This window comes from Aricia agestis, chromosome 5, assembly GCF_905147365.1.
Source record: "Aricia agestis chromosome 5, ilAriAges1.1, whole genome shotgun sequence".
In the NCBI taxonomy this organism is placed as follows: domain Eukaryota; kingdom Metazoa; phylum Arthropoda; class Insecta; order Lepidoptera; family Lycaenidae; genus Aricia; species Aricia agestis.
Window position 1 is genome coordinate 2928977 of NC_056410.1, and position 144179 is coordinate 3073155.

Below are 144179 nucleotides of genomic sequence, written 5' to 3' on the forward strand. Positions count from 1 at the left end.
CGGGGATTATGTCTATGGCATAAGCACTGATCTCCATTATACAAGTACGCTGGATCTATGATACCCACTTTTTTTTTTGTGCCATTTGAAGCGGAATCAGCGCCACCATTATTAGGATCGAGAACTAAATTTGACGTAACCATTGGTAACCATGTATTTATTTTAATTCTCTATGGCTTAATCGTTCGAATTGTTTTCGTGTTTTTAAAGTGTTTTAAAATGTTTTACGCGATTAAGTAATATATATAATATATATGTAAGTGGTGGTAGTTCATAGTTAAACTATGAAAGGGTGTATGTTATGTAAAACACGGTACAAAAAGGGATGTGGGGTTACATTTCACAAGTAAGTGATTTTAACAGCTCATTTCTACGATATTAAACTTTTATTGATAATGTGGCACTAATCTTATTATACCGTATTCACCACATAGGTATTTACCTTTGTTTTACCGATTTTTGATAAACAATAAAATTCAATAGTGCTGGAGTTTTCTGTCGATAAAACTTATCGATATCTATAATAATTGTATTGAAATCTCCGATAACCGATTTTTATTATCAAATACATATTATGCTCTTAAAATAATTGACAGGTTTTCGTCTGACGAAGGAAGACTGGAATTATGGTTGAAAAAAATTAAAAAGCCTGGTTGGCGTTCGAAAATTGCTACTACCGCTTGCCGTTACTATTTGAAGTGTACAAACGTTCTCTGTGAAAATACAAGGCGCAAAACTACCATTTGATTGTGATTATGTTTGGAAAATTTATTTCAGCGTCTACTCTTTCTTGACAGACTGTAACTGTGTAACGGTAACTAATAAAATATAATGTTAAAGTATCGCACATATATTTTTATTATTTATAAATACCCTACCTACTCCACCCCAATAAAAAAATGTATTCAAACGTTCCATATTTATTTATGGATAGCATTATCCAATTAGTTAATTTCCCTCGCACTTCTGCAATCAGCGCCAAAATGGCGAAAATCAAATGAGATAAAGTAAATCGATAAAAATTGGCTTGCTAGATCCATAAATAAATAAGGAACTTTTATATTATTACTAGACTTTCCGCGCGGCTTCTCCTACGTAAATATCTAATTACACAGACAAATTGGTCCACAAAAAATAGCCTATATAATTCTCACGTTATACATTCCCCCGCTTTTTCCACATTTTCCCCTATTTCTTAGCTCCTATTAGTCTCAGCGTGATAAAATATATAAAATGGGCTGTCTAACACTGAAATAATTGTTCAAATTGGACCAGCAGTTCCTGAGATTAGAGCGTTCAAACAAACAAACTCTTCCGCTTTATAATATAACTAGCTATTTGACCGAGCTTTGCTCGGTATTCGATGAAAATGACATTTTATAAAAATGATTCCTAGCTAGATCGATTTATCCCCCCCCTATATACTAAATTTCATGAAAAACGTTGGAGCCGATTCCGAGATTCCAATTATATATATATATATATATATATATATATATATATATATATATATATATATATATATATATATATACAAGAATTGCTCGTTTAAAGATATAAGATATGAATAATATGATGAGATGACTTAGGGTCTAATCACACAGAACACTTATTTAACCTTGTTCAGCTTTAATACGATACACTGTAGCACTACTTTGATAATATTAGAAATGAAATTAGAAAATACAATACAACAAAGTTTTCGTTAGAAGCTTATCTTCAGTTTTGTTTTTAGTTTTTCGTAGTGTTAACTGCTAAAAATAAATGGATTATAGATAGGTACTGCTACTTCACGTTATCTATGTATGAAATCGTTGTTAATTTATTACGCCTATCTAAATTACGGAGAGGAAGTCTGTAATCTTTAATATAAATATGTAGCGTTTGTATTATTCAATTTAATATTTTTGTCCTAATGGTCGACATTATCTGAATCTGGAAACATTTCATCGATAATAGAAAAGACAGTTGTACATCACTAGTATTAGTTCCAAATACACCCACTACTGCTATCAGCGCCAATATGGCGACATGATGGCGACTTTCAAACGTCATTTTTACGTCAAATTTAGTTCCTATCCCTAATAATGTGGGAGCTGATTCCGCTTCAAATAGGCACAAAAAATAGCTGTCATTTCAAAGGGTATCATCAGTCTAGCGTACTTGTATAATGGAGGTCAGTGGGCATAAGAAATAGCTGTCATTTTGTACGGCATAGCCTGTCCAGTGTATTATAGAGGTCAGTGATTTATGTGTTTGTCACCAACGGCTACATTCATTCCATACCCTTTGGTGCAGCTAGCGCCACTCTTGGACGATGTCTAGCCAAAATAGAAACAAGCACAATAATGAAAAAAATGTATGTAATTTAAAAAGTGTCCTCGTTTGGGCACGGCGGGTCTATTATGGGTGTGAAAATATTAATAATATATTGTGTACTAGCTGTTGCCCGTCCGCGTGGACTTCAGTTTATAGCGCGCGATATCAACAAAATTGGTGTCAAAAGCTTTTATAAAAAAACCCTGGTACCCCTTAAATCAAAACAGCTGTGCAGTGTGTACATGATATTTCATTTTTTTTAATTAAACTTTATATTTTATGCCAAATTTTAAAGCTTATTTAGCCCCCCAATTACACAACTTTACCCATAAACTATTTGTCATTGATAGGTTTAAGGTTACTTCACTGTATATTATAATATAAAGTACTGACTTATTAAATAATGTAAAAAAGAAATAACAATCGAAAAAAATCGAAACTCCGATTTATGACGATACCACCTCTAATAGAAAGATGTTGGGCAAGCGTTAGCGCGATGTAAGAGACGCACGGCGCCATCTATTATGCATTTTTGGAACTAACTTAATTTGAACAAATTTTCGTATTTTCACCCCCTTACAACCCTTTTTTCCAGTAAAAAAGTAGCCTATGTCCTTTCTCAGGCTTTAGAGTATCTGTATACAAAATTTCATTACAATCGGTTCGGTAGTTTTGGCGTGAAAGCGAGACAGACAGATAGACAGACAGAGAGACAGAGATACTTTCGCATTTATAATATTATTATATAATATATAATATTATATAATATAATAATATATATATATATATTGTTTGTATATATATATATATATATATATATATATATATATATATATATATATATATATATATATATAGTATAGATATATCTGTTGTCGCTATAACAACAAATATATATATTATATATATATTTATATTATATATATATATTATATATATTATATATATATTATAGTATAGATATAGATAGTATAGATATATCTGTTGTCGCTATAACAACAAATATATATATATATATATATATATATATATATATATATATATATATATATATATATATATATATATATATATATATATATATATATATATATATATATATATATATATATATATATATATATATATATATATTTGTTGTTATAGCGACAACAGATATATCTATACTATCTATATCTATACTATAATATACTATATTATATAGTATATTATAGTATAGATATAGATAGTATAGATATATCTGTTGTCGCTATAACAACAAATACTGCAGCCACTGAGGTAGTAAGTACTACGTAGTACCAGGCAGTACTTGGTACTTACTATGTCAGTGACTGCAGCCTTATTCCCGAAACTGATATTATCAAACATCTAAAATAACTAGAGATCGCCCAATGGTCGAAATTAGACCTTAGTTTCAACGACATTAGGACTACTACCTATATTTTGTAAAAAAATATTTACTTTATCATTTTTTTTTCAACTCTTGTCTCTGGGACTCAGCAGGAAAAAATTGGGTTTCGTAAAATATTTGGGTTTTTCGGACGCCAGGTATAAAATTAACCAGAGAAGTTACCTATTTTGCGTACGCTGCTGAAACTATAAAAGATAGAACCATAAAATGTTCTAAGTAATTGTAGATCTTATAAATATCTACAAAAAAGTCCGCGACACACTATATTACATAAACTTATAATATACTGTCGTAAGTTTATGCTAACTCGACATAGATAATATCTATGTCGAGTGAGGCACAATAACCATTTTTTTATTTAAAAATCTTGAATTTTTTGGACTACATTTAAACGCGTTTATTTTACTTTATTAATCTTTATGAAAATAAATTATTTCATCACTAAGTACAGTTTATGTAGATAACATTTAGTCTTTGAATGATTAAAATTGGACGTTCAGTTTTGAAATTATGGCGAAATTAAAATATAACGATAGTGGGCAATGAGTTTCTAAAATATTACGTTAGTAACATAGAATATCATTGATAGTGGGCGTCACCAAGCGAGGGTGCGCGCGCGGGAGGAAGACAATCTGTGCAGTGCGCACTATATGCATCCCTTCGGATAATAGGCATGATGACTATTTTTTTTTTCTTATCGGTAATTGAAAGACACTTAAAAAATAGAAACATCGTTGAAAGAATGACTCTGATAGCTTAAAAATTCACCAAGATATGACAGTTCAAATATCTCATAAAAAAGACATGCCCGAAACGCTCCATACAAAGTGCTACGAAAGTATGACGTCAGTCTTTCGTAGTTTGTACGCATCGGGAGACAACTTTGTTCGACAGGTATATTAAATATTTTGCGTTTATGAAAGTGGTTTCATAACAAAAGTTGCTTTTAATTGCATATTAAGTTATCGAATTGTATTTTTGAATAAAAAAAAAATTATTAAGAAATTTAATTGAAAAAAAAATCGACTTGAATATCCAACTTTGAAGGCGCATAACAAAAAAAATACAAATGCTATCAAGCTGAAATTTTGGGAACACTTATTTTTTACCGTGATTTCTTTATTTTATTAACAAAATTCGCTAATCTTTGACCTTGTCATCATCCCTATAATTACTGCGTCCGCGTCGTCGATTTCAGTGTTAGAGTGTGTGAATTGACCTGGGAACACAGAAAATGGATCTAGTCTGGGAATCATTTTGCTGACCGAGTCTTTCCTGGGTAGGGTTTTTGCAGCCGTAGCTGACATCTACGCGGGCGGAGCCGCGGGCGACCGCTAGTAATAATATGTACAACTCTAAACAACAAGCTATATAAGTAAGCTATATAGCCTTGCAATAACAGTGTAATGTTTTATTTGTTAAAAAAATGTATGATAAAAGCATAATTTCAAAATAATATTAGTTCGATGCACTCCTTCATAGGGATTGCAATCCGGTGTCATTTTCAATCCGGACCGGATTTGACCGGATTCCCATCAATCCGGCCGGATGCGGTCGGATCCGGCCGGATTGATGAAACTGGACTAAGAAGCGAAAATCATTCTATTTTTACTTTGCCGAACTTCTAGCGCTCCAAAGAGCAGTAAACTATAGTCTGCAAGAGTGGAATGGCGAAGGTCGGTTTCCTTAGCGATTCCAAATCGGCTCTCCAGGCTGTCACCCTTAGTTCCCCTCATCCCCTGGCAGAGCAAACAAGGGCGGCCCTCCGAAAAGCTGCATCACAGAGGCGGGAGGTTTCCCTGTTTTAGATTAAGGCGCACGCAGGGTTGAGAGGGATGACCAATTAGCCAAGGAGACCGCGCTGGGATTGAAAAGGAAGCCTGACTACGATCTGTGTCCTATTTCATTCGTCAAACGTATCTTATGAGTGGATATGATTGAGGAATGGGACAGAAAATATGACGTGGGCAGGACGGCTGGAGTCACGAAGCTCTTTTTCCCAAGTGCTGCTGCTGCATACAAAATAGTAAAGAAAACAGACTTCACACACTACACTACACAGATTCTGACCCGCCACGGTGGATTCGCCTTCTACTTGAACAGGTTCAAGTTGAATGTGGATCAATCGTGTCTGTGTCAGCCGGGAGTCGAGGAGACGGTTCCTCACCTGTTACTCGAGTGCTCAATTTTTGCTAGCAATATATAGAAATATCAATAATGGGTGAAAATCTGCCATCCATCCTGGGGGGCAAAGAAAGGGAAATTTTCCTGGCTTTTTGCAAGACAATCGTGGGGGCAGTTAATAAGCGAAACTGTAGTACTTTATGAATAACTTACTAAAATACTTTATGAATATTATCAAAGAACCTAACTATAAATAACATAGGTTCTTTGATTTGCTGTGATATTAGTTTAGTTCTTTTATACTTTTGCCGTTGTTTTACCACTCTCGACATTTATTGATTGACATTAATGGATTTTATTAATTTTATTGTAAGCATTATTGCACTCACCGAAATTGAAATGTAATAGTTATAAGAATAATATAAAGAACGAAAGAAAAGAGCTAAAAATTAAACCAATTGTAAAAAACAAGCCCTGATACTGTAAGGGGGATGAATTAAATTATAAAAAATATAGAGCTGCTTATGGCCGAAAGGACTTTTCAGCTTCTAACTAATGAAAGACTAGTGTACTAATCGGCCTAATTGTCATTTGTCAGCAAAATAGAATCATAAAAAAGCGAGAAAAAGCTTTTTCATTAGGGGTAACGCATTTAAAGTAAGTTATTCATGCAACAACCATATCAGTTTGCCACCAATTGCTAACACCGGATCCGGTCGCCGGATCCGGTATATTGGGACCGGATCCGGTACCCGTAAAATGATGCCGGATCCGGTGAATTACCGGACCCGGTTTTCCGGATTGCAATCCCTACTCCTTCACCATATAAACTATACTTAGCTGTGCAAAATTTCATGCACCTACGTTTCCCCATTTTTCGTAAAAAGGGTTACAAAGTTTTTCGTTCGCGTATTAATATTATGTCACTCAAAAATCTGTCATTTCTCATGTGTGTGTGTTGTAGTGTGTGTAATGTTTTATTTGTTAAAAAAATGTATGATAAAAGCATAATTTCAAAATAATATTAGTTCGATGCACTCCTTCACCATATAAACTATAACTGTGCAAAATTTCATGCACCTACATTTCCCCATTTTTCGTAAAAAGGGTTACAAAGTTTTTCGTTCGCGTATTAATATTATGATGATGATTAAAAAGTCATATCTTATAACTTTTGAATTTATGTCAGTTTTTTCCCACTGCCAGACAAATTTGGGTGCACGTAAACATTAGGTACAAAAAAAATAAGGTCAAATATTTAGAAAGCAGTGGCGTAGCTAGGACCTTTAACACTGGGAATTTTTTATTTTTTATTTTTAATAAGTAATTTTGTTTTTTTAAATACAAAATTACATTTTATTTTATGGAAAGACGGGCACGGCAATTAATATTATTAAGTACCTATAGTTGCAATTTTTCTATGGAAGTTGTCATTTTATAACTTATCGTATTTAAATTACTTTAGCTCATAATATTTTTAAGGATGAAAATGTTCTGCTTAAAATAATGTTTTTACTATTTTTGAGGCTTATTGTAAGATAAATACAGTGTAAATTTATTAATTCTATGGGCCACGGCTGTTTGTGTTAGCAGAATACCTACAGGATATGCTACGATTTCAAACGTCTTATTCCATTGTAATGGTAATCATCGCGAGTCCTTCAAATACTTTACAATAGCATTATTAAGTAGTTACTATTATAGAAATTACAGATTTAGCATCATTGGCGTCATGATGGTGGATGCTGTAGTTGTAGCGTGGGGTGTATACTAGCTTATACTAGTCACATATGATATCGAAAGCGCTATTTTAATGTATGCGTATCTGGCCTCTAAAAACAAGGGCATTATTGCTAGTTTACTACACATTTCGATAGAGCTATCTAGTAGCAAGCCGCGCGATGCGTGATTCGTGAAAGAAACATGCTGCTAGGCTGCTACGCGTGTTAAAACGATCAGTGTTATGTACGTTATATCGATAAACGCTTGCACATAATAATAATATATTTATATTGTTAGTTGATACAAGTAATTCATTTGAATTATGTAACCTCTGCGTTGATTAGTGTATCGAGCGGAAGTTTCTTTCGCATTGGTTTGACAACCAGTCGGGAGTGACACTTGCCGCCTATCGCTTGGCGGGAATATTTAGTTTTTATTTTTAATGGCTGTGAGTGTTGTGATGTGTCATGTGTTATATTCGGCTTAGTTTTTAATGATAGTTACAATAGCTCTTTTTATAGGAGTTACTTTAATTACTCTTATCTTCAAATATTTTCTTAAAGACGATTCCGAGGAAATTAACGGTAAGTTAAAATATATTATGTAGATACACATTACACTATCAATTTAATATATTTTTTTATTTTTATTTTCTTTATTAGGAACAATAAACAGTTACCTACATGTTAGGACTTAGTTAATACAATTATATTAACTAAGTTCTAACATGTAACTGTTTATTGTTCCTAATTTTGATAACAATATAATAATAATTTAGCTGCTTTTATTTTTATATGATCGCAGTATGTAGGAAAAAAAATGTGAAAAATTAGCTATTTTCAAAATTTGTTCATACCTATAATGTGTGCTTACTATCTAGTGTATATTGTTTAAGGTGACGCCGCATTAGAGTAAAAAACGGTGTTGGATATGTTTTAGATAAAGATAATCTATCTAAATTAGATTGCTTGTTTTCTATGAGAGGCCGGGCCGCAAACAAGCAATGGAACAGCAAAAAATGGAAAGGGCGTAAGCGACAAAATGGTTTTTGTCGCGTAATTTAAAAACCATTAATATATTTCATATAAGTTATGGGCAAATTAAAGTGTATGCTTGAACCAATCTATGTACAAATTTTGGATGCTTAAATCACTCTCCTCTGTTGGCACGATGGAATCCCTTTTTTTTACAGAGGTCTTTTTGATTGATTATTCTGTGTTATAAAAGTTGACCAATCGTGTTATGCTATGGGTAATTCAAAGACAAAGACATGATGAATACTGACTGATGAACTTTAATTTCTTAGCTTTAGTCATTGCTGAGAAAAATCGATATCGCTACAGCCAAATTATCAAGGCGTTGCCTAAATGTACTATGTTGACTTAAATTATGCTGCGGCCTGTGCTTAAGCCCTCTTAGCTTTTTAAAATTTTACTCGTTATTCTAAATGGTTACAATTAATGTTACCATTCACGGTGACTTTGTAAACTTTGACGACAATACGTTTACTAATTTGCATTGAATACGACACAATAAATTATACATTAAAGTACGTACTTAAATAAACTACTGAGATTTGAGGTAAAATATAGGGTGACAATTTTTTTGACAATTAATATTTCTTCACCGGCGGCCGTTCCCAATATTTGATCTATCTCTGGTTTTGCCCTACTAGAGATAGTAATAGCTCACAATTGACATAAAATATATGTCTCTAATGTCTAATGTGAGCTATTCCTATCTCTAGTAGGGCCAAACCAGAGATAGATCAAATATTGGGAACCGCCGTTAGTAGGCAGGTATCTAAGTGAAGCTAATATTAGCACAATAAATATTTTTCCACAAAATTAGGTCAAAAGGAATAAATGTAACAATTTTTGTTTGTGCACAAACAAAAAATGTAGACAAACTTGACTTGAAAACCTTCACATACTTACCTACCTTTTTATAAATAAGGAAATAATATAGCCATAATAATTATATTTACGTAGAACTTATTGAGGTAAAACTCCACTGACGGTGGAAACGTATCGCAGTATAGCGCAATTAAATAAGCAATTAATTTAACTCTTTATTTTATACATTTTTAAAACGCTAGCGAATAAAAAATTCTAAAGTACTTACCTACTTTACGAAATTGAAATATATTATATATATACGTGCCCTAAATTGGGGGTAACTCCGCCACTGTTTAACTTTTTCGTAGGACGTCGGGGACCGGGGTGTATTCACTATTCACTAACATTCCCATTTGACATTCTGCTGCTGAGAGAGAGAGAGAGAGAGGGATGGTTACACGATGGTTAGTACTTAAATGCAACTAAGCAATCTTATAAATTATGTAAGTAAGTAAGTACTTATTTTAAAATTAGAGGAATTTATTGGGATTTTATTTCGAATCAAAATTTTAAATTTATTTAAACTTTACTAATATGTTAATGACATACGAATGTATAATTAATTATACTGACGCGTACAATCGATTTTTTGTATACATATGTGTATTTATGAACGGCGAACTGCTACGCATTAGCTGTTATAGCAACAAAGCGTGATCCGTGGTATTCTATGAGATAATCCTTTGTATTAACTCCGTGGATATCCTATTATTTCTTCGCAGTCTAAGGACCCCTAAGTTTCACTTAAAAGTTTAGGTACTTTTCAAATCCACTTAGCTATGATATTGTATTATAGAAGAGTAGATTATCGTAAAAAAATCAGCTGGGCTAGACGTTTCTAATAACCGCTCTTTAGAAGTCGGTTAAAATAGTAATTTAAAATCATTTTAAATTTTCAAAACTTACAACATAAAGGAGAACAGCCTTTAAGACGAAAATTGGTAAAGGATAATAATAGCGACTATTTTACGAGAACGAGAGGCGTCTTAGCAAGAACGTACCCGCTAGCGGCTAGACAGAAAAGATAGCTGTATGGTGTACCATGGCCTCATAAATGCACAGTAAAACATAACATACAGCGTGTTTTTTTTAAACTTATTGCATACAGCTGACTTCTGTTTGGTACAGAGAGTGACGTTATGACATAGGAGGTTATAGTTCAATTTCAGAACTTGAAAGGCCTAATGGCTAATAGTATCTCACTCGAAAACAATTGTGTACTATGCCTAAAGATGATGGCAATCGCTTACCATCAGCTAAAAAGATGCCATATCAAACTTACACAAATTATTTATTTACAAGGTAATTCTAAAACATGTGAGCAAGCTTTTAAAAACAAGTTTTGTAGGTAGTTCGTAGTTTAGTAGCATTTTTATTAATGCTTCATCCATGCTGTGTGAAATCCGTCTAATTGCTTGATTTAACTATTCACATACAAACTAAAATGTTCAGTTTTTATAAAGTTTCACGTTGTAAGTTCCAATTGATCCATAGTTTTATAATAATGTAAGTGTTACAACTGTGTGTGTGTGACTCATTTTGAAATAGGTATGTTTTATAAATTCCTTTCAAGTATCTAAGTAAATAAGACTATATTATTTTGTAATTGTAAAAAGCAAGTAAGTAATAATAAAAAGGACGACAATAATATAACAGCATGGTATTGCCACACATATTTTCACATAAGTATTATTAATAAATATTAACTGGTACAGCATCATTAAGTACTTAATATGATCGAACCCAACGAAAATGCCACCACCTACATCATATTTTCGATAGTTTAATGCAAATTGGATACATTAACTTAAACAACATAGGGCGCTAGCTTGCGTCATTGAGGAAGCGATATTTAAAAACAAAAACTGTATTTGTGCGCGTTTTTAATAAAGGACTGAAAATACTTCAATGTCTAAGTACTACCTAGGAGACCTAGGGTGGGTTGCACAAACTTACTTTAACTTAGATAACTGTAAGTTGTAACTATAACAAACTAATATGTATTCTGTGCTATAATTATAACTTTAACCATAATAACTACAGTGCAAAATGCATTGAGATACCTACTTATATCTCAATGGCAAAATGTCAAGTCTGTGGTTAAGGACGCCATATTTAACGATAACCATAACCACTCATATTAATATTATATAGAATTTTTTTCGTGAAAATTTACTATGGCTCACAGTGTTCTTATACTTAACAAATATTTTTCCTGACGATTTTTACGGATAATTCAATATTTTATACTCTCAATCCCATTAACTGTAGTTTTAATAAAAGATAAACGCAACAGACATATTCTGTCAAATTCTGTGGTCAAAGTTAAGGTTAAGGTTAAGTTAGCCTTAATTATACATATTAATAGCCACTTTGATCATAACTGTAACCACAACCACGCCTCCTGTGAAAGTGCAACCCATAGAATTAGAACGTTAGAAAAGGCATTCCATACAATCGTCAGCGCGAAAATGTGTCACCCTCGAAATGAGTGAGCTCACTCATCTGAGAGCAGTGTGCCTTAGGACGCGGTAACAGCCGGACGTGTTTAATTCATTGATTACCGCGTTGTTTTTCGCTACATTTCGCCCCAGAAGCCGTCATGTGCCTTCCGACAGTGCAGTAACATAACGAGGAATACAAATAAAGCCAAAGGTGTAATATTTTACACGTAATTACTAAGATTTTATTAATGTTTAAATTATTGTCTTCCATTTTAAGAGAAAAATGAAAGCGAAGCGTAAAATGAGCGAAAGAGAAAGTAGTATATGATATTACTGTAAAACAAAAAAGGACGACAATATTTTCTCTATTCGATTAAAGCGTAAAATGAGTGAAAGAAAAAGTAGTATATGCTATTACTGTAAGACAAAAAAGGACGGCAATATTTTCTTAATGCACATTTTGCATGCAAAAACATTGCTACAGTTTTGACGGCATACGTCGTATCTAAGTATTTTGATATCGTTGGTGCAACCCACTCCGAGTTTTGCTCGGAGTTGAAAGGAATAAAAAACAGACGAAGTTTTCTTAAGAGTGACCTAGCTAGATAGTTTTTCTTAAAACTTATTTTTTCTTTGTTTACGTTATGAATTGTTTATTTTATAATTATAACAGATTGTAATCTATGTTTTTAGCTCGCTCGATGTGATTTGTAATGTTTACTATAACTTATATTGTTTGTATCTCTTTACTTCATTGTCTTTCTCATGTAAGTGAATTTATGTAAATTCTTATGAGAATAAATGTCTTAAAACCTAAACCTAAAACCTAAAACTGCAAAGTTTAAACATTTAAGATTGAATTCGGTCATCTAATGTATCTAAACTTGAATATCCGATAAGTGCTTAAATTTGTTATTTTTATTTATTTATTTATTTATGTACAACTTACAACTTCTATCATTACAGGTTTATACCTAATTCAATAGAGTGTTACTTGTAGGAATACAAATTTATCTACACAATAATGTTTTATTCTTACTTATAAGTATGCTCTTATGTACCTACTTACTAATAAAAGGTAGGTAGTATTTTTGTAGTAATTAAAAAAGGGCTACACAAAGGGCACACAATAAAAAAATATAAAAAGTACTTTATACTGACACCCATTTTTTACGAGTGGAATCCGCCCCCGACGCGCAATATTTTTTTTAAAATAAGTTCCTAGCAGTAACCTATAACTAAACATACTTACCAGCTGTATACATTTTAAAATCGAAATGAATATTTACTTTTTTATCTATTAGGGCATCCAACCTTTCTAGATAAACCATCACCCCCGTCTTATCAATATCACGCCGAAGGCGCAGGGTCAGGAGACGTGAAGGTGACTGCGGACGTTCTCAAAAGAGAAATAGAGGGCAATAATAATTAATAGGTTGGGGAAAAAGTCTTTTCGCATTATAGTATACTATGAATTTGTCATAAAATCTCTTGGGCTATAGCCTATACCACACCAATCATAATTATTGTATCTGGCTCTCCGCGAGTAATTTGTATGATCTGGCTGATTTTGGTATCATTAAAAAGTTTTAATTTTACAGAAGACAATTCCAAATTCAAATTGGCTAAATGTGAGATTGTTAAAATGATTGATTCTAATTAGATTCTAATGGAGTTTTGCCGGGAATGTGAAAGAGTGCTGTTGTGTTTTTGTATTATTTAATATTATCCTAAAATTGTATTAACTGGGTTTTTAATGTGTAATATTGGTGGAATACTAACCATTAGATATTCGTTATCGTGCACAAGTGTAGGCAAATGATGCAATTTCCAGAAACGTACTTTTTTGTGTTCCCGCCAAAACTCTGTCGAAAGTTTCAGAAGCTTCTACCACTTTTACCAGAGTAAACAGAATTATATTACTGAATCGACCATTGAGGTACTATAAGCTGGAGAGAGCCTTATATCGGTGTATAAGCGTCAAAAGCGTGTAATGCTATGTCCTACTTACTAGGACATAACAAAGGAGTCGGCCTTTTTTTTTTTAATGAAATAAGGGGGCAAACGAGCAAACGGGTCACCTGATGGAAAGCAACTTCCATCGCCCATGGACACTCGCAGCATCAGAAGAGCTGCATGTGCGTTGCCGGCCTTTTAGGGAATAGGTTAATAGGGGAGGGTAGGGAAGGGAAGGGAGTAGGGGAGGGTAGGAAAGGGAATAGGGTAGGGGATTGGGCCTCCGGTAAACTCACTCACTCGGCGAAACACAGCGCAAGCGCTGTTTCACGCCGGTTTTCTGTGAGAACGTGGTATTTATCCGGTCGAGCCGGCCCATTCGTGCCGAAGCATGGCTCTCCCACGTAAAAAAGTGCTATTTTTATAGCCAAATTATTAATTGATGTGACATTTTTAGCACTAATGCCTTATATAGCACGAATAAGGGATGAATAAACTTATAAATTATCTTTTTAGCTTACAAAAAAATACCGATTGAAAAGCCCAAAAAACGTCGTTCAAAACTTACTTATTTAATGTTAAATTCACGTGTTTGAGGCATTCTTTGACCATTATTATGGTTTATTATTTAGCGGAACCACAAAACTCAACAATATCTAGCATTAAATGTTCACTAACCACCAGACCGATCTATTTGTTATGTCCTAGTAAGTAGGACATAACATTACACGCTTTTGACGCTTATACACCGATATAAGGCTCTCTCCAGTCTATAGTACTCCAATGGTCGTATAGACCACCTGACAACCCGAAAATGCGTGACCATTTTTGATCTGTCAATGTGTGCGTGTGCTAGTGATGTATATATTTTTACTATCGATAGTATAGTATTTTGCTATCGATAGTTTAGTCCGTTAGGGTTATTTTACCTAAGTTTCTTTAAGAAATAAATAATATGCAACTTTGACAGATTTTGTATTTCAAATTAGGTATCATAAATTTTAATTGGCAAAAATGGTGACAATTGAAAAGTAGATACACATTTTCGTTTGGAATGATTTTTCAATCGTCATTCGTCGGATATGTTATGACTTATGACATGAGGTTCTTAGGCCTAGCGCGCATTACGATTTTCATTTTTGCGTCACGATTTCAAAATCGCGCTGAAAAAAATCGCAGAGAGTACGGTGCGCGCACTGTGATAAATAAATAGTGATCTTTGCTCACTTTCACCATGGATTTCGTACAAGTTGCTTGTCTTTATGTACTACTTCGGAGGATCAGAAGAAAAAAAAAGAAAATTCGTCAATACTGGACATACATCCTTTTGCAGCGGATAGAATTATCAAAGGTTTCTTTTATACGTGGGAGAGCCATGCTTCGGCACGAATGGGCCGGCTCGACCGGAGAAATACCACGTTCTCACAGAAAAAACAGCGCTTGCGCTGTGTTTCGCCGAGTGAATGAGTTTACCGGAGGTCTATTCCCTTCTCATCCCTACCCTCCCCTATTACCCTATTCCCTCTTAAAAGGCCGGCAACGCACCTGCAGCTCTTCTTATGACCTGCAGCTCTTCTTATGCTGCGAGTGTCCATAGGCGACGGAAGTTGCTTTCCATCAGGTGACCCGTTTGCTCGTTTGCCCCCTTATTTCATAAAAAAAAATAAAAAAAACAGAAATACGATGAACTTCGGATGTACCTATCCCAAAAAATTCTTTGGCTATTACAGAATGAAAATTCAAACGTTTGACAGATTACTGAGAATTGTTGGACCTCATATTAAATACAAAAATACTAGATGGCGAAATGAGATCCCAGCTGAAGAAAGGCTGTCAGTTATTCCACAATTATGGAATCTTTCTTGTAATGCGAATTGCGATTATCAAATGTTCCACGGCTATCTTCGTATCGTTTGGAGACGGACACTCCATTGGAGACTCCAGGCGCCGACATGTCTAACAAAGAGTATAATATAAACCACTACGTTGTTTATTGTTGGACAGATGATATTATGTATTAATCTGTAGACAGATGACTTTCCTTTCCTTTCCTTTTCCTTTCCTTTCGAGTCCTCAGAAAAATCCTGGGCCCAGCCAAAACAAATGACGGCTGTTGGCGAATCCGGAAGAATGCCGAAATTGAAGAACTGGTGGCCCAACCCAATATAATCGGAGAAACAAAGGCTCACCGACTCCGTTGGCTGGGCCACGTGGAAAGAATGGGAGAGGATCGTGGGGTAAAAAGAGCGTATAAGGGCCGTCCAACAGGCCGTCGTCCTGTTGGACGCCCCAGGTATCGCTGGAGAGATGCTGTTGAGGCTGACCTGCGTGACCTTCAAGTCAGTAACTGGCAGGAGGGTCGCTGAGCCAGCGGAGTTAGTTAGTAGACAGATGAAACACAAATGAAGTGCCGGCCGGCCCGAGTGTGCGATTTTAGTATCGCAGTGCGCGCGGTACCACACAATTTCATATTCTGCATTTTATTTTCGCGACAATCGCGTCGCGAGCAGTCGCAGCAAAATGTGACAAATCACAATTTTAAAATCGCTGCGATTATTTACTCGCATGTGCGCGCACTGTCATACTAACTCATGCGTTGTATTTCTGCGATAAAATAATCGCGCTGCATAAAATCGTGGTGCGCGCTAGGCCTAGGGGTAAATAATATACACATGACACATTATAAAGTTGCTTATTTATTACTCAGGTAAAATCTATCTGGTAAATCAGCCCTTACATTGCTGCATTGAAAGTAAACGTTGAAAGTAAACAACACACGTATTATATTATATTTCATTCTTAAATACATATCATAAAATATCATAATACTTTTGAGAGTGCCTCCGCTGCCGGCGCCGGCTCCCAAAAATATCAGTAATGGGAACCGGCGGTAAGTATACTGCCGGCAGCCGAGATATAAAACAACGACTGCCGGCGCTGGCACTCAAAATGGGAGCCGGTGATAATGCGTAAAGCGCTAGGTTCCAGTGCCGATACACAAATTTGAAAAAGAAATTATAATTATAATCTCAATTTATATATTCGACTTTTAAAGGTGAAGGTTTGGTACCTATTTGTTCGGCTGTCGATATTTTAGTTTTTTGTGATGCATTTTCTTAGCTTAGCTTTACCTTAGCTACCTTTTTGCAGCTACCAAAAAGTAAGATTTTACACCACAGCACATAATGTAACATAATATTATACATGTTAGAGAGTTTCAGCGTTGTTTAAAGAAGCAAAGATATTGTATTTAAATGCAGATCACATTTATCAGCATCATCATCACCACCATTAACCCATCCAAGATTCAAGCCCCATACGAGCACCGGTGATCGCGACAACAATAGAATACAATAGCATTTACGAGAATCCCCGATCGAAGGAATCAAATAATTATGCATCCTTACAATTATTATGACCTTATTAATTGTACTTTTCATAGTCATTTAGCTCAAGTCTGATGTTTTTGATCATTATTTCTGTTTGACAAGCGATGTTTGCCGAATAGGCGCCGGCAGCCTATTCGGCAAACATCGCGTGACTTCGGCAAACTTCGGAGTTCGGAAAACGGCGCCGGTAGCGGAGGCACTCCCTAATACTTTCTATTATAATTATTTTTAACCGACTTCCAAAAAGGAGGAGGACGTTCGGCTAACTATATATAATATATATTTTTTATGTATGTTCAACGATTACTCCGCCGTTTGTGAACCGATTTGAAGGTAAAGACAATAGTAGGTAATATTATACTTAAATGAACTAAAAAGTATTAAATAATCCTTATTCTGTACTCAGTATTTCTGTTCTCAATCTTCATGTAAGTAAGGTAATGGCAGACGCTTTATGGAAACATAAAACATTTGAATGTTATAAAATATATACAGGGTGTAACAAAAATAAGTGATAATACTTTAGGGTGTGTACGTGTTCCTTGTAGAGAGTTCACTGTGAAAGTAGCAGCGCTGAAAGACCAAAAAATTTTTTCACTTTTGTATGGGGAAACTCGTGACGCTCGGACCCTTGCCCATACAAAAGTGAAAAAATTTTTTGATATGCTAATGCTAAAACTATCTTTCCTTTTATATTTATTTTTCATATATTTTTTCCAAGCAAATTTATTTTCAGTCTTTAGTCTCCATGCTTCTATTGCCTCTTCTTCTTTCTCTTTCTTTTCTCAGCTCTCCTTTTTCTTCTTTTTACTGCTAAAAAACTAAAGCAATCGATTTTTAGATCAGTACAAGGTCTAATATGTCAATTTTTAGGTACTTACAGGAGGTCTAATTTGTTAGTTTGTTAATAGAATTATATTTTTAGAGAATAGTGGTGATATTTGCAGTAGAATAAACTACAAAATAACTTTAGTATGTATTGCAAAACTAAAAGATGAGATCCATGTCATCTATTAGGGTTTTTACATTTTCAAGAACTAATAGTAATAGACACCCTTTATATTGTTAGGGAAAATGGATAAAAAATCATAAATAAACATTAATTAGTGTATACAACATGGTCATTAATCCAATGAAATCAATAGAAATTACAAAACATCAAATAAATATATTCAAAACTTACGTGCAAAATTTCGCCTATTTGCTAAGAAATTGCCGAGCGCGTGTTGACGCGGTCACATTATTTACGAAAACTGATCCCATTTCAAAATTTTGTTCACGAAGGCGTCCCTATTATATTTTTTCACATCAACAGATAGCTTGAGAAGCTTATAAAATTTATAGTGTTGAGAAAAAATTAGAGTAATTCTTATTTTTATGGTATTTTAGTCGTAAGTGTCATCTATTAGTTCCGAGTCTACATGGAGTCTACCATTAGTGCTTTTACCTTATATAAGTTGCAGTTATACCTATTCTTTTCAATGAGTATTAGATTCAAGAGTGACTGATCTGTGAAACCTTGATTTTATACTAAGTATGTCAAAAGATAATTATTATTTTAAAATAATCGTTAAAATAAGATAATATGTCCTTTTTAAAGGTGATAAATATAAAGGTAAATGATTTTTATTTTAGTTTTATGTTATTGTATAATATCGATAAGCATATCAATAAATTTGACTCAAGCACTAGCGTATATAAAAAAAAATTATGAAATTTTTTTCTTCAAAATTTGTGTGTAAGTAATATAAGAACAATTTTAGTAACTTTAGTTACGCAAAATATGAAAGTAAAAGGGAGGATTCACAATATTTTATTCGAAAAAGAGAACTAAAGACGGAATAGAGCAAAAATAAACACATCGTAGCAATTAGGACATGAAGATTAATTACGGGTGAAATGTATATTTTTCAGGATTATTCTTATGATTTACACTGCAATCAAGTACAGAACAAGTAACCATTTTTAAATAAGTATAATAATAAATGTGATAATATATAATAAAAAATGAAATTAAAAAGTGGCAACATAGTAGTGTCATCACTTTCAAATCAATCTAAGAAAAAAGGGATGACACTACGATACAATGATACAATCGTTTGGCGAAAAAAATAATTAAGCCTTTGCAGTGGCCAGTGGCCATTGGGACCTGTCGGAATAGTATGGCAAGGTGATTTTCGTGAATGGCTACTCGACGATTAGCTATGCAAAAATTAGCCTGGTACAAATGGTTCATTTTTTTAATTAAAATTAACGTATTCGCGTCGGCATGGCGGGCTGTAAGCCGCACCCGACAAGTACCTATGGCATTACGCTTTCGCCTACTTTTTTTTAATTTCGACTATCTGAAAATATAAGCATTTTTGTGGAACAAATCGTTCGACACTCGTTATTTATCCGACACGTTCGATTAACGCCCACGCTTTTGGGCTGCCAGTGCGAGCGCTATAACCATCATTTTCCTTTTTGCCTTTACGTAATTATACCCCTGTGAAACCGCCATACTGGTACAAATGACCAAGAATTTTGTGTCAGTATCTCCAGGCCTATATGGTTTTCCCGCCATATTCCTGACCTTTTTACCTTGTCTGTGGACTGTGGCACAACCACATAAGGGCACAACATATACATACTTTGTGTCAAGTTGCCATAGAAAAAGAAAAGAAAGAAAGAGTGATTCTAATGAAGAAATTCGATACATATTTTTAAAATTTTATTACAATTATTATTTTTAACAAAAAATTAAAACCGACTTCCAGGGTAAAAACAGTAATAATAGTTTTTATTATTTGTAGACAAAAAAGGTTTAAATAATTTAATAATCCTTACTCTTTGAAGTGCCTTAGGCATAATTCTCCTAAACCTCAACTATTTCTGTACACAATATCTTCATTATTTTGAAGACGGTACCAGCTAATAATACTGAGTTCTGACAAAATATTTTTTATATATGTTACGCTCAAAGACCGAAATCGCTCAATGAGCGAAAAAATGGCTCACAACGCGTTGTGGTCACAGTGAAACAGCCACGACGCGAATTACGACGCGAAATTCGCGTCGTGGCTCTAATGAAAACGGCCACGACACGTTCCGGCAATCACAAAAAGACCATAATGCGAAATTCGTGTCGTGGCTGATATGCTATTCGTTTTTCTTGATTTGTTCTTGATTGATTAATCGTCCATAGGTATGGAAGATTATATTTGAATTACCACGCGTACTACAAAATATTTTGCCAGACATTCAGTAATAATATTAGTACGTATAGTATGGAATTATGGATATTTTATAAATAATAATGATAAACACGTTATGCAGTGATTTAGTAAAAGAAAAAATATTTTGTAGTACGCGTGGTAATTCAAATATAATCTTCCATACCTATGGTCTTTTTGTGATTGCCAGAACGCGTCGTGGCCGTTTTCATTAGAGACACGACGCGAATTTCGCGTCGTGGCTCTAATGAAAATGGTTCTCATAAAATCACAAAATCACCATAATATGTTTCCATATAAATTTTGAGGAGTTCCCTCCATTACTCATGGATCCCATCATCAGATCACCACTTTTGTGAAAATGGGACCAAATTGGAGTGAAACCTAATATAACAAAACAAAAATTTTGAAATCGGTTCACAAACGGCGGAGTAGTGGTCGAACATACAAAAAAAAATATATCCACAGCCGAACATATTATAACCTCCTCGTTTTTTGGAAGTCGGTTAAAAATAAGGCAGTTATTGAAATTCAGGTCCAAAGATCAAGGAACTTCATGATAATCCGTTCCTCATGATTAGACATCGGATTAAGTATATTATCTATACTATAATATTATAATTGGGAAGAGTTTGTTTGTTTGTTTGAACGCGCTAATCTCAGGAACTACTGATCCGATTTGAAAAATTATTTCAGTGTTAGCTAGCCCATTTATCGAGAAAGGCTATAGGCTATAGAACATACCGCTGTGACTTTTAGGAGCAAAGAAACAGAGGAAAATGTGGAAAAAACGGGGGAAATTATTTAAAAGGGCTTATTTAACGCTCTAATCTCAGGAACTAATGGTCCGATTTGAAAAATCCTTTTAGTTTTAGATATCCTATTTATCGCGGAAGGCTATAGGCTATATTTTATTACGCTAATACTAATAGGAGCGAAGAAATAGGGGAAAATGTGGAAAAAGCGGGGGAAATTATATGAAACTAGCTGTTGCCCGCGACTTCGTCCGCGTGGACTTCAGTTTATAGCGCGCGATGTCAACAAAATTGGTGTCAAAAGCTTTTATAAAAAAAACCCTGGTACCCCTTAAATCGAAACAGCCATGCAGTGTGCACATAATATTTCATTTTTTAAATTAAACTTTATATTTTATGCCAAATTTTAATGCTTATTTAGCCCCCAATTACACAACTTTACCCATAAACTATTTATCATTGATAGGTTTAAGGTTACGTCACTGTATATAATATAAAGTACTGACTTATTAAATAACGTAAAAAAGGAAATAACAATCGAAAAAAATCGAAACTCGAACATATGATGATACCACCTCTTATAGAAAGATGTTGGGCAAACGTTAGCGCGATGTAAGAGACGCACGGCGCCATCTAGTATGAATTTTTGGAACTAACTTAATTTGAACAAATTTTCGTATTTTCACCCCCTTACTACCCTTTTTTCCAGTAAAAAAGTAGCCTATGTCCTTTCTCAGGCTTTAGACTATCTGTATACAAAATTTCATTACAATCGGTTCGGTAGTTTTGGCGTGAAAGCGAGACAGACAGACAGACAGACAGACAGACAGAGATACTTTCGCATTTATAATATTAGTATAGATTGCTTATTATCTTAAGAACTACAGGAGAAATATTTATGTTATTTGGCAAACATGAAGAATAGACCACGTGAAGGGACATAGGCTATTTTTTGTGGAAAAATGTACCTACGGTTATGTGAAATTCCAAATTACGCGGGTGAAGCCGCGCGGAATATCTATATAATATATAATATGTATAATAAAATCGTAGGAAAGTCAATTCTGTACATTAAATATTTTTGTACAATAAATAATACTTGGGACGTGATCTACTATGCTAACGCGGACGAAGTCGCGGGCAACCGGCAACAGCTAGTGCACGATCAAAGTGCCGAAATGCATACTTGCATGCAGCAAGTATGCACGATAAATGGCCGAAATATGCACAATCAAAAGTCACTTAGTTATTCTAAAAATGTATTTTTAGAATAACTAAGTGACTAAATTTATATTTAAGAGAATAAATTTTTGGAAGAGTTTTCCGGTGGTGCTCATAATAAATGCGCCAATTTTCATAAAATCCTTTAAATTCAGGACTTTTTTCTTCTTTCCGATTACAATCTTAATGCCCATGGAAGTTCATTACCCACTTTATTCAATTTTTTTTTCAAATGTGACCAACTGCGAAGAAATATTTTGTTTCTAGAAAGGTATTGTACTTCGGGTGTATTGCGGATGTCTTTAAACAAGGGTGGGCTACATATTTGAAGTCTTTTGATCTATCATACCTCTGTTTCGTGGCCTCGGTGTGTAATATGACACTAGTTTGGAAACTACGAGGGCATAATATGGCCGAAGTATGCACTATCAACGAAAAAAATGCCAAAATATGCACTATCGCCTAAAAAGCCCCATTGCAAGTATGCAAATGCATACAATCCGATGTCTACCCATGATTAACAAAGGAAATGCCGATGGAAGTAAAATCTATAAAATATACTTACCTATAAGTAACAATAATTAGTACTTGCTAATCATATTATATTAATGCAATATGTACTTATGCATAAATTATATTATTCTTCCACTCCTGTCCGGAGAGTCGGTAGTCATTATCTATTTCACTTCACAGAAACAATCCTATATATTATTTATGGAGGCCGGAGGGTGATGAGATATTTCAATTTTCCAATAAGCAGTCCTATAGCGGTGCCTTTATTAAATTCCGATAGTCGATCGGCGCACTGAGGAATTATTACAGGCGCGAAATTATTTTCTAATTTAGCAGCATAAATGCGAACAATTACGATTTTCAGACGGTGATATAGGCTAAGTAGACAAATATAATAATATTATGTTTCCTACTTATAAAAAATATGTTATAAGTAGTACGTTCGAACGTACTACGTAGTATAATATTATATTTACTATTTAGCCATAATAACTGTACTTTTAATTTTTATGTATTTTAAAGTTATAGGCTTTCCTGTATTGTGTGTTATGTTTAAGTTTACTTAGTTCCTAAAAAAAAAAATATGATTCCTAGCTATATATATATATATAGCTTATAAAAAAAATCAGTATTGCTATTTTTTTTTAAAGGCGATAATAAACTGTATTTTGCATCAAAATTCGTCTTCGTCTTCGTGTCCCCTAACCGCGGAATGATTGTCTTGCCAAATATTAATCTACACTAATATTATAAAGAGGAAAACTTTGTTTGTATAATTGTAATGAATAGGCTCAAAAACTACTGAACTGAATTTAAAAATTCTTTCACCATTCGAAAGCTACATTATCCACGAGTAACATAGGCTACATTTTATTTTTGAAAAAAAAAATACGTTTCCGTAAGATATTTGGGTTTTTCGGAGAAAAGGAGTAAAAAATTAACCAGAAAAGTTACTTATTTTGCGTACGCTGCCTAAACTATAAAAGATAGAACCATATAATATTGTAAATAATAATTGAAGATCTTATAAATATCTACAAAAAGTCCGCGACACACTATACCTATCTATGTTGAGTGAGGCACAACAATATTTTTTTTATTTAAAAAATCTTGATTTTTTTTGGACTACATTGAAACGCGTTTATTTTACTCATGCTATTAATCCTCATCAAAATAAATTATTTAATCACTAATTACAGTTCATGTAAATAATATTTGGTCTTTGTCTCTTTGAATGACTAAAATTGGACGTTTGGTTTTGAAGTTATGGCAAACGATTTCTACTATGACGGCCCGTTGCGAAGTGGGCGTCATCAAGGCGGGGGTGCGTGTGCGAGAGGGGAGTTTAGATCTAGTAGTTCTTTTCAGAGCTAGAATATTACACGTTATTAACATTTTCTTAAATATTTAAAAATACCTAAGAGAGCCAGGTCGGACGACCATGGCGCCATACTTAAATATATTAGTCACTTCAATAAAATAATATGGGCAAAACAACTTTGCCGGGACAGCTAGTACAATATATAAAGTTAAAAAATGAGTATTTAAAATAAAATGAATTGTTTGTATTTTAATGTAGCACTCTTTATAATTAAGTACCTACAACTACCTACGGCTATATAATAACGGTTATTGGTGTTAGCTGTTGCTTCAATTCGAAGCCTGAAATAAAATGATAATATTAAATAATTAGATGTTGTGAAATATATTTATGTAAAATAAAGGATAATTTATGAGGTTAAAATAATAATTATACCTGCATCCATATTTTTTTTTATTATAAAATTGGGCCGTCTATGGACTGGACCGTCCATATCCTTTTTTTGTTATTTTATTATTTAGATTTTTCGCACCAAGGATAATTGAAATAATATTATGAATTTTAATTAATTGTGGTCCATCACGCCATGGACACTTTTTTTTTATATATTATTCATATATTATTCATATAATAAATAAATATATATATTTATTGTTTTATAAATTACATATTAATAATATTAATGTTTTGAACGGTGAGGTCCCAGTCGGTGTGGCGGCCAGTAGATCCGACATTTTCCGATTTCCTTAGATTTTATGCTGCTCCACCCTTTGCCTTTAGATGTTGTGACATTGGCTTGGTGGAGAGGGGTCACTCAAGCTGGGTGGAGTTTCTAGGGTGTTAAAGAGATATCGTTCTGTGTCGGATCTACCCGCCATGTGGCTTAGGACTTTATCGTTCCTGTCTTTTATAGCCATTTTTATGTTATAATCCCTGCATCTATATTACGTATTTCGGGGAACATGATATTTCAATTAGGGATTTAGGTAAACAAGGTTCATTGGCAGTTTCCACAGTTCGGCTTAGGGCGTTAACACTTTAATTAATTATGGTAAATAAATTCATGATTCATCAGTAGGTGTGTCCAATCCTATATATTGGGTTACAGTGATTCTACTTTCTAGAGTTCCGTACCCAAAGGGCAAAAACGCCAAACGGGACCTATTCTTATAGGGTCCCATACAATAAACGTATTTTTGTTCTTGAATTTTGCACAAAATCCTCAATTATAATTAGGGATATTATTAAATGCACATCAGAATAATTTTTCAGCACACTACCTTAACTCCGCTAATTAACTGAATGCATACCAGAAAAACTAATGCTGATAAAAAAAAAAACAATTGATTAACTGAACATGTCCTTCAAAAATAATTTTAACATCATACAAAACGAGACCGAATTCACACCAAAAATATGGTTCATACATCGGATATATTATTTGTAAAACTAAAATTTAAATTGTTTATCAAAAATACTAACTTGCACTCCAAATTGGACAATCTTACAACGGAATTTCTAAAAACGATATCGAAAGGTGCACCACAATAAAATCAATGTCTATTATCAAAACAAGTCTACAAATTGACAAGTCGTGCGACTAAAATATTTTTAACCTAACTTTATTTTCTTTTTGTTTCTCTGTTTTACTGAAAAACATGTTGGGGCCTCCGCCCTCCTCATCTAACGCCGCACTCACTCCTTTGCGCTCGCTCTTTACTCTTTATCGACCACAGATATATCTTGATCTATTTCTGTGTTAGCGACAAAGATTTTTGGTAAAAATGATGAGATATGGTGAAAGATTTTATCATTCCAAAACTATATAATTCAAGGTTTCTTGATAAAAATTAAGAAAAATTATCAAAATTCACTACTGTATTGTAATTGTATTATGGGTTAATAAATTTATTAATGATTCTTAAATAATTAATAGCAATGTTGGCCCAATACGACTTGATTGGGTTAGGTTAGATGGCTAAGGCGGAAGCGTAGCGCAGCGTAGCTCCCGCCTTAGCCATCGTGGCTATTTTTTGTGAACCACCCAGAAGTAGGAGCTCCGCTTTTTTCTTTAGTAGCTTGTCAACCCCTAGAGTGTAATTCCTAAGCCGGAAGCTTAATTATTTTGCAATATATCGGTAAGGAACCCTTTGTGCGCGAATCCGACTCGCTCTTTGCCGATTGTTTATTATTATTGTTTATAAACTGAGTTACCATTCACTGTGCCAAAGTCTAGTCCATGTTAAGTTAGCACTTGATGATTTTTATGTGTTCTTAATTATATGAACATAACGGATTAAATTGGGTTTTATTTACAATAAATGATGTTCCTAAAAGTAATTTAGGTGATGGTTTACCTTTAAAAAGTTGTAGTATGTTTGTTGAACTAAGGAATTGTTAGATATACTATTTTAATAATAGTTATTCGTTCAGTAAAACAGTTTCGCAAATAACTTTAAATAGTATGCTGAATTCGCATTATTTAGGGTGCATAATTAGTGTGCAAGTCAGTATTTTTGGTGAAACTTTAAAATATTTTGATCGAGAAAAGGGAATATACAGATATTGATTTAAATACATGCCTTATAATTATATTGTGTAGTTAAATAATTTTTAATACAAAAAATAAAATAAAAATAAGGGGCTCACATACAATAAATTTAATTTTTGGCCTATTTTTGCTCTATAACGGTACGGCACCTTTCGTGCGCGAGTCCGACTGGTACTTGGCCGATTTTTTAAATAGTTGCTAGTACTGTTTACCATGACGTAGTGTTTTTTCTTTATTTTCAGGTGAGATGGCGGAGCAGGAACAAGTGCGGTGCTCGTCCAGCGAGAGTGACAACTTTGAGAAGATAGAGACAGAAGATGTACAGCAGGCGCAAAATGTAATTATTATTATTTATTTGTTTTAAATATAATTCGACTGTTGACAGGCAAGGATAAAATTGTATAACAGTAACATAACAATAAACATTAAAAAAAACGTTGTATAACTATATAGTTAACTACCTATATACAACGTCTTACCTACGTCTCTACGTAGGTATACCTACGCAATGTCTAGAACTCAAGACCTTTTTAATTTAGATGATGATTTTTAAAAGTGAATTCAGTAATTTCCTAAAATAAAAACAAATTAAGCAGACCAGGTAACACAAAGCCATTAGAAGGGTCTTGGTTTAGACCTATATTAGGTTTAAAATTATTTAAGGTTAAAATGCTTAACAAAATTAATTTCTTAAATCTGTTAATACTTTAAATATAAAATTCTCGTGTCACAGTGTTTGTGCGTGAACTCCTCCAAAACGGCTCAACCGATTTTAATGAAATTTTGTATACAGTACCTACCTACATTCGTTAGGCCTGATAATAAGTTTTTATCTACTTTTTATATTGATACTAAAAATAATTTATACGGCAAAAGAGCGTTTGCCTGGTCACCCAGTTTTAATATACCTAAAATGCCGATATGAATGACAATGCGAGTTTCTTACGCCGCGCCGTGCGAGTTTCTTACGCCGGTTCTTCTCGTCGGGATGGTTCCCGAACCGGTGGTAGGCACCGTAGCTTATATCAACGTTCTGAAGGTACCTATTTTCTTAATATCTACTCAGAAATAAAACAATTTTTATTTTATTTTTATTTTTAATTAATTTCGAAATAATTCTAATTAAAATGTCTGTTCATAAACATTAAAGGACGACAACGCGCACTTCGTGGTCGGCGACGAGGACACTGACGGGCAGGACGGGGCTGATGATGACGACGGCCCGTCTCACGAGGGCATGGACTCCTTCCCCAACGCACCACCGCCGAACACCAGGCCAAAGCTCACCTTGGCCCAGCAGCTCGCACTGGCTGAGAAGCGGAGCAAGCTCAGGTAAAATTGGTTTGCTTAAGATTAAGACGTACCTAGTCAGTACCCAGGTCATTTCATAAAGTTTTAGGATTTAGGTGGTGGTAGGCTAAGCCCCAATTTCACCAACGTCTGGAGTTAACAACTTGTTAAAAGGTCATGTTTTATCTTTCATTCATAAGAAAAACGAATGATACTTATTCGAGCGTTAACTTAAACAGTCGTTGGTAAAATTGGTTATTGGGCCTAAACAAAGCAAAATTTTAAGTCGATGTTAAAAACTTTTATAAAGTTGTGATAACAAATTGGCATCGGCACTGCCGTGGCTCCAGTCGGCTTGGGTAACCTTAATTAATTCGTATAGAAAATTAAGAAATTTAAAAAAAACCCCGCCAAACAACTTTAAAAAGTAATGAAATAATATTTACTGCCTTTAAGTTCAAATAATTCCTAACTTGTGTAAAGTAATATTTTAGTCTACAATTATTGTTGTCACGGTGTGTCGGGGGACCGCCAAGTAAACTACAACCTACAACCGCCAAGTAGCCGATTATCTCGATTCAGTTCGCTCATCTTTAAACTATAATGTTATGTGGAATCAAACATCAACATTAGCGGTCCCCCGACACACCTTGACAACAATTATGGCTAAAATATTACTTTACACAAGTTAGGAATTATTTGAACTTAAGGCAGTAAATATTATTTCATTACTTTTTAAAGTTGTTCGGCTAGGGGTTTTTTTTTAATTTCTGAATTTAATTTTATTTCATATTTTTTAAACTTGTGTTGGTTATAGTGTAGAATAATTCCTATCAACAGAATCATATTTTCATGATTACCATCTATCAATGTCCTTTTCGATGAGGCCGTTAATATTTAAAGCCCAAACATGAAACCTCCACTTTGGGTTCTTACGAAGCCTGAGATTACCTGGTGATGCTGCAGCCTGCAGCACCAGGTCAACTTTCCATTACTATGTGTATACGTATATTCACAAATGTCACGAACTAGAATGAAATATAAAACCCATCAAACGACTACAAGTTGCTAACGGCCTTTCATGAACCAGATAAACCCTGATTGTCCGGCACTGAGCAGGCTGATGATGATGAATATATATTAAGTCTATGTGATGAATTATAGCTAAGAACACTCTCGATCATGTCAGCTTTCAAACAAAAAAAAACTAGATCAAAATCGGTCCACCACGTCAAACTTATAACACCCCTCTTTTTTGTCGGGGGTTAAAAATGTTATGTGCTAGTACTGCTGCCAAAGCAGCCAAACGCCTGTTGCGTAGCGTCGAAAGCCCCGGACTAGATTTTAACATACAAGTTACAACTCATGTCTCACACTCAAGTCTCAAGTAATGAGTCCTCCTCACCGCATTTGCCACCTTTGAAACTACCAGGCACAGATTACTAAATAGGGTGAACATGACTAGTGATTGAACAGTTATATCTACTAGTCATTGGACAGAGCACAAAAACACTACATTAATTACTAGATGTCCAGCGCGGCTTCGCCCACGTAAATTAGGAATTTTACGCATTTTCCCGCAAAAAATAGCTTATGTCCCTTCACGTGGTCTACTCTATATCCAATATCCATGCCAATTGATATTGCCATAAAAATTACTCCAGTAGTTCGTGAGATAAACCCTTTTTAATATTTTTCCCCGTTTTTGCCACATTTTCCTCTGCTTCTTTAGTCTTATTTCTCTTAGCTTGATAATATATGTATAGCCTATAGCCTTACTTGATAAATAAGCTGTTTTACACTGAAATATTTTTTGAAATCAGACCAGTAGTTCCTGAGATTAGCACATTCAAACAAACAAACAAATAAACAAACTTTTCAGGTTTATAATATTACTAGCGGCCCACCCCGACTTCGCACGGGTAAAAATATATAGCCTATGTCACTCACTGAATAAATGATTAAAATCCATTCAGTAGTTTTAAATCTATACCTACTAATATTATAAAGAGGTAAACTTTGTTTGTTTGTTTACTCATAGATCTAGTACTACTACTACTCGACTAAGAGCTGACGACCAAATCAGTCATGTAGCTAGTACATTTTTTCCAATTTTTTCCCTTCCTACTACACTCATACCCACCCACGGCCTGCCAGCACGCAGATTATCAGAAAGGGTTGTTCAATGTTCAGGGAAGTAGCTAACGGAGTTTTAACACAGCTGAAGCTACATGACTGATTTGGTCGTCAGCTCTCCGTCGATACTACTGATAGATACATTACTACTCAATAGTCAATATACTCATAGAGTATCTAAACGCCTCTCCCGCGAGCGCACCCCCGGCCCCGCCTTGGTAGCGCCCACTTCGAAACGGGCGTAAATCGCAATATTTTAATTTCGCCATAACTTCTAAACCAAACGTCCAATTTTAATCATTCAAAGACCAAAAATTGTCTACATAAACTGTACTTAGAGATAAAATAATTTATTTTGATAAGGATTATTAGCATGAGTAAAATAAATGCGTTTAAATGTAGTCCAAAAAAAAATCAAGCTTTTTAAGGCGAGGATAAACCTCAATTTGTTATTCCGCGACTTCCGGTTTACCTAGTTCCAATATAATAACGAAGTTTTAAAAAATATGAGGTATAAAGCACAATATTTAAAATACCTTAAACCATAAACATTTTAATAAAACTTAATACTTTGGCTGTAATTAATTTACAAACTCACCTCCGATAAAAATCTATTTCATCGAAATATAAGTATTAACTAGGATAATTATACATTTTATTTGAATAAATTGTTAGTTTATCTATATTAAGAATTCTTTAACCGAACAATTTTGTTTCTTAATGTTTATTTCCAAAGATATTTAAAAAAAACATGAAAAATAGAGAAAATCCGTTTGAGTGACTTCAGTTTTATCCTAAGCTAAAATGAATCTTATAGCGATGCGTATACGCTTGGTCTTTGGTTGTGTGCAAAGTTATAGTTTTGGATTGAGATTAATCCCCGCCTTAAATAAAAAAATGGTTGTTGTGCCTCACTGACATAGATAGGTATAGTGTGTCGCGGACATTTTTGTAGATATTTATAAGATCTACATTTATTTGGAACATTGTATGATTCTATCTTTTATAGTTTGGGCAGCGTACGCAAAATAAGTAAATGTTCTGGTTGTTTCCGAAAAACTGAAATATCTTACGGAACCCTATATTTTCCAAAATAATAAGTAGCCTATGTTACTCGTAAATAATGTAGCTTTCGAATGGTGGAATAATTTTTAAAATCGGTCCAGTAGTTTTTGAGCCTATTCATTACAATTAAACAAACAAACAAACAAACAAACAAAGTTTACCTATTTATAATATTATATAGATTATATTTAGATTGATTTAAAAACGACCTGTTTTTCTTTAAAGTCAGGCGTTTTATTAACTTAAAAAAAAAACAAAAACAGTCAGTTTTAAAGCTACTTTAATATAAATATTGTGTTTTTGTGCTTTGTTCAATGACTTTGGTACTACTAATATATATTGTGTGGTACTGTCCTCAGAACAGGAAAATAAGGTACTGTCTAATCACCATGGTCATAATTACCCTACTTATATTATACTGTACTCGGCGAAACATGGCGGTAGCGGTCATTGACTCCCTGTCAAAAACTTGTCATTTTCTATACAAAGCCGCGATTGACAACATCTGACACTTCATTGTCAATCGCGGTTTATATAGAAAATGATAAGTTTTTGACAGGGAGTCAATGACCGCTATCGCCATGTTTCGCCGAGTACAGTATAGTTACTTCGTAAGTTCGTAAGCTCGTCTATTGAGTATAAGGAGTTGTAAACTACAGTAAGCAATCATATTATTATAGCTGTTAATACATGTAGTATTGACGTGTTACTACAGTTTCTCATATTATTATTATTACGATGTTATCTTCATCATTAGACCTAGTCCGCTATTCAGATATCGCGAAATTCGCAATACGTTTGCAGTTTTTCTTTAGTGCAAATGTCAAAAAAATCGGCCAAGTGTGAGTCGGACTCGCGCACGAAGGGTTCCGTTATCCGTACCGTTATAGAGCGAAAGTAGGGACAAAATAGTGTTTTTGTATGAGAGCCCCTGTAATTATTTATTTTATTAATTTTTTATTATTTAATATTAAAATACACATATTATAATTATTAAGGATTTTGAGAAAATTTCAAATAAGTATATCTACATTCTACATGTTGCCATTAAGGATCATGAGCCAAAAAGGCCAAAAAAACACGTTTGTTGTATGTAACCCTTAAATATTTTATTTTATTTTAATTATATATTATAAATTATGTAGCACCTCCATCGTGGGTATCGCAGACACAATAGATTTTCAATTGTTATGCGGCAGCCGGCTGCCGCTTGGGGAATATCGCTGTGAATGTAGCTCTGAAAGAGTAACTCTTTTTTACTTTTGCATGGAAAATTTCCTGATGCATGAGGCGCTTGCTCACAAATCACAAAAAAAATTTGCTCATTCAGAGCTGCTACTTTCCTAGTAGACTATCGATATATATTATATTTAAAAAATAATATTTGCACATAAACACACTAAATTATTACTTTTGTTACACCTTGTATAAACGCTGCATAGGTATAGTTATGTTATGCTCTCGGTAGCACAGTCCTGTTTCAGGATATCTATATCCCGCTGTCCCGCGCAAGACATGAAAATGTCCGATTTAAAAAAAAAAGATAAAATAAGGGGGCAACCGAGCAAACGGGTCACCTGGTGGAAAGCAACTTCCGTCCCCCATGGACACTCGCAACATCATAGGAGCTGCAGGTGCGTTGCCGGCCTTTTGAGAGGAAATATGGTAATAGGGTAGGGCAGGGTAGGGAAGGGAATATGGTAGGGGATTGGGCCTCCGATAAACTCACTCAACTCGACGAAGCGCGCCGGTTCTTTAGAATTCCGATTTGGTAAGAAAAACTTATCAGTTATGGCATAGTAAAAAGGTTATGGTCACCTTAGGTCTAAGGATGAATATTGGCGATATTTTATCAGTTGATACTTGATGCAATAATTATGAATTGAAATAATTACTTTTTTGGACCCTTATGCTTTTTACAGACGAACGGCATGTGTCGGCGGCAGTCGACGGCAGCCGACGACAGCCGTTGACAGTTTATGACGCTTGCAGGGGGCCTACCACGACCATTCCTAAAACTATCGTGTTTCCAGAACACTTTGTCACTTTTAAAATATAACTTTACTAAAAAATAGTAAAAAATAATTCAAAACATTGTTAAATCCGCTGTGAAATATCAACTTTTTTTAACTTTAACGCTAGCTCGGCGTTAAAGTAATAAATGCTTGTCTGTCAAACGGTGTCGCTTACTAGAGGTGGTGGTAGGCCCCCAGTTGTGACGTACCGCCTAAAGGTAAGCGTCCATAGGTCGGTATCGTACGCAACGGACGTCTCGCATCAAACGGATATTTTTTTCACAGTAATTCATCTGAATTGGCAGCGCACGGATTACCGACTAGCTAGTAAATTAATGTTCAAAAGGGGGTGTGGATGGAAAAGTCGAAAGCAGAAATTTTGACTTAGGAACTTTGTTTGGACTAATTTGAAGATAAACATACTGGCTAGTTGGTAATCCGTACGCTGCCGATACAGTGGACGTACTGTAAAAAAAAATATCCGTTTGATGCGAGACGTCCGTTGCGTACGATACCGAGCTGTGGACGCTTACCTTTACGCGGTACGTCACAACAGCTGCAAGCTTGATAAATACTGTCGACGGCTGCCGTTGACTGCCGCCGACACGTGCCGTTCGTCTGTAAGCGCTCTAAGCGCTCTTACATCTACTCTACTATCCTTAAATAGAGCGAGAGATTTTAGATTCCATATTGGACATTTTAAATCTAAAACGCCCATCAAAGACCGCCTAAAGGCCTATTGGCTAAACAGGACATAATATTTAAATTACTTCACTCTCACTTGAGAAATTAGGGACTTTAGGGTTCCATATCGATGTCTTATAGTAATGATTTTGTACGCTAGAACAAAAAATTGAGGATTTTTCCTTACTACCCCTGTGAGTGCAAAGAAAAGCGTATTTTCCAAATTGGTGGAGCAAAGACGTCTAGGGATTTATTCTAGCTATAAATCTTCTCTACTGTTTAATATAAAAAAATCAATTTAATTACACTATATTTATCACAAAAAGCCAATAACCAAAAAAAATTTTTTTTTACCTTTAACTTCATTTTTAGGGTTCCGTACCCAAAGAGTAAAAACGGGACCCTATTATTAAGACTTCGTTGTCTGTCTCCAGGGCCTCTATCATGAGCTCTTAAAGCCAGCCAGAATACTGACTGGCTCGCATTTTGGTACCATGACCTCTATTTTCCAGCCAGTCAGTGGTCACGTGACACCAAACTCACTTCTCCATTGTTAACTGAGTAATAATTTCGAATCATGACAACACTTCTGACATAAGCTCGCTTGCTTTTACGTCAAATACAGCAATTCAATAAACACCAACCAACGAGTAGCTTTTACTGAATAGTTTACATTTTAGTAATTTTATTTATTAATATTACATACTTTTTAGTCTTAAATTATATTGCTATTTAGTTGGTTAGTTACTTAATAAGTTATATTTTAGTCTGTAGCATATATTTTAGTGAAAATAATTCGTTATTAAAACCAAAAAACTTAACATTCGAAGTGTCCAAATTTTTGGAAAACGATTAAGTATTCTCAAGTTAATCACGAACTGATACATAAGTAAAGACGTAGAGACCTTAGTAATCCATTTAGTGTTAGTGAGGTTTCAGAATAATAACATAAGTGAGGTGTAGTATACTTACCTATATGTCTAGTCAACAATAAGGTTTGCATTTGTGCGATGAGCTAAGACTGCATTGATTTAGTACACAAGAAACACATACAAGGTATAAGGAACACAAGTGTTGTGTATAATTACTGTAAAACAAGTATGAATTTTCACCAAAAACCTACAGGTACAATCTTATAGTTGCATTGTAGGTTTTTGTGTTATTTCACAAACTATTTCCTTGTAAACCTGAAGTATTTTGGTATATGCATGATAAACACTGCACCAAAGAGGTAAATAATTCAATATTACTTACTTTTAACAAGAATTTTCAGAACACAACCTTTTAACCTTTAGATGTATGTATAACATGCTCCGGATAAACATTGACACACCTAAACTACTAGAAAAGTTAAATAATTGATATGATATTATCAATCCCAATTAGAAACCCAATTAGCTAAATTCTCATATGAGCACTTTTTCATTTATAACTTCTTCTCTTGACGACAATATGGTATTATATGATGGGAATAGTGTAAATCACTAAATTTGACTCAAAAACAAAAACCTACATTATAGTACTTTTCCAAAAAAGACTTACTTAATAAGAATTGCATAACAAACATATGGAACTTATTGTTCATAAAACATAATATTATCATAGGAACATATATTATTATGTATTACCAAAAATACTTTTGTACTTACCTCAATAATAATAATAAGTATTAGTTTTATATTAAATTAAAACTTACTATGTACTTCTTAGGAACCTATCTTAGGAGCATTTCGTACAATCTTTTGATTGCAGTAGGTCTTTGTGTTATTTCACAAACTATTTCCTTGTAAACCATGCATGATAAACGCTGCACCAAAGAGGTAAATTCAAAGGTATTACTTTCTCAATAACAAGAATTTTGAGAACACAACCTTTGAAACTTTAGATTCAAGTATATTCACGAATAAATATTGACACACACACATACACCTAAACTATTAGAAAAGTTAAATCATTGATAATATAAAATCCAAATTAGCTAAATTCTCATATGCACTTTTTCATTTATAACTTCTCTTGACTACAATATGATATAATATACAATGGGAATAGTCACTAAAACTCAAAAATATAATCCTACATTACTTATAGTACTTTTTCCAAAAAGACATAACAAAAATTGCATAACAAACATACTTATTGTTCATAAAACATAATATTTTCATTGGAACTTATATTATTATTACCAAAAATTCTTTTGTACCTCAATAATAATAATATTAGTTTTATATTACTTATTACATTAAAATTTAAAATACATGAGGACTTTAGTAAGTCCTCATGTATTATACATTTTAAAAAGATGTGGTCGTTTTAGGGACCTATCAGACAGAGTGGTCACGCGTTGAAGCATTTGCGTTGGAGCAGTCAGTGTGTGACTGAGGAGCAATTCTAACACATTCAGAACTCCTCCTGTGTGAGTATATAGAGATACTCACACGGGAGGCATTCTACAACATAATACAACACAAAGAACACAAAACCCTTGACCGCTCTCTGTCTGAGATATCCCAGGCAATTTCCCATAGTTGCAACTTGCAATGCAGTTTCTAATTGTTATTGGTTTGCCAAATAAAAGTCTGAAATTATAATATTGTTTTTATCTTTCATCAAAAGTTGGTATTTGAACTCCTTTAATAATAATAAATTAATATTTACACAAGGGATATTTGATTCATCTTCTTTGATTTTAAGTGACAAGACCTTGTTTAAGATTTCCGCTGTATAAATATTTTTAGAAGTATAATATAAAAGAGATTTAACACTTGCCTATCTGATACTAGGTTGATAATAAGGTGTAAGACAAATGTAGTACCTATTGATGAAAGCTGTGTATGAATATGTATCTAAGGTAGGTATATTTAAGTGAGAAAATAAATGAAAAAACATTTAAAAACGAGTATTTATTAAATTTCTTTTAATTAAAGCTTTTGAGTGAATATATATTATCTTCCTAGGACTTCGTCATCATTACACTTGCTATTCTTTATTATAAACTGAGTACTTATAGTATCTCAGTGTTAGCAATCATCCTTTATCCTGAAAAATATTTGGTTCAGCGTACACAGTACTAATAATGTAAAATGCCTTACAAGGCACAAAAAGGGGATTATTAAACTTATAAATTGCCTGTTTATGTTACAATAATACCTATTTGAAAGCTCAAAAAAACGTAGGTGTTCAAGAATGAGTTCAAGTTCAACAAACTATGTTCAACTCACGGACGTAAAAAAAATATTTTTACGTCTGTGGTTCAACTCATGACATCAACTCTGTTGTAATGCATGTAATTGTAATCCACAAGTTTGATGCATTTCTAAGACTTTTTCATGGTAGATTATTTAGCGTAGGTATCAAGTAGGTATAGGATATAATAAACTTATCAATTTCTTGCTTAAAACATAATCTCTATAAACTTAATAACAATATCCAATTATCTTTTTTTTTTGTCTCCTTCTTCTTCTCTTTTTTAATTGCCGACTCAGTTAGTTGCCAATGTCAGAGAATTCTTTCTCCTCTAGATCGCCATGCTTGTGATAATATAAACATGAAGGAGTGTTATTTTCTCAGTGTTTTCATAAAGGGCTTATAAAATACCAAAAAATATAAATAAAACCATTTACACATTTATAATAATTACCTTTAAATACAATAAATCGGTGCAAAAGTAACTATTCCTACATTGACCACGTTTTATATTAGAAAATAGTATATTTTATAATAAAAAATATTAATCTTTTTTTAAACTATATTTTCATCTTGATTTACAATTTTTCCGTTAGTCGTTATGGCTAAGCCATTTCAATTCCTAAAAAAAAAAACAATTCCGTTAGTCAATTCCTAAAAAAAAAAACAATTCCGTTAGTCAAATTTGACGTTCGTGTTTGACATTTCTTAATCCAGTTCAGAGACAAATATTACAGGTTAAAACCATTGAGAAGTAAAAGTGCACATGATACGGAAACATAACCATTCACTTTACAACTGTTTACATACCTGCACGGATTAGCTCAGGTTTTGACAAAGTTAATGATAGGGGGGCTGGCTGTATCTCAAGAACCGCTGTAGCTAGACTTCTGAAATTTTCACAGATTATGTATATCTTGACGACCTCTGTGGCTCAGTGGTGAGCGCGTTGGTAGCTCAAGCCGGGGGTAGCGGGTTCGAATCCCGCCGACGGAACAAAAAAGTTTTCAATGTTCCCGGGTCTGGGGCCTACTACAACCTCTTAAAGCAGTATTATTTTAATCTTACTTTATGATTTCGTACCATCACCTCTTAAAAGTAAGATTACTTTATGATTGTTCCGTCAAGACGTTTTGTGACGTCATGTCCCGATTCATTCGCTCTCAGCGTACCATGAGCTCCATTTTGACACCGTTTGACAGATGAGCAAGATTACTTTAACGTCAAACTAGCGATCTTAAATCCGCTGTGAAATATCAACTTTTTTAAGATTTTTTTGCATTTTTTACTGTTTTTTAGTAAAATTATATTTGAAAATTGAGTACGGTACGACTTTAAATTACGCATATTATGTATTAATAACAAAATTCTTAACTTTATTTGTATTTAAAGTTAACCATGTACATAAAAAACGGCGTTTGTTTTGAGATAACCAATGTATTAAATATTTACTAAACGTACCTTCTATTTACCTTATAATAGAAAATATCGAAACAGTCTTCAAAGTCGCGCAACTCACACACCACTTAAAACTTTTTTGTTTTAGCGTACCACACCAACACTTCACGTCTTATTTGGGTTTCAGCATTGGTTTTTCAACAATTTCACTATTTGATTTAATTCTTATTGTTAACAATTTAGCGCTGAATCGGTTTAATTTATTGAAATATTTTGGTTTAGTACCATTCAAATTCTCTACAGTCACTAATAGTTTTTTCTACATATGTTTAGACTAATTAGACACTTCATTCATTTGTTTACACAATCGTGTGAGAGTGACAAAAAACTTTATAGCTGCTATCTCGCTTCCACCCATGACAATTCATTTGTTTATACAATCGTGTGAGAGAGACAAAGCGCTTTGTAGCTGCTATCTCGCTTCCACCCATTGATAAATGTAAACAAATAATTTGATATCGTTCGTTCTTTCCCATCACTTAGCAGGAATAAAACAAGATTGTTTTCATACACTTTAAAAAGTTCATGGTACGAATCAAAGTAAGGTTATTGTAATCTTACAACAAAGTGTTCTGGAAACATGATAGTTTTAGGAAAGGTTGTGGTAGGCCGCCTGGATGTGTATTAAATATGTGTATGTATAGTATACAATAGTATTAAATGTATTTCCGTTGTCTGGTACCTACCTGTGACACAAGTCCTTTAGATACTTACCACGGGGCCAGACTGACGTGGTGTGAAGCATCCATAGATATTATTATTATTATTATTATCTTTTGCCGCTACAACTACAAATACTGAAAACAAAATAAAATTAATATTTAAGGGGGCTGCCATATACAACAAACGTGATTTTTTCGGCCTTTTTCGCTCTAAGTAGGTATATATCATAGCAAGAGGTAGGTACTTGAATTTTTCACACATTCTTTTGTTATATGTGCACTTTTATATTTAATAATAATATTAAAATAAAATTAAAATTTATGGGGGCTCTCATAAAAAAAACACAATTTATAGCCTATTTTTGCTCTGTATCGGTACGGAACCTTTCGTGCGCGAGTCCAACTCGCACTTGGCCGATTTTGTTGTTCTTTATTCCACAAAAAATAAAACCTAAGGTCTGTATGATTGTTGTCTACGTGTTAGGGTGTTTAGATATCAATTGAGACCTTTTGTATGTTCGTAGGACATTTACATGAGAAGTAGTGGTCAAATTAGTTTAGGAGCTCGAGTAAAAAATAAAATGGCCGCCATTTTGAAACCACAAGAGAGAGAAAAAAAAAAGATCCATTTCGTCAATGAAAAATGTCATATTTCATTGAGTCATATCATCATCATCATCATCATCATAATATTAATACGCGAACGAAAAACTTTGTAACCCTTTTTACGAAAAATGGGGAAACGTAGGTGCATGAAATTTTGCACAGTTATAGTTTATATGGTGAAGGAGTGCATCGAGCTAATATTATTTTGAAATTATGCTTTTATCATACATTTTTTAACAAATAAAACATTACACACACTACAACACACACACTCATGAGAAATGACATATGAGTGACAAGCCTATACATACGAATTATACTCCTTTATTTATGGTTGAAGTCTGTTGACAACAAGTTGACAAATTGAAAATGGATTATAGTTTTTTTCAATTGAATCTAAGAAACTATTAGACAATGCTTACACGGCCAGTCTGCGATCAGCTGAGTGATGAGTCCCAGAGACAAGAGTTGAAAAAAAATTATGATAAAGTCAATATTTTTTACAAAATATAGGTAGTAGTCCTAATGTCATTGAAACTAAGGTCGAATTTCGACCATTGGGCGATCTCTAGATACATTAAAGAATTGGACACCAGTGTTGGGAGTTGGAACACACTGGAAACGTCAGAAAACGTAGAAATAGAACACATTTTTGGAAATCGGCCACTTTCAGAAGCTCATAGCAAGGCAATGATTTCAGATAGATAAAAAGTGTGAAGGACAAAGTTATAGAGAATTTAATTAGTTTTTATTATGTAGTATAAAAGAATTTCGTACGAAGCACCGTTTTTGATAAGTAAGCAAAAAACCAAAAAACGGTACCTTCTTGGCCCTCTCCTCCCTCGGGCTCACCTCGGAGGGGTCAGGACTTTTAGTATGTTTATCTCCTAAGTAGTCCAAACAAAGTACCTAAGTCAAAATTTCTGTTTTCCAAGCAGACCCCTATTTTGGGCATTCATTTACTAGACTATTATGGAACCCTAATTTACTGAGAAATAATATTTAATTATTTTTTGTTCGTTTGACCCTGTGAGACGGTTAATAAAAATTTTCATGCGGATGTTTATCAGTGTACCGTATTAACACTTAACGCGTTTACTTAATACTTACGCCATCGCTTCTTATTGTCACTCAGTTCAGTCGATCTTTGGCAGTCCGTGCTTCGAGTTCTGTGCCGACTGAACGCGGTGCGAAAAACCTAGTCATACGTCTCGGTGTTCGAAATTCAAAGAGTGTTGTGTCTGTGATGTTTTTAAAATTCATTCTGTGCGCCACTGTTTTTGTGATTCGTTCAAAGTCTCTTTGCTTACGTCTGAAAATATTTAAAAATATATTTTAGGAGGAAAAGTCGGCTCAAACTTTTCTCACCACAATTAATATAAATAAGTCTATTAATAAGAAAATTAGGAGACCTTTAACAAAATATTACAGAAATATCATTAGTGTGCCAATTCTTAAATTTTGCCTTATTTAACATATTATTTTTGACCACAAAATACAATGTAGGTTATTATAGAGCTGTACCTTATTCAAAAACGTCCTTGATCGTATCATACTTTGCAAATTGCATGCATAATATGCAATATAATGAAATATTTTTTAAGGTTTAATGACAATTTAGGGGGCAAACGGACAAAGTACAAACGAATCTCTGAAACGAACTTTGAAAAGCGCGGTTTGTCGCCAACCTTTTGGGGGTCATAGTTGAATTTGAAATCTGTCATAGTATAAGTTGAACTTAATTATTAATATGTGATTCGCACGACGATAACTAGATATACAACTGTATCGCTACAGCAGTAATAATAGATAATGTGATAAAAATACGTGATAAATGATAATCTTCGTCGTGATAATAATATTATTGTCGCGCTATAGTCGACATGTTGTTTGTCCCAAATCGCATTCGCGGACGTACCGCGCTATGTAAATTGCGAATTTAAATTGAATTATGACTTTGTTCGGAATAAAAGTGTACTTAATAAATAATAAATCACCATGAATTATCAAATGGCTAAAAAGTTACAATCCAAAGCTGTAATGGTGTGAGTGTTATTTTTTTGTTTTATTTGGAGAAAAGAAGTGGAATTATAATGTGCGAAGTAATAATAATAATAAGTTATATCTATGGACGCTTCAGACCACGTCAGTCTGGCACCGTGGTAAGTACCTGAAGGACTAATTGTGTTACGGGTACCAGACAAGTGACAACGGAAATATATTTGAAACTTTTACACCATACATACATTTAAGATTTTTACTATATTATACATAATATATTAAATATACATCCAAGACCCAGAAACATTGAAAATATTTTGTCGGCGGGATTCGAACCCACGACGCCCGGCTTGAGCTACCAACTCGCTCACCAACTGAGCCACAGACTAGGTGGTCGATATCGAGAAGTGACATATTTATTTCCGATGTAGAAATCAGTATATATTAAGTCTATGGTAGAAATAGAGGAGAAGTTACTCCGAACTTATGTGCCTAGGTATCTAAAAGGTTTTTCAAAAATTGCAGAACTTAAAATCGAGTACGACTTAAACTAGCTTAGGTTGATATGGATGATATATTATATAATTAGTGATTCATACGTAGTGACTAATAATAATAATTAATGAACTAAAATATTGTTCTATTTAAGTTGATTTCGTATCAATTAAATAATCGTTAAATATTACGCAATTCATAGGTTCATTACTTAATTATCTTAGACGGTAGACCTCAATGCATATTTTAAAAAGTTATAATAAATAATAAAATTTAACTGCTTAGTACAAAACACAATTGAAATAAATATGCATTTCTTTTATTTTTAATTATTATTTAAGACATAAGTACTTACATTAATTATTAGAAGTAAAAAAATATATCATATCAGTATATCTAAGCTTTTTACCAGCATCGCTCGCGTTGATATCTTTTATATACTGGATACATTTGGGAAGAATTGCACGTACTGGGTTCCGATTGGAACAAATAAGTAGTTGATGCGTGTTGGTCGGAGCGGAATTACTGTTATTATGATATTTTTATAAAGAGATAGGTACATCAGCTTTCAGCTTTCAGCAGTCGATTAGCCATTTTTAAAGAAAAATGTGTTATTGTTACCTCGGTATTGTTACCTCGTACAGATCTTCCTTTTTGTACCATCGGAAAAATTGATTCATAGGCAGATGGCAGACTAACGTAATTTGTTAGGTTTATGTCAAGTTCAACTGATTTATCACGACGGCTTTCAGTCTCGAAATCAGCGCGGGGCAGCGCATAAAGTTAATATACCTTAGGTATATTAACTTTATGGGGCAGCGAGACTGAAGCCTGACTTGACATAACCCGATTAAATGACGTTGGTCAGCTGTCTGATGGTACATGGGAAAATACTTTACGCATCCCCTGCGGATTGGGGACATCGGCCGGTCTGAGGGATCCTTCCCGTTTCATACCACTTATTTTTCATACCGCGGTATGAAACAGCGAAGTACTGTTTTTGAATTGCCTGTTTCATACCGGCGTCCGAAACAGCGAAGACCTTTTTTGAATTAGCCGATTCGTACCGCAGCGCAGATTTTAGTACAGTCAAGCTCAAAATGTCTATAAATAAATAACTAAAATGTTTATTCTGCCACAATTAAATGTTACACATAATATGACTTAATATAATATATAAATAAAATAAATATACAGAACTGATATCAACAAGAATAAAATTAAAAATTAAACTATTTTACCTATTCTACAGCTAATTCACACATAAAAACTATCAAAGGTAAACAAAAAAGAAAAAAAATTAATAAATTAAGCACAATTATTGTAGCACGGCAGTGTAACACCCAAGTGTGCAGAAACGGAGACCACTCACTAAGACGACCCAGTCGTCCCTGATCTTCCGTGGACCCCTAATTTTCGGGCAGAGGACAAGCAGACGGAAGCTGTATTATATCTGTATTATATTTCTATATTAATCAAAAAATTATAATTTTATAGCCGACTTAAGTGGATACACCAGGGGCTAGAGAAATGAAAAAAAAGTACGTGTAATATCTATAGCTGTCTGTCTCCCTTACCTCAAGCCTATACCGCAGAACGCGATAGAGACAACTGCAGAAAATCCAGAAAATCAACGATTCGTTGTCCCCTGATTCCTTCTCCAAAACTTAACCGATTTAAGTATTTTTTTCATTAAAGATTAAAAAAAGGTTTGAGATGTGTTCCTATGTTTTGCTTTTTTTGTATAATCTAGCCAAATCTGTTTTCTAGACGTTTGAACACAGCGGAAAATCTGGCCATTTTTTTTGGGTTTTTGAACATTCATGTCTTATTTAATAATTAAATTATGAAAAAAAAGAAAACATAGGGACATTGTATTAGTGGCCGTAGATATTCAGGAAAAAAATTATAACTCTACTAGCATTATCCAGGGAGGAAACAGGGGACAACGTTTGTATGGAAAAAAGGGCGGTGTGGACTCCTCTTAAGTCTTACGACCAAACTAAACTAGCACTGTTTTTAATTTTGGCACCTTAAAAACAATAGGGGTGTATTTAAGACATATATTTTTTTTCAGATGTATATTTGTTACACCTAAAAATATATTATTAAAAAAATACACTCTTATTTAAATTAAAAAAAACACGTTTTGTTTTCAAATTTCCCGCTAAAACGCTAAAGTTCATCATGGCGTCGCTATGACGTCACGGTCCTCCAAACAACAAAAATCTTTGTAGAAGTTTGACATCGAAATGTCACTGTCACACACAATATTTTGGAGATCGCGACGTTACACTCTGTGATTACTGTTTGCGATCACGTGATATTACGAATTAAATATAAAAATACTTTTTATTATATAAAATAAAAAATATTATTATAAAGTTAATGAGTAAAAATATGCCATTTTCGGTAATTCTATAATACAAACTCTCAAAAAACAATAATTTGTATTATATTTCATTTACTGTCTACACCCCTATTATTATAAAATATACTTAATACAAGTTAGGTGAATTATGAATAGTACACAAAAATATTTTTTTATTTCTTCTTGTTACCACTTTTCTATACGCCAGTATAAATAAGTGATTAGACTAAAAATATTTAATAAAATTCGTGGTACGAATCCACCCATACCAAAAAAGAATTGGCCGTTTCATACCATTCCAAACACCGCGGTATGAAACAGGCAATTCAAAAACAGTACTTCGCTGTTTCATACCGCGGTATGAAAAATAAGTGGTATGAAACGGGAACGACCCGGTCTGAGTGGGATTCCTGTAAGGACTTGTCCACAAAAAACTCCGTTGCGACTTGCGACAAAATTCGATTATCGCGCGAGAACCGTACATTTTTTCGGGACAAAAAGTATCATCCTTTCCCGGGACTCAAAGTATCTACACGGTACCAAATTTCAGAGAAATCGATTCACCGGTTTGGGCGTGAAGAGGTAACAGACAGACAGACGTCACACTTTCGTATTTATAATATTAGTAAGTATTTATAATATTAGTAAGTAATAAGTATGGTCTATGGATAATAATAACTCCCACACAGGTTTTGGTGACGGTAGCCGGTTGTGTGCCCCAGTGTGTGCACAGTACACAGGAGCACTCTCTATTCCTTTACTCTCATAACGACCGACACAACTTGCGAGAGATTATGCGCAGTACCGACTTAAATATTATCATATTCCTTATAAACCAGATATAATATGTACCAATCGGCAAGGCGGATACTTAGCCCGATTACGTAAACCTTAAAAAAACGCAAAGTTTCCGACCAACGAACATTTTGTTGCGAGTAGTAAACAATACACAAAATAATATTATCAACAATTTAAAAATTTAAATAACAAGTATTACTTATTTATAAAAAACTTACTTACGGGTTTTACCTTGACCGCAATACAATCCAAGGGGAAAACACTATTATGATGTTTATTTATCCTATTGTTTAAGGATATAGCTTAGATATTTGTTCAGGTTGTTTGTTAGCTAGAACCGGTCAGGTGCGAGTCGAGTCAATGATGATAATGATTAAATATCAACCGCGGTTCTGTGGCGTAGGTAAATCAATGTTGCAGGAACTTCACATTTTGCCCGGCAAAATAAGCCATGTGCCATCTGCATGTCTTTGTACTTTACTATAGTTAAATGTACGTCATACGCATAGACTTAATATATACTAGCATTAATAATAATAATAATAGCTCCCACACCGGTTTCGGTGACGGTGGCCGGTTTCATTGAAACCAGGCCAGCTACGCAGGAGTAATTTTATAGTGCCCAAGTGTGTGCGCAGTACACAAGAGCACTCTCTATTCCTTCACTCTCATAACCCAGTGGGACGGTAGACCGACACGACCGGCGAGAGATCAGGCGCAGGACCGACTTTTTACATGCCCATCCGACGCATGGATCATCTTACGAGTACTTGTCAGACAATCAGGTGATCAGCCTGCATTGTCCTAACCAAACTTGGAAATAACATGTTTCCAACGCGGGAATCGAACCCACGACCTCCCGAGTCAAGAGCCGCGCTCTATACCACTAGACCACGGAGGCGTTACTATACTAGCATTATAGGTTTATGGTCATACGTGTACTCTAAATCGTCTGTAGGTACCGAATTTTATCAAAATTGATCCGATGTATAAAGCCTATTGATTGCAAAATGTAGGTAATTAATAATAATTACTAATTCTTTACATCTAAATGAGGTGTAGATGAAGGTACTAAAGTTCCGAAGTATACGTCTTATCAAGCGGTGGAATTACATATTTTCAATACTGCAATTCTACTGCAAAACGTAATTTTAGAAGAGTTTTAAGGGTTCCGTACTCAAAGGGTAAAACCTATTACTAAGACTTCGATGTCTGTCTGTCCGTCTGTCTGTCACTAGGCTGTAACTTAAGAATGGTAATAGCTAGAGAGTTGAAATTTTCACAGATTATACTGTATATCTGTTGCCGCTATAACAACCTAATACTAAAAACAAAGTAAATTAAATATTTAAGGGGGGGCTACCATACAACAAACGTGATTTTTCAAACATTTTTTGCTCGGTATCAATGATGACAACAGGTAGGTTGACAGTTAACAGTTGAAATTTTCACAAAAACCTTAATAATAATTATATGTGTAAGTACTTTAATAATTAATATTAAAATAAAATTAAAAATTTAAGGGGGGCCCATACAAAAAATACAATTTTTGGCCTATTTTTGCTCTATAACGGTACCCTTCGTGCGCGGGTCCGACTCGCACTTGGCCGATTATTACAGTTTCCATATTATAAATACCAAAGAGTGTTTGTCTATCTGTCTGTTACATCTTCACGCCGCTGAACCGATTTTGGTGAAATTTGGTCTGGATCTGAGTCGTGGGAGGTAAAGGAGTAAGGGCATCTAGGATACTTTTTATAAAAAAAAAAAAAAAGTTCTCGCGCGATAAACGCGAGTTGCGAGCGTCATTTACTAGGTATAATAGATATTCGTAGATATTTTAACTACTTTCTAAAATCAGATAGAGAAAGCAGGCAAACCTAATAGGGATTTGTTTTTATTATTCCAATCTTTTAATCTCGGATCTGCCCACGTTAATACCATTTCAGTTTCTTTGATAAATTAACTTGATATTTTATAAGTTAGTGAAAACCCACTAATATTCTAATAACTACTGAGATATAAAACAGCTGTGATCAAAATATTTATGATCATCTATAAAGGCGCGAATTGAACAAAGAGAGCTAACTATAATATTATAATATACCTCTGTGTAGCCCTCTGTGTAGTGAGTGAGCGAGTGTGTAATCAATAGAATAGAATAGAATATTTTTTTATTTGCAGCTATTACTATCTTATAAGATACAAAAAAAAACTTTAATTATGTATTACAACAAAATAATGACAATAAAATTTCTAAATAAATCAGCCGCAAATTCAGTAATCAATAAATAGTTAATTTAATATTAAGTATTTACGAAATACCAAATTAATAAAGGCTACAATATCATGGCAGCGTGAACTCTATATTTGTTATGTAGTCAGGTATGTTGACACCTGACATGGTGTCCTTACGCGAATTAACGTGTTTCATTGCGTAGGTATTAAGTAAAACGAATGTAAAAAATTAAGTGTGAATTATTCTGATAGGACTTTTATTATCATCTTTTTGTCCGACTGCGCCCGCGTACCTAAAATATTATAGTGTCGTACTAATGGTGTCACCTTAAATAATTGTCCTGACTACAGTGTATTCGATAGAAACAAAAAACCTCTCTTTCTGTGTAGTAGTATTAGAATAGATGTAAAAGACTAAAAACTAGAAGGTTAAAAAATATTAGTAAGTACATAGGTACATCTGAATATGACTACATATTTAAGATACCTATCTCCTCAATACTCGTGCAACAAAATGATAATAAATCAAATAATCGTTATCATTATCACTATTCACTTATCAGTCATTTTCAACTTCTATTAGGTCATCTACATCTAGTAATCTCTTGATCGTGTTTGACAACAAAATACTTTATCATTAAAGTAAAAGTCATCGCGTGGGAACCGTACATTTTTCCGTGATAAAAGTATCCTGCCTTGAAAGTAGCCGTACATGTCTGTGTCTGTCTGTTACCTCTTTTTATCCCGTAAAAATGTAAGGTTCCCACGCGATTAACGAATTTTGACGTGGGAGAGCTCCTTCGGCACGAATGGGCCGGCTCGACCGGAGAAATACCACGGGCTCACAGAAAACCGGCGTGAAACAGCGCTTGCGCTGTGTTTCGCCGAGTGAGTGAGTTTACCGGAGGCCCAATCCCCTACCCTATTTCCTTCCCTATCCTCTCCTATTCCTTTCCCTTCCCATCCCTACCCTTCCCTATTACCCTATTCCCTTCCCTACCCTCTCCTATTTCCTTCCCTACCCTCCCCTATTCCCTCCCCCGCCAGTGCCAGTGTCCATGGGTGACGGAAGTTGCTTTCCATCAGATGAGCCGTTTGCTCGTTTGCCCCCTATTTCATAAAAAAAACGGAGTTGCGGGCGTCATTTAAGGGTCTATTCAGACAGCAACGCGACCTACTGAATAGTGAATTATGACACATTTCGTGACCGTGATGGTGGCACTTCACATGGCTATTGGTATTTGCTATTGGCTAATTGTTGCATTTGGTAAAATAATCATTAACGTATACACAAAGTACAAACATGCAAATAAAGGTAAATACGGCCTTCCACACATGGACGTCAAATATACCAAATTTTTACTTGATTTTTAACCCCCCCCCGACAAAAAAGAGGGGTGTTATAAGTTTGACGTGTCTGTCTGTCTGTCTGTCTGTCTGTCTGTCTGTCTGTCTGTCTGTTTGTCTGTGTGTGTATCTGTCCGTGGCATCGTAGCATCCAAACGGATGGACCGATTTTGATCTAGTTTTTTTTGTTTGAAAGCTGACATGATCGAGAGTGTTCTTAGCTATAATTCATCATCATCAGCCTGCTCAGTGCTGGACAATCAGGGTTTATCTGGTTCATGAAAGGCCGTTAGCAACTTGTATTCGTTTGATGGGTATTATATTTCATTCTAGTTCATGGCATTTGTGAATATACAATATACGTATAGTCGTATACACATATTAATGGAAAGTTGACCTGGTGCTGCAGCATCACCTGGTAATCAATAGGATATCCAACTCCTCGCCAACTTAGAGCAGAGGTTTCGTGTTTGGGCTCATTTTAATTGCGACAACCAGTAAGAAGTAGATAGACAGTAAATATTTATTTACATGCTGCTGCTACAGCTTCACCTGGATTCTATACCTAGGAACCGAGCTTCTTATGAACCCAAAGTAGAGGTTTCATGTTTGGGCTCATATTAACGGCCTCATCGAAAAGGACATTGATAGATGGTAATCATGAGAATATGATCACGTTGATAGGAATTATTCTGCACTATAACCAACACAAGTTTAAAAAGGTTGAAATAAAATTAAATTAAGAAATTTAAAGAAACCCCGCCAAACAACTTTAAAAAGTAATGAAATAATATTTACTGCCTTTAAGTTCAAATAATTCCTAACTTGTGTGAAGTAATATTTTAGTCCACAATTATTGTTGTCAAGGTGTGTCGGAGGACCGCTAATGTAGATGTTTGATTTGAGATTCCACATAAAATTATAGTTTAAGGATCAGTTCACAGCGAACCGAATGGATACATCAAATACGCAAATACAAATAACCATGTGTGATGTGAAGTGCCACCATGAGATGTCTCACTTGCAAATAGCTGTCAAATCCATACAAATTTAGAAATGCATCTACGCGTCGCGACTCGCGTTGCGGTCTGATTGACCCTAATAGGTAATAAATAATAATTAATACTTCGCTTCTAGATGAAGGCCGTGACGCCGAATTTGTAGGCTGTTGGACTTTTTATAAGATGCCAGCCAGCGTCATGTGTTGTTTAGGTACGTGAGTATTTCTTGTAATACCTAACTGAATGGTTAAATTACCGCCACGACTCATCTAATTGCCAACCGGATAATCCAAGAACATAATAAAGCCCAAGCTCAAGTCACAGTTAAGCACCGAATAGTTAGATGTCTAAAATAAGTAGTCAGTAGATATTTAAATGTAAAAAACCTTACCAATAAAAAAATGAATAATGATATTTCTTTAAAGTCAAGCACAAGCCCCATAGATATAACGCGACAAACTGTGATTGAGTCTACACTCAGCACTCTGTAAGTACAGACACTCGAAAAGCGAACCCTCATTGTGGCGTAGTCAGATAAATCGTGTTAAAAAATAATCGGCCAAGTGCGAGTCGGACTCGCGCACGAAGGGTTCCGTACCGTTAAGGAGTGAGCACACTGAGACGGGCCGTGCCGGGGCTCAGCGTGCCGGGGCCCGGGGCTCATCGCAAAAATCCGCCTCTATACAATTTGTATGGAAGCGGATGCACGTATCGCACACTGTGTCGGGGCGCAGCGGATTTCCGCTTCCATACAAATTGTATGGAGGTGGAATTTTGCGATGAGCCCCGGCACGCTGAGCCCCGGCACGGCCCGTCTCATTGTGCTCACTCCTTTATAGAGCGAAGAAAATATAGTGTTTTTGTATGGGAGACCCCCTTAATTATTTATTTTATTTTAATTTTGTTGCTAAATATTTAAGTACGATAATTATAATTAAGGATTTTGTGAATATTTCAAGTGCCTACCAGTTGTCATTATGGATTACAAGCAAAAAAACCCGGCCAAATGCGAGTTGGACTCGCCCATGAAGGGTTCCGCAGCAGCAATAAGGTTTAATTTTATGAAATTAAAAGATTTTTGATTTATTTTTATATTTCAGTTGATTTAATGAAAGTTAATTTAATGTTTACCATTTATGACATATAAAAAAACTACTTGCTAGATCTCGTTCAAACCAATTTTCGTTGGTAGTTTTTATAGTAGGTAATGTACATCATACATTCTTTTTAGACTTATCATGCCCCTTTAGAAGTTAGAGGGGGGGCACACATTTTACCACTTTGGAAGAGCCTCTCTCGCAAACTATTCAGGTTAGAAAGAAACATTTTAGAAACCTCAATATGATTTTTATATATTGAGGTATCCTATCCATAGATACCCCACACGCATAGGTTAGATGAAAGAATTTTTTTTTGTTTCAGTTGTAACTATATACTTACCCCTAAAATTTTTAATATTTTTTCTATTTTTATATCAAAATCTTAATGCGGTTCACAGACTACATCTACTTACCAAGTTTCAATAGTATAGCTCTTATAGTTTCGGAGAAAAGTGGCAGTTACATACGGACGGACAGACAGACAGACAGACAGACAGACAGACAGAGAGACAGACATGACGAATCTATAAGGGTTCCGTTTTTTGCCAGTTGGCTACGGAACCCTAAAATCACGTTTGTTGTATGAAACTTGAAAGCCTTAAATATTATTAACTCTATAATATAGTAATTTTTAGTATATTTTTTTGTTATAGCGGCAACAGTTAGGTATACACAATCTGTAAAAAATTCAGAAGTCTAGCTATAGCGGTTCTCGAGATACAGTCTAGACTTTAGAGTCTAGAGACAGACAGGCAGACAGACACACATCGAAGTCTCAGTAATAACTAAAAGGGTCCCGTTTTTACCCAGCTTTACGTAACCCTTAAAAAAACTAGTTATCTATTACATATATAAAATATATTATATTTGGATATTATGATAGGTTAATTAAAAATAATGTTGGTGTTTGTGAGTTGCCCATTGGCCTTTGGTCCTCATAAATCGGACATAAATAATCGGCCAAGTGCGAGTCGGACTAGCGCACGAAGGGTTTCGTACCGAATACCGATAGAGCAAAAATAGGCCGAAATAGTGTTTTTTGTATGGGAGCGCCCCTTACATCTTTATTTTATTAACCCCCGACAAAAAAGAGGGGTGTTATAAGTTTGACGTGTCTGTCTGTCTGTCTGTCTGTTTGTCTGTGTGTGTATCTGTCCGTGGCATCGTAGCATCCAAACGGGTGGACCGATTTTAATCTAGTTTTTTTTTGATTAAAAGCTGACATGATCGAGAGTGTTCTTAGCTATAATTCATCATCATCAGCCTGCTCAGTGCTGGACAATCAGGGTTTATCTGGTTCATGAAAGGCCGTTAGCAACTTGTTGTCGTTTGATAGGTCTTATATTTCATTCTAGTTCGTGACATTTGTGAGTATACAATATGCATATACACATATTACTGGAAAGTTGACCTGGTGCTGCAGCATTAACTTAGAGCAGAGGTTTCGTGTTTGGGCTTATTTTAATTGCGACAACCAGTAAGATGTAGATAGACAGTAAATATTTACATGCTGCTGCTGCAGCATCACCTGGATTCTATACCTAGGAACCGAGCTTCGTATGAGCCCAAAGTGGAGGTTTCATGTTTGGGCTCAAATTAACGGCCTCATTGAAAAGAACATTGATAGATGGTAATCATGAGAATATGATTATTCTGCACTATAACCAACACAAGTTTAAAAAGTATGAAATAAAATTAAATTAAGAAATTTTAAAAAACCCCGCCAAACAACTTTAAAAAGAAATGAAATAATATTTACTGCCTTTAAGTTCAAATAATTTCTAACTTGTCTGAAGTAATATTTTAGTCCATAATTGTTGTCAAGGTGTGTCGGGGGACCGCTAATGTTGATGTTTGATTTCACATAACAAGTTTAAGGATCAGTTCACAGCGAACCGAATCGAGATAATCAGCGTCTTGGCGGTTGTAGTTTGTAGTTTACTTGGCGGTCCCCCGACACACCGTGACAACAATTATGACCTAAAATATTACTTTAGACAAGTTAGAAATTATTTGAACTTAAAGGTAGTAAATATTATTTCATTTCTTTTTAAAGTTGTTTGGCGGGGTTTTTTGAACCTCTCTCCCGCTAGCCACATGTTTCGTTTTGCCCCTCGGACTGAAAATGTTTATGTGATGAAGCTCATAGCTTAATAAAATTTTTTAAGGTTCTGTATGGGAGCGATGCATAACTTCCTAGACTACTTAGGACTTTGTGAAAATTTTGTTTTATTTTTAGTAAATTTGTTGTTATAGTGGCAACAGAAATATATACATACCTACCTAATCTGTGAATTTTTTAGATTATAATAGGGTTGCTGAGGATTCCTCTTCCGCTTCCTCATAATGCGGAAGTTCCGCAATATTTTGGGTTCCTCAATCATTACCGCATCCTCATAAATAAAAATAAAAAAAATCCTTTTCCGCTATCACTTCCTCAAAATTTAAGAGGAATTTATGAGGAATTTCACTGCGCAGTGCGCATGCGCGTCGCGTATCCAATCATGGCAACGCACACGCCAGAGCGCGAGATTGTATCATTCACATTCACTCATCTTTTTTTTGTGTGCGTGAGTTATGTATATTACTGAACTCCTCCTTAACTGCTGGACTGATTTTGATGATTCTTTATTGTGTGTGTTTTGAGAATGGTTTAGATTCATAGTTTGGTCCACTGGAAAGTGCCCTTTTAATTATTTTTTGTGTAATGTATGTACCTATCTTATATCTTTAAACAAGCAATTCTTGTATATATATATATATATATATATATATATATATATATATATATATATATATATATATATATATATATATATATATATATATATATATATATATAATTGGAATTTCGGAATCGGCTCCAACGATTTTCATGAAATTTAGTATACATATAGGGGGTTTCGGGGGCGATACATCGATCTAGCTAGGACTCATTCTCAGAAAATGTCTTTTTATTCGTGTTTTGTCGATAATCGATAAACTGAAAAATATGACTCTTCCTGACATCTATTGGCGAATAATAATACTATTATGTGAGCAACTAATTGTTTTAACGACCAGCAGATGGCGTTATTAAGTAACACGAAGTTAATGAGTGTTTGCTATACCGAGCAAAGCTCGGTCATCCAGGAACTAGTCATGTAAAGACAAGACAAAGGCTTTTGGGTTGGGTCCGCTAGTATTTATAATTTCCTATCATCCAATTCCTCATCCGCTTCCTCATCGGCATCCTCTTCCTCAAAAAATATCCTCTTCCTCATCCGCATCCTCTAAATTTGCGCGTGACAATTCCTCTTCCTCCTCCTGTTCCTCATAATCACTTCCTCAGCGGTTTATGATATTATACAGCCTGTAGACAGACAGACAAACGGACAGACATCGAAGTCACAGTAAATAGTAATAGGGTCCCGTTTTTACCCTTTGGATACGGAACCCTAAAAATAATAATTTACTAACGAGTAACGCAACTACCTAACTGTTATGTCCTTGGCCTCGAACGGCACGCAATGAAAAAACATTATTATTTTTTAACAAAAAATTTAAACCGACTTCCAAGGTAAAAACAATGTAATATATATGTTACGCTCAAAGACCGAAATCGCTCAGTGAGCGAAAAAATAGCTCACAACGCGTTGTGGTCACAGTGAAACAGCCACAAAAATTCACATTCACAACGGGGATTATATATATATATATATATATATATATATATAATATACTAAAAAAATTAAAATTGCTGAACATATTTTTTTCATAAATTTTTCATTAACCCATTACCCACCCCACCACTCCCACACCCACCGCCCACGGCCTGCCAGCACGCAGATTATCAGAAATGGTTGTTCAGGGAAGTAGCTAACGGAGTTTTAACACAGCTGAAGCCACATGACCGATCGCCAGCTCTTAGTCGAGTAGTCGTAGTAGATCTATGAGTAAACAAACAAAGTTTACCTCTTTATAATATTAGTATAGATTAAAAACTACTAAACCGATTTTAATCATTTATTCAGTGAGTGACATAGGCTATATATTTTTACCCGTGCGAAGCCGGGGCGGGTCGCTAGTTAATAATAATTATGAAATTGTTGAATCTTTTTCTTTGACTTATGATACAAAAGGACTTTGAACTGTATGAAAGTTTTGAAGTCGACTGTACATTAGTGATGTGCGATATCGATTACAGTTTACCAATTTATGCTGATATTTAAAATTATTGAAATATTTTATTACCGTGGTATTTGTTTGTCTACCCATTTCTTGCTTTTAAATATTTATGTACAATGTGGGTGCAGGTTATTAAGATTACAAAATAATTTATATTAAATGACTTTATTTTTTCCCACCAGGTTTAAAAATAAAGAATGAATTTTAAAAACTTTGTTGTGTATTTGGTTATATGAGTTTGGAAAGTGTTTATAATTCGTTGTGTTCGTTTGTGAATAACGTGAGAGACTATTTCAAAATGCTCAAACGGAGAACATCGAAACGTTTTGTGATCGGGGATACGTCTATGGATGATTCCGCCTGGAAAGACGAAGCTACAGATGTTATTTCAAGTGATCTGGCAGAAAAATTGCAGATTACTATAAATACGGTCGACGATGAACCTCAGGAAAATACTGAAAGTGCACCACAGCCGCAAGACAAGAAATTTTTGGATGTTGCCAAAAATTCTTTAAAGTAAGTAATCAGGGCGAGCGAAGCGAGCCCTTGTATTTTCCACAACCTATACATTTTGTGGTACACTTTATAGAAAAACTATCACGCCTATTGATTTGTGCTTTAACATAGTAGGTAATTTTTATTTACTTATATGTAGATGTGTTATCATCAGTCAGTCAAGGTCTGACGGCTGATCGGCTTTTAGATTTAAATCGAAAATTGAAGACTTTTAAATTTTTGCTATATTTACACATATTTCTTATTATTTAGGTCTGAGCAAAAGATTGAAGGAGATGGAGGGTATATTTCAATGTTTTTAAACTTAAGTAGATAGTTTTAGTTATGACAACGCTTGGCATGATCAATAATAATAATTATCTTAAGTAGTAAAAGTTTGTAAAAATATAAAATATTACAGAAGAATAGACAAAGTGAGAGATTTCAGTAGAAAGAATAAGCATTTCTATGGTGGCCATGCAAGCGTAGGTATTTGCCTAATAATAGAACAAATTTTTCCAATGTGGCTTTTCGTAGTGTTGCTGTTTTTATTTTTCTTGACAAGTGAATAGGATAAACGTTCTCTAAAGAACCAAATTTATAATTCAAACAATACAAGACAATGATTAAATAATGAATTTGGCCACGAATTTGGCATTGAAATTTTATTTACATACCAATTTGATACCAATATTAATATTTTAGTTGTTTAAATAAATCGGTTCTTGTTTACATGACGTAATAATACTGTTTTTATTACGATGTAACATAATATCAACTTTGTAATTTGTATCGATAACAATGAAGACCTTTTCATTCCTACGCAAGTCGCAACGCAACACAAGCGGAAAACAATTTTCTTTCAACTGCCTGTCATTATTGTGCTTACTGCTTGCCGTTCTTGTCACACTCGCGAAATTTAATAAGTCGGAAGAGGACACGAACATCGTATGATCCGTCAGTTAGACTTCATTGGGCATTGAAACGTCAAAGACGAAAACAAAACGGTTTATGCAGAGTTTATGTAGAAATGATTAAATATTATCGTTTATGTACAATTAAAATCAATTTTATCCGTTGTGGCTAACATATTAAACTCAATTGTTTAATTGTACGAGTAAAAATGTATAATTCGATGAATGGTTTATATTCAGAAGGTCCTTACAGGTTAGTACAGCTTTTGAATGAATTAGATTTTTAAATAATTTTAGTGAATTCGTACACCACACATGCAATTTCACGTGAATTACTACCTATTCATTAGATACGAACTAACCACTCAAAATTAATTCAAACATACAGTATGGCCGTGTTTTCTCGCTATACACTCAAAATGAAGTAAGTACTTACTTACTTAATTTAAATTGTATACACAATGTGTAATTATTACTATGATATTGTACAACTAACTAAAGGTTTCAGAATCCGAATTCTAACCCAGGGTAGATAGATCGTTAAGGTGGCAAAGCATAGACTTAAGTATACTCTAAGTAATGCTACCTCCGGAATTGGTAGGCAAAGTATACATTTGTGTAACGATAATAATTGTAATAATTACAGTACTTACTAAAAACTGTAACAAAATAGATTATTTCTATTTTGTTATAGTTTTTAGTACTTAATCATATCAATGTACTATCAAAGAAGTTGATTCTTAGGCAGATGGCGGACCTAAGTATTTTGGTCCCGTTAAGTCAAACCAATCCAACCGATCACAGCTCACATTGAATTGACATAAGCCAACCACATGATGTTGGTTCGTCAACTGCCTAGGCATCAATTTCCTCGATGGTACGTAACATAAATGCATGTAGCCTAAGACAGTACAAATGTGCTAGCTTAATTAGATTTCTTGAAATAAAAAAAAAACACTTTGCCATACAAATGAAAACATTGCAAATCAGGCTAATAAGCTAGTCAGGCACATAATATCTTTTATGTGTCATTACAATTTGATTATATTATTTGTTCTGTACATCTACACCAGAGGTTCCCAAGCTTATTTTGTCTACCTCCCAGTGCCCACTAAGAAATTTTTTGTTTTAACGCTCCCATTGTTTCACTTTAAAATGTATCCAAATGAAATAAATCACCCCCCCAAGCCTCTACACAACATCCCCATTTTTTTCTGGGTCCCACAATGCCCTTCAGACCATCAGCACCCACAACTACAACGGGGCGTTTTCGCTCACTTTGGGAAAGGCTGATCTACACCAAGGCTTAGAGCAAGTTAATCAAATATTTAGTCTGAACTTATTCATAACCCATCAACTCCCAAGCGGCACCCGGGTGCTGCATAACAATTGAAAATCGATTGTGTCTGTGATTCCTAGTAATTAAAAACCTTTTTTTTATTATTAAATTATTCATTAAACATATCTCATTTGCACATCATTAGTAATTTAAATATCTGTTACTATAACTAATTTGTACAACTTACTTTAAAATTGTTATTTCGATAAAAATATACTGAAAGGACAAACAATATTTATTTGTAATTTTTTATTTATTCATTACAGAAACAATTTCGTTGCTTATTCTTATTAAAATAAATTAGCCAAAAAATTAAAATATTTTTGTTTAAAATTGAGAGTTATAAATTGTCATACTTTTAAGCGATATGTATAATGAACCTGCATATATATTGTTAAAATGTGTACATTATACAACCACAATTAGCATTTTATGAATTTAAAATGAAAAATCCTATTTATCCATTCATAATAAAGAGGCATAAACTTAGAGTTATTAAATATTAAGGCAATGTTGATCTCCCTCTTATTGATAAGAGTGCAGATGTTTAAAAGATTACCTGATTACTAAATGTAGACTTAACATTATGTCCAGCTTAGTACTAATAGTAGTTAGTACAATCACATAATAAAATTTGTTTGTTTGCAGACCTTCTATGTCACAAGGTACAGTGGTGCACAGTCAACGTTTTCAAGAAAAGGACTTCACTATAGCGACCCCTGAGGAGTTTGTACGACGTTTTCAAGGCACTAGAGCTATTAACAAGGTAAAAATGTTTATTTTACATACTTCATAATATGCTTAACTTTATATTAAGTGCTTATTTGAAATAATAGAAAAAGGTTTTAAATATTTGTAATATTTTTAACATAAAATGGTTCTTTCAGGTTTTAATCGCTAACAACGGAATAGGAGCGGTAAAATGTATGAGGTCAATACGTCGGTGGTCCTACGAGATGTTCAAGAACGAGAGGGCTGTGCGCTTTGTTGTTATGGTGAGACCACATTCTTGTAAATGAAGGCATTTACCCAACATGGGGGAACAGATAACACATTATAATCATTCGCGTGACATAGAAGTCAGTAATATAGAAGTGAAAACCAAAGTGATCAAACAAATATCAATTTTTTTAACACACTGAGCTATTTTGCTTCAAAACTCTACACCAGGGCTGTAGCTAGAGTCAGATTTGAGGTAGGGCAGCATTGGTTACAACTTACAGGTAGGGCAGAAGTAAAAAAAATGTCATAATTGATTGATTTTCTTGGGTTTTGCTATTTTTAAGGTAGGCCGTAGGGCATTATGATTTTAAGGTATGGCATTGCCCCACAATGCCCCCCCATAGCTACGGCCGTGCTCTATACCAATAACAAAATATAATAATTATTTTTACTCTCTTCGACTATGAATAAACTAACATAATACTGTTATATAAGAAACCTCATTCTGCATTTGTAGTTAAAAAACTTACAACGTAAAAAACTTAATGACTATGAGAGTCATGGTCATTTGACCAATAACAACGTGTTTGTTAAAACATAATTACTTACTATTGTTTGCAAATGCAATTGTTTATTTATTATTTATTATTAGGTTTATTATATATATTTACAAAAAAAGTGCATACAAATGTAAAAATGATGACCAATAATCAATTTTACCCCTGTAAATGTCTTCCTTGTACAGGTGACCCCAGAAGATTTGAAAGCGAATGCAGAGTATATCAAAATGGCTGACAACTATGTTCCTGTGCCTGGAGGTTCCAACAACAATAACTATGCCAATGTTGAGCTGATTGTGGACATTGCTGTCCGTACACAAGTACAGGTTAGTATGACATTTACTCTATGTTATAATATTATTCGACCTTATGCAGTGGAAATAAGGCTCAAATGCAATGCATCACAAATGTCCAAGTACTTACTTAATATACAAAGGCACTGATTAAAAGGGGCAGTTGTAAATTGCAGTTTTGGTAAGTAAAAAATTATAAATGGCACGTTTAATAACTAGTTTAGCAGTTAAAACTAAGCAGTAAAGTAAACAAAAATGAGTTGTAAAAAATAATGAAATGGATCATTGAAAACAATATTGAACAGTAAAATAATTAAATGAGCGGTAAAAATAAATGAATGAGCGGTTACGTGTGGGCAGTAACAAATCGGAATTTGTCAGTAAAAAATCTCATTCTAAGCTTCTTTAAACAATGAGGTGGTAAAATATAAAAAAAAACGGCCAAGTGCGAGTCGAACTCGGCCATGGAGGGTTCCGTACCGTTATAAAGCGAAAGTAAGACGGTCGCCGGCTGCTGCCGCAGCACGCTCGCTGCGCTCGCTCGTCTCCCTCTGTGTTGTGGTCTAAGCTCTAACCTAATAGTAGGGGAGGTAGTGCTATTTGCTAAGTCATTTCATACCGACCAAATTTTTGTCCAGCGGTAGCTTAATATTTATCAATCAATATAATCAGCGTCAGTCGCCGCACCCGTGGTGGGATGTTAACTGAGAGTATTTCAAAGTTGTAAAAAAAAATAATTGCGAAAAGTGATTTTATACCGAATGAAATTTTTATGGATGATTATTGAGGTCATGCTTAACCAAAAATGCACCGTCAGCCGTATCGCAGACGGGGGATTTAACGTCAGTCGCGTTACTGAACTATGTTAAAAAAATTAAAATGTAAAGTCATTTCATACCGTACAAAATTTATACAGGTGAATGTTGATACCTTTTTAATAATAAAGACCACCGTCAGTCGTTAATATGCGGGTGGAAAGCCCGTCAGCCAGCGATATAAGCTATAACAAATATAGCTCTACTTCGCGCTCAATGTATCCTGGGGCGTCGCGTAGACGACATTTCCACCTGCAAAAATTCAGCTGACGGCGATTTTCGTTTGAATTAACCATAAAATTGTCTCACATAGCAATTTTAAGTAATTAATTCGATAGTCAATATTTGTGAAGAAGAATTATATACATTTTACTTTAAAAGCGCCATCTGTTGTTATATACTAAAACTAAAATAGCACCTACCAAACCTAAACGTGTATGATCTAGATATTATTATGACCTTTATTGGGTGCGAATTGGGATCTTTTTAATGTCAATTCAATACGATTTCCAACAACAACTTTGAGATACTCTCAATTTTTATTCCACCCATACTGCAGTAGCTGACGATCAAAACTCTTATGTATTAATAGAATAGTATTATTGTTACGATTTTCGCTCGGTATGAAATGACTTTTTAAAATGAGCGCGACCTACTATAACCTACTCTTGGACTTTCTGGATTGTGTTCGTTTTTGTTTTTGGGGGGGTGCGCCCCCCGGACACCCCTTTCTGGGGGGGCTCTGCCCCCACCCCCGTCCCCCCGCTACGGTATCCGTGGTTAAGTAGGCCTTCTGTTAAGTCGTTATCGAAGCGCTCATTCCATCATTTTTACCTCTCATTCAGTTATTGGACTGCTCAATTATTTTTTTATTACTTTCCACGTTATACAGTCGCAATAATTAATTAACCGCCATAAAATTAAATAACTGCTTGTATTTTTCAACTGATCATAATAACATCTCAAATATTTAAATAACTGCTCAAAAAATTAGTTCCCATATGCAAGTAAATCAATATCAATACAATTATTTGTATATTTTAAACTAAGTGTCACTTTAGGTAGTTTAAACCGTTTTCTGTGTTTTTGTATCATACAAATTGTAAGAAATTCTTACAATAATTTGTATGATAAAAAACTGTAATGTTATTTTTAGTTGCATCTGAATTACAATTTATAATTCTTTTATTTTAGCTAGAAAATGAATATCAATGTCAACAGTTTCTCGACCTTTGGTCCACGAATTTTCCTTTGCCCAGTTGTGAGACAGTAACTTTTATAATTTCAGCGAAAGTTTCCAACATTTAGTTCACAATTTTGCTTTAGCCAAGCTGTTGGACAGTAACTGCTACTGATGCTTACAGGCGGTGTGGGCGGGCTGGGGCCACGCGTCCGAGAACCCCAAGCTACCGGAGCTACTGCACAGGGCCGGCGTGGCCTTCATCGGGCCCCCGGAGAAGGCCATGTGGGCACTAGGAGATAAAATCGCCTCCTCCATCGTCGCGCAGACAGCAGACATACCAACACTGCCGTGGAGTGGTAGCGGTGAGTCAATAAGCTGTTTATTCAGTTGCTACACCAAAAAATCATTGCCAATTCAAACAAAGGTTAGGACTTAATATAAAGCTGCTACTTTATGCTTAAAATGCTACTTCACTGTAGCTGCCAACCACCCTGGGCCCTGGATGAAAAGGGGCACCGAATGCAAACAAAAGGGGCGTCGCTGTCGGCTGGGTTTGACCACAGATTAGTATATTACTAGCTGTTTGACCGAGCTTAGCTCGGTATTCGATAAAACACGAATAAAATGACATTTTCTAAATATGATTCCTAGCTAGATCGATTTATCGCCTCCGAAACCCCCTATATACTAAATTTCAAGAAAATCGTTGGAGCCGATTCCGAGATTCCAATTATATATTTATATACAAGAATGGCTCGTTTAAAGATATAAGATATAGAATAGTATATTAGTAGTACCAACAGAATTCCCACTTGCGAAACCCGTTTAAAGAAATAACGACTCATACTACGATACTATAAAGTTCAAATTCCGACCGCGCAGTGCTAGGTGCCTACAATTAAATCTGATGTGGCTTTTTGTTTGGTTGCTTGTGATTTTGTAAGTCAATTAGTTGTAGATTTGTGAAGGTCACCTATAAGATCTCTTGACATTGTAAAAAAACGCAGTAAATGCCTAATGGAGTTTTAAACGTGGATATTCTCTAAATAACTATTCATGCATCTTTAAGAAAAAGAGCCTTAAAAGAAACACGCCGCGTAAATTTTCCTAGGTGCTATAGCTTTAAGGTATTTTTATTTGGATTAAGGATTTTGTACCATCGAAGTAATTGATTCATAGGCAGTTGACAGATCTACGTAATTTGGTCGAATTATGTCAATTCAATGTAGTTGCAATCTGTCGGCTGGGTTTGACCACAGAATAGTATATTATATAGAATAGTATATTAGTAGTACCAACAGAATTCCCACTAGCGAAACCCGTTTAAAGAAATAACGACTCATACTACGATACTATAAAGTTCAAATTCCGACCGCGCAGTGCTAGGTGCCTACAATTATATTCACCTACTACATGTCCGCTCTCTGTCTATCGCATAACTCGCACCTTTTCTGACGAAATCAAGGTTTTCGCCATTTAGAAAACAAAATAATCTTTTTTAATTACTATTGGTACGAATAGCAAACCAACATAGTAATACTTATAAAATTTTAGTAATCCGACCTATATTTTATAGTACTTAGTTTTATATATTCGATTATAGTGCAGGAAACTTTTACAATTTAAATATAGTAACTTGTGTTTTTTTCTGTGTAGTTTGTGTGTTTCTTTGTATATGAAATTGGTTTATTTGCTATGTTTGTATAGTTTTTGTCTTCTTTTTGTATTTAAATACCTTATTCAAATACATATTTCATTGGCCTTTTTTAATTGTTCATTTTTATAAGATTTATAACGATTTTGTCATAGCGGTTAAATCAGTATCATGAATTAAATTCCTCTATGATCAGTAAACAGTAAATACGCGACAAAAAAACTTGCGCGTGCGTCACCGCTCGCTTGTGAGTCCCTAATGATTTGCCACCCGCGGGTGGTACTTACAGTTAGATACCTACACGCACGAGTGGGACAGGCCTGGTTTGACATAACCCGACTAAATTACGATTCTATGGTTGCGTTTCCACCAGAGCTGAGCGGAGCTGTGTTGCGTGCGAAGAATGTGTTTTTGAGAATTTGAGAAAAGTCATGTCAATGAAGCGATTCTATTGGTTTTCAAAAACACATTCCTCTCAACACAGCTCCTCTCAGTTCTGGTGGAAAGGCAGCCTAAGGCTAGGCTACTAGGTCCGCCATCTGCCTTCAAATCAACTTCTCTGATAGTACTTTTTTATCAACAATAACTTAATTAATATTCTCTTTTCAGAATTGAAAGCTGAATACAACAGCAAAAAGATCAAGATATCGTCTGAGCTCTTCGCCAAGGGCTGCGTGTCCACGCCCGAGAAGGGTCTACAGGCTGCCACTAAAATCGGTAAGTAGCCAAATAACCAACCAACATAATATTACGTCGACTGCAATATTTTTACTACATACTTAATTAGTAGAAACAGGTATGGGCTCATTCCAGTTTCTTACACGAACATTGAACGATGGTTTAGTTAGAAGGACAGTGGCAAGGCCATGATATTACTCTAGCCCAGATTTGTTTGTTCCTTTCTATTATAAAACTTAATGATTGTATCCAGGGTTCCCGGTGATGATCAAGGCGTCGGAAGGCGGCGGCGGTAAGGGCATCCGTAAGGTGGAGAACGCTGATGACTTCAGCAACATGTTCCGACAGGTAGGCATTAAATTACTAAGCACTTATTCTTGCTACATATTTACATTTGGTGCCGATTGTTAAACACACACCGGCTATTAGCTTGCTACATATTATATTAATCTGTGCCGGCAGTTGGCACACGTTTTGCCGGTCGGTGCGGCGTTGCCAGACTTCGGCACGGTGTTTCTGGGCGTGCGACTAGACGTTTGCGAATTATAATTGCATAAGTTGATAAAAAATGCTATGCAATAGCTTTACGGCGGCAATCCCCGAGTGCCAAGCGTATTTTTTTATCAAGATTAACTGGACGGATCCGCGCCATAAATTAATTTCTCTCCAACGAAGCTTTGGTAACATTTCGAGTAATGAATATTATTTCTTATTCTCTTATCTCAATAACAGGTGCAAGCGGAAGTGCCGGGGTCCCCGATATTTGTGATGAAGCTCGCCAAGTGCGCTCGCCATCTTGAAGTTCAGCTGTTGGCTGATCAGTATGGTAAGTTTATTTACCAGTGCTTGCTAGCATATAAATCAGTCGGATACTTAACTATGTTTACGGATAAGAACAGTAAAATCTTAGGCTATTCCCATTATGAGCTGAGTACAGCTCGTAATGAGACAGTCAAAACTGTAACACAGCTCGCATGTATCTACTCAAAGCACATAATATTATTATCTTATGGGCTGTCCATACTTCAACACTCAACTTTTTTTAAATGTATATTATAGTCACATTCACATATCACAACGATCTAATGCGTGCGGCTTCGCGTTAAGAAGTGTCATTATATACAAACTCTACAAACAACTATTTTAAGCCCTTGGGTTAGAATTGATCAAAATCCTTTCTTAGCGGATGCCTACGTCATAATTACATCTACCTGCATGCCAAATTTCAGCCCGATCAGTCCAGTGGTTTGAGCTATGCGTTGATAGATCACCATGTCAGTCAGTCACCTTTGAGTTTTATATGTATATTTAGATCCACACACCTTCGTAACGTATATGAATGAATTCTTATATTATGTAATATGATTCGTCGTTTGTAGGCTGATCACCTGATTGTCTGACAAGTACTCGTAAGATGATCCATGCGTCGGATGGGCATGTAAAAAGTCGGTCCTGCGCCTGATCTCTCGCCGGTCGTGTCGGTCTTCCGTCCCACTGGGTTATGAGAGTAAAGGAATAGAGAGTGCTCTTGTGTACTGCGCACACACTTGAGCACTATAAAATTACTCCTGCGTACCTGGCCTGGCTTCAATGAAACTGACCACCGTCACCGAAATCGGTGTGGGGAGTATTATTATTAATATGATTCGTGAATAAATATTTTATTCTATCAGGTAACGCTATATCACTGTTCGGTCGTGACTGCTCCATCCAGCGTCGTCATCAGAAGATCATCGAAGAGGCCCCCGCTGCAATTGCCAATCCCGATGTTTTCATTGAGATGGAAAAGGTAATTTATTAACAATTAGGGAGATCGCAGACGACAGACTTTTTGTGCGATCGAGTCTGCGGCGCCCATACAGTCGGCATGGCGCGGCCGTGTCGACTGTATGGGCGCCGCCGCAGACTCGATCGCACAAAAAGTCTGTCGTCTGCGATCTCCCTTAATGAGCTTGTGGGGATATGCGTCACGAACCCAAAGGAAGATCATGCTATCTCGCTCGGTCGGCCAAAGACCACCGGATTTATTTTAGCTGTCGTATGTATACCAACGAACTTAGAAAACTTCGTTAGCGCGATGCAGTATTCTAGCGATAATTGTGCCGCCGCAAGCTATAGTTTGGTCGCCTAATACTTAGACTTTAATTTCTGTACATAATATTTCTGTCATATTGCTATCACGTTCTCAAAATAATGTGATAGGAGTACGATAGCAATATTTTCTTACGCGGGTGAAAAAGAGGGAGTAGTGATGGGTAGCGAAAATCTAAATTATCTGCGTCTTCCTCTCATCAGAAGAACTAAACGCTAATGCTGCGTTTCCACCGGATCTGCGATGCAGGAAAGGTTAAGGATCCAATAGAATCACTACGCTTAGCGAGAAACACGTAGATTAAAAAAATAAAGTGACGCCTAATCTGGGGGCACGGCAGTGCCCCAGACAAGCTTTTTAGCAAAGACTTGGATGTTTTCATACCTTCATTAAGGCACTAGTATAATTGAGCACACAATTCTCAGGCCGCGGTCCGTCTGGCCAAGATGGTGGGCTACGTCAGCGCGGGCACGGTGGAGTACCTGTACGACCCGGCGTCGGGCTCCTACTTCTTCCTGGAGCTGAACCCGCGTCTGCAGGTCGAGCACCCCTGCACCGAGATGGTGGCTGACGTCAACCTGCCAGCTGCGCAGTTGCAGGTAACTTTATGATGGCAATTTAGATGTAAAAAAAGGCTGTGATGCATTGACACCATAAAGTTAATATACCTAGCGGAATAGAGCAACAATCTCGAGCTATCAAACGGAACCGAAATTGGTTTCATATGTGTGTAAAAATATGTGTACGTAAACACTTACACAAGCATGATTGAACATGAATTCTATGAGATTAAATTGTCAACGTGCGGCACGTGCCGACTGGACGTCAAAAAAAGAGTGCTGCTGTCATGTATCACACGTTTCTTTTTACCACGCATTGTTACTGATAGTGACATCTCTCTTGATCAGGCCTTTGTTTCTCTATTCCGCTAGGTATATTAACTTTATATTGTAACATACTTAAATTATATTACGATATTAGGTTTTGCACGTAATCATGAAAACGTGAAAACTGTGTGCATACTTAGAATTAGAACTTTTGATATCATATCAAAAAGGGATGACACTACGATATTGCCACTTTTTAATTTCTTCACTTTCTTGACAGACTGTAGCTCTGTTTCCTTTTGTAGATCGCTATGGGCCTGCCGCTGTACAACATCAAAGACATCAGGCTTCTGTACGGCGAGTCGCCTTGGGGCCTCACCCAGATCGACTTCGACGAGCCGCATCAGCGCCCCTCGCCTTGGGGACACGTCATCGCCGCCCGCATCACCTCCGAGAACCCCGACGAAGGTGAGAGAGATAGAAGGAAATTGGTACTGTAGTGAAGGACAGAGATAGCATGATACGTTGACTTTGACCAGCAGCACCAGCGCCCCTCGCCCCTCGCCCTGGGGCCACGTTATTGCCGCCCGCAAAACCTCCGAGAACCTCGACGAAGGTGAGAGAGACAGGAGATAGGTGGTACTTTAGTGGGGGACAGAGATAGCATGATAGGTTGACTTCGAAGAGCCGCACCAGCGCCCCTCAACCTGGGGACACGTTATCGCCGCCTGTATTACCTCCGAGAATCCCGACGAAGGTGAGAGAGATAGAAAATAGGTAGTACTGTAGTGGGGGACAGAGATAGCATGATAGGTTGACTTCGAAGAGCCGCACCAGCGCCCCTCAACCTGGGGACACGTTATCGCCGCCCGTATCACCTCCGAGAACCCCGACGAAGGTGAGAGAGATGGAAGATAGGTTATACTGTAGTGGGAGACAGAGATAGCATTATAGATTGACTTCGACGAGCCGCACCAGCGCCCCTCAACCTGGGGACACGTTATCGCCGCCCGTATTACCTCCGAGAACCCCGACGAATGTGAGAGAGATAGAAGAAAGGTGGTACTGTAGTGGGGGACAGAGATGGCATGACTGGAGTTGATTTCGACGAGTTGCTCTAGCCCCTTCGTTATCGCCGCGCGTATTAGCTCCAAAATCCAGAAGTGAGAGAGGGATAGAAGATTTTTTTTTATGAAATAAGGGGGCAAACGAGCAAAGGGGTCACCTGATGGAAAGCAACTTCCGTCGCCCATGGACACTCGCAGCATCAGAAGAGCTGCAGGTGCATTGCCGGCCTTTTAACAGGGAATAGGGTAATAGGGGAGGGTAGGGATGGGAAGGGAATAGGGGAGGGTAGGGAAGGGAATAGAGTAGGGGATTGGGCCTCCGGTAAACTCACTCACTCGGCGAAACACAGTGCAAGCGCTGTTTCTGTGAGAACGTGTTATTTCTCCGGTCGAGCCGGCCCATTCGTGCCGAAGCATGGCTCTCCCACGTATAGGTAGGTGGTTTCGTAGTGAGAGGCAGAGATAAGTTGACCTAGGTTGATGAAGGAGACAAGTACTGTTTTTGTAGTGAGAAAGACCGAGTTTGACGAACCACATAAGCATCCCTGTCCTTAGATACGACTTATTTATATAATATACCATATTATGGTTTAATGGTTTATTTATTTATTTACTAAAACAAAACAAATAAATATAATTTAATACAATTCAATACGCAGGTTTCAAGCCGTCTTCGGGTACGGTTCAGGAGCTTAACTTCCGTTCGTCGAAGAACGTGTGGGGTTACTTCAGTGTGGCCGCTTCGGGAGGGCTACACGAGTTCGCCGACTCACAGTTCGGGCATTGTTTCTCGTGGGGCGAGACCAGAGAGCAGGCTAGAGAGTGAGTTACTTCATATGAGAGAAAGAGATGGATAGTTTGACGTTAACATAATATGTCGCAACCATGTAGATCGTAGAGACTTATACTCGATGCTGTAAATAAAATATTTTTATGGGGTTTAATTCGTTGACCATAACAGGGATAGGCGAAACAATGCCACCATTTAACCAATATTCTAAATGCCATAAAGTTACAGTGCGCATAAAATTTTGCCAAGCAATTAATATATTATTTTAAGTTTTAAAACTAACTATTACTATATACTATACTATTACTATATATATATCACTGAAAAGATGATTAAAATCGATAGCCTATGATCCTTCACGTGGTCTACTTCTTATCTGTGCCAACTGCCAAATAACATAAAAATTGCTCTTGTAGTAATTCGCGAGATAAGCTTTTTCAAATAATTTCCTCCGTATTTCCCACATTCTCCTATTAGTCTTAGCGTGATAAAATATAGCGTATAGCCTTCCTCAATAAATGGGCTATCTAACACTGAAATAATTTTTCAAATCGGACCAGTAGTTCCTGAGATTAGCGCCTTCAAGTTAGCCCTTTCAAATAATTTTCCCCGTTTTGCCACATTTTCCTCTATTTCTTCGCTCCTATTAGTCTTAGCGTGATAAAGTATAGCCTATAGCCTTCCTCGATAAATGGGATATTTAACACTGAAAGAATCATCAAAATCCGTTGCGTAGTTTTAAAGATTAAAGGGAACAAAGGGACACGAGGGAAAAAAAGCGCCTTTTTTTTATAATATGTATTTGTATATAGATATAGAATAATATTTTTCTTTATAGTGAGAAAATATACAAACTACTTAGTTCGCCGCTGTACTGTTGACTTTAGACTTATTAAGACCTGTTTCACAACTCCCTGATAAGTGCCGGATAGGTTATTCACAACTTTGACAGATGAAGTATGCTGTATGGAGTATCTGTCAGATAAGTTGCGGATAGCCTATCCGGAACTTATGAGGAAGTGTTGAAACAGGCCTTTAGATTTTTCTAAACAAGTTGTACGCCCACAGGAATCTCGTAATCGCGCTGAAGGAGCTGAGCATCCGAGGCGACTTCCGCACGACGGTGGAATACCTCATCACGCTGTTGGAGACGCCAGCATTCCAAGACAACAACATCGATACTAGCTGGCTGGACGCGCTTATTGCTGAGAGAGCAGGGGTAGTTTTAACGTTTTTCTCTTGTTTTTATTTAACCGACTCCAAAAAAGAGGTTATCAATTCGACCCGTACGTATGTAATTCCAGAAGTGTATGTATGTTATATGTTTGTGTTCGCATATCTCTGAAACTACATGTCCGATTAAAAAAAATGTTTGTTGTAAGTACTAGGCATTGTCTTACTTTGGGAATACTGCAAGTTTTATCAAAATTAGTTCAGTAGTTTTTCAGATAGGGAATTTTAATTATTCTCAGTTACGTGCTAATTTGAAGTCGGTTTTATCTTTTTAAAATACTATTTATCATATAACTTGATTGACACGCCGAAACTAACTTGCCACCTGTTTCCATAGCGGTTTCTTAAAACGAGGTGCCAAGTTAACTTCTGCGTGTAATGCGTGATGCAAAATGTTAGCTAAAAACCTGTTGCGAAAATTATGCAAACGAAGGGTTATGATATTAAGGAAAGGGGAGGTTAGAATAAGTCACTCTCGTAAGTCACAAAGTAACAATATCGCTAAGGTTAGGAACCACTGTTTTTCAACATTCTTCTTACCACTTCTTTATCAGTCGAATGACAAATGACAACGTTGTATAATATTTTGACACAAAGTTATCGTTTTCTTATGACGACGGTTACACGGTCAGTTTGGCATCAGTTCAGTCCATTCTGACCAGAGTCTGGTCAGAATGACTGGAGAATGATCGTCTAATCGCTTGATTGACGGACTGATAATTTCCTTATTATGTATGTGCCAGGTACCTACTTTTGAGCCATAGTTTTGGCGTCAGTCTCAGACTGATGGACTGAATTGATGCCAGCCTGAGCGTGTAACCGTTGTTTAAATGTTTGCTTATTTTACGACAGGTCCAAGGGGAGAAGCCCGACGTGATGTTGGGCGTGATCTGCGGGTCCATCCTGATCGCGGACAACATCATCACCGCCAACTTCCAAGAGTTTAAGAGCGCTTTAGAGAAGTGAGTATGACTTACGATATCAATTTGAGAATGAGCTGAGGCGATTTTCGTTTTGTCTATCTATGAGTAAGATTGAGATGGATAGATTTTATGGAGATCTATCTTTTACCTCTAATATTAAGATGCATCCTCTATAATATAACCTATACTAAATACTAAATAACACAGTCAGTAGTCACTTTTAAGATGTTCATTATATCTAAAAGAAATGACATCCAATACAGACTCATGTTACATTTTCTATTTTTGTTAAGTATATAAAATTTGTCATTTTAGCAATATTTTAGTTATTTTCGTTAATAGAATAACAGAAGAAATCTATTTATCTATGTTAGTAGGATATTAATAGGCTAGTTGCCTATTTTTTTTCTTATTGGTAATTAAAGGAACTCTCAAAAATATAAATATTGGTGAAAAAATATACTTTGGTATCTTAAAAACTCTCCAAGATATAACAATTCTAAAATCACATGGAATAAACCTTCTCAAAACGCTCTACTTATACAAACGTCGTACGTCAGTACGTCGTGTACGTCAGTAGGCTATGACGTCACTAGGGTTCTCGCACTTCTCGTAGGTCGCGGGAGAACTTTGTACGATAGCTATGTTAAATATTGTGTTTATAAAAGCGGTTTAATCAGAAAACTTGTTATAATTTGCATATCTTATCGAACGGTATACAAATACATATTTACAAAAAAAAACGACTTGGCTATCCAACTTTGAAGGCAAAAAAAATACATAATACAGGGTGCAATTAAACCTTCCTGCCAAATTTTTCCCAGGGCTTAGGTATCATTAAGAGACTCCATTTAACCAAAAAAAATTGGATGTTATATTTTTTTATTGACATATTTTATCCCATTTAAAATCGTTGCAGAACGGTCACTCTCGGCGCGAGTGAATGAGAGGGGGTAACGCGGAGGGAGGCGCGCGCGCGATGTCTCATCACGCGCGGGTGACGCGTCGTGTCCATTAATTGTAGTGTTTTTTAGGATAACTTTCGGAAGCTCTCACCATTTTAGTACTGAGTAATTTTAAAAGAAAAAATACGTGTATTTTTATTTTTAACAAAGATCAATATATCAAAATTTGGCAGGAAGGTTTAATTGCACCCTGTATGTATTTTACAAATGCTTATATTTTACCGTTATATCTTTATTTTATTTAAAAAATCTGCTAACCTTTGACCTTGTCAACATCCAAATCCGTGCACCGTGTGGCCGCCATGCACAGCGTGCGCTGCGGTGGAATCGCGCCTTTATAATACTCACATAACTGAATGTATCTCACAGGGGTCAAATCCAAGGTTCGGGACAGTTGACGAACACAGTGGACGTGGAGCTGATCCACAGCGGCACCAAGTACATTGTGCAGGCCACCAAGTCCGGGCCCACCTCGTACTTCCTCGCTATGAACAAGAGCTTCAAGGAGTTGGAAGTTCACAAGCTCACTGATGGAGGTTAGTAGATATTTTTAGTACACCATCGAAGAAATTGATTCATAGGCAGTTGACGTACCCCCGTCATTTGGTCGGATTGTCTCAATTCAATATTATATATCGACACTTCAATATTAAATGAACGTGGGCGGGGGCGCTGCACGATAAAGGTACAATTCCGTCGTCGTCGTCGTGTCGTCGGCCGCTCGCGACAATAGTCAGTCTACGAATAATAAAAACTAAGGAATCGTAACTCCCATACTATTACCGTTTTAATTTTGGTTCCTTTTGATCTGTCATGTAACGTCAGCCTAGTACCGCTCAAGGTCACCTAAATATTGCAAATGTATTGAAAAGTGTACCTAAGGTACACTTTTTTGACAAGTATTTTGGAGCATGTTTTTTGACGGAGTTACTTTTCCTTAGTTTTTATTATTCGTAGTAGTCAGTGTATGAAAATGTATGGCACCACTTCCGAGGTCCGCGACAGACTTCATACTCTTGACTATTGTCGCGAGCGGCCGACGACATTGTACTTTAAAGGAGAACTGTCAAAAATGACATTTTTGTACGACAGCGTTAGTTCCTTTTTTCGCCACGTTCATCGCCACGCCTTGTCGATCTATAGTTCTGATCCGCCGGCTGCGTTTGACATGACGTGTCACGTGACCAAACTACGTAGGTCCGCATCTGCCTAGGAATCAACTCTGATAGTACGACATTTTTATAATAGAAATACAATTTCTATTATACAGGGGGCAATTAAACCTTCCTGCCAAATTTTGATGTATTGATCCTTGTTAAAAATAAAAATGCACGTATTTTTCTTTTATAATCACTCAGTACTAAAATGTTGAGAAATAGCTTCCGAAAGTTATCCTAAAAACATTACAATTAAATGAACACTATACGCGTCGCCCGCCCGTGACGTGCCCCCGCGCGCGCGCATCCCCCCGCGTCACCCCCGCTCATACCCACCGCCGCGAGTGACCGTTCTGCAACGATTTTTGATGGCATAAAAAATAACACCCAATTTTTGGTTAAATGGACTCTCCTAATGGAAAAAAAATGGCAGGAAGGTTTAATTGCACCCTGTATTTATTACAGTGTTTTGTGTTTTAGTTGTGGTATTTACTGTTAGGCAGGTTTTGATACCATTATAACTATAGTACGGTCGCGGGAGCATGTCATTTTGTAAATTGACCCTATTGTATTTGTATCTCACTCGCGTGCGAAAATAAAGCTATTGCGCTTGTAACGCGTCATTGTAAAAACGAGATGGCAATATAATATTAGTGCGCGAATGAAAGAGAACAGCAATGAATCAATGGACGAATTACTTCCTGCTCCGCGAGCGTAGTTTAGGTTTCATCTCGTTCTACTTATTATTATTTTATTGACCATTGTATACTTCGAACAATATAATATACCCTAACTTGTTGTTACTACTTTACATAATGTATTGCTATTATCGTCTCTCTATCGTGTATCGTATCGTGTTCTCTATCTACTCCTACCTCTCTCAGGTACTCTACTCTCCCTCGACGGGGCGTCCTACACCACCTACTTGAAGGACGAGGTTGACCGCTACCGCATCGTCATCGGCAACCAGACTGTGGTGTTTGACAAGGAGCGAGACCCATCCAAGCTGCGCGCGCCCTCTGCCGGAAAACTTGTCAATACTTTAGTCGAAGATGGCGGACATGTTGATAAGGGACAACCCTATGCGGAGATTGAGGTGAGTACTTGTATAACTTAGGTCTATTTTGCGCCGGTTGGTGTTATTTTTAGTTGTGTCATAACCTCATCCTTTTTGGAAGTCGGTTAAAATATCATGCCGTCTCTTTCAAAATTGCGAAGAATTAGAGAGATTATATTTTAGCCGATGATTACCGTCGACTGAGGGGACCACTCTTCAATACATGCAAAGACTAATGACTTAGGTATGAATGATGGGTTCTATGTTTATTTAGGTGCTTTCAAGATAAGTTTTGATTTTACACTGTATTTAAAACTAAAGTTTTTAATTATAATGATATAATATATTATAATATATATGTCATATTTAATATGGTGTAATATTTGTCAGGTAATGAAAATGGTGATGACCCTATCTGCCCCGGAGTCAGGAAAGGTGACGTGGATACTGCGGTCGGGGGCTGTACTGGATCAGGGCTCGCTCATGGGCTCGTTAGGTACGACTATACGCTTTAAATCAGCTATACGCTTAACACATTCCATTATTTGTGCGTACTGTGTAAACAAAGTTTAGTTACACATTCTTTTCCTTGTCTGATATGTTGGGAAATCGCTTAAAAGATTATGGGCTATGACAAAAAAATGTAACTATAACTCCATAATATTTTTAAGCTATTGCATGCTTTAATTGCGGGCTTTGAGCGCGGCGACTAAATCAATTACTCCGTAAACTTTTAGACGTGAGAGAGCCATGCTTCGGCACGAATGGGTCGGCTCGACCGGAGAAATACCACGTTCTCACAGAAAACCGACGTGAAACAGTGCTTGCGCTGTTTCACGCCGAGTGAGTAAGTTTACCGGATGCCCAATCCCCTACGGCCCTACTCCCTACCCTACCCGCCCCTATTCCCTTCCCTTCCCATCCCTACCCTGTCCTATTACTCTATTCCCTCTTAAAAGGCCGGCAACGCACCTGCAGCTCTTCTGATGCTGCGAGTGTCCATGGGCGACGGAAGTTGCTTTCCATCAGGTGACCCGTTTGCTCGTTTGCCCCCTTATTTCATAAAAAAAACTCCGTAACGAAAATAAACCTTTACACATCGCCTAACGTCGTTTCAATTCGGCAGACTTCGGCACGGTGTTTGTGAGCATGCGACTAGCTATTGCTAGCTGACCGCGGTATGCTTTACCGCGACAGTCCCCTAATGCCACACGATTTTTTTAAACCCTCATCTTATAATCTCAAAAGAAGGCTCCCATTTAAAATAGCGGCTGGCTTTTTAAAAATATTTCTGTTATGGTGACTTTACTAAGTGTTGAATTGTTCTAGAACTGGACGACCCTTCGTTAGTGACGGTGGCGCAGCCGTACAAGGGGCAGTTCCCGGCCGGCGACACGGGGCCCGTCTCAGAGAAGATGAACTATGCCCATAACAAGTATAAATACATCTTGGAGAACACCCTTGCTGGTGAGTACTTCTATTAAGCAGGCCATACACGCAAGGGTACACCCTTGCGTGTATGGCCTGCTTGTTTACCTGTGCAGTTTTACCTGTCAGGCAAAATTAAGGCCAAAACCTGCACAGTTCTGTAACATACACTTTTTTTTTGTTTGTTTATACACCTTCCGTTTTACCCGAACAGTTGACCTGTTCAAGCAAACCTATCAGGTACACTCTTGTGTGTATGGCCTGCTTTACAAGTGAGAATTTTTGTAGGAATAGATAAATGTTCGTTATAATTTCAGGATAAAGCTACTGCAAATTTATATAAGTTTAGTAAAGATGGATTTTGCTAGTATAGTTTTTAATACTCTATCTATTCTATTAACTTTTTTTGCAATTAAGTAGCTGATATGATGTAAAATAGTATTCACTGCATCTAGCAGCTTCAAAGTAATTTAATATTTATTGTTTCATAGGTTACTGCCTCCCCGATCCATACAACATCCCGAGGATACAAGAACTCGTTGAGAAGTTTATGCAGAGTTTACGCGACCCCTACCTACCTCTACTAGAGTTGCAGGAGGTAAGAAACTTATTATAAAAAGAAGTGGCGATTATTATAGTTGTTTGCAGCTGATTTAAACCCTCTTGCGCTAACCTGAATGATAATAATTCGGAATCATTTGTTGAAATGTTATTATTTTCTTTTGTAAGAGCTAAAGCGATAACATGCCATTTAAACTACAAATTAATTTAACTTTAGCGCCAGTTGCGCCCTATTTTGATATCTTTGTCGTAGAACGATAATGCCATCCTATATCAATGTTACATCAAAATATGTCACTAGGTGCTGTCTTCGACATCGGGGCGCATCCCTATCTCCGTGGAGAAGAAGGTGCGCAAGTTGATGGCGACATACGAGAGGAACATCACTAGCGTACTCGTCCAGTTCCCCAGCCAGCAGATCGCCAGCGTTATCGACCAGTAAGTTTTCCAACCAACTTGCGCTTGAAATATTTTTTTGCTTGTAAATTACTACCTTTGTTAACCAGTAAAATTGTCAGCTTCCTTTATACTGTTACAACTCAGCCATATTTTATAACATTACAATTTATACAACAATATAAAACGAAAAATTGAGGTCATATTTATTTTTAGCCACGCCGCAGCATTACCGAAGCGCGCAGACAGAGATGTGTTCTTCATGAGTACGCAAGCTCTCGTCCAACTGGTGCAAAGATACAGGTAAATATTGACCCTTAATCCATACTTAATATTATACATGCGAAAGTGTGTATATCTGTTTGACTGTCTGTCTGTTGCCTGTTCACGCCTAAACCGCTGAACCGGTTTTGCTGAAATGTGGAATGGAGGTACTTTGAGCCCCGGGAAAGGACATAGGATACTTTTTATCCCGGTACAATGTACGGTTCCCCGCGATAAACTAATTTTGACGCAACGGAGTTGTTGAAATAGTTATTTATAAAATACTTCCACTGGTGTATGTAGTGTACTATAGACAAAGTTTCTTTGCGCTTCACGAAATATAAAAAAACCTAGGTTTAAGCTTAATGGTTTAAGTCAAGAGAAATAGACAAAACCTTTATTATTTTTTATTTTTTTTATATGGTCAACTTAATGCTGTTTTTATAGATCTTAATCATATAAAAATGAGCCACATATTTTAACGAGTTGCCTTGTTTTAGAAACGGTATCCGAGGCAGAATGAAGTCTGCAGTTCACGACTTGCTTAAGCAATACTTCCAAGTCGAAAGTAACTTCCAGTTGGGTAAGTACTAGCTTAAAAATACTTTCATAAATAAAATTGTTACTTACTGAATTAGTTGTTATATATGTTTTTTTTTTCTATAACAACTAATTCAGTAAGAATTAGTTGTTATAGAAAAAAAAAACATGTGACAAAAATTACATTTCGTTCAACAATTAAAAGCCAAATTCGTTACACTTGTATCGTGATGCTATTGCCGTTAAATTACGCCCTAAACACGCCTAAAGAAGTTCCACACCAAAAAATAACTAGATTTGTGCTAAACTTGCTGTTTTTTTTCCTTTAGGTTCGTATGACAAATGTGTGATGGCTCTCCGTGAGCGGTACAAGGACGACATGCAGGCCGTCGTCAACACCATCTTCTCGCACAACCAAGTCTCCAAGAAGAACTTACTGGTATGTTACACAAAAACACAATAATCAATACTTACCGGCTAATTTGATAGTTGTAAGGGCCAACCCACACGTACCACAACCACAACCACACCACTTGGTCGGGCGTATATTTCGTATTGAAATGAAATGAACTGGACCATTCATACGTACCACAATTTGCAGTCGTTGTCGACCAATTGTGTGACACCGACCACATCGCAACCGTTGCGTCGACGCAATGACAAGTGCGCGCACACCGCCCGCGTTCTTCCCCCCTCCGTTTCATTAACTTTCGTACGTAACCACATCGCAACTACTGGCGACAACGCAACCACGTCAACATTTTGTCGGTACCACAACGCAACTACAAAAAGCTGCAGCCTGCAGCGACACCATTCACACGTAACCACTGCTCGACATTTTGTCGTTGCGATGTCGTGTGGTTGTGGTACGTGTGGGTTGTCACTAACTGTTTTGAGCGAAATGTTATATTTTTAAAGTATTAAAATTTAAATGATTTAAATCTATCCGCTATCATTATTAAAAATATATGTTAAATAAAATAAATGCCCTTGTAAACCTGATTATTTTATTTTAGGTGACGTTGTTGATCGATCACTTGTGGTCCAATGAGCCTGGGCTAACAGACGAACTGGCGGCGACCCTCAACGAGTTGACATCACTTCATCGCGCCGAACACAGCCGCGTCGCACTCAGAGCTCGACAGGTAATGATTTCAAATAACAAAGTTTGTATGGCTAACTTTAGCATTATAGTTTAAACTTTATGCTAAGTACTCACATACGGTTTTGCTCAATCGAGCAATAACGTCGAGCAAAACCCGCGGCTCGGGCTTTCGTCCACACATTCAGCATTGCTCGATAGTTTATTCTAAATCGATACATTTCATTTCATCAAACCGGTTCCATCAATCCTTCGAGCGGCTCGATACGAGTCTTCGAGCTGTCAGTTTTGCGGTCCACACTGTAATTATTACTCGATTTGGAGTAAAACTATCGATCAAAACCGTATGTGAGTACTTAGCATTAAACCAAGACAGTTGCAAAATTTTACATAAAATTTTGACATTTATAGTTTGTGCGTTTTAAGATGATATGGGTGACAGTTTTCATGTTCCTTGCTACGGGTTTTTTTTACAAGAAAACAAAAAATCTAAATGTAATAAATTATATTCCATCTACAAAAACAAATGTTTCCTATAATTGTAAATGAATAAAAATGAAAAGATGCTAAATGCTAACTTATTAATTAAAAATTATAAATATTAAATGTGAAATAGGAGTATAAAATTATTGTTACGAAAACATTTGAAAAATGTCATATGCATGAAACGGAACTTATGTCAATAAAGATTGACTCTGTTGAATCGAAATCAAATCGATAAAAAAGGGCGGCCATCTTAAATCGCTGGCACCATTGAAATGTCAGTAGGAAATCGATAATTTCGATTGCAATTCCTTTACGAAGTGATTCGATATTTTTAAACTATCGATTAATTTTTGTTAGGTAACTTCCCTACTATTGTCAATTATAATGTGTCACGCATATCATCATAAAACGCACAATTATAAAGTTTTGTGACTAGCCGCGTGCCTCCTAGACCCTGGTACAGGGCTACTCTTGTGCCTCTTCCATGTTATGGATGTTATTGGGGACAGTAATCGCTTTCTAACAGACAGTCCGTTTCGATATTTGCTTCATATTTCATAAAAATTTCTCAATATATAACATCTATTGTCCCCGTGAACAATAAGAAATATAATCTTGCGAGTGCGGAAAAGATGAACGGAGTCGTAAAATGTTTATAGAAACCGGTACGTACAAACGAGAACGAATTACGTAAACGCGTACGTATGTTTGTATTTTAAAAGAATATACGTCGTTTACACATTATCGCATCTCGCAGGTTCTAATCGCAGCGCACCAGCCGGCGTACGAGCTACGACACAACCAGATGGAGTCCATCTTCCTGTCTGCCGTGGACATGTACGGACACGACTTCCACCCGGAGAACCTTCAGAAACTCATCCTATCGGAGACGTCCATATTCGACATACTACACGACTTCTTCTACCATACCAACTCGGCTGTAAGTTCACCCCTTAATTATTATCAAAAGATCCATACTGTGTATGAAGACGTTATAGTTGTCATTAATACAAAAAAAAAACACCCTAGGACAAACATACAAAGTTTTGAGACTGATACACTAGAATAGTGGCTTGATAGACAAAATAAAACATTGTATTACTATAACATATAGAAAGTGGATCTTTTCATTAAAGAGGCGGTATTCATGTAAAAACCTTATCACGTTTACTGATTTACAGAGCTGCATAAGTTTTCAAATAAATAATCCAGAAATGAATATGTGTTGCGTGCAGGTTTGCAACGCGGCGCTGGAGGTGTACGTGCGTCGTGCGTACACGTCGTACGACATCGCGTGTCTGCAGCACCTCGCGTTATCCGGCGAGCTGCCAGTCGTACACTTCCAATTCGTTCTGCCCACCGGACATCCCAATAGGTATTGTTTCGACGTTCGAATAGTCTTATAATTAAAAAATAGCTAATTAGTCTACTAGCTTAAAATTAAAAGTTTAGCGTAAAAAGATAACGCTATCAATAGCAACTAATTTGGCGCCTTTCTAAGATTTTTGACAGATTACATGAGATAAAACGTTGTTAAAAATCGCGATGCCTATGCGAAAAATTATTGTTTATTTGTATTAAGTTTGCCGTCAATTATTATAAGTTAACAATCTATAAACTATCACCCTTATCAATATGTATGTATGTAACTATGCGGCGTATAAATAACTATTCAAGGTTCGCTGTCTTTGTCTGTCATATAATTTTTCAAATGTGCCAGACAAACCCAAGAAGACTTTGTATACATTTCCATCAGAGCCTCTTATAAATAATGAATTTTATAGGATACCAATCAGCCAATCCGAGATCGAGTTAGCATCAGCGGCGGATCAGGAGGGCGTGCCCGCGGAGCTATCAGCTGCGGCGATGCGCAAGTGCCACCACCGTACGGGCGCGCTAGCCGCGTTCGCCAGCTTCGAACAATTCGCGGAATATGCTGATGAGATGTTGGACCTGGTGCATGACTTTGCGAGCACCGCTTCGGTGCGACGCGAGGTAGGAGCTAGAAAAAGATGTATTTCCTCCGTAAGAAAGATAACGTTAAGAGCCATAACCCACCGGGATGCCACCGCGACGTAGCCAGCGACGTTACCATGGCAACGTCCAAGCAACGTCTGGCGTCTCTACGTCGCCGCAAAGCGCTGTTATTCTTAAAGTTAAGTTTAAAAACACCGCTTTGCGGCGACGTAGAGGTGACATGCTTCGCGTTCCACTTGACGTTAATAACAATCACTTGACGTTAAAAACGCTTAAAATAGGAGGAATTTTGAGCGTTTTGATCGTTTTTAACGTCAAGTGGAACGCGGGGATGGTAACGGCTACGTCGCGATGGAGTCCCGGTGAGTTATGGCATTTAGTTAAACATTATAGCCGAATAATATCTGTCTGATATGTTCTATCCGCTGCTATAATATATTTTATTTATCAAATAGGATCTACAAGCGCTTCAGGATGGCAGTGAGAGTCGCGACAGCACCAGCATAAACGTCGGTCACGATTACAAACAGAATGTTGATGAGGATGTGGTAAGACCATAATTATATATTTTTTGTTACAAAAACATTTGTCATAAGTTTTTGTATTAAAAGTTTAAGACACCTTAAGTTAAAATATTATTTTTAAGGGCGTTCGCTGCGTTAAGCGTGCGCCCGGCGCGGCCACCCGCGAGGCGTTCTTGTTTCATGTCACCCATAGAGCAGCGCTGCGTTGAGCGGGTCAGCCGTCGCACGATTACTATGGCGAGCGCAAGGCGCGAGGGCCCGCGACGGGCAGCCGCGCCGGGCACACGCTCAATGCAGCGAACGCCCTAAACACCAACGCACGTTTGTCACATTAGCACATGAAATTTCTATCATCTACTTGTTGACTAAATTTTGGTTATCATCGACGACAAAAGTCAGTCCTTGTTTCACGTAAATCTTTATTTCTAACTGCTTATGAAATGTGTGTATTTCACTTCCGTTCAGCCTCTGGAGCCGATCCACATTTTGATGGTGGGTGTTCGCGACTCCGGCGACACGGATGACGCGGCGGTGTCGCGCCGACTTGCGGCGTTCTGTCGCGCGCACGCTCGAGATCTACACAACAAGCGGATACGACGCATTACGTTCATGTTGCTGGTCAAGTTAGTACTGTTATTTGTCCAATAATTTAACACTATATGGATGATGTTTCAGAGCGTAGCATAAAAAGTATGGACAATATTATGTAGGTGTAGGACGTAGTCTTGTTAACAAAAGAAAAACAATTGTGCCATACCTTGAATGTCAGTACGTATTTACGTACAGACCGCATATGCGTATTGCACGCAAAGCGTACAAATGTACAGGCATTATTATTGTTTATTACGCATTTTTTGCGCGTGCAACTGCAGTTACATGTTTATTTCTTACAATTAGTGATGTATTGGTTGCATTTATGATTACCTGAATAAAACAAATGGAATAACATTCCTCCTACTTCCAGGCGTCAATTCCCCAAGTTCTTCACGTACCGCGCCCGCAACGATTTCCGCGAGGACACGATATACCGCCACTTGGAGCCGGCGTCGGCGTTCCAGCTGGAGCTGTACAGGATGAGGAGCTACGACCTAGAAGCTCTGCCCACCAGCAACCAGAAGATGCATTTGTATCTCGGAAAGGCTAAGGTACAATATAAGGGCTGTTTGATGTTTCACATGTACCACAACAACACCCACACCACGTGATCGGCCGTATACTTTGTATTGAAAATGAATAGAACTATTCAAACTTAGGGTGTGTTTCACCACTTCCTGATAACTGCCGAATATTCTATCCACTACTTAACTTGACAGATAGAGTGATGGAGGAGAATCTGTCAAATAAGTTGTGGATAACTTATTCGGCACTTTATCAGGAAGTGGTGAAACAGGCCCTTACCACATCATGCAGTCGTTATCAAAACCGCATGTGTGAAACAGGTGACCACATTTTGTCGCGACGGTGTGGTGTGGTTGTGGCACGTGTGGGTCAACCCTAATAGATCTATACGTGGGAGAGCCATGCTTCGGCACGAATGGGTCGGCTCGACCGGATAAATACCACGTTCTCACAGAAAACCGGCGTGAAACAGCGCATGCGCTGTGTTTCGCCGAGTGAGTGAGTTTACCGGAGGCCCAATCCCCTTACCCCTACCCTATTCCCTTCCCTACCCTCAACTATTCCCTTCCCTTCCCTTCCCTACCCTCCCCTATTACCCTATTCCCTCTTAAAAGGCCGGCAACGCACTTGCAGCTCTTCTGATGCTGCGAGTGTCCATGGGCGACGGAAGTTGCTTTCCATCAGGTGACCCGTTTGCTCGTTTGCCCCCTTATTTCATTAAAAAAAAAACTATCTGTGCTGTTACTATATAGCTTTTCATATTATGTTAAAAATATGGCCAGCAATGGCTTTTCAAAGAACCAAGTGATAATATTTAAATGTTATTTTATGGTTGTTTTAGGTCAAAAAGGGACAAGAAGTGACAGATTACCGATTCTTCATAAGATCAATCATCAGGCACCAGGATCTTATTACGAAAGAAGCCAGTTTTGAATACTTACAGAATGAGGGAGAAAGGTATTGTTGCTCCAGTTAATTGGAATAATGATATAATAGTTTTAATAAGCCCTAAGGCTGCCACACTGACGTCGTTATATAGAGGCGGACATAATTATTATGTACTGTCAATACGATTTTATTCTTTTGTTGTTTGCGGCGTGGCGTTGGTGTGCAAACCCTAATATTCCCTAATAATTCTTAAAAAGTGTTAACGAATATCAAAGTGTTTTTAATTTGCTTAAATTGGTTTGTTATCCACCAGGGTGCTACTAGAGGCTATGGACGAGTTGGAGGTGGCGTTCTCGCACCATCTCGCTAAGAGAACTGACTGCAACCACATCTTCCTCAACTTCGGACCAACGGTTATCATGGATACAGCTAAGGTATGTTAGGCTTAATATAAAAGGATTATTTTGCATTGATATAAGTTGTGAGAATTGAAAAGGGCATTGGGTAAATGTTATTTAAATAAACTTCATTTATTATAATTATCAATGTTTGCTAATGTTGAACACTCTTTTCAACAGATTGAAGAGTCTGTCCTCGGTATGGTGATGCGGTACGGACCGAGGCTGTGGAAACTCAGAGTGTTGCAGGCTGAGATCAGATTCACTTTGAGAATAGGTAAGTACAGAACAATAAGTGCCTACTAAAAGTCTTGTCCGGTAGTTTTGACGCTACATCCTTTTTTATCTAGTGGAAGGAACATAATATAATATTATGTATCTATCTTTCTATGTTTTATTGTTTAGGTCCCGGAGCGCCGACCAAGAACGTTCGGCTCTGCCTGTCTAACGGCTCGGGCTACTCGCTCGACATCTACACATACGAGGAGGTCATCGACCCGAGGACAGGAGTTGTAAGTTTGAAAAAAAGTTAAATAATTTAGGCCCACTTGCACCACTGTTTTAGAAGTTATTTGCTGGTTAAAAATGATGATATCTCTAAAGTTCATTGTTTGAAAGAGAAGACATGATATTTGTGCTACTGTTAGGGTTTCATTGTTGAACTTTCCTTTATAGTTTATAGCATTTAAGTTAAATAAAATATCAATAATTTTGTAGATAATATTCCAATCGTACGGAACCAGGCAAGGCCCGATGCACGGTCTGCCGGTATCCACGCCCTACGTCACTAAAAACTACCTGCAGCAGAAGAGGTTCTTGGTAAGAAATATTAATTTAAATATATTTTTTTCCTATATTCAGTGCTAGCCAATAAAAGTATTTTAGTAAACAGATTTTGTAAAACTTTAAAAAATAACAGATATAACATTCACAAACAAATATATCGATACGCCGGTATATGACGGTACGTCATAGAGTTGGTATCGCCGTACATTTGTCGCAAAAGTAAGTGTCAGTCGATTGTGACGTTAAATTTTTTAAATTTGATGGTTTTTTTCACAGGCGACGTCTCAAGGCACGACGTACGTGTACGACATCCCCGACATGTTCCGTCAGATGGTCGAGAAGAGGTGGAAGGACTGCATCGAGGAGGGTTCCGTTGATGGCAAGTGTTACTTACCACCTTATTGGTATTTCTACCATTTTTTTTCTTTATTTAAAGACCTTACCTCGTAAAATTAAGTCGGCCTATTTGCACCTTATTTATATTTATTATTTGGAACTGAATCGACTAAATAAAATTATGTACTTGTTATGTTGTGTTTCTTAAATATATCGGCTATCACACTTAGCACAGGGCTTAAAACAGGGCTAATAAAAGAGTTTTTAGTAAATATTATGTTACATTAATTATCATGAAAAAATGATTCGAAAATTATTTTGCAATATCAGTAAGACAGCACCTTGATGAATATGAAAAAAAGGACTAAAACTTCATATTATCGTTATAACTGATGCAAAATTAACAACATGTGGCGATACCCGTAATTCGCCTAACATCTAAATATCGAAGTTTTCTTAGTGCGTCGGTATATATACGACAGCTGAAATCTATCACGTGGGCTCCGGCCTGACCGAGCATACTACCTCGCTGCGTCGGAAGATCTTCCTTTGTGGCCGCCACGCATATCCCCACAAACACTTATGCTTCGTTTTATTTACAAATTGAATATATCCAGGTCCAATGCCAGACAACGTGATGAACTCCGTCGAGTTAGTAGTCGAAAGCGACGGTGAGCGACGTCTAGTGGAAGTGACACGGCTGCCCGGACAGAACACAGTCGGCATGGTCGCCTGGAGACTGATGCTCTATACACCTGAGTGCCCCAACGGACGAGAGATTGTCCTCATAGCTAACGACCTGACGCACTATACTGGGTCATTCGGCCCGCAGGAGGACTGGCTGTACTACAGAGCGTCCGAACACGCCAGACATAGGAAGATACCCAGGGTGAGGGGTTTTTTTAAGTAGAATCAATATTAGGTAAATTATAAAAATTATAGTTCCATTAAAAAAGCGTGCTTCTTATGCCGGTTCTTCTCGCCGGGTTAGTTCCCACTTCCCGAACCGGTGGTTGGCATCATGAAGTAACGATGTTCTGAAAATATATTTGATTTATTCTGAAATAAAACAATTTTTATTTTTACTTATAAATTAACATGCTAAATTAAAGCAATTAAATTATAGTAAACGAATTATTTAAACGTATTGTTTAAATAACTAAGCTACAACATCAAACATGTATTAGATTGAAAAAATTGTGAAAGTTTATATTGAAACGGACCATCCGTTTTTTTGATGAAGATATGGAGCACACGAAAGCAATTCTTAGGGTTCCGTAAAGATTTTAAAAGGTACTTATAGATTCAGTTCATCCGTCTATCCGGTTGTTTCAATATATTCATAATGTTTGTAGCTATTCATCGGCGTGAACTCCGGCGCCCGTATCGGTCTGGCTGAGGAAGTAAAGGCGGAGTTCCGTGCGGCATGGGTGGAGGCGGAGCGTCCGGACCGCGGCTTCAGCTACCTGTACCTCACGCCCGAGGCCTACTCGCGACTCGGCCCGCTCGGCTCCGTCAAGGCCGAGCTCATTGAGGACGAGGGCGAGTCCAGATACCGCATTACCGATATTATAGGTATGTGTATGGAGTACGATTAAGTAATAAATTCATCGGATTTCGATGTCAGGGACTGATTGAAACCTAGCTAGCTAGGCAGGAGTTGTACAAGAAAACCCTAGTACAGATGACAACTGCAAAGCTCAAATTTGACTCTTCATACGCCCAACCAATGCATGATTTATTTTTCTTGTCAGTCAATCAAACTTTAAAATTACTTACTTTTGACGTTCCAATACAAGGACAACCCATGAGTTGACTTCCGGTGTCGAAAGTCAATCTTCAAACGTGGTTTAAGCGTGGTGACAATCTTTTAATAAGAGATTAGCTGCTTTACTCCCGACAGAATCAGAATCGAATTGAGAATTTCTTCCCACATACAGGTGCAATGAAACCTTTCTGCCAATTTTTTTCCAGGGCTTGCTTTTGGTTAAATTGACTCTCCTAGTGATACCACTAGGAAAGTCAATTTAACCAAAAAAAAATTGGGTGTTATTTTTTTTCTATGACATATTTTAACCTATTTAAAATCGTCGCAGAACGGTCACCCGCGGTGCGGGGGAATGAGAGGGGGTACGCGAGCGGGCGACGCGTCGTGTCCATTAATTGTAGTGTTTTTTAGGATAACTTTCGGAAGCTATTTCTCAATATTTTAGTACTGAGTGATTATAAAAAAAAAATACGTGTATTTTTATTTTTAACAAGAATCAATATATCAAAATTTGGCAGGAAGGATTAATTGCACCCTGTATATACTAAATCGTGCTGCGGCTCAATTTGGAACAAATTCGGTCTGAACGGTTATTCCCACTCCTGACAGCTATACTAGCGCATGATCGTACTGCGGTCTGCGACTCAATTTGGAACTAATCAGACTCGTAATTCAAAATCGTATCAATTCCAGGGTACTGTTGATAAATATATGCTAATAACATTCTCTTTAATTGTGCAGGCAAAGACGACGGTATCGGCGTGGAGTGTTTACGCGACGCCGGCCTCATTGCGGGCGAGACGGCTCAGGCGTACGAGGACATTGTCACCATCTCCGTGTGCACATGTCGCGCCATCGGCATCGGCGCTTACATCCTACGGTCAGTACTACACTAGCTGTTGCTATCTCCCTCACAAAAATCACGACTTTATAAACCCATCGAATTCATGGATTAAAACATTATTAAAGTCTAATGTGAAATCATAAAATTTCACATTAGACTTTAATAATGTTTTAATTCTAAATAAAAAGAGTCGCATAATACCCTTACCCTATTTCCTTCCCTACCCTCCCCTACCCTATTACCCTATTCCCTCTTAAAGTCTGACAATGCACCTGCAGCTCTTCTGATGTTGCGGGTGTCCATGGGCGACGAAAGTCGCTTTCCATCAGGTGACCCATTTGCTAGTTTGTTTTTGTACCCTATATTAATTATTAACCTTTCACTACTTGTCTCTTTCACCTGCGCTCGAATACTTTGTTATCTCATTGCCACACGGACTTAAGGATGTATATAAGGTCAAATTCCGTACTACGTCCAATTAAATTATGAAAGTACTAAATATGTAAAAAATTAAACACCCAGACACTTATTATTGATTATAATGATTTTTTATAATAGCTTTTTAAAGAACTATTCGATATTTAATTATTATTAAAACATTTTTGTTGTAATTTGATTAACGTAAATGGCGGCCAAGAAAGCTCGGCAAAGCTTTTTAAGCAGGTGGTGAAAAAAGGAACTAACGGTGGCACATACAAAAACAACATATTTGACAGTTCTTCTTTACCAGCAGCGCCCCCGCCCAAGTTCATATAAGGTCTTGTCGCACCCTTCGAAGGATAATTTTCATAAATTTCAATTTTGAAATATTTCCTCAGAATTACCGGTGAACCCACTTTTTTTTGGGCTTAAAAAATCGCAAATAGTACAAAGAAATTAATAAGCAGTTTTTTAGCTGTTTATCTTCGATACAAAGTTCCCAATTCTGACGAATTCTCAAAAATTGTAACACTTCCGGCAAACATTACGTATGATAAATGGAAATTTTAAAATTAATTATTTCACGTAACTTGTCGGTAAGGTATTTTTTGGTATCAATCGATGCAGGATGTTTTATTCTACTATATATTTCGAAATTAGGTCAGAATATTTGAATTTATAAATGTTATATACATCCTTAAACTATTTACATGCGTGAGTTTAAATAAATGGTGGGTCAATTTCGAGTTTTTATTTGTTCCACCACCAAATGCTATGTGTCTAATGTTACTATTATCTTCCCTCTCTCTCCCACAGGCTCGGGCACCGTGTCATCCAAGTGGAATCCTCCTACATCATCCTCACAGGCTACATGGCGTTGAACAAGGTGCTCGGTCGCGCGGTGTACGCGTCCAACAACCAGCTCGGTGGAGTACAGATTATGCACAATAACGGCGTGTCGCACGCTGTAGTGCCGACCGATCTGCAGGCTGTGGCGACTGCGCTGAAGTGGCTGTCGTATGTGCCTAAGGTACAGTATGATTTCTATATTTTTTTTATAAAGACAGCTATTAATTTACACAGATAGAACTGTCAAAAGTCTATTTTACTGGAGTTTTCACCTGTTACGCAAACATGTTTGTGTTGTAATCTTAAAACTTTGTCAGTAATGTTTACTGACAAAGTTTCAGTGACAATCTGTTTTGTTGTAGCAGCTTATGTTTTACACTATTTTTGATTGAATAAGGGAGTTCCTATTTTAAAAGTTAAATATGTTCTGCTACTAATTCTTCAATATTAAATAATACAATATTAAATCTTTTCCCACAGGATAAAATGAGCATGGTGCCGCTAATGCGTAGTGTGGATCCCATCGACCGTCCTGTACAATGGTGTCCCCCGCGCGGACCGTACGACCCGCGCCTGCTGCTCACGGGTGACGGCGCGCGCGCAGGATTCTTCGACTTCGGCTCCTTCGATGAGATCATGCAGCCCTGGGCACAGACTGTTGTCACAGGTATAAACTTGCTAAATTGTGGCCGCTACTGTCACTTTCACTCATTTACGATTATATTGCTATCTTGCTTCCGTAGAAGCGTGATAGCAATATCTCAGTGCAACAAGCTCTCTCTACTACTGCTACCGTTCTATATGTAACTAGCTATATATAGCGAATAAAATAACATTTTCTATCAATGATTCCTAGCTAGATCGATTTATCGCCCCCGAAACCTCCTATATATTTAATTTCATGAAAATCGTTGGAGCCGATTCTGAGATTCCAGATTCCTTGCAAGAATTGCTCGTTTAAAGCTATAAGATATGAATACTTATAATACATATATAGCAGCATTACGTGTCCTAAGGAATTTTCTATGCAATCGATCGTCTAATAAAACATTTATTATCATTTATATAGGTCGGGCTCGGCTAGGTGGTATACCTGTGGGTGTGATCGCCGTGGAGACGCGCACAGTGGAGCTGACGTTACCTGCCGACCCCGCCAACCTCGACTCCGAGAGCAAGACCGTACAGCAGGCGGGACAGGTACGCATGCGTATACGCAACGTGCACGCACGTATACGTTTACGTGTACGTAAAAGTGTACGCACGTATCAGATACAACCCGGTCAATATATCTGTAAGCATGATTTGACGATGTCATTACGTCCGTGTTATTGCGGCCTAGCCTACAGATATTTTGACCGGGTTGTAATGACAGATTTGTAATACCGATATCGATACGAATTGCTATATTATACACATTTACATGTTGCAAATGTCAGTTGATAATAAGTACCCTGTGTGAATATGATAAGATTTTTTAACCATCGCTCATCAGTTGTCAATATCAATATAAATTCTAAGAGAAGATAGACTAAACTGCGTATCTGTCAACAGGTATGGTTCCCGGACTCCGCGTACAAGACGTCGCAGGCGATTCACGACTTCTCCCGCGAGAATCTGCCGATTATCATATTCGCTAACTGGCGAGGATTCAGCGGTGGGCAGAAAGGTAAGCGTATTAATATTCCTACGCAATTAACATAAACTTTCACAATTTTATTTAGTTTTGCTCATGCTTTTGACATTCAAATAATTTAAGCGGTTCAAGTCGCACCAAAGATACAGTCGCAAGTATGATGTGTATAATATTTATTACTGTTTCTGTTATTGTTTAAAATTGGAATCACTGTTTTATCCGCAGACATGTACGAACAAATCCTGAAGTTCGGTGCGGAGATTGTCCGAGCGCTGCGCGGCGCGACCGCGCCCGTGCTCGTGTACATCCCGCCCGGCGGCGAACTGCGCGGCGGCGCGTGGGCGGTCGTCGATCCCAGCGTCAACAACCTGCGCATGGAGATGTACGCCGATAATGACGCCAGGTGAGTTCTCTCGTCGATATGTAACGAATAAAGATGCCCCGTTTTGTACCATCGAAGAAATACATGTTAATTCAATGTAAGGGTTGACCAACACTTACCACAACCACTCCACACCGTCGCGACAAAATGTGGCCACTGTATCACACATACACATGCGGTCGTTAACGACTGCAAAATGTGGTACGTACGTATTCATTTTCAATACAAAGTATACGCTCGACCATGTGGTGTGCCGTGTTGTTGTGCTACGTGTGGAACAGCCCTAGTCGTGATCTGTCGGTTGGGTTATAGTTTTGACATTAAACGACCAAGTTACATAGGGTATGGCATTAATAAAATTATCTGATAGTAGAAACACAAAACAAAATTTTATAATTTTCGTGTAATTTTAATACACTCCACAACCAATAAATATTCATGAATTGTTTTTTAAATATATATTTTTCTTCGCTCAACGTCAAATATCTATGTGCTTCTTTAGTATCAAGTGAAAATTCCTTATTTCAATTCCTGTGACGTTAACAGAGGTGGTATCCTGGAGGCGGAGGGTGCTGTGGAGGTGAAGTACAAGCAGCGCGACATCCTCAAGACTATGCACCGCCTCGACCCCGAGCTGCTGCGGCTGAGCGCGAGGGTCAACGGTGAGATATAGCTGTTGCCTGTTCCGCTCTCGTATCGTATATTCACTTAGGTGGGATTTCACCAGACACACTTTAAACTTCGTTTAGTAAAACTTAGTTCTCATTGAACGCGTTCACACGGTGACGTAAATCTCGTTCTGTTTCAAATAGATTTCACAAACTTCTTTTGATCGCGATTAATAAATCTAAGTTTACGTGACGTCACGCGATTATTTTAGGTGTTTTCATCATTTTGGAGCCTTATCACGTTAATTTAACAACAAAATAGTAAGAAACAATACATAAACTAACCAAACGTATGTGTCAAAACTCGCATCTTTTCTTTTGTCTATGTTTTTCGTTCCGCCATGACACTGCACGATAGGCTTGAATGGGTTTTACGACGTTAAACTTCGGATTTGGGCATTCGGAATATAAAACTCGGATTCGCTGTGAACGCGTTCAGTTTATGTTGGTAAAATGCAATGTTATAATCGCGTTTATAAGTTTTGAACCGATTCAGTGTGCATTGAACGCGTGCCGTTTCTTTGATGAAATCACCCCTTATTCCGCGCTCCTAGTTTCACAGTCAATTCTACAAGGTGTAGGGTATGTGTGAGCATCCTATATCGAGTTCGCTGTGAAAGTAGTAGCGCTGAAAGAGCAATTTTTTTGGTGAACTGTATGGGCATATCTATGCATATCTCCATACAAAAGTGAAAAAAAGTTACTCTTTCAGCTGCAGTGAACTCTATATAGGGGACAACACATCCTTAAGTAATATGAATATTAAACTGCAGGGAAGATAATTGTTCAATATTTAATTTGTTAGCTTATACAATAACTTACCTCTCATTATTACAGAATTGAAGGAACAGATCAAGGAGCTGTCGAAGAACTTGGACAGGAGAGGTTCTATAGATGACGTGCTCGTCAAGACAGAAGAAGGTAGACAAGGTAAATATTTACATTATATTCATATTTATATTATATAGCATTAGCGACTCAAGCGACAAGACTTCAAGTTCCGACCTCCGGTCTTCGGGGTGGGGGGAGTGATGTGGCGGTACCCACAATTAGCCTAACATTCCTGTATCGCGCTATCGAAGTTTTCTAAGCCCGTCGGTATATATACGACAGCTGAAATGTATCACGTGGGCTTCGGCCTGACCGAGCACACCACCTCGCACGGTCGAAGGATCTTCCTTTGCTATTATAGGGCCAGGCTACGACAGTGCGTTGCGGCGTCACATCGCAAAAAAACATTGCTTTCAAAGGTTGTTTTTGCGATAAGACGTCGCAACGCAGTGTTGAGGCCTTGCCCATACATATTAAAATGATACAGTGACAGGGAACGAGAATTGTATGAACAAAATATACTCAATGATTTATGTGTTGTTTTTACAGCCGAGAGTAAAGTGCGTGAATTAGACAGCGAACTGCTTGCCCTAGATAAGAGTATCAAAGCGAGGGAAAAGGAACTATCGCCCATATATCACCAGGTGAACATTATTATTTTTTAATTTAAGTAAATGATAGTTTATTATGTCCTATCACCGTTATTCAAGGCCTTTAAACAAAATTGAGATGGTAGTCTTCCGTTTCCTGCCGTAATATTGATCGTTGTAGTTCCTTTCCGGTCTTTTTGGCGCCAAGATGGCGCTACGATGGCGGTAAGATGGCGGTTTCCGGTGTTCACCAGGGCAGGCGCGCGCGCTTTCTTCCTCATTGGCGTCTTGAGTTTTGTGCCGTAAAGACGTATAACGCTGTTAGCGTTCGTTAAAGTTATTAAAATTATAAGAAATTTTGTTTCTTTGCTAATAACTATAATATTCTTTTTCTTAAATAGTTAATAATTTATTCTAGATCGTTTGTAGTTTCAAAATTTTTTAATTTAAGTTTTAACATTACATTGGTTGAAATATAATGTTGATAAAAGTGTTTGCGAGTGTGTTTCTTCTACATCGTCATCGTCAGATGAAGAACCAGTCGTACAACTGAAGCGAAAATGGGATGACGAGGTATTGCAAAACCTTGTCAAGCAGGTCAGTCAGATCCAAAATTTCTTAGCTTGTGTCTATCCACCTTTGGATACGATTGCGAAGGAAAATTGTGCTAGTAACATTTTAGATAACACCTACGAAAATATTGATCATGACGCTGTTTCTAATACGTCGAACTATTTTTAATTTTGATTTGACGACCAACCTCAAAGAACCGTCTATTCAGAATGCCTCTGCGGAGCATTTACAGACACTCAATTATTTACTTGCAACGTAGCTTGCAACACTTTATCTAACTCTGACAATTGGTCAAATATCCGTTAATCGGATATTCAAAAAATATATAACGCCCGGCCTTAAATTCGACAAAACCATATATGGTTTTGTCGAATAATAATTGGAGGTTAACGATTAACGAAGAATTGAAAGGCCCTGGGCAATTTGAGAGCAAATAATTTTAATTTGAATACGAGTGATAAGTCTTTTGGTGCTATTACGAGTTCATTAATAATGCAAAATGATGCGTTAAAAAAGGGTGTTTCTAATTTATTGCAATGGATTTAAGATAGTAAAATATCGTTATTATCCAAAATTAAAGATCTTTGAACAAAACAACAAATCTTTGAACAAAAATTAAAGATATTTGATCTTTGGACTGTTTACAATTAGTTTCCGTTAGGCATGCTGATATTATTGAACGTCAGGAATTTTTCATAAATCATAAAAAATAAGTAAAGGAATAGTTTTTAAAAATTCCTCCAACATATGAATATATTTTATTTAATAAAGAGCAGCCGGGCTAAAATGGTCACATTTCATTTCATTTCATTTGTGAAACTGATGAATATGAAATACGAATTACTAGACATAAATTGCAAGCAGAGTGACCATAAGATTCATAATATGACTCTCCAAAGCGACCATTTTAGACCAGCTGTTGTCCGATTTTATTAAAAATAATGGAGGTGTACTTAAATAAAATTTTCATTTGTTTGATACTAATATAAAGAATAAAAAGCCAGCCTTCTCTGCGCAAGAGAGGCGGCCTGCTTCGGGTGCTCTGGCTGCGCAACCAGGCCCCAGTTATTACAAACAAACCGGTCGCTTCCAAGCACCGTTTGGCTATACGTAATAATCAAAGTTATGCATATTCTGAAGCACAGGCGGTGCGATCTTTCCACCCCTATGTTTTTAATTATAATTTTGGCTCCCATGCCAATGTAATGAGGGGTTTTTTCGGTCCTCGTATAAGCCAACAACGTCTCTTCCTCCAAGACAACAGGTCCTGGGTACGAAATACGAATAAGTCTTTTAATCAATCCAATGCCCCGAGAGGAAGAGGTGACAGAAAATTTTGACTTTCAACAGGAGTTTCGAGAGGGGAGGCTATTAACCATGTTTGGGAAAATGTGGGGTGTTCCTTCTTCCCTTTTAAAAAAATAATAACCGGTTATAAAATTCAATTTTTACGAAAACCGTCCTCGACTCTTATAGTCACGTTAATTCACGGACTTCGTCCCCAGGAATGGATCAGGTTATTCAAACGTTGCTTAAGGAATAAGCACAGAATTTTAGAATATGCCCGCGAAACTCAGAGTTTGTTATCAAAAATGTTTTAATCCCAAAAAGCGAAGTAACTATGCGCCCTATTTTGTATTTCAAAAAAAAAAAAAAAAAAAAAATTGAACGAGTTTCTAAAGATAAGCAAATTTCAACTGATAGCTACGCATCGAATACCAGAATTTCTGCAGCCCAACGATTGGCTAATGGTTAGTAAAGATAGACCTTACGCAGGCGTATTATTATCACACACCGGTGTCTCTACACCATCGTTGTTTGAGGTTAATGTACAGAGGTCAACTCTTACAAATGACCTGTTTGCCATTTGGGCTGGCCACTGCCCCCAAAGTTTTCGCGTCCCTGACAAATTGGACAGCAGAATTACTACTAGAACAAGGTATGCGTATAGTCGCTTTCTTACACAATTTCGTAATTGCATGCCAGGATAAAACGAAAATATTACAACAGACTTGTATCACACGAGCTTGATACGATGCTCAAGCTAGGTAAGGTTGTAATTAATAAGATTAAATCCCATACTTCAGCCACAAAAGGCTTTAGAATATTTAGGTATTTTTTGGGACACATGGAACAATCGAAAATCCATTCCAGATTCAAAAGTTCAGAAGTTAAGTTCTAGAAAAGCAACTCTCAGAGAAATATAGAGCATTGTCGGTCGCTTAAATTATCGAAGTTTTTTGCAACCCATTGCAACAATGTACTTCGATGTAGCCCCTATGAAAAGCGGTCTCTACCTTTTCACGCTATTGAATTAGAATGGTGTTTAGCTAATTGTAAAAAGTCTTCTCGACTTCACCTCCCCAAATCTAACTACGGACGCTTCCGACTCTGGTTGGGGACCGGATTTAAATGATGTATGTTTAACGTGAGATTGGCCTAATGATGAAGAAAATCTTCATTCAAATTATTAAATAAATAAATAAATAAAAAAGAAATGTTAACAATTTTTAAATGTTTACGCGAATACGGTCCTACGCTAAGTAAGTCGTCTCTGCATCTGCAGTGCGATAACAAATCTGTAGTGGCATACTTAAGAAATAAAGGGGGGGAACAAATCAAATTCTCTAATGAATCTGACTTATAATTATTATTATTTTTTACATTTTAGATCCATTCGATACCGCGTCACATTCCAGGCCGGTACAACAATACAGCAGATCGATTGTCGAGAAAATCTTTTCTCCCCGAATGGCATCTAGCCCCTGCAGTGACCGACATCATCTTTTCGGAAGTGGGGCATGCCCGAGATCGACTTATTTGCATCAACCCGAGCTCACGTGTAGTGGCAAAGTATGTCACCTTAGACCAGAGGGATCAAAGGACGTAGACACAACGCGTTTTCATGGGAATAGACCTTCAGTCTGGCTTGGGTATTCCCACCTCCGAATTTGATGCCCAGAGTATTGATGCATCACAAATCGTGCGAAAGGCGTGTTCTCGTGACCCCAGGCTTTATGGAAAGTGGATCTAAAGTCTCGAGTCACCGCCGTTCACGGTTCGGGACGTGGAGTCGAATTTTCTGTACTTATCTATCAACGGCCTTTTCTCCTCCACGAGTACAAAACCTGACGATGGAGATTTGGATAAGATGGTTAAATTGGTGCAAAGTTTTGGGGGTCCAGCCTACTAACTCCTCGGGGTCCCAATTAGTGTACTTTTTAGCTGATTTACATTTAAAACCTAATCTAGCATAACAATCCTAGTTCACAAGTCAATTGTTTCTACACTTTGCAGTACAAAATATAATATATCATATCATATCATAATATAATATAAGTCTTGCCTCTCATGTTTTGGAAAAGAAAAATTTGAACACCATATTTTCAACAAATAATGTTCAAAAATGTAATAAGCCGAGTACAGTTTGTGCCATTAATGTATCTACGAGTAGCGTAAATTGTGAAAATTTATTTGCAGTTTTCAGGCGGTATCCGATGAAAATGACATTTTCTAGAAATGATTCCTAGCTAGATCGATCTATCGCCCCCGAAACCCCCTCTATACTAAATTTCATGAAAATCGTTGAAGCCGATTCCGAGATTCCAATTATATTCGGATCGTAGAGTGCACGACTTGACTTTATTAATCGTTTGCCTGTCACAGGGCAGTGTTCTAGATGATAATGAAAGTGATACTGTGACTTTCTGACCAATGTACGGTTTTAAAACCGATTCAGAATCTCACAATCTATTAGGTTGGAAATTCTTTTCGAACAGTGAAAATCCAAATACTGATCCCGTATAAAATTAGTTGTTCTAGGTAGCGATAGACGGAAAGAAGCCGGCATCAAAAATTTATTTGTATCAGATCGGGGAGTACCAAAAACTGCTTCTAGAACAGCAATTTCTGGATGGGTTAAGTTGATTTTAAAAGAAGCCGGTATCGAGGCAACTCCGGGAAGCGTACGGTCTCCGTTGCTTTTTAAAAATACTATACAAAAGAAGAAGCTTATAAGCCGATTTCTTTTACCAGTAATTCTTAACTAATCTTTTTGAACCCGTTACTAGTTTTGATAAAATTTAAATATGTGTAAAAAAAAAAAATAGTTAAATATGTGTATATGTACTTTAATGTAATTTTGAACAAATTGTAATTATTAAAACCATGCACAACTTAAAATACTAAGTAAATCATTTAAAAATATAATATAACAAACTCCTGTCTCATAATCATTTTGATTCTTCACATTGGCGTCTTGTTCACCAGGCGACAACAAACAATATCTCAATTTTGTTTAAAGGCCTTGAATAACGGTGATAGGACATAATAGCAGAGTTTTACCTACCAATAAAACTCTTATTATGTCCGGAACCTTATTCAAGGCCTTACAGTAAGGTCTGCCTGGTGCTAAAAAATTGAGACTGCAATGAGGAAGAAAGCGCGCGCGCCTGCCCTGGTGAACACCGGAAACCGCCATCTTACCGCCATCGTAGCGCCATCTTGGCGCCAAAAAGACCGGAAAGGAACTACAACGATCAATATTACGGCAGGAAACGGAAGACTACCATCTCAATTTTGTTTAAAGGCCTTGAATAAGGTTCCGGACATAATAAGAGTTTTATTGGTAGGTAAAACTCTGCTATTATGGTTTTTTTAATGTTGCAATGTGATTTACTAATGTGCATTTTTACAGATCGCCGTCCAGTTTGTTGAGTTACACGACACCGCCGAGAGAATGTTAGAAAAGGGTTGCATATTTGTAAGTAAAACAAAACATCTGTTCATCTCTTTCTCCATTATGTGTTTTGTTTCAAATCACTTTGACCATACAAAAGCAAAATAATATGTTTTGTAATTCGTGACATATGACAGCTGTGCCACCTAACTGACATTAAAGACCTTATTCCTACATAACCCCATCTGGTAGTGGTGTAATGTCAAAACCGTTTTGAGACTCAAACAATTAAACGAGAATGCCGCGTCCTAATAACAACATCATTTCTCGTTTGTTAGAGTAGGACGCGGCATTCTCGTTCAATTGTTTGAGTCTAAAAACGCTTTCGAGGTACGGCCCCTGATTCTGTGCCTTTATTTTATCCATACAGGACATCGTCCCGTGGCGCGAATCTCGGCGCATCCTCCACTGGCGGCTGCGGCGTTTGTTGCGTCAGAACGCACAGGAGCGGCGCGTGCAGGCCGCCAGCGGGCCCACCACCGACCAGCGCGCCGCCGCCGCCACGCTACGCCGCTGGTTCACAGAGGACCGCGGCGAGACGCAGGTATGTGTGAATGATGATTTATTCTCAAATTGTCAAACCAACCTTCTTATATTCAAAAATAATTGTAGATAAACTTATTTAGAACAACAAGTAAAAGATGCTGTCCACATCACTTTGAAGTAAGGCTCGACTGAGTTCTCGGCTTTGCTTAGATCAATATGAAGTATCAACATTCTTGGCCAAAAGTCTGGCCAGCAACCCGGTGGCAGTTCTTGGTTGTGTTAGGCGAATGAGAACTCTCGGCCCCTACGACCTCTTTGTCAGAGGGGCCATTCAATTAAAAAAAATGCTTACGTATTATGAGCATGTTCCTGATATTAACTTAAACGATGCAAGTGTTTTTTTTTTGCTATCGAACAAAAATAATATTATTAATTATCCTTTGTTAACAGTCTCACCAGTGGGAGCACGACAACGAGGCGGTGTGCCGGTGGCTGGAGGCGCAGGAGGGCGACGCGGAGTCCGTGCTGGAGCGGAACCTGCGCGCCATGCGCGACGACGCCTTGCTAGACTCCATCAACCGCCTCGTCATGGTCAGTACTAGGCGCCATAACCTTATTTTATTCTATATTAATCCGGCGGCCCTTGTAATCCGACATGCCTGTCACTGGTTAATTTAGGCACATAAACATTATTTTGCCCAAACTTTATTTAGGTACGTAGGCATCAAACATAAAAGCCTAATCTTAATCATGCTATTTTTGTGTTAAATAAAATATACATTATCCACAGTTTGAAACACTTTCGATTTTTTCCTGGAGCAATTTTTATTTTCCCATAGTATAAATAAGTGACAAACTAATTTTCATAATTTGTCACTTATTTATATTCAAATTTAAACCTAGTTAAAGCAATCTAGGTACGCGGCAGCTTGTCAAGCAAAGTTCATTTCAGTAACGTGTATTGTTCCTTTCAGGAATTGAGTCCATCCCAGCGTGCGGAGCTCACTAGGAAACTCACTGCCATAGATATGAACTCGGATTTTAGCAGTTAATTACAGGAGCATGCTTAGTCAATACGATGTTATTTATTCAAGAGGCCGTTTATACTGTGTTGAGTGATTGTGTGCGTTGTCTAGCTGCGGTGTTTCATTTCATATAATAGCAATCGACATTAAACTATAGAAACATGAATTTCTATAAACTAATAATCATGAGACTTTACAAAAGTATGGTTTACATGATTATCAAAGGAAATGCTAAAAATGTATTTACAAATTTAAATTTTATTAAAAGAAGCTTTGAAAAAGCTCGCTTCACCGATTGTTGTGAATATATTTTTGTGACGTGTGACGTCATCGCTTTATTTATACATTCCTCTTTTATCGGGCCATGCTATGACAATTTGTTGTTTCATTTCTTAAGTCTAAATTATATACAATTCAAATATTATTTATTATATATAAATTACACATTGATGGGTTGTAAAAAGTAATAATATTTATAGTTTACCTGTATGAAAAAAATAAAATAAATTAATATTGTTTTATTAGAATACTCTTATTGAAATTTGAATTGCTCTTATAAACGAAGACTGCTTTTTATAGATGCAATACTACTTATTATTATAATATTTATGTTTATTATAAGCTATTCATAGGGGATATTATTATTTAAATTATATATTAAAAATTTCAAATTAATTATGTATAAATATTAAACAACTTCAGACTGTTACAAGTTACAGCAACTCACTGCTCTCCATGTCGTTTTAAATAATCATCTGTGAGACAAACAACCAAATATAATAGATAAGTGTTAGTACCTATTATGCATTAGTTTTTTTGAATTTTTGCTCAGTCTACTGCATTTGTTGCTATTTTTGTTTATCTGCGAAACTTTCTAACTGACCTGTAGAATCTACATGTTGACCATAAACAAAATATCTGAAGATCTTTCTGCATATTTCTCCGTCGTATTTTTAAGTTATTTTTAAAGTTATTTATAATCGTTGCCTACTGATCATTTTAATTGATCAATCACTTTTAATATTTTGCGATGTAATTATTTTCTACTAAGTGTACAAACGGGATATTTAGTGCTCTAGCCCTATTGTCTATGATTTTGCTTGCTCTAACCATAGACATTAAAATTTGTTATGAAAAATGAAAAAATATATAATTGTTATCTCTGGTTGGGAATTTAAAATAAATTATTTATTCTAACGTAGGTAATGAAAATTTGGTTTTGGCATAGAATTAAGTCCTATTTATAGACTAATATCTACCTTCTATGATTTTTTTGCGCGGTCCAATTCTAGTGTCTATGGTTCTAAAGTTTATGCAAAGTATATCAGAAAATACAAGACAGTTTTGTATATTTTTTGTAAAAAAATGTAATACACAAAATGTTAAACAATAATGTATATTGAAATATTTGTTATAATATTTTAAATAAATACTGGGACTCTCAAAGATTTTTTTTGTATCATACCTCTCTGCTATCTCATAGAGTTAGGAGTAGGGAATGCAATCCCGATCCCGCGGGATCCCGATCTCGCGAGATCTCGTGTAATTTTTCGGGATCAATCCCGACGCATCATATGACGAGATACCGTTCGAGATTGACGGGATTGGGCGGAACTAATAAATCGCTTCAAGAGGAATTAGAAGAAACTGCGAGCGTCCAAAAGTCCTTTTGTACGTATATCCACGTCCACGAGCTTAAACAATTAGAGTCTACCATAAAAAAATGGATTTATTTGAGTGTGGAGGAACAAGGGGGCGATTTTTGCAGTTTGCATCACACAATGGTCAAAATTTTGACAGCCAACCAATCACAGAGCCTGAACCGTGTCTGAGACCGAGATGCATTTTGAGTACTGACTATTTATACCGGCCTTAGTGCCGTTTAGTAGATGACACTAAATTTCGTTTTTTTGGAGTAATTTTCAAAATTACTCGTAGGTAACTAAGTACTTCCTAAATCCCTTGAAATATGCTTATTGTTTTGATTACCTAATTACCTATGTTAATTTCCTTAAAACCTGATAATTATTTAGTTGGTAAGATTAAAGAATAAAGGTTTTTATTTTCTTTCGAGTAATATATTATTTTAGTTAACCTTACTATCACAAACAAGCAGTTATTAGCTTTTTCAGGCATCCGAATTTAACATTTTTTTTAAATTAGATGGGATCCCAAAAATTCCGGGATCCCGCGAGATTGATATTTCTAATCTTGCGGGATCTCGAATTTGTAATCTCGAGTCGGGATTACATTCCCTAGCTGTTAGGAGTACCTTTGATACTTGAACATAACATTATTATCTTTTGTTTGTTTAAATTACTCGTGTGTATAGTATGAAATTGACAGCGCAATTTTTGGGAAATAAAACTTGCAGTAACAATTAATATTTTAATAATTTAATGGGCAATTTTGAATATCGCCTTCGAGATGGTACCAGCCTTCAGCTCCTTCAGAGCCTCCTCATAGGCCGACAGCGGATAGGTTTTGACACCCAACTTCTCGTAGTTTAGGTACCTGCAAATACAAATGTTAGAACGTAGTTATGTATGTTTCGAGTTTTGACTTTGATAGAGTCATATCTTTGTTAGAAATTTTCTTGTAAGTGGGTACATCTAAGTTGCAATAATCATCATCACCTGTCACCCATGGCCTGTAGCAAGCCGATGGCCTTGGGGAAGCTGAAGGGGTTGATCTTCACGCCGATTATCGTCAGCTCCTTGTCGTAGATTTGGAACGGATTAACTCTGAAACAACACAAGGCGATTAGGCAAAGTAATCTTACAATAATATACTGTCCAGGTGTCCAACTGTCTAACTCCCGAGTCCCGACAGATTCAGAATCGAATCGAGAATCGAATCAGCTCGATCTTAACAGCTTTTGCTCCTTCCGACATAATATTATATCTACTTGTAGCGCAACGCCGTGCTGCGACTCAATTTGGAACTAATTCGATCGCAACGGTTTTTCCCACTCTTGAGCTTGACAGCTATACTAGCGCACGATCGTGCTGCGGCTCAATTTGGAACTAATCAGGCTCGTAAATCAAAATAATATCAGCTTAAGGGGTAACTGCAGGTCATAAAATCAGGCGTTTGACGTTACATATTAAGAAAAAACTGAGTATATTTGAATATAATATGTTTGAATGAAATAGCAGAATCGTAGGATCGCAATCGATATAATTACTATTAACTATTCAAATCAGAATCAGAATTGTGGTACTATTATACAATGATATTCTATGTTACTAACGTAACAGAAACTCATTGCTATTATAGTTATCTTAATACCTCTTAACAAGATTTTCTTGGCGACAAGTTTGACGTGGTTTCCAGAAATAATGCAAATGTTACCTACTCTTCCCTTATTTTGCAATCATTTTAAAGTTGTAACAAGCTTAACTTATATGTAACTCACTCAGCCTTGTGTGTGGGCGGGCAGCAGCCGAACAGCACGTACTTGCCGCCGTGACGCAGGTAGTTGAAGCTGACCTCCATCACCTTGCCCACACCTACATAACAACATCAATAAGTTCACAAATACTGTGTGCACCACCATACAGCGAAAAAATTGGCAATAATCAAGTAGCAATACCGTAGTTTTCCGCGGTTAATATAATATATTATGTCATCACTCATCAGTAGACAGTAGTAGGTATACACTATACAAAATGTAACAAAACTAAGTGATAATATTTTAAGTGTTTTTCTTATATAGAGTTCACTTTCACCGTGAACTCTATATAAGGGACATATACACAATATGTCCCTTATATAGAGTTCACGGTGAAAGTAGCAGCGCTCAAAACGAATTTTCTTGTGATTTGTAAGGGCAAGCGGGCGCAAGGGCGCGCGTCATGACTTTTTTTCATACAAAGATGAAAAAAGAGTGGACCCATACACACCCAAAGTATTATTATTTAGTTTTGTTACACCTTGTATATGTATCTACCGTAACCGTTAATGTTTCTGTGCGTTCATGATTACAGGAACAATGGTGGAGATATAATACTGACCAGTGCAGTCGATGATGACGTCGTATAGCTGTTTCTCGGAGGCCAGCACCTCCGGGGTGACCAGCCTGTACCCTGTGTCTGTAATAAAATTTGCTTGTTGTACATTTTAACCTTAACGTGCCTTTTTTAGATGAGGAAATGCTTTGTGCATGCCTGGCGGATTGGGGACATCGGCCGGAGTATGTCGGACTCTCCGAGGTACTACCCACTAAAACCCCCATGGTGTTCGACTCCCCGCTTAGGCATAGTTAAACCTAAACATGCCTAAACCATAGATTACGTAGCGCAAAAGTCATAATTGACTCATGCAAGGTAGCATCTTTAGAGCAATTATTTCACCAACGTCTGTTAGTGTTAATGGCTTAGTAAAATGTCATGTCTTCTCTTTCGTTAGTATGAAAAACGAGAGAGGTAACGTAATACTAATTCGAACATTAACTATCTAGGTATAAAGACGTTAAAGAAATCAGACCTTAGTTTATTGTGTCAGAAATAGAAAATTCATATATAAGTATGACAGATACAGACATACTTAATCATTTTATAAAATAACCACTTACAAGGCAAATAAAATCTAATCTAATAAATTGAAAGTATTTACTCATTTTCTTTACAATATCCAGTCTGGTCTTGTTCATCTCTGAGACTGTGACGTCCTTGTGTCCCTGTACATGGAGCGTGGTCACCCACAGGTTGCCTGCAAATAATGTTTCAAATTATTATTATAGATTTAAGTTAAGAGTAAACTTACACAAATAACTATACTGATGCTACATTGCTTACATATCAATTATCAAACAATTCGCCCACAATATTTTCAAGTCATTAGTCAGAACTCAGATAAAAATACTACTCGTATCAGAGAAGTCGATTCATAGGCTGATGTCGGACCTACGTATTTTGGTCGCGTTTTTTCAAACCCAGCCAACGGACGACTTACATTTTTTATACAATATTTTTATACAATACAATTTACATAGGAGGCATTTTGAGCGTTTTGATCGTTTTTAACATTAAGTGGAACGAGGGTAAGTGACTGTTCCGACTTACTTCTGAAATCTGTGGTTCCGACCAAATGACGTAGGTCCGTCAACAGCTGCCTATGAATCTCAGCTATGAATCAATTTCTTCGATGATGGTACATAAAGGTGCTCCCTCACTGGGATCATTCACGTGTAATGTAGGAATCATTCTGAATTGGACTTTGAGCATTCCATAGCAAGTTGACTTCACTGTCACATAGCACTGATGTTACAAGTTGTATCAAGATATTACACATTGTATCATTGCATTGCGCATTGTAATGCTCGGCTCTCCTCCCTCACTGATGTAATGCTCGACTCTGTAACGTTACCTTACAAGCGAATGCTCCCGGTGAGCACCTTAAGTGAAGACAAAATAATATGAATACTGAAAGTATCACATACCGATGATCCCCGCTCCCACTATGAGGATCTTGCTGCCGATTGGGAGCGGCGCGGCGCGGTCGAACCCGTGCGACACACACGAGTACGGCTCGCAGAGACCAGCTGGAAATTACATTATTCATTAGTCATTATTCATTACCATTTGCTTAATACAAGAAAAATTAGTAAGAACCATATACCCGAGATATTCGGACTCCGGCCCCAAGACACCTTATATCGGAGCTAATAATAATAACTCCGTTTCATTGAAATCAGGCCAGGTACGCAGGAGTAATTTTATAGTGCCCAAGAGTGTGCGCAGTACACAAGAGCACTCGCATCTCTATTCCTTTACTCTCATAAACCAGTGGGACGGAAGACCGACACGACTGGCGAGAGATTAGACCGACTGTTTACATGCCCATCCGACGCATCGATCGTCTTACTTGCCAGACAACTAGGTGATCAGCCTGCATTGTTCTAGGGCATTTTCAAAAAAATGTGTACCCCTGGTTTTTACCTTGTCCCTTGACTTCGCTACAGATTATTTGTAAAAAATTACATACTAACATTTTGTAATTTTAATGTAGGAGCAAAAACAAGTTTTTTTTTATTAAAATACATTCACGTTTGTATAAAATTTTATTTAGTATGAGATTTATAAGGGTTTTTAAGTACCGAAACCTATTAAATTCACCTGTCCCCTTCCCAGAAGTTGTAACAAAATCTTTAATAACTATTTTTTTTCTTAAAGTAAGTTACTTAAAAAACATATGTTAGATTCTTAAATACTTAATGTATCAATTGAATGTCTTGTTATTGAAAAATCTAACATAATTTAACTACAAATTAATTAAAATTATAATCATGAAAAAACAACCCGGCCGGAATGTTCGGTTTAGTGACCGTTTTTTTTAGTTTTATAAACATACTACAAAAATATTTTCGGCACTAAATGATAGCACTATATTTCATTGTACATCGAGAAACTTCAATTTGAATTTAGTAGTTAAAAATCTGCTACAAGACGCGGACGCAGGTTGGATGGTTCTTCAGGAACGGTTTATTTGTTCAGATAAGTGACCATATTTTGTAAGCATTATTATACTTTCTCCAACTGTTTTTACTGTTAACACGTTGCAAAATTAGCTTAGTATTTAGTAAAAAAAATGAAATTGTGATAACTATTATCGGTTATTTACAAACACTTTAAAAGTAAAAGAAAGTAATATTACGTGACTTCCGACTTGTGACTTTTCGTATGGTCACATATAATGGAACGGACAAGTCACAACAGGCGGAAAGCATAAGGCTTAGTTCACATTTTAAATAAATTATTTTTTTATTCACAGATTTTATTAAGAAAATTGGTGATTTTTAAACTGGTACGATTAACGTACAAATATATTTTTTATTACTTATGTGTTAAGGTGATGCCGCGTTAAAGTAAAAAACCGTTTTGGATATGTTTTAGATTGCTAGTTTTCTATGAAAGGCCGGCCCGGCCTCTCACAGAAAACAAGCAATGGAACAGCAAAAAATGGAAAGGGCGTAAGCGACAAAATAGTTTTGTCGCGTAATTTAAAAACCATAAATACATTTCATATAAGCTATGGGCAAATTAAAGTGTATGCTTGAACCAATCCATGTACATTTTTGGAAGCTTAAATCACTCTCCTCTGTTGGAAAAATAGGAATCCTTTTTTTTACACAGGTCTATTTGATTGATTATTCTGTGTTATAAAAGGTGACCAATCGTGTTATGCTATGGGTAAATCAAAGACAAAGACATGATAAATACTGACAATGAACTTTAATTTCTTAGCTTTAGTCATTGAAAAATCGATATCGCTACAGCCAAATTAACTATGGGCATTAAGATGGCAATCGGAAAATGTTGGTAGACAATTATTATTGGCGTATAATAAATAAATAAAAACTAAAAAGGCTTTATTTCAAGAAATTAAAAATTTTGATTTTATGAAATTATAAAAATTGGCGCTTTTATTAATGTCACTACCGGAAAAGTCTTAAAAAAATAATAAATTTTAATATTAAGTGACTTTTGATTGATTGATTAAATACTGACAATGAACTTTAATTTCTTAGCTTTAGTCATTGCTGAGAAAAATCGATATCGCTACAGCCAAATTATAAAGGCGTCGACTTTACTTAACAATAACAAATATACTATTTAAAATTTAAGTACCTAAAAGTTTTATTTTTTTTTAATAATTTTGATTTTATTTCCACTACTTTTCTATCAGTAAAGTTGAAAATCATTTTGTGTCGTTGATATTTGCAGATTTATAATAACTAGACATCAGATTATATGCATTTGCATACTTGCATATGCAAATGCATATAATGTCACTTTTTAGGCGATAGTGCATATTTCGGTAGTTTAACTTCCATGGGCATTAAGATTGCAATCGGAAAATGTTATTGGCGTATAATAAATAAATAAAAAGTCTTTATTTCAAGAAATCAAAAATCCTGGACTTTATGAAATTATAAAAATTGGCGCTTTTGTTAATGTCACTACCGGAAAAGTCTTCAAAAAAATAATAAATTTTAATATTAAGTGACTTTAGATTGTGCATATTTTGTGCATATTTCGACCATTTTTCGTGCATATTTGCATGGATATTTCGGCACTTTGATCGTGCATATAATCCGATGTCATTAATAACTTAGGAATTCGTAGACATGTGAACACATCTTTATGATTATGAGTTGTTCGTCCCTCTAATTAATGAAGTTAAATCTATGAAATCAAAGAATTTTTTACTTTTATAAGTAGTGCAACAATAAAAATGTTTAAATAAAAGGTTTTTGTGTTATAAAAACTTCTTTATATATGTTAAATATTACTTACTCATGTAAAAAAATGAAAAATAACCTAGTGGATAGGTCACATAGTCACACTATGGATTAAAAATAATTGCTACTCTTGTTGATCCTTGAAATTATCAAATTTTTTTTTAATAAACAATTAAATATGCATTTCACTAGATTAAATTAACGAAGAAATCCATTTATTGCTGTATTTTTTTGTATTAAATTATATTTTACATTTAGTCGCACAACGGAATCTGTTTCGTCGAAAATTCGATTTTGTTTCAATAATATCAGAATAATATAACGTTTTCAGCGTTCTTTTTAACTTATTCCATTAGTTCAATATTTGTCCTTGTATATGACATTCAAATAAAGGTAAATAAATGACCTTAAAAAATATAGACATATTTTTGCGAGGGTACACGTTTTTTTGAAAATGCCCTCTAACCAAACTTGGAAATAACATGTTTCCAACACGGGAATCGAACCCATGACCTCCGACTCCGAGTCAAGAGTTACGCTTTAAACCACTTGAACACGGAGGCGTAATCAGCTAACATTAATGTTATCTATACTTGATTCGACCTTTTGTGATTCGCCTCTCGGTTTTGAACCATCGGTGACTTTGTTTCGAACTATGTAAAAGATTGCAAGGTTTCGACGGCGATTGTCAACTAGCTTCTAGACAAATGCCCTTAGCGTCTCAAGTAGGTACGCCGACGCTGCGAACCGAACAGCGGCGAACCGATTTTCTGTCTCACCCGCCACACGACAATGGCTAAATATTGCATCTCGCTCTATTCCTGTTTCGCCGATTTTTCGCGTTTCGCAGCGTCGGTATACTAGAGGCGTTATATACGATTCAAATAACGCAGCATTACCACCATTAATCATACCTTGTTCAGTGGTGATCTCGTCAGGCAGCTCGTACACCTGTTCCTGCGGGCAGCGCACGTACTGCGCCCAGCCGCCGTCCTGCCAGATGCCGATGGTGCTGTTGATGCCGGCACGCAGGCAGTACTGGTAGTTGCCCGCGCGGCAGAACGAGCACAGGTTGCACGCGCTGGAATATATTATAATACAGTGTGAGAGTGACTTTATAATGGTTTTCGATAAGAGCAATTTCTACCTTTTTTCCCCCGAGAAAATGCTTTAAAACGGGGAATGGGGTCTCCCGGGGGCTCTGCTGCGCCTAAGAGATAATAGTGGACATAGGCCTTACCCACAAATAACTCGGCGGCACTTCACTACACGCCCTAGGCGGGCCGCGAGAACGCGTGAGCACTGAGCCTTCACCACAACTACGTCAGCTACGCCTGTTGGATTGCAGCAATGGCGGATTTACCAATAGGCTAAGTAGGCTGGAGCCTAGTGCGGCAGATTCAGAGGGGCGGCAAATTTAGCTCCATTTTTTATCTTACAGAAATAAAAAATACCAACAAAACATTTCTTGTAAAATATTGCCGAGACGACCACATAAGGTATACGGTTTACCCTGTGAAAAAGATATGAGATCTCATGTAGAGCCAAGCTTCTGAATCTACACGGCCTAACTCTACTGACCCTAACTTAAACAAATTCTACATACCAGTAAATATGTAAGATTTCGCCGTTTCGCTACCGCACAGGGTGAAACCTTGTGTGGTCGTCTCAGCAAAAATTTTCAAAAAATGTTTTTGGTGGGATATGAAATAATTATAGAGATGGGCACGTACCTGGGTATTTACCCATCTACCCGGTATTTACCCTCACGTACCCGGTAAATACCCGTATCTACCCAAAAGGGCGGGTAGATAAAATTCAATACTTAAGTCACAACCACCTCAAGAACGGTAATAGCTAGAGAGTTGAAATTTTCACAGATTGTGTATATCCGTTGCCACTATAAAAACAAATACCAAAAACAAAATAAAATTAATATTTAAGGGGGGCTCCCATACAACAAACGTGATTTTTTTGGCCTTTTTTGCTCTATATCAATAATAGCAACTTGAAATTTTCACACAATCTTTAGTTTTATGTTAATTTTAATATTTAATAATAATATTAATATAAAATAAAAAATTAAGAGGGGCTGCCATACAAAAAACACAAATTTTGCCCTAATTTTTATCCTACTAATATTATAAAGGCGAAAGTTTGTTTGGATGTATGGATGTTTGTTACTCTTTCACGCATGGGCGTACCGAGGGGGGGCAGGAGGATCCCCTGGATCATGTTGACGTCCCTACTAAGTATCTTATCTTGTAATTTTATCGAAAATGTAGTATTTTTAGAGAAAAAATATCTAGTACTTTCATAGAAAACTTATAAAAGATAATATGAGCGATTCTTACACAGAGACGTAATAAATCGATTTGCCGAAGACCCTCGAAAATTGCTTTTAAAATAGACGATGTATAAGTACCTGGTTAGAGAAATTTTATAAAAAATATGTAGGTAAGTATATTTTTTTATTATTTATATAACACCTATCTTATAAAAAATCTGATTTGCTTTGATTTGCTTCTGATTTTTTTAACTTCTCATTCTGCTAGCAATCTGACTTCTAGACATTGAACTAGTCGTTTTGAATTTCTTCTTTGTATGGTACGCACCCAAGATCTTGTGGGGCTCGTCTTTTTAATCTTTTGAATGTTTGGTTTGGTAGAGTTTCTTCAATTTTTTGCCAATATATTAGGATGTGATTTTGTCCTTTTACAATAGTTTTGGAGGGAGTCTTTAATTTCCTCTTTTACATACTTGATTTTTAGATCATTGTGGATTTGGCTATTCGTAACATAATATGGGGCTCCAGTTATTGAACGCAGGGTTTTAGATTGGAATCGTTGTAGAATTTTTATATTTGATGTGGAGGTTGTGTCCCACAACTGCATTCCATAGGTGCAGATGGGTTTGAGTATGCTTTTATACAAAATAAGTTTATTTTCTAGTGATAGTTGTGACTTGCGGCCTATCAGCCAGTAAAGCTTTCGTAGCTGCTTAAGAATTTCTTTTGTTCCATATATGTGTTCTCCATGTAAATCGCCTGTCGAGATAAATTCCTAGGTATCTAACATCGTTTGACTGTGGTATTTTTATCCGATTAAGTTCTACTTCTGGACATGTCTCGTGTCTTAATATGAAAGTTACATGGACAGATTTATTCTCGTTGGCTTTTATCCTCCAATCTTTTAAGCACTTTGATATTTCGTTTAAGGTTCTTTGCAATTTTGCCGATGCTCCATGGGCTGTTTGGTCTACTGCGAGGATTGCTGTGTCATCTGCGTAAGTGCCTGTCAGAGCTTCATCAGTACTTGGAAGGTCAAATGTGTATAGTAGGTAGAGATAAAGGCCCAATATACTGCCTTGCGGCACTCCTGCTTCGATTTTATGGAGACATGTGACACTATCTCCGTACTTAGCATAGAAATATCTATTGCTGAGGTATGCGTTTATAAAGAGGTTGAAGTTTAAGGGTGGCTTTTTACGAACTTTATACAACAGTCCACGATGCCATAATCGATCGAAGGCCTATGATATATCCAGAAAAACAGTAAGATTTGCTTTCAAAAGCTTTTTGAACTTCTTCTACCAGTCGGTGTACCTGCTCAATACTCAATAGTCCCATGCGCTTGGCGAAAACCGAATTGGTGGTCGGGTAACAGTTTACTAGCTCTGATTTCTGGCATAATGCATTTCAGGAAGAGTATTTCTAAGACCTTGGAGGGAACTGGCAGAAGACTTATAGGCCGGTGAGATTTTTCATCCAATGGATCTTTTCCGGGTTTGGGGATTAATATTATAATCTCTGCTACTTTCCATTGCTGGGGGGACAATTTTATTTAAAATACACGCGGAATTGTGTGAGATATTTGATTCCATTTTCTTGTAGCTCTTTTAGTATTTTTGGTGAAATGTTTACGCTAATTTCCATGCTGGGAAAGATTGTTAAAGTGGTTCCCCCAAACGAGGATATACCATTGGTGACTTTTTTGTGGTGAACGCGCTGACTTGTGTTCGACGTCTACCCCATTTCACCCCGATAAATATGCGGGAAGTCACATTATCTGTACTATCATCCGCATAGCGATGAATGCCATTGATATGCTGTATGAATAGGGTAGGCGATAGCACACAGCCCTGAGGGATACCAGCATCAACAGATAGAGTATCAGAGCATTCACCATCAACTACGACTGCTAAGAAACTTGTGACCCACTTGCATAATTTCTTGGGGACTCCATATGATGGAATCTTGGATAATAGTGATTTGTACCATACCCGATCAAAGGCCTTCGCGATATCCAAACTAACAGCTAATACCCACAGTTTCAATCGCCTGAGCCAACGATGAGTTAGGTACGCCAAGAGAACCGAGCCGAGCCTTAGTAATCCCTGAGCGTCCAAGTGTCGAATGAGCTGGCTATTGATGATGGGCTCCATCATCTTCGAGAAGAGGGAGATTATAGCGATTGATCTGCTGTTGGAAGAATTGGAACGGCCACATTTTTTAAGTATCGTGTTCACAAAAAGCTGTCTTTCAAGAAGCCGAAACTATGTGAGATAGATAGTTGAGCCAAAAAAGACGCGTTAAGACCGGAGCCAACTCTGGAGCACTCACTGGAGCTACTTTCATTGAGCGCTGATGAAACCGAATATCAGACATGACGCTCGTACATCGCGGTATGGTTGGCGGTTTCCGCCCTCATCATAAAGGGTCGAGTTGAACGCAAAGAGCATGTCATAAGATCGGCATTCTCTTTTGCGTGTTGATGTAAACACAGTGCAAGCGCTGTTTCACGCCAGTTTTTTCGGAGTCAACCCATTCGTACCGAAGAATCGCTCTCCCACGGTTAAAAGGGAAAAAAATCTTCTTTTAATTAACGCACAGGCCAAGAACTTTTTATATTTGATCATTACTTGCGTTTACACAAAAACAGTTCTCATTTGCATAATACATTAATTTGCATGTACATATTATATAGGTGTCAAGACTGTAAAGGTGCCTCTTCACAATGGACTATGCTGGCCCACTACAAGCCATCGCCATTGTGTAAACGGAGTAATGGTGTATTATGGCGGACGATTTTCAGGCGTGGCCTGCAGTGGGTCATCGTGCCATTGTGTACTGGCTATATAACAGACAAGATTTTGCACACGTGTTCCTCTAATGAAGTAGACATCCACTATAATTGTAAAAAAAATATAATTGTAAAAAAAAATCTTACCTCAAAGAGGTTTTATACCTTGAGGTTGGAATTGTATAGGCTCAAGGTTAGTTAGTGGAACCTTATAATTTCTTTGACACAAGTACACAACAATATTCGTAGTGCCTACAATTACTAACAAAATATATTGAATTACGAATACCTATGTATATTAGAATTTTTAAAAGTTCAGCCTAAAGGAGGGATGAATGTTTTGAAATTTCGCACGCGTGTTTCCCTTAACGATGAAGGCGTCCACTAAGACGATTTAATCAATCCCCAAAAGTGTTAAATGCTAACTTTATCACTATAAGAAGGTACTATACTTTAAAGAATATTAATATCACACATACAAAGCCAAAATTTAGGAAAAAAGTTCAAAAACACACCGTCACTCTTTGACATGCGCGCCGAAATTCATGAAAAACATGGTTTTGTATTGCAAACATACATTAGTTTAAGACTTAAAGGGCCTTATTCGAACAGTTACGGGCTAGTGACGAAATTTGCATAATTTAATGGAGGTTTTACTAAGGATTTACTAAAAAAAATATGTGAAAACGTACGCTGAATAATAAATACCCACCATTTTTGGGTATTTACCCAATCTACCCGGTAAATACCCAATCTACCCGGTAAATACCCAGGTGGGTAGATTGGGTATTTACCCATCGCCCATCTCTTCATATGATTGTGAACTAAAGTAACGTATTGAATTTCAAAGGTCAGTTATAGGGGCGGCAAAAAATTGAATAGCCTACCTAGGGGCGGCAAATTTGTAAATCCGCCACTGGATTGCAGGCTCTGTGCGTACCAAGGGTATTCCCAAGTGATGGTGAAAGACGCGCTACTCAGTAGTTTGTTCTTGCGGATCCCCGCAAAGCAATACACAAAGGGTTATTGCGTTTTATAGACGCAACGCACCATAAAGGAACCGAAGGTTAAGCATATTATGTCTTACCGGTTAGGATCAACGACGACTCTCTGTCCGACCTTGAAGAGGGAGGACTTGCCTGCCTGGTGCACCACCCCGCTGAACTCGTGACCCAACGGCAGGGAGCGATCCCTGGGCGCCGGGAACTCGCCCTGACGAAAATTCCTTATTTTAGAGTGGCTAACAAGGACTAAGAATAAACAAACTAAAAATAGATTATTAAATGAGCCGTCGCCTGATACTTGATAGTACCTAAGCAAATCGCGCCACCCACGAATCCCACGATTATTGTCAACAATGCAGGAAGTAGCAAGGATGTCTATCCTTGGGTAGGTTACATCTATACATATAAATAAAATTGGAGTGTCTGTTTGTAATATTGAAAGAACCGTTTTTTTACTACATGCATATGAATGTACATACGGTACATATACCAAAATAGCAGTTTTTACAATTTTTGTCTGTCTGTATGTCTGTCTGTTTGTTCCGGCTAATCTCTGAAACGGCTGGGGCAATTTTAACGGGACTTTTTTTGACAGATAGCGGATATAATAAGGAGTAACCTAAGTTACTTTTAACCGACTTTCAATAAAGGTGGAGGATATATTTTAAATTTTTATATTTGTTCATACATATTTTGTAATTTCAACTTTCTAGCTAGCGCGATGCTTGAGATAGGTATATCAGCCTGCAGACATACTACTATTATAATATTATTGCCGCGGACGAAGTCGCGGGCAACAGCTAGTAATATATAAAATACGTTTCATCAAAGTTTAGTCTTTAGACTTAGCAGGCGGCCTCTCGAGGCATTTGGAAGGTTTGTAGAGTTGCCTCGTCCAAGGAAATTCGGAAATTCTCGCTTGGCTTTTTGCTACGTATGGGACATGGGTCCGCCTATCAACTTAGATATTTCATTATTGTTGTAAACTGGAGTAAGTAGACGTTGAAGATTAGAGGCATGTTGAGGTACCCACAGAACCTACAGAACCCACGTAATATTTAGAACATAAAGCTCTTGTCCAAGACAAGTAAATATCTAGTTACGGTCCTTCGTCCTACCTTCCTCCTTCTCCCACCATATCCTACCTGTATGATATGCAAGTCTGTGCCGCACACGCCGGAGTACTCGACCCGCACGATGACGTCATCGTCGTGGATCAACTTCGGCATGGGGTACTTCTTCTCGAACTTCAGCGAAAGAGCCTTGCCGTCGAACACTACAGCTTCCATTTTTGAATATTTTAGCCTGAAAAAGGAAATCACTTTGTTTAGATACCTACTCCAAATACTTATACTTATTGTGTTAAAATGTTGTGGGAAGGCCAAATGTATTTTAGATCGTATTATTATCTCGTATGATAGCCCCTCCACGTTGACCCATTATGGAACCAGTAGCGGCGTTAGGGGGACGACGCTGGGCGACCGCCCAGGGTGCCGGATTAAAATGGGCGCTGAAGGCAAACAAAAGGTGCGCCAATTTTTTTAGCACTACCAGCAACCTGGGCGCCAAAAAATTTTCGCCTTGGGCGCTGGTAGTGCCAAAACCGGCCCAGATGGAACATTTTTTCTTTTTTTCATTTCATTTGTCTTTTCTCAATTAAGTATCACTAAATTTTCCTACCTCGAGGTTATCACTAACTTAATAAAGATTAAATGCTTATCATTCGTTTTTATACCAGCAAGGTACTGCATACAGCTATCCTATATCAATTATTATCAACTTTCAATTAGTTAAGTACGGTAATAGCCTCAATATATAAATGTCGCAGCCGACTGGTTTAAATAGCAGTTCAATCAAACTGCTAGCCCTTTGACTGAACAACGCCATTCATTCACACGGCTATACGTCGTTTAGCCGACTTGTTGACTACAACGTTCAACACTACAGCTAGACGACGCTTAGCCAACTGGTTTAATGGCAAATTAACTAGGGCGACCATTAGCTTAATATGTAATTTGGGAGAATAGGAAAACTTTTTGTATTTTAATGAAAGATTATTCTCGGATTAAGTTTAAGGGGTGACCAAAAGTTTAATGCAATAAGTAAAAATAAAAAATTCTGAGGCGTGTTTTGTGACGGTCGCTGGCTGCTGCCGCAGCACAGTCACAGTTCTAACCTAACCTACTTATGGACTTTCTGGATTGTGTTTGTTTTTGTTTTGACGGGGGGCGCAGAGCCTCCCTTTTATTTGACGATGGTCGCTGGCTGCTGCCGCAGCACGCTCGCTGCGCTCGCTCGGCTCCCTCTGTGTTGTGGTCTAAGTTCTAACCTAACCTAACCAACTTTTGGACTTTCTGGATTGTGTTTGTTTTTGTTTTGACGGGGGGCTGTGCCCCCCGAACCCCACTTTCGGGGGCGCTGCGTCCATCCATTTCATAATCCCGTAATTTCTCCTCCATCTTCCATATTTGTTGAAATTTTGATTCACTCGTATGCGCCTTCACAATTTTTGTCTCTTTAATAACACTTGTAACTTTTATTAACTACTTTCTTTCCGAAAAACAACCACAAACACCAACAAACACCTGCTAGTTGACGCCATATTGTAAATAAAACGCACCTAGCGCCGCAGCGGTGAGCGATGAAATACTTCAATTAGACGGCGGCTTTTGAATCAGCTGTAGTGTTGAACGTTTTGAGCGACTAAAATATTCAATATAAAAGCTAGACGTGTGATTGAATGGCGTTGTTCAGTCAAAGGGCTAGCTGTTTGATTGAACGGCTATTTAAACCAGTCGGCTGCGACATATATAATAATAGATTAACTAATATTCTACGAAATAATATAAGTTATACCCTTAAATTATTCATATTTTCTAGTATATAAGTGTTTTTGTTTGTAAAAAAAGTAGAGGGACAGCACCGATTTGATAAAAATAGATCTTCAAGTTATTTATTTCTACCTTTGTAATAGGCATATTATATTTTTGCCACAATCCTATAGCTACCCATTGAATAGTAAAACAAATAATTTACAACAATATTCCCTTTTTTTACCGACTTCCAAAAAGGAGGAGGTTATACGTTCGGCTGTATGTATCTTTTTTTTTTTGTATGTTCAACGATAACTCAGCCGTTTGTTTAATAGTAATTTCAACGAAGACAAAAAAAAGCCGTTTGGGAAATTCACCCATATGTATTATAAATGTGAAAAAGTGTCTGTCTGTCTGTAACGCGAATACGTTACGTTTAACGTTATTAACGAATTTTGGCGCAACGCCCAACGGAGGCGTCATCTAGTAGCAATAAAGATACTACTTCCTACCTCTAATTTGAAATACTAAAGTCTCTGGAGATCCCATTTTCCAGGCAGTAGGTACCTACTCTTTGGATGTTTATTAGTAGTATTACCAGTATTACATAACGTGATAATATGAAAGTGTTTTGTTATGATAACAATAATTATTATATTGTACCTACTATGACGACTTTGCTCCCCAAAATTAATAACAAACACTGCAGGTTATCATTAATTATCAGTTACTACTAGCTCGGTATTCGGTAAAACACGAATAAAATTACATTTTCTAAAAATGATTCCTAACTAAATCGATTTATCGCCCCCGAAACCAGCGTTGCCAGACGTCCCGATTATGGCGGGACGTCCCGTTTTTTTCATCAAAATTAAATGTTCCGCGCGGGACAGGCTCAGTCCCGCTTTTCGGGGAAAGCCCGAACGTACGTGCAGCGTGCTGAGAAAGAAAGGTGCGTAATGAAGATATTAAGAGTGTAGGAGGTAGAGGGGTGGATTGTCTTTGGCTTTAGCTATCTATTGTCACGTAAACGTTATTTTAACGCAAATAAAAAGATAAAAAATTAAAAAAAAACCTTTTGATTTTGTACCATTTTTAGGGTTCCGTAGCCAAATGGCCAAAAACGGAACCCTTAAAGATTCGTCATGTCTGTCTGTCTGTCTGTCTGTCTGTCTGTCTGTCTGTCTGTCCGTCCGTATGTCACAGTCACTTTTTTCCGAAACAATAAGAGCTATACTATTGAAACTTGGTAAGTAGATGTAGTCTGTGGACCGCTTTGAGATTTTGATACAAAAATGGAAAAATTATTAAAAATTTTAGGGGTCCCCTTTTTTTAAAAAAAATTTCATCTAACCTATGCGTGTGGGGTATTTATGGATAGGTCTTCAAAAATCATATTGAAGTTTCTAAAATATTTTCTTTCTAACCTAAATAGTTTGCGAAAGACACTCTTCCAAAATAGTAAAATGCATAGACTTAATATAGCATTATAGGTTTATGGTAAAATGTGTGTCTAACTTCTAAAGTAGGGGCATGATAAATCTAAAAAAAATATATGATGTACATTGCTACAAAAACTACCAACGAAAATTGGTTCGAACGAGATCTAGCCAGTATCTAGTTTTTTTATACGTCATAAATGGTAAACCTTAATTTAACTTTCATTAAATCGACTGAAATATGAAAATAAATCAAAAACCTCTTAATTTCATAAAAATAAACCTTATTGCTGCTGCGGAACCCTTTATGGGCGAGTCCAACTCGCACTTGGCCGGTTTTTTTACTTTGTCCCGCTTTTGACTGAAGGATCCCGCTTTTTCCCTCAAAAAGTTCCAAAGTCCCGACTTGGCACAAAAAAAATCTGGCAACGCTGCCCGAAACCCCCTATATACTAAATTTCATGATAAAGGGTGCAATCAAACCTTCCTGCCAGTGGCGGGATGCACGGTCTAGTTGTAGTGGCGGACAGTAGGTCGGGTAGGCTCCATTCTTCATACCCCTTTACGAAATAAAGCCGTTGTCACTTTTATAATTACTATTAATTAGGCAAGTACACAAAATTCTTGCATGTATTCGGGTTTCTTTTTGCATAAAGTATGCATGTATTCGGGTCTCTTTTTATAGCTTGCGGAACAAATTTTTTGAGACAGGAGCGCTTACGAAAAGCACGTGTCGGCGGCACGCGTCGGCAGCAATCGACGGCAGGCGACGGCACGTGTTGGCGGCAGTCGACGGCACGTGTTGGCGGCAGTCGACGGCAGCTGTCGACAGTTTATCACGCGTGCAGTTGTGACGTACCGCGTAAAAGTAAGCGTCCACAGGTTGGTATCGTACGCAACGGACGTCTCGCATAAAACGGATAATTTTTTCACAGTACGTCCAGTGTATCGGCAGCGTACAGATTACCGACTTTTTATCTTCTAATTATGTAGTCCAAACAAAGTTCCTTCCAAAGGATCGATTCCTTCGAAAGGGTGTGGATGGAAGCAGAAAATTTGATTTAGGAACTTTGTTTGGACTACATAATTAGGAGAGAAACATTAAACATACTGGCTAGTCGGTAATTCGTACGCTGCCGATACAGTGGACGTACTGTAAAAAAAATATCCGTTTGATGCGAGACGTCCATTGCGTACGATACGTCACAACTGGAGGCCTACCTCTACTAAGCGACACCGTTTCACAGTTCACAGTTACTAGCTGTTTGACCGAGCTTTGCTCGGTATTCGATAAAACACGAATAAAATGACATTTTCTAAAAATGATTCCTAGCTAGATCGATTTATCGCCCGCGAAACCCCCTATATACTAAATTTCATGAAAATCGTTGGTGCCGATTCCAAGATTCCAATTATATATACATAGATATATACAAGAATTGCTCGTTTAAAGATATAAGATACTAGCGATCTTAAAAAAGTTGATATTTCACAGCGGATTTCACAATGTTTTGCATTTTTTACTGTTTTTTAGTAAAAATATGTTTGAAAAGTGCGTATGGTAATGTTATTGTAATCTTACAACAAAGTGTTCTGAAAAGTGGAAACATGATAGTTTTAGGAAAGTTTGTGGTAGGCCTCCTGCAAGCGTCATAAACTGTCAACGGCTGCCGTCGACTGCCGCGGATACGTGTCGTCGATGAGTGACATAATATACAAACCCTAAAGTATTATCGCTTAGTTTTGTAACAAAACTAAGTAACAATACTTCGTACCTAATACTGGAAAATACTGAGAAAAACTAAAATCATTTAAACATTACTCATTAGGTAAGTAAAGTTAAAATGTGCTTAAAATTCTAATGCCAGACAAAAAATAGTATGAAATAACTTACGATCCGTGTTACAACTATAACACCCGGCGAACATCTAAACTGTGAATAACATTAATACCGTAGATATAAAGATGTGGTATTGTGTAATCGGTGGGTGGCCATGATTTACAGTCCATTTTGAGAAAATCCTGAATCCCAAACGCCATGGAATTTTTGAGGCACTGCAAAAAAAACAAGATATGAATGGAGATGCCAATAGAATCTAAAATCGGAAGACAGTACAGTACGTACAGTTTAAAAACGATACAGATATCCAGAAACTATATACCACTGGCATTGCTTGGCGTTGACAATAATTTACTTTAGGCTTGTTTGTTAGGCTCCTTAAGCCCGGCCGCACATTGTCCGGATTCTGATCAGAAATATTTGAATTCCGCCAGATCGCCACCACGCACACTATCCGAAATATCCTTCCGACGAGTTCGAGCTCACTCGGCTCAGTACAAAATGTAAGAGACAGCGCGGACGTTCAACTGTTTCTGATCAGAAATGTCATACAATGTGCGGCCGGGCTAAAGACAAACGTCACGACGTGTCGATGGCACGTGTCAGCGGCACGTGTCGGCGACAGTCGGCGGCAGTCGACGGCAGCCGTTGACAGTTTATGATGCTTGCAGGGGGCCTACCACGACCTTTCCTAATACCGCTATATAAAACTATCATGTTTCCAGAACACTTTGTTGTAAGATTACAATAACATTACCGTACTCACTTTTTAAATATAATTTTACTAAAAACAGTAAATACCTAATGCAAAATATTTTATTTTATTTTATTTTATTTTATTTGGGTGGCTTACAGCTAACTAATATTGTTAAGCCCGCTGTGAAATATCAACTTTTTTAAGATCGCTAGCTTGACGTTAAAGTAATATTGCTCATCTGTCAAACGGTGTCGCTTAGTAAAGGTGGTGGTAGACCCCTCACCCCAGTTGTGACGTACCGCCTAAAGGTAAGCGTCCACAGGTCGCTATCGTACGCAACGGACGTCTTGCATCAAACGGATAATTTTTAGGGTTCCGTACCCAAAGGGTAAAAACGGGACACTATTACTAAGACTTCATTGTCTGTCTGTCCGTCTATTTGTTAGCAGGCTGTATCTCAAAAACCGCTATAGCTAGACTTCTGAAATTTTATTTCTGTTGCCGCTATAACAACATGATTTTTTTGGCCATTTTTTGCTCGATTTCACTAATGGTAACATTAATTAGACACTTGAAATTTTTATAAAATCCTTTATTATGTGTACTTTAATAAATAACTAGCTATTTGACCGAGCTTAGCTCGGTAGGTATTTGATGAAAATTACATTTTCTTAAAAATAATTCCTAGCTAGATCGATTTACTTTTTTTCACTGCTGATTCGCGGTTACGCGCCTCCTGAGAACCTGTCGGATCGTGTTATGTTTACTTCGCGTACGTTACTTTTTTTTGGTTTTAATTTTTATTTTACATGCAATCTTGATTTAATAATACATAGGTACTTACTTAATTTATTTTTAAAAAACATATAAAAAATTATTACTTTACTAGCAAGTAATTTCAGAAACACTTCATTTAATTTTAAAATGTGTAAGACTGATTGAGTGTGATATGAACACATAAATAATCAAGGTTTTTCTTTTACTTAATGTAATTCCAATAATAGTAAAAATGAAAAAAGTGAAAAGCTGGATAGTCGGCTTTTTTGCCAGCTATTCGCCGACTACGAAAGTGGCCGGATAGTCGGCTTTACCGACTAGTCAGCACATCTCTGGTAATAATATTAAAATAAAATAATGAGCGGGGCTCCCATACAAAAACACAATTTGTGGCTTACTTTGGCTCTATAACAGTACCTACGTAACGCTTCGTGCGCGAGTTCGACTCGCACCTGGCCGATTTTTTCACAGTACGTCCGCAGCTATATCGGCAGCGTACGGATAGACTAGCCTAGTACATGAATGCTCAAAATGGGGGTGTGGGTGGAAAAGTTGAAAGCAGGAATTTTGACCTAGGATTTTTGTTTGGACTAATTTGAAGATAAACATACTGGCTAGTCGGTAATCCGTACGCTGCCGACAGTCGATACAGTGGACGTACTGTAAAAAAATATCAGTTTGATGCGAGACGTCCATTGCGTACGGCACCGACCTGTGGACGCTTATCTTTACGCGGTACGTCACAACTGCAAGCGTGATAAAATGTCGACGGCTGCCGTCAACTGCTGCCGACTACCGCCGACACGTGCCGCCGACTGCCGCCGACATGTGCCTTTGCCCGTCGTCTGCCGTCGACTGCCACCGACGCGTGCCGCCGACACGTGCCATACGTCTGTAAGCGCTCTTAATCGTCCACAAGGTAAATAGCATAACAGAAACAGTAAGTATATTAATTAACGTCATTCTTCTTGCGTCCCAATGATCTTCTCTTACTTCAAATAAGTCTATTGATTACCTATATTATTCATCTATAATATTCACAACCATAGCTTATTCATTATTACATTGTATACTTACTTCTATAGCTAGGGCAGCCACAGCCCTCTTTTGGTTTCGCAGGAGTTAAAATGGTCTTTGATCTGCTATAATTATGGTTACAACATAATATCTTGTTTTTGTTATTTCGCGGTTATCGACGATATTAGTAAATATTACTGTGATACTGCTTATCTTGTGTGATGAGCTTATTACGCGCGCGCCAATGCGTTATGCGCTTATACCGATTCAGTGCGTATGACAGGGCAGCCGTGTCATAAATATATTATGTTTTAACTTGTGGCGTATGACACGTGAGCTGTGTCATTTAAAAACTTGAAAGTGGTAGCTATCAGAAATAGAAAGGATTTCATACTTTGACTTGATGGTCCTATTATTTTTAACAAAAAATTAAAACCGACATCCAAGGTAAAAACAATAATAATATGAACTAAAAAGTATTAAATAACTCTTACTCTTTAATAGTGCCTTTTTCAGAATTCGTCTAAATCTTAACTATTTCTGTACATAGTACATACTTACTACAGTCTTCAATATTTTGCAGTCGGTACCAGCAAATTTTATCGAGAGTTCAGTCAATGTCAGAATATCTAAGTAATAGATAATAAGTAATAGGACTGGTACCGACTTCAAAGTAATGAAGACTGCAGTAGTAATGTACAGAAATAGTTAAGATTTAGACAAATTCTGAAAAAGACACTATTATTTGACTATTATAGAGTAAGAGTTATTTAATACTTTTAAGTTCATATTATTATTGTTTTTACCTTGGAAGTCGGTTTTAATTTTTTGTTAAAAATAATAATTTCACTCTTTTTAGTTATCTACAAGATAAGGCTTTATGCGTAAATAATCACTACGAATGTTAACTAATAACCACCTATTAACATTATGTTACTGTAAGCGAAAATTTAAAATAATTTTTAACTCATTCTAGGCATATTAATGAATAAAATATTAATTTACAGGTGTTATTGTAAACAACTGAACAATTTTAAAAAAGTTGTCAACTCCCCTATTTCTTAGCAAATAGGTTAAGGAAGGCCAATGAGTTTCTAAAATACTTAGTAACATAGAATATCATTGAGGAAGGCGAAATTTTGCACGTAAGTTTTGAATACATTTATTTGATTTTTTGTAATTTCTATTGATTTCATTGGATTAATGGTCATGTTGTATACACTAATTAATGTTTATTTATTATTTTTTATCCATTTTCCCTGACAATATAAAGGGTGTCTACTATTAGTTCTTGAAAATGTAAAAACCTAATAGATGACATGGAACTCATATCATCATTTAGCAATACATACTAAAGTTATTTTGTAGTTTATTCTACTGCAAATATCATCACTATTCTCTGAAAATATAATTCTATTAACAAACTAACAAATTAGAACTACTGTGCCTAAAAATGGACATATTAGACCTTGTACTGATCTAAAAATCGATTGCTTTAGTTTTTTAGCAGTAAAAAGAAGAAAAAGGAGAGCTGCTGAAAAAAGAAAGAAGAAAAAAGAAGATGCAAGAGAAGCATGGAGACTAAAGACTGAAAATAAATTTGCTAGGAAAAAATATATGAAAAATAAAAATGAAAGGAAAGATAGTTTTAGCATGGAAGAAGATGGAGACAATGTGGATAATCTATACTAATATTATAAATGCGAAAGTATCTCTGTCTGTCTGTCTCGCTTTCACGCCAAAACTACTGAACCGATTGCAATGAAATTTTGTACACAGTTATTCTAGAGTCTGACAAAGGACATAGGCTACATTTTGATGTGGGAAAATATCTTATTTCCATGAAAATATCGATGAAAATTAATTCGCATTTCGCGTGGCCAGCGCTCATCCCGGGGGTCCTGGGTTCGAGTCCCGCAGGCGGAACAAAAAGTTTTCAATGTTCCTGGGTCTTGGATGTGTATTAAAATAATATTTCAAAAATCTTAAATATATTTTATGTATAATGTTATAAAAAATCCAGAAATATATCGACGCAATGAATATTTTAGTTCTAATACGATTCAACAGATGGCGTTTTATTTTTTACTTCATTGTAACATAGAACTAATCATACTTATTAGTTATTATGTTTTTGTTTATAGTTTTTAATACGTTAGAATATTATATTTAATAATATTATCACTTGGTATAATAATAATCAATCTATCTTATCTTATAGAACTCCTACTGCATTTCTAAGGAGTTCGAGTGTACCGTGTTGGCCTATATTCCATCCAGAAAATATATCAATGCAATCAATATTTTAATTCTAATATGTGAAAACAGATGGCGTTTTATTTTTTACTTCATTATTGTAACAGAACTAATCATGCTTACTTTATTATATATTATTGTTTTTATTCATAACTAGCTGTTGCCCGCGACTTCGTCCGCGTGGACTTTAGTTTATAGCGCGCGGTGTCAACAAAATTTGTGTCAAATTTAAAAACTTTTTAAAACCCTGGTAAGTGGTACCCCTCTTAGGGCCGCGCTACACCGGAATGGCAGCGCTGAAAGTGCTCGCCTCGCCGTTGCCATTCCGGTGTAGCGCGGCCCTTAATTAATCAAAATACCCAAAAACAGCTGTGCAGTGTGCACATAATATTATAAATGCGAAAGTATATCTGTCTGTCTGTCAGTCTCGCTTTCACGCCAAACGCCAAAACTACCGAACCGATTGTAATGAAATTTTGTATACAGATAGTCTAAAGCCTTAGAAAGGGCATAGGCTACTTTTTTACTGGAAAAAAGGGTTGTAAGGGTCGTAAATTTGTTCAAAAAATTCATAATAGATGGCGCCGTGCGTCTTCTATATCGCGCTGACGCTTGCTTAAAAGTCTTTCTATAAGAGGTGGTATCATCTTACATTTAAGTCTCGATTTTTTTCGATTGTTATATCTATTCTACGGTATTAAATAACTCAGTACTTTATCTGTGCAGGAAGTGACGTAACCTTAAGACCAAATTTCACCAACGACTGTTAAAGTTAATGCTCGAATTAGTATCACGTTAGCTGTTTCGTTTTTCATATGAATGAAAGAGAAGACAGGACATTTTAACAAGCTGTTAACACTAACAGACGTTGGTGAAATTAGGGCTAAACCTATCAATGATAAATAGTTTATGGGTAAAGTTGTGTAATTGGGGGGCTAAATAAGCTTTAAAATTTGGCATAAAATATAAAGTTTAATATAAAAAAAAATGAAGTACTTATTGTGTGCACACTGCACAGCTGTATTGATTTAAGGGGTACCAGGGTTTTTTTATAAAAGCTTTTGACACCGATTTTGTTGACATCGCGAGCTATAAACTGAAGTCCACGCGGACGAAGTCACGGGCAACAGCTAGTATTTCATATGCATGTAGTTACTATGATCACAATAGACATAACTACCAGTAGTTCGACTACAAAGAAACGGACAGGTTTCAATATCTGTCAAATTCGTCGGGTTTCACTAGGATTATAAACGGAATGTGCCTCGCGCTTGCTGATATACCTAATTTATTTTTAAATATTAAAAATAAAGATTTCAAAATTGGATTCTGACAATTTTAATCGCATGTGCCAAAATACAAACAACTATAGGTACGACCAAAGAGGAACACGTCCAGCGAATATGTAATAGTTTTAAATTCGTAGGTAACAAGTTAACAACCCTAGCGAAGATTTTCGTCATAATACGTCAAATTTAAAAATTTCAACATCGCCCTACTAGAGATAGGAATAGCTCACAATTGACATAAAATATATGTCTCCAATGTCTAATGTGAGCTATTCCTATCTCTAGTAAGGCAAAACCAGAGATAGATCAAATATTGGGAATGGCCGTAAGTCGGCAAACTCTATAATTCTGTCTACTCTGCTATGATGTAGTAAATGAAATCTTTTGAAAAACGGCAAATAAAGACCTAATAATAGGAAAAATGTTAAATGTAATGTAATGTTCTATGTCAACTATTAGTTCATATTGGTGTCTACTATTAGTGATGTTCGTTTTCTGTGATGTCATCTATTGGTCGTTATGACTAAGTTTACAAAAAGACCAATAATATATTTTTTAATTGATTTGTCAGTGAATAATTATAATAGTTTTATTTTGTAAGAGTTACTGAAGACATGGAAGGAGTTATCAATCCTTTATTTTAATAAATATATATTTTACAACATCCAAATGTTCTATGTTTCCTTAAAGCGTCTGCCATTAGTGCTTATATATACAGGGTGTAACAAAAATAAGTGATAATACTCTAGGGTGTATACGTGTTCCTTGTAGAGAGTTCACTGTGAAAGTAGCAGCGCTGAAAGACCAAAAATTTTTTTCACTTTTGTATAGGGAAATTCGTGACGCTTGGGCCCTTGCCCATACAAAAGTGAAAAAAAAATTCGTCTTTCAGCGCTGATACTTTCACATTGAACTCTCTACAAGGAACACGTATACACCCTAAAGTATTATCACTTATTTTTGTTACACACTGTATATATATATATATATATATATATATATATATATATATATAACACTTGACTTCGTGTTACTTAATAACGCCATCTGCTGGTCGTTAGAACAATTCTAGGGCTGGCAGACTAAAAAACATAAGTCAAAAAGTGAAACTTTTCAGGAACAACTAAAAACTGTATAAAAAAAAAGCGTTAAACTATAAAATCAACTTTATTGGAATATTGAGATGTTTTTAATGAATACTAACATGCACGTAAATACAATTTGATAAAAATATAATAAAAAGCGATTTTAGTGACTTATGTTAGAAAGAACACTGTGTACATAGAAGGTACTTGTGACTTAGGTGTATGAGAACAGTAAATTTAATATTATAAACTATGTTTTAGTTGACATTCAACTATTTATTCATCTTCTTCACTATCTAAAATATCAGGGTCAGTATTACGTACATTGTTCTATGAAAAACGTACAAAAACTATGAAAAACGTCGGGTACTAAGGAGAGTAAAGAAATCAGATCATCTTTCTTTTATTTTGATATCGGTAAGGGCTGTACACCGATATAACAGGAATAGTATCAGGTATGGCAGACACTCGACTTTTCAAGTTAAATTCGTAAAAATTACATTCCGTGTCCAATGTGTCTTTGTAGGAGATTACGCCAAATTCAGAATCATAGCGCAACCACTTTTTATCGAGCCATTTAAATTGTCGCCCTTCTACATCTTTGTTTCTTAATACTAAAGTACCCTTTAACAATGAAGAAAAATCCAAAAAGTCGGAACTTCGCATTTCGACAACTTCAAATTTTTTACTGCTCGATCTGATGAGTTGAATCCAATCATACGGGTGATAAATCTGCAAATCCGTTTTCTTCTTTTTTTCAATGATGCTATGATCCGTGTCCACATCCAAGTGGCTATGGCCCGGAACCGTGAACTTGTGGTCTATGACATCTATGTCTAATTTCTGCAAAGTCCAATTAAAAATTGAACTGACATGAGAATTTCGGTTTTGACCGCCACAAGTATCAGAATAAAATATTACATGTTTTGTATTCTCAGGTACGTATGTTTGAAGATGTTTGAAAAGACATGATGCTATTTGATTAGCTATGGTTTCATACCATATGCAACACACAGCTTTGCCAGTTTTGTTGTCATGAACAGTCAGGTTGAACGTCCACAACTGGCGTTTGTAGAAAGCTACAGAAGAGCTGAGGGCTGGAGTGGGTAAACACTATTGTAAGTCAAATGCACTTGCACAGTATTGTCACTTTTATTTACTTGAGTATCACATTTTTTAATTTCGTATGCGTGATCTGCGGCAGTCTTGTAATGTTCATGTTGAGTAAGCAGCAGCAGAATCAACTGCTGCTTCAGGGAGTTCGAAATGTGGATCCAGAACAGAATCATCACCTGAGAAATCCATTTCTCGATTAATAAACATGACACCAGTGTGGCCTGATGATGTGGAAGGCAATGGTTCTTCTTCTGCTATTGTGGGTGTAGATTGCTGTTCATTTCGAACTGAACTTCATTTCGAACTGGACTTTCGTTCACTTCAACTACAATGAAAGACTGATTTAAATCAAACATGGCAAACTTACCTTCAACATTTGTTTCTCCTCATCACCATCTCAACTAATTTCTTTCCTCGCTGACAATCCATAGTAATTGGGAATATTTTTAAATAATATGTCATACTCCACAACTGTTCTGTTAACAAATCAGAGCAAAAGTAACTCGACTAGTGTGACCCAAATCACAACAGTTACCACTTCTGTTTTTTGTAAGCAATAAATAATAATTTGAGCACCTACCCTCGAATAAAAAATCGAGATAACACGACGCACTTGACGTTCCTAATAACATAAGTCACTTTTTGTGCCCGTGAAGTCCGTGAGCTTCAAGTGTTCCTTTTAACATAACTCAACTTATGTTTTTTTTTTTATATATATATATATATATATATATATATATATATATATATATATATATATATATATATATATATATATATATTTATATGTATATATATATAATTGGAATCTCGGAATCGGCTCCAACGATTTTCATGAAATTTAGTATACATATAGGGGGTTTGGGGGCGATAAATCGATCTAGCTAGGAATCATTTTCAGAAAATGTCTTTTTATTCGTGTTTTATCGATAGTCGATAAACTGAAAAATATGACTCTTCCTGACATCTATTGGCGAATAATAATACTATTTTGTTGGCAACTAATTTACATCAGTACATCGGCAGACTAAAGCACATAAGTCATATTCGCTTGTTCGGGCTTGAACCTAAGTGGCGTCCTTTTTCAACCTCTTGAATCGCATTAATCTTTCGGCGTTATAAAAAAAACATAAGTTGAGTTATGTTAAAAGGAACACTTGAAGCTCACGGACTTCACGGGCACAAAAAGTGACTTATGTTATTAGGAACGTCAAGTGCGTCGTGTTATCTCGATTTTTTATTCGAGGGTAGGTGCTCAAATTATTATTTATTGCTTACAAAAAACAGAAGTGGTAACTGTTGTGATTTGGGTCACACTAGTCGAGTTACTTTTGCTCTGATTTGTTAACAGAACAGTTGTGGAGTATGACATATTATTTAAAAATATTCCCAATTACTATGGATTGTCAGCGAGGAAAGAAATTAGTTGAGATGGTGATGAGGAGAAACAAATGTTGAAGGTAAGTTTGCCATGTTTGATTTAAATCAGTCTTTCATTGTAGTTGAAGTGAACGAAAGTCCAGTTCGAAATGAAGTTCAGTTCGAAATGAACAGCAATCTACACCCACAATAGCAGAAGAAGAACCATTGCCTTCCACATCATCAGGCCACACTGGTGTCATGTTTATTAATCGAGAAATGGATTTCTCAGGTGATGATTCTGTTCTGGATCCACATTTCGAACTCCCTGAAGCAGCAGTTGATTCTGCTGCTGCTTACTCAACATGAACATTACAAGACTGCCGCAGATCACGCATACGAAATTAAAAAATGTGATACTCAAGTAAATAAAAGTGACAATACTGTGCAAGTGCATTTGACTTACAATAGTGTTTACCCACTCCAGCCCTCAGCTCTTCTGTAGCTTTCTACAAACGCCAGTTGTGGACGTTCAACCTGACTGTCCATGACAACAAAACTGGCAAAGCTGTGTGTTGCATATGGTATGAAACCATAGCTAATCAAATAGCATCATGTCTTTTCAAACATCTTCAAACATACGTACCTGAGAATACAAAACATGTAATATTTTATTCTGATACTTGTGGCGGTCAAAACCGAAATTCTCATGTCAGTTCAATTTTTAATTGGACTTTGCAGAAATTAGACATAGATGTCATAGACCACAAGTTCACGGTTCCGGGCCATAGCCACTTGGATGTGGACACGGATCATAGCATCATTGAAAAAAAGAAGAAAACGGATTTGCAGATTTATCACCCGCATGATTGGATTCAACTCATCAGATCGAGCAGTAAAAAATTTGAAGTTGTCGAAATGCGAAGTTCCGACTTTTTGGATTTTTCTTCATTGTTAAAGGGTACTTTAGTATTAAGAAACAAAGATGTAGAAGGGCGACAATTTAAATGGCTCGATAAAAAGTGGTTGCGCTATGATTCTGAATTTGGCGTAATCTCCTACAAAGACACATTGGACACGGAATGTAATTTTTACGAATTTAACTTGAAAAGTCGAGTGTCTGCCATACCTGATACTATTCCTGTTATATCGGTGTACAGCCCTTACCGATATCAAAATAAAAGAAAGATGATCTGATTTCTTTACTCTCCTTAGTACCCGACGTTTTTCATAGTTTTTGTACGTTTTTCATAGAACAATGTACGTAATACTGACCCTGATATTTTAGATAGTGAAGAAGATGAATAAATAGTTGAATGTCAACTAAAACATAGTTTATAATATTAAATTTACTGTTCTCATACACCTAAGTCACAAGTACCTTCTATGTACACAGTGTTCTTTCTAACATAAGTCACTAAAATCGCTTTTTATTATATTTTTATCAAATTGTATTTACGTGCATGTTAGTATTCATTAAAAACATCTCAATATTCCAATAAAGTTGATTTTATAGTTTAACGCTTTTTTTTTTATACAGTTTTTAGTTGTTCCTGAAAAGTTTCACTTTTTGACTTATGTTTTTTAGTCTGCCAGCCCTAGAATTGTTCTAACGACCAGCAGATGGCGTTATTAAGTAACACGAAGTCAAGTGTTTGCTATACCGAGCAAAGCTCAGTCATCCAGGTACTATCTTATATCTTTAAACGAGCAATTCTTGTATATATAAAACCTAACAAATAATAAATAATGCTTTTATTATTATATATATATATATATATATACAGTGTGTAACAAAAATAAGTGATAATACTTTAGGGTGTATACGTGTTCCTTGTAGAGAGTTCAATGTGAAAGTATCAGCGCTGAAAGATGAATTTTTTTTTTCACTTTTGTATGGGCAAGGGCCCAAGCGTCACGAATTTCCCTATACAAAAGTGAAAAAAATTTTTGGTCTTTCAGCGCTGCTACTTTCACAGTGAACTCTCTACAAGGAACACGTATACACCCTAGAGTATTATCACTTATTTTTGTTACACCCTGTATATATAAGCACTAATGGCAGACGCTTTAAGGAAACATAGAACATTTGGATGTTGTAAAATATATATTTATTAAAATAAAGGATTGATAACTCCTTCCATGTCTTCAGTAACTCTTACAAAATAAAACTATTATAATTATTCACTGACAAATCAATTAAAAAATATATTATTGGTCTTTTTGTAAACTTAGTCATAACGACCAATAGATGACATCACAGAAAACGAACATCACTAATAGTAGACACCAATATGAACTAATAGTTGACATAGAACATTACATTACATTTAACATTTTTCCTATTATTAGGTCTTTATTTGCCGTTTTTCAAAAGATTTCATTTACTACATCATAGCAGAGTAGACAGAATTATAGAGTTTGCCGACTTACGGCCATTCCCAATATTTGATCTATCTCTGGTTTTGCCTTACTAGAGATAGGAATAGCTCACATTAGACATTGGAGACATATATTTTATGTCAATTGTGAGCTATTCCTATCTCTAGTAGGGCGATGTTGAAATTTTTAAATTTGACGTATTATGACGAAAATCTTCGCTAGGGTTGTTAACTTGTTACCTACGAATTTAAAACTATTACATATTCGCTGGACGTGTTCCTCTTTGGTCGTACCTATAGTTGTTTGTATTTTGGCACATGCGATTAAAATTGTCAGAATCCAATTTTGAAATCTTTATTTTTAATATTTAAAAATAAATTAGGTATATCAGCAAGCGCGAGGCACATTCCGTTTATAATCCTAGTGAAACCCGACGAATTTGACAGATATTGAAACCTGTCCGTTTCTTTGTAGTCGAACTACTGGTAGTTATGTCTATTGTGATCATAGTAACTACATGCATATGAAATACTAGCTGTTGCCCGTGACTTCGTCCGCGTGGACTTCAGTTTATAGCTCGCGATGTCAACAAAATCGGTGTCAAAAGCTTTTATAAAAAAACCCTGGTACCCCTTAAATCAATACAGCTGTGCAGTGTGCACACAATAAGTACTTCATTTTTTTTTATATTAAACTTTATATTTTATGCCAAATTTTAAAGCTTATTTAGCCCCCCAATTACACAACTTTACCCATAAACTATTTATCATTGATAGGTTTAGCCCTAATTTCACCAACGTCTGTTAGTGTTAACAGCTTGTTAAAATGTCCTGTCTTCTCTTTCATTCATATGAAAAACGAAACAGCTAACGTGATACTAATTCGAGCATTAACTTTAACAGTCGTTGGTGAAATTTGGTCTTAAGGTTACGTCACTTCCTGCACAGATAAAGTACTGAGTTATTTAATACCGTAGAATAGATATAACAATCGAAAAAAATCGAGACTTAAATGTAAGATGATACCACCTCTTATAGAAAGACTTTTAAGCAAGCGTCAGCGCGATATAGAAGACGCACGGCGCCATCTATTATGAATTTTTTGAACAAATTTACGACCCTTACAACCCTTTTTTCCAGTAAAAAAGTAGCCTATGCCCTTTCTCAGGCTTTAGACTATCTGTATACAAAATTTCATTACAATCGGTTCGGTAGTTTTGGCGTTTGGCGTGAAAGCGAGACTGACAGACAGACAGATATACTTTCGCATTTATAATATTATGTGCACACTGCACGCACTGCACAAAACACGAATAAAAAGACATTTTCTGAAAATGATTCCTAGCTAGATCGATTTATCGCCCCCAAACCCCCTATATGTAGCCGATTCCGAGATTCCAATTATATATATATATATATATATATATATATATATATATATATATATATATATATATATAGCCAAATTATGGCTTTGTAGATAGATTCCAATTATATATATATATATATATATATATATATATATATATATATATAGCCAAATTATGGCTTTGTAGATAGGCCCTACAAAGCTAGGTCTCTGAGCAAAACCGCGGTTAGACAGACGAACAGACAGATGGACCGACAGACCGAAACTATATGCCCGGGCGTGCACTAGCGGCCAAGCCGCGGTGGCTAGTCCGCGGCGGCCATCGAGATAGATACCTTAGTATGAAACCGCCATAGACCACGTGCACCTGGCCGCACGCTGTCAAGAGGCCACATCATACTTTCGATGGCCGCCGCGGCCTGGCCGCTAGTGCGCGCCCGGGCTAAGGGTTCCTAGTTGACTACGGAACTCTAAAAAGTAGGAAAGCACAAATCTCGCGAAAAAAGTCGAAAGTTGGGCTGCGTGTGATATTGTGTGCGTCTACATGAACAGAGGGTGTCGCGTCGAACTGGACCAAAAAATAACGGCAAAAATATAATACATAACGTTATTTTCATACCTCTAATGTTACCCACAGACTTGTATGAAAATGGCAACGATACATACCGCAAAATAACGTTATATTTACCGGTTAATACACCGGTATACCAATATTCATTATATTTTTTTTCGTTATGTTATTAGATATCGTTAAAAATTCCGTTATCTGCCAAATAATAATATCATTATGAAAATAACGGTACGTAACGCTATTTTTTCTGGTATTCGAAATTTCGATAACGTTATGAAGCCCTGCTTGTAATTGTAACACGCCATATGTTTTTTAAATAAATGACTTGGCAACACCACGAAGTGACGCTGACTGCGCTGAGTGCTGACGCTTGAGATTTGACAAGTAAATTGACAACCGAGCAGTGATGCCAGATTGGGGGGAATCCCCCCAAATTTGGGGGTTTTTTTAGGTGATGGGGGGAAAATTGGGGGGAACAATTTTTTGGGGGGATTGTTGGAGGAAAAAATCTGGGAACAGACGGCGAAATCTAAGTCCTATGGGCCCGTTTTTACCCTTTGGTACTTTTTGGTTTACTTACGGAACCATAAAAATGATCAAGGAGCTTCTATAATTTTCTATAAAGATTGGACGCTATTGCAGAAATAGTGTACATTCATCGTATCCATTTGTGAAATTCCCATTCATAATGAACAAAATTTTTCTTTTATAATTTGTGGGGGGATTTTTCTTGAAATCCCGAATTTTGGGGGGATTTCGGGGAACACTTGGGGAGAAACCGAGATGGCCGTCTGGCAACACTGCAACCGAGTTCCGACCAGCGTTGCCAGAATGTTACTTTTGTAACATTTTACGTTACTTTTGACCCTTGCATGTTACATTCATGTGACATGACTACAGATGTTACTTTTACGTTACTTTTGGTAATTGAAAAAAAAAAAGATATTTGAAACCAAAAATGCGAAAACGAAACCATAACGAAACGCACTAAGTTTTATTGAGTTTTGTCGTTACAGCTGACAAAGCTTTAAATCAACGTGGCGAAAAAAGGAACTAATGCTGCCATCATACAAAAACGCCCCCGCCCACGTTCATAAAATTAAAGCCTTGTCGCACCTTAGTTTAAAGTTTTAATGACGGTCCTATTGGTAGACTTCGAGCTAAACAAAATAAAATGCCTTCGTAAAAATAAAATATAATCGGCCAAGTGTGAGTCTGACTCGCTCATAAAGGGTTCCATACCGTGATAGAGCAAAAATAGGTCAAAAATTGTGTTTTTTTTTTGCATTAGAGCTTATTTTATTATCATGTAGAAATATCAAGTGCCTACCTATTATTGATATCCAGCAAAAAATGCCAAGAAATCAAGTTTGTTGTATAGTACCCTTTGGGTACGGAACCCTAAAAATAAATAACTTCATCTCCATATGTATAGTATTTTTCGTGCATTCTGGATCCTACCCCCCCCCCCCCCCCGCCATTTAAAATATTAAATAATACGAAATGTTACTTTTCCCCACAAAATGTTACTTTTTGCATGACATTAAGTAACTTTGGAACATACAGCACTGGCAACACTGGTTCCGACACTTCGAAATTCGATTTCATTCAAACAATACAATTCAATTTGAAAAAAGGTGTGGTGTCTACTGACTGACTCGTGTGTACTGTGGAATAATACAAAATGATACAATATTTAATTCCGTTTCTGATATTATGTTCGCGAGGTAAGTAGCTTTAACAATAGATAAATCCTTATAATTTACACAACAATATTTGCTGTTCTATAAGTAATGTTTACGTCCTAACGACTCCCGAGACAAACGCCGAAATATTGGCACACCCGAAATACTGTATATTATTTACTCAAAACACAAAAAAAAATTATATTTTACAACTCACTTTCATGTGAAAGTTATGGATTTGATTTTCCCATCGAAGCGGTCATTTGACCGCTACGACCAAAATATTTTGCTTTTCTGTCTGTAACTGTATGAAACAGGATTATGTATGAGATATCGCAGACACAATAGATTTTATTAGTTATACAGCAGCCGGCTGCCGCTTGGGGATTGTTGGGTTAAATAATCAATTGCCTGTGGATATGAAAGGTTAATCTATAGTCATATTTCAAAGAGAAAACATACCTATTTTGTTTGTTTGTATTGTATAGTATCAAAGGACTGGTCTGATTTTGATATTTTATGAAGCAGACCATGAAGACGAACAGGCAATTTCATTTATAGCTATCTATGTATATTGCATGTCTGGCTACTTATATTAATCCTTCACTCGTGGATTTTTGGAAATCTATTGTTATTCTATTGTGTCCCGCTCACCAGTGACTGGTAAGCTTATGGGGCTTGATGGGTACTTAATACTTTAGTATTTTTAGAAAAAAGCTCTTAGACTACTACTACTATGTTGTTTTTTTCCAATTAAAATTTGTGCTAAGGAACCTTATAATTTTTGTGTATTGCAGCCAATGGGCAGAGAACTCCGACTATCTCCCACATCACTCAGGAGCAGATCCGGGACATTGGTGGGCAGGTGGACCTTGACTGCTCCGTGCACTACGCCAGTGACTATCCTGTTGTGTGGGTAAGTGATAGTTGTTCTTACAACAGGTTTTAAGACTGCTATATTATGCACATATTATTTAATTTATAGAACAAGTCATACTTCTCATCTCTCATCTTCATTTTTACTTGTCTCATTTTTGCATAAAAACCCTTAAAATTTGTGAGAAAAGAAAAGTTTTACCAAATAGATTCTATTTTAAATGACCTTTTTGTATGATTTTTTTCCAGCTGAAATATGACCGCCTCAAAACAACAGAATCCGTGCCTCTGTCCATGAACTCTGGACTGATCATCAGGGACTCCAGATTCTCCCTGCGATTTGATGTAGCTTCGGCGACATACACACTATCGGTAAGTTTCTGGTTAGGCTGGCATAAATAGTCAGTACTTAAGATGAGACCCGGTCTCAAGACGCGGCTCGGCTCTGTGATTGGTCCAAATTTTGATAGCCAACCAATCACAGAGCCTGAACCGCGTCTTGAGACCGAGATGCATCTTGAGTTATCTTGAGTACTGACTATATGGGAGTGGCATTTTTTCATGATGATAATGAAGTTTTGCTTAACAATTGCTGTAAATTATTTTGGTTTGTAGATCAAAGACATTCAAGAGACGGATGCTGGATGGTACCAGTGCCAGGTGATACTGACTGTGAACAACAAGATCACCGCGGAGGTGGAGCTGCAAGTTCGACGACCACCAATCATCTCCGATAACTCCACTCGCTCCATTGTGGCTAGTGAAGGAGAAAGTAAGTAAAATGTCTATTGTTTATTTTTAAAAAAAGTTGAGGAAAATTTTTGAGGAATGTATCATACAATGTTTTATTTCTTTCCTGGTTACTAGATGGCGCCTGCAACTCCGTTGCGCCAAAATTAGTTTTGGCGCAACGGCGCGGGAACTGAACATTTTTCCGGTATTAAAAGTATCCTATGTCCTTTCCCGGGACTTATAAAAATAAATAAAATAAAAATAGCCTTTATTTTCTACCACAATTTACAAGCATGATTAATTATTAACAATTATAAAGTATATTCATTTTAAGTAGTAGTCGCCTCTTCGGCGTAGGCCTCTCCTAAATCCTTCCAGCAGTTTCTATCCTGTGTCATCCTCATCCATAGGGGTCCGCATCTCTCTTTAAATATATCTCTCCATCTTTTTTTTTGGTCTTCCTTTTTTCCTTTTCCTGTCTCTCGGTACCCACTCTGTTAAACGTTTCGTTTATCTATTACCTGTATGTCTGCATATGTGTCCTGCCCAGTGCCACTTAAGTAATCTTGTTCTTTTTCTCGCGTCTATTACCTTTGTTGTCTTTCTAATGTTTGTATTATTTACCTTGTCCGATAATTTGAGGCCGAGCATGCTTCTTTCCATTTTCCTCTGACAGATGGCTATGCTTTCCTCGTCTTCCTTTCTTAGGGACCACATCTGACAACCATATGTAAGGCATGGCAGTATTGCAACTTCAAAAACTTTTTTCTTTATTGCTATATTCATATTTTTATTTTTCATGATTTCCTTTAGTGACCAGTATTTCTTCCAGCTTAAAGTAATTCTCTTTTTTATATCCTTTTCCGTGTTGTCTTCAAAAGATACTAGCTGCTCTAAGTAAACATATTCTGATACATATTCTATTTTTTCATTATCTACTATTATTTCAAATGGTTCCCCGTTGCTCAGAATTTTGGTTTTGGATTTATTCATTGACAATCCTTTCTTTTGACTTTCTGTTGCTAGTTCGGTTATCATACTTTTCAATTCTGTAGGGTTTTCTGCAAAAATTAAAATTACAAGCGTAAGTGGCTCAGCAGTTCTCCGTCAATCCTTATTCCTTTCTTATCCCAATCTAGTTCTCTAAAGATGGATTCGAGGACAGTAGAGAAAATTTTTGGGGACAGGGGGTCCCCTTGTCTCACCCCCTTTTGAATTGAGAATTCTTCTCCTTCACATTCAAGTCTTATCTTGGATTTACACTTTTTGTAAATACTTTTAATAATGTTGACGTATTTTTCTTCGACTCCTTGCTGTATAAGTGTTGTCCATATAGCTTCTAAACATAGATAATCAAAAGCTTTCCCGGGACTTAGGCCTGTATAAATAGTCAGTACTCAAGATGCATCTCGGTCTCAAGACACGGTTCAGGCTCTGTGATTGGTTGGCCGTCAAAATTTGGACCAATCATAGATCCGAATCGCGTCTTGAGACCGGGTCTCATCTTAAGTACTGACTATTTATACCGGCCTTAAAGTATCTCCATACCTCAGCAAAATCGCTTTAACAGTGTGTATATGAAGAGGAAACAGACACACTTTCGCATATTTTATAATATTAGTATGGATATGGATGCAAACTAACTAGAACAGGATAAGTGAATCGATTATTATAGAAATTATAAAAGCCAGTGAGATTTTTCGCGAGATTTTATTAAACCCCTCCCCCACCACCCAATCTCACGTGAGATTTTTCAAATTCTTACGTAAACGCGTTGCCCGTCGGATTGTTTGACAGTCTGTAGGTAGATATATAACATCAAAGTATGAATGAAAATATTATTATAAGTACATAATCAAGGATAATCTTTAACCCAGACCGGCCCAAGTTCTAAGTATGCCCGAAACTCGATACTTGTGGTTAGCCGAAGACCTTGTAATATGACAAGAATATATTATTAGAATAGTTATTGGCAAATTACTGTATTAATGAATAAATTAAACTCTATACTACAAAATGTTATATCATGAGACTTATCTCATAAGTTCATAACATAATTTGTCGTCGTCACAATCATTAATAGTTGAGTCATAGAATTGTGCAATCTAGACTCTAGAATCTAGATTCTAGATCAGCGGTCGGCAACAGGCGGACCGCGGTCCGTTTGCGAATGCGAAAGGTCGAAATTCGGACCGCGAAATATTGTAGTGTATTTTATACCAAGTATCAATGAAAACATAGATAAGGTATACCTTTATTACTTGAAACAATATTTTTAAGCTACATAGGACAAGTTTATTTTGTTCTGGACCTCGTTAAAATTTTCCTACAGTATCCGGAACCCACCCAAAATACTTGGCGACCCCTGTTCTAGATGAATGCGTGAAAAGAAATTTCTTACGAACATTTGACTACAGGAGAAAAAAGTAGCCTTTTTTAATCTAGATTTGTCAAGTCTAAACTATTTCCATACATAATAATTCATGAAGTTGTTTGGTTTTTCTTGTGACGATGACAAATATCCGCCTATCCTCACAAACCTTAAAAAAGGTTTAATTATTACGTTTTCGGCGACTTTGTACCTATAAAATAGAATCTTGCCAGATCTGTATACAGTATATCGTTCATGATAAAAACTGGCCTATGTTCTTAATCGTTGATCACTATCTGTATCTTTCACCAAAACCGATCAGCAGTTGAATTTTTCTTTTTTATAATTTTATTAAAATGTGTCATAATAAAACATGTTTTTCTAGGTGCTCAAATGGAGTGCTACGCCGGCGGTTTCCCCCCACCGAAGATCTCGTGGCGTCGCGAGAACAACGCCATCTTGCCCACAGGAGGGTCCATCTATCGGTAATGACAATGTATTGTTTATGTTGCATTGTTGTTGTTTACAGCTTGTCTTATCGCTACAAACACAATGTATGATAACGAAGCTAAGTTATTATTATTATTTTAAGTTGTTAATTTAATATAATTAATTGTAATTGGTGCTTTCTCTTGAGTTATCTGCCTATATCACAAAAGTTCTAGCATGTATCTACGATACTGAAAATATGATAACATTGTGGCGGTACCCACAATTCGCCTAACATTCCTGCATCGCGCTATCGAAGTTTCGGAGAACGGCAAGATATATACAACGTCTGAAATGACGTCAGTGGGCTTCGGCCTGACCGAGCATGCTATCTCTCTCGGTCGGAAGATCTTCCTTTTCGGCCGCCACGAACAACGTTAAATTGGTGACACCGACGTGATTTTTCATTACCACCTTCACCGTGTGTTTTACTCTGAGCTCTACCCAAGTCCGCTACATCTGGTAACCCCGACGCTGAAGAAATCGCTGCAGGAGAAAACTATGGCCGAACAAGGAGCAAGCACTCAGCCACAGATGAAGATCACTTCTGAAGTCCCTGAGGGTCTCGTCAGTGACATCAGCGCAGTCTCTGTGCAATCCAGAATGCTGCCATTTTGGAGACAACATCCGCGCGCCTGGTTTCTACATTTTGAAGCCGTCGTCGACCCCCTGAAGACGTCCGACGACCAAAAATATCGTTACCTGCTCCAACAACTGCAGCAAACCGATCTAGAGCACATTACGGACATTCTCTACGATCCGACAGCCAGCAAGAAATATGAAAAGGTGAAGCAGCGTCTACTAGAGACATACGACACATCAGACGTAAAAAACTTCCAGAAACTCGTCAGCGGCCTAGAATTGGGAGACTTGAAGCCGTCGCAACTCATGCGAAAAATGAAGGAGCTCGCAAGCGGCATGATAACAGACGAAGGACTCCGGATCGAATGGATGAACCGCCTTCCCGCGCAAGTTCGCGTCATACTCTCCATCAACAAAGAGTCGTCGCTAGAAACTCTAGCGGCGATGGCGGACAAAATGGTGGAGTACGCAGAAGTTCCCAGCGTTGCTGCCGTCACAGCAACGTGCCCCGCACCAGCGCCGTCAACCTCGTCAGCTTCAGAACCTTCCTACATGGAGACTCTAGCGAGACAAATCGAGAAGCTCACGCTGGAAGTCGCCGAGTTACGTCGCGGACGGTCACACTATCGCAACCGTCGCCGCTCATTCTCAAGACCGCGATCACGCTCGCATTCAAGGCGGCGTGGTCCAAGGCCGGGACAGGAAGACTCTTGGGAATGTTATTACCACTACACTTTCGGAGATAGAGCTAAAAACTGCGTGTCCCCGTGTCGCCGCAGAAACAAGAAGAGTTCGGGAAACTAACTCGGACACCGACCGTGGCGGACGTCGGTGTCTCCCGCACTAGTCATCGCCTCTGTGTCTTCGATCGCGACACCCGAGAACGTTTCCTCGTGGACACAGGCGCCGACATCTCCGTGCTCGCCGCCACACAACTTAGAAAGAAGAAGCGCACCGAGGAGACATACAAATTGTACGCAGCGAACAACACGCCGATCAAAACCTACGGAGAAGAAACTATAAAGCTCAACCTTGGACTCCGTCGAAGTTTTCGATGGACGTTTGTAGTGGCCGACATCAAAACATCGATTCTGGGCGCCGATTTTCTACACCACTATAAACTACTCGTCGATCTTCACACGAAGAGACTTGTCGACAAAGTAACCGACTTATCCGTCAACGCCGTGAAAGTCGTTACCGATATCGAGTCCGTGCACGTCGTGAGCAGCGACCAAGCTTACCACGATATCCTCAAGTTGTTCCCGAACGTCCTCCGGCCAATGTCTCTGAAGCAGCCAAGCAAACACGATGTCGTTCATCATATTGAAACAACTGGGCCACCGCTTTTCGCTCGAGCACGACCTCTACCACCGGACAAATACAAGACCGCGCCAGCCAGCATATCGCCTCAACGGGTACATCGTCCACTAGCCGCAATGTACCGCGGCCTGGGCGACTCCGCATCGGCATCATCGGGCTTTCTCACTACACCGACTGGTCAGCAAGCAGAGCACATCTCTCCTGGTCAACACGTAGCATCGGCCCCGCACGGCAGCTTATCCGACTCACTGGATCCCGTGCAGCAGCTTATAGTTCCGACTCACTGGAACTCACTGGCACTGGCGACTCAAGCGACAAGATTTCAAGATTCGACCTCCGGTCTTCGGGGGGGAGTGATGTGGCGGTACCCACAATTCGCCTCACATTCCTGCATCGCGCTATCGAAGTTTCGGAGAACGGCAAGATATATACAACGTCTGAAATGACGTCAGTGGGCTTCGGCCTGACCGAGCATGCTATCTCTCTCGGTCGGAAGATCTTCCTTTTCGGCCGCCACGAACAACGTTAAAACATGCTTTGCTATTAATTATTCCACACGGGATTTACACGAGTCAATGGAAATTTTTAACTTGTGAAAAACATCGAGTATGTGCGGGCGCACAATGACCCAAGACTTCGGTCCAATTCTCATACATGAAATGTCGGATCGATTTTAAGATTACATGGAAGGTTATTCCTCTCGCGCGTATAGTGCGTTCATCGTGTTCACCCACGCAGTAACTTTTCAAATCTAAACTGGAATGGCATTGTGAATTAACTTGCCTCTATTTATCCCTAATATCCCTAATCTAGCTTGTCCCTATCGCCTTGTCCCTATCGACTTGTCCCAATCGACTTGTCCCTATCGACTTGTCCCTATCGACTTGTCTCTTTTTCCCTAGACATTTATTTTCGTGTAGTGACTAGCTTGTTCTTCCAGCGGCAACATCCTGAAGATCAACTCTGTGCACAAGGAGGACCGCGGCACGTACTACTGCGTGGCGGAGAACGGCGTGGGGAAGGGCGCGCGCCGCAACATCAACCTGGAAGTGGAGTTCGCGCCCGTCGTCACCGTGCCCAGACCTAGGCTCGGACAGGTACGGTGATAATAGTTGTAACTACAGTCTGCCAAGAAAGAGTGGACGCTGAAATAAATTTTCCAAAAATAGTCACGATCTAATGGTAGTTTTTGCGCCTTGTATTTTCAAAGAGAACGTTTGTACACTTTAAAAATTGACGCTCTGACACATTTTTTATTTGCAATAGTAAGGTTTTTGTACTTTTTGTGATTAAAAACTACTGTCATGATGTTTCATTGGGCTCGGTATATGTTTATTTTTCTCTATGATTGGGCTCCTGTCGCAAAAATAAAAAATACCGCGGGAACCGTACATTTCCTCGCAAAAAATTGACCAAGTCCTTTTCTATAATCTACTCTATGTCGGTGCCAAATTACACATAAATCTGGGCCTGTACCACGAAACGGTTTTGAGACTCAAACAATCGGACGGGAAAGCCGCGTCCTGCTCTAACAACGTCATTTCACGTTTGTTAGAGTAGGACGCGGCATTCTCGTCCGATTGTTTGAGTCTCAAAAACGTTTCGTGGTACGGGCCCTGATCCAGTTCGTGAGATTAGCGCATTCAAACAAAACTAAACCATTTAGCCATGCCTCCTTCACACGAACGTAAACGAGAAAGCAATAGACTGAAGTCCGTTAAATATTTGTC

At 36.8% G+C, this 144179-nt stretch overlaps 3 protein-coding genes across 9 annotated transcripts in view; 2 read left to right on the forward strand and 1 right to left on the reverse strand.

The window, feature by feature from the left end:
- The first annotated feature begins 7910 nt into the window (after positions 1 to 7910).
- LOC121727024 (acetyl-CoA carboxylase) lies at positions 7911 to 100516 on the forward strand. 6 transcript variants are annotated; one of them, XM_042114698.1, is made up of 53 exons: positions 7911 to 8160; positions 27082 to 27176; positions 27990 to 28171; positions 58856 to 58973; positions 59095 to 59202; positions 59895 to 60035; positions 62182 to 62362; positions 64264 to 64371; positions 64586 to 64680; positions 65065 to 65158; positions 66006 to 66121; positions 66850 to 67023; positions 67557 to 67719; positions 68978 to 69140; positions 70177 to 70321; positions 71194 to 71303; positions 72599 to 72765; positions 74271 to 74482; positions 74834 to 74939; positions 75773 to 75910; positions 76363 to 76469; positions 76734 to 76870; positions 77045 to 77131; positions 77593 to 77675; positions 77962 to 78071; positions 78649 to 78777; positions 79978 to 80160; positions 80456 to 80595; positions 81005 to 81215; positions 81653 to 81745; positions 82187 to 82344; positions 82686 to 82866; positions 83682 to 83797; positions 84042 to 84162; positions 84307 to 84403; positions 84532 to 84638; positions 84844 to 84945; positions 85189 to 85291; positions 85866 to 86137; positions 86604 to 86823; positions 87758 to 87896; positions 89097 to 89310; positions 89610 to 89796; positions 90199 to 90326; positions 90681 to 90795; positions 90988 to 91165; positions 91691 to 91806; positions 92650 to 92742; positions 93193 to 93287; positions 98503 to 98568; positions 98915 to 99088; positions 99481 to 99621; positions 100005 to 100516. In XM_042114698.1, exons 1-53 carry the CDS (start codon positions 8070 to 8072, stop codon positions 100080 to 100082), a joined length of 7188 nt encoding a protein of 2395 aa, XP_041970632.1. In that variant the 5' UTR covers positions 7911 to 8069; the 3' UTR covers positions 100083 to 100516. The 6 variants fall into 6 exon arrangements, with proteins under 6 accessions (XP_041970632.1, XP_041970631.1, XP_041970635.1 ...); XM_042114697.1 differs by having other exon boundaries at positions 7912 to 8160; positions 70177 to 70327; XM_042114701.1 differs by lacking the exon at positions 7911 to 8160 and adding an exon at positions 10875 to 10980 and having other exon boundaries at positions 70177 to 70327; positions 100005 to 100515.
- A 1913-nt stretch (positions 100517 to 102429) lies between these two features.
- LOC121727026 (D-arabinitol dehydrogenase 1-like) lies at positions 102430 to 120598 on the reverse strand. The gene is made up of 10 exons (XM_042114703.1): positions 120532 to 120598; positions 115531 to 115690; positions 114469 to 114593; positions 109215 to 109381; positions 105499 to 105600; positions 104673 to 104768; positions 104072 to 104149; positions 103474 to 103567; positions 102692 to 102799; positions 102430 to 102569 (listed from the first exon to the last, which is right to left on the reverse strand). Exons 2-10 carry the CDS (start codon positions 115672 to 115674, stop codon positions 102452 to 102454), a joined length of 1032 nt encoding a protein of 343 aa, XP_041970637.1. The 5' UTR covers positions 115675 to 115690; positions 120532 to 120598; the 3' UTR covers positions 102430 to 102451.
- A 15395-nt stretch (positions 120599 to 135993) lies between these two features.
- Positions 135994 to 144179, forward strand: part of LOC121727007 (lachesin) — an 11978-nt gene continuing 3792 nt past the window's right edge. The window contains exons 1-6 of one of the 2 annotated variants that reach the window (XM_042114675.1): positions 135994 to 136121; positions 136877 to 136995; positions 137205 to 137327; positions 137571 to 137727; positions 140444 to 140543; positions 143390 to 143546. In XM_042114675.1, coding sequence (XP_041970609.1) covers positions 136079 to 136121; positions 136877 to 136995; positions 137205 to 137327; positions 137571 to 137727; positions 140444 to 140543; positions 143390 to 143546 — 699 coding nt within the window. In that variant the 5' untranslated portion in view covers positions 135994 to 136078. The remainder of the gene's footprint in view (positions 136122 to 136876; positions 136996 to 137204; positions 137328 to 137570; positions 137728 to 140443; positions 140544 to 143389; positions 143547 to 144179) is intronic. The other variant, XM_042114674.1, reaches the window with a different exon arrangement.

Excerpts from the sequence above, each read along its gene's own strand:
- LOC121727024 (XM_042114697.1), top strand. The coding sequence starts at position 8,070 with ATGATAGTTACAATAGCTCTTTTTATAGGAGTTACTTTAATTACTCTT. Across the intron at positions 74,940-75,772 it reads CTCGCTCATGGGCTCGTTAG|AACTGGACGACCCTTCGTTA; the intron begins GTACGACTATAC and ends GAATTGTTCTAG. Across the intron at positions 80,161-80,455 it reads TCTACCATACCAACTCGGCT|GTTTGCAACGCGGCGCTGGA; the intron begins GTAAGTTCACCC and ends TGTTGCGTGCAG.
- LOC121727026 (XM_042114703.1), bottom strand. The coding sequence starts at position 115,674 with ATGGAAGCTGTAGTGTTCGACGGCAAGGCTCTTTCGCTGAAGTTCGAG. Across the intron at positions 114,594-115,530 it reads CAGACTTGCATATCATACAG|GGCGAGTTCCCGGCGCCCAG; the intron begins GTAGGATATGGT and ends AATTTTCGTCAG. Across the intron at positions 102,800-103,473 it reads CCGCCCACACACAAGGCTGA|AGTTAATCCGTTCCAAATCT; the intron begins GTGAGTTACATA and ends GTGTTGTTTCAG.